The sequence below is a fragment of the Rhinoderma darwinii genome, chromosome 11 (assembly GCF_050947455.1).
Source record: "Rhinoderma darwinii isolate aRhiDar2 chromosome 11, aRhiDar2.hap1, whole genome shotgun sequence".
NCBI lineage: Eukaryota > Metazoa > Chordata > Amphibia > Anura > Rhinodermatidae > Rhinoderma > Rhinoderma darwinii.
The window spans coordinates 61,437,149-61,581,327 of record NC_134697.1 but is presented as its reverse complement, the minus strand read 5'-3'; the positions used below and the strand labels follow the sequence as shown (position 1 = coordinate 61,581,327).

Here is a 144,179-nt window from a genome sequence, read left to right as displayed (position 1 = left end):
ATATTATAGTACTTTATTTAAAAATTAAATTAAAGGTCGTGCAAACATTATCTATTGGATGCTCCTAGCTGTGTGAGATTATATTAAAACTGCAAATGTTATTCGTATACTCCAAAAACTGACTGTCAATTTCAAATTTTTTCCATGAACCTGCTGCTATTTTCATTCCTTTGCTATTGAATTTGCTGGACAGATAGCAGGGGGGGTGAAGTTTTAAATGGTACCATTTTGGGGTACTTGCGAGTTTTTGATCACTTTTATATTCACTTTTAAATTCATTTTTTTGTGGGAGATGATGTGACCAAAAAACAGCAATTTCAGTGTTTTAAATAAAAAAATTTTTTTTACTGTGTTTGTCGTGTGGGTAAATAATGCAAAATTATAATCATTCAGACTTTTGTGGACATGGCAATACCAATTATGTTTATTATTTATTTTTTTGCAATGCTTTAGGGGCAAAATGGGAAAAAAAATTGTAAAAAAAATGTTGTACATTAAAATAACTTAATTTTACTATTCCCACTAGGGGACTTGAACCAGCAATCGTCGGATCAGTTGCATAATGTACTGCAATACCTATGTATTGCAGTATATCGTGATTCTGATAGTCTCCTATTGAGCCCTGCCTTTCTAGGTCCCCACGGCTGACTGCTGAGATGTTCTCCAGTCTCCAATCTGGTGTACAGGAAACCCCCTAGATCATGCCGCGATCACAGATAACGTTGATCAATGGTTAAATGGCCGGGATCGAACGGCTGGCTGTAAACACCATTAAAGGACAGTGGGTGGTCAATAGGGTGTTAAAATTATTTGTTATGCAAAAAAAATTCAAATAAAAGGATACATAGCCGGTATCGCAACATCTGTAACGACCCAAATAATAAAATTATCACATTATTTAACCCGTATGGGAAAAGCCCTAAAAAAAATAAGCTATTCCTGAATTGATGTTCTTGTGTTCCTCCTGCCTCCGAAAAACAGAATAAAAAGCAATCAATGTCATATGTACCATAAAATAGTACCAATGAAAACACCAACTTGTCTCACAAAACACAAGCCCACACTCAAAAAGTTATTATCATGCAAAAGTAATAAAACATAAAAAAAAACTATGTCAATTTGGTATTGTCGTAATTGTACTGACCTGCACAATAAAGTACATGTAATTTATGCCGCACGGTATAAACCTTAAAAACAAAAACAAAACAACTTTGGAAGAATTTTTTAAAGTTATACAATACATTATATAAACTAAAACTTGTGCCATTAAAAATGCAACTTACGGAAATAACAAGCCGTCATATAGCTATGTTGACAGAAAAAGAAAAAAGTTATGGCTCTTGGAAGATGGAAGGCGCATCAGAAGGCGAAAACTGTCTGCGGCGTCGAGAGGTTAAAGGGGTTGTTACACCATAACATACCATATTCATTATAAAGATAATAAAAATTTAAATTGTTCGCCATTTACATGCTTTTCAACCCCTTGGTGCTGCTGCCATTTTTCGTTTTTGTTTAACCGCATTCCAAAAGCCCTATATTTTTATTTTTCCTTTAACATAGCTGTATACGGGGTTGTTTTATGTGGGACAACTTGTAGTTTATATTGTGTTATGTCACCAGTTAAAGGCCATATAATGTTCTGGGAAACTGAAGAAAAAAAATCTTTGGGGTGTGGAATTTGGGTCCGCCATCAGGGCAGTACCAGTGTGTAGAACCTGGCCATGAAAAAAGAAAAAGGGGCTTGGCAGCCCCCCTCCCACCGCTATACTTAGTTTAGACAAAGGAGCGGGTCCCATTATATTGCAAGGTCCATTCTATTCTCCACACTATCAGGAGGGGCCTGCTTTCTAAGGTCTTGACAGGACGTTGTGCGGCGGCGCATACAGTATCCTAACGCATTGTATGCACCGCCGCACACAACAAACTGACATCTGGAGATTATTAGCAGGTCCCACAGTATCAGGATCAGGCTCCAGTAGTGAAGATGTGGCCAGAGGCCGGAAGTGGATCCATGAAAACCTGGGAGAGTAAGTACATATGTACTTGTGCCTGGAGGCCCTTCAACACCTGGTCCAATCCTATCTCTGGCAGGTGGGTGAACGTCCTAACCCCTCTTTCACCATCGAGGAGCAGCATTGCAGCTGCTTTGGCAACTTCATCAACCCTTCTATTGCCTACTGCCACAGGCGTGGCACCTTTATTACAGCTACTTGGCTGGGTTCTAACAGGGCCTGTAATAATTAGGCTACTGCTTTTTCATTTTTAATTGGCTTCCCCGATGATTTAACAATGTTCCTACTATGCCAGATGGGCCCATAATCATGGGCGATGCCAAAATCGTACCTAAAGTCAGTGTAATTGTTGGCTGTCTTACCTTTTGGCAGGTTACAAGCCACAGCTAGTGCCTCCAGCTCTGACGGAGTGGTCTTTAGATTATTACCCTGTGCATCGTGACTACCGAGTATCCTGTCTTGAAGGTGCCTACATGGTGGAATCTGGAACAATCTACAAAAAAGCTCAAAATCTGGGTTACTTATTGGTGTCTGATACACATATTTTAGACCTCCTAGCTCTACGTTCTTTAATTAAACACAATTGTGCAGTGTCTCACTGAGATGTAACAATCAGTCTTGTCACTACATCCCTCTTTTTGGACCCTGCAGAAGTAATGTAAAACTGAACATCCCAGTTTAGTGAAGTTGGATGGGGTGAGCAAGGCAACCTCATACGTGGTGAGGCAGGCTGCAGACAGGTATTTGCTCTAGACCAGGTGTCAGGGGCTGTAGGAGGCAGGACATTCCTGGTATCCACTCCCTACAGTATCCCACCAGTTGCAAAAAAGCACAGAGTTGTCTAGGAGTGGCTGGAACAGGAGTGTCTCATATTGCTATCACTCTGTGATTTTCTCCTGACAAAATTACATCTTATCTTTAGATGCTTTGCAGCCGTTTGCTGCCAAAAACAACAGGAGACTTAGGGTGGTATCTAGGCAGTCTAGTTATGACTCACAGGCCAGAAGTAGGTCATCAATATACTGCAACAACTGGGTTCCATTAGTGGGCGGGACCCAGGTTTGCAGTACTGCAGCAGGGGCCGCACTGAATTGGGTGAGGCTGTTGACTGCGCCCTAGCGTAGCACCACCCAACAGTTTTGCTTGCCTGCGTGTGTGAAAAAAATAGCAAAGGTGATTCTTCATCTAGTGGAACAGAGAAAAAGCATTTGCTAAGTCAAGTACTGTAAAGCAACAAGCTGTGTGTGGGATCTGACTAAGCAAAGTATGGGGGTTGGGAACAGTAGGGGTCTGTACCTCAGTGACAGCATTAGGAATTGGGTCTGGACATACGTTTTCAAGACCCTGTGTCTCACTCTTTAGTAATCTTTAAGCAATCATGGGGAGGGTCAGAATTTTCAATATCTGTATTTTAATTCTCTTCCTCCCATACTTTTTGACACAGTGGAAGCAATATAGCTGGGTTCAAGACACTACAACGTTAGATAATAAGATGTGAAAATGCAAGGAGTGAGACTTCAAACTTAGTGTGTCTAGTATAGTGCCACCACTGGCGAAGATACCTCATCCCTGGTGTTATATTTCCAGCAGACATATTTTATGCAGACAAATACTTGGTCTGATCTTGTTGTAGTATTTCACTATCAGCATGTGGAACCATGATGATGAGATCATGGTTGAGACAATATCAGGGGCATTATTCTTCAGTCACAAGAGAAAGCACCTCTCAGCATAGTGTGTTACTGAGGGCAGCACTAAGAACAGTAGTGTGGAGATAAGACACAATTAGGGTATGGTCACACGCAGTGTTTTCAGACGTAATTTGGGCATTTTACGCCTCGAATTACGCCTGAAAAAACGGCTCCATTACACCTACCAACATCTGCCCATTGCTTGCAATGGGATTTACGGTGTTCTGTTCCCACGTGGCTTAATTTTACGCATCGCTGTGAAAATACGCCGCATAAAAAGACATCCGCGAAAAAGAAGTGCATGTCAATTCTTGGGACATTTTTGGAGACGTTTTTCATTGACTTCAAAAACGGCCGTAAAATACGCAGCAAAAAACGTGAGTTGCTACAAAAACGGAGCTCCTGATTTTCAGACGTTTTTGGTCACTGCATGTGAACATACCCTTAGCGTTCACATTCCTTCTGACTCTCCTACATACTCCAAACAGCTGCCTCATACCTCTCACCATCCCCCTTCTATCAGACCCATACCTGTAGAATTATGAGTCTCAGCAAGACAAAATGCTAAAAGAAACTAAGACTCTGTTGTATTTATAATTCTAAAACCTAACTTTACACAGCTAACTTAGTTATTTAAACCTTATAAATAAGGTAAGGTACAATAAAAAGCCAGCCTATTTACACAACCTTACCTATTTACATAACTCTTCTTGTCTACATGTACTATTCATATCAACTTTCTTGTAACCACCTTGTTCAAAATTCATTGACACACACTTCCATAATTCTGCTTTTCCTATCTGTCAACCATCCATCAGTCTTATTCTATGAAAGTTTTCCATCTTAAACTATCTAAACAACATCCATTTCACATTCATGCTAGTTTTAACAGTCTGTCACAACCTTCTACTACCTTCTTTCCTTCTCTACTGGCCACTATATCAACTGCTAAATGTCCACCATCCCCCGGACGGTTTTTACTTGAAGAACTACCCAATTGGAGTTCTACTTTACTACCAGTTCCCAGAACTTGGAATTAATGTCAATAACTTAGAGACCATCTAAACCGAATAGTTTGCTGTTTCCCTGGTGCCAGGGTTCGGAATGTGGTGGAACGGATGGATAAATTACTGGGAGTGGCTGGTGATGAGCCAGCTGTCGTGGTCCATGTGGGAACCAATGACAGAATAAATGGTAGTTGGAAGAGCCTTAAGAATAATTTTAAAGAACTAGGCTATAAGCTGAATGGAAGAACCCCCAAGGTACTATTCTCAGGAATACTGCCTGTGATATGCGCATCACAGGAAAGACACTGGGAGCTCAGGGAGTTAAATGCATGGCTTAAGTCTTGGTGTAGAGGAGAAGGCTTTGGGTTCTTAGAGCACTGGGCTGTCTTTTCATTGGGATACAAACTGTATTCTGAAGATGATTTGCAACTAAATGGAAGGGGTCTGCTGTGCTGGGGGAAAGCATTCTAGCTGGGCTGGCGGAGTATTTAAACTAGGGCTGAGGAGGGAGGTCAATGTAGAAAATAAATGGGTAGTTAGGTTAGAGAGGTGTCAGAATAAATTGGTGGGGAGAGAAATAGATTGTGGGGAGAGGACTACGCAACAGGATAAGGAGGTAATTTGTCACAAAGCAGCAATGAAAACAAAAATGCCCAAATAATGTCAAATAATCACATTTCTGATACTGAAAGTGGAAAATTAAAAGGCAAGTTAAAGTGTTTGTTCACAAATGCCAGAATTCTAGCAAGCAAAATGGGGGAGCTAGGGGTCTTCGTACTGGAGGAACCTATAGATATAGTTGGTGTTGCTGAAACATGGCTAGACTCTTCTCATGACTGGCCTTAAAAATCTACAGGCTTTTACACTGTTTCGGAAAGACAGGACAAATAGGAAAGGCGGTGGTGTATGTCTATATGTGAGTAGTGATCTGAAGGTGAGTGTGAAAGAGACAATAGTGGCTGAGGATTCTGAGGAGATTGAAACCTTGTGGGTGGAATTACAAAGGGAGGTAAACACTGAAAAAATTACTTTTGGTGCAATCTATAGGTCCCCCAATATAACTGAGGAGATGGAAGATCAGCTATATAAACAAATGGAGCGGGCTGCACAGGCTGGTACTGCAGTGATAATGGGAGATTTTAATTACTGGGATATTAATTGGTGTCATAGTTTGGCTTCAACTGCAAAGGGGAGAAATTTCCTCAACCTGTTGCAGGAGAATTTTATGAGCCAGTTTGTGGAAGACCCTACTAGAGACCTGGTCATTTCCAATAATGCAGAGCTTGTTGGGAATGTCAATGTTTGTGTAACAGTGATCACAATATAGTTATATTTTCCCTTTACTGTGAAAAAAAAAAAAACAACAGGCTGGGAGGGCAAAAACACTTAATTTTAAGAAGGCCAATTTTCCCAGGATGAGGGCTGCAATTCAGGATATAGACTGGGAAGAACTAATGTCAATCAAATAATGGTACAAATGATAAATGGGAGATTTTAAATCTACTTTGGGTAATTATAGTGCAAAATTTATTCCTATAGATAAGTATAAACAACTAAAATTAAACCCCACTTGGCTTACACCTTCTGTAAAAAGTGCAATACATGACAAAAAAAGGGCATTTAAAAAATACAAATCTGAGGGTACAGCAGCCTTTTGTAATTATACACAGCTTAATAAAATCTGTAAAAAGGTAATAAAATCAGCAAAAATACAAAATGAAAGGCGGGTGGCCAATGAAAATCCCCAAACATTCTTTAAGCATGTAAATGCAAAAAAGCCAAGGTCTGAACATGTAGGACCCCTAAATAGTGGTAATTGGGAGTTGGTCACAGGGGATCAAGAGAAGGCAGAGTTACTAAATGGGTTCTTTAGCTCTGTATATACAACAGAAGAAAGAGCAGCTGATGTAGCCGGTGCCAGGGCTGTTAATATATCAGTTGATATACTGAATTGGCTGAATGTAGATATGGTCCAAGCTAAGTTAAATAAAATAAATGTACACAAGGCCCCGGGACCAGATGGGTTACGCCCTAGAGTTCTTAAAGAGCTTAGTTCAGTTATTTATATCCTCCTCTTCATAATATTCAAAGATTCTCTAGTGACTGGTATAGTGCCAAGGGACTGGCACAAGGCAAATGTGGTGCCTATTTTCAAAAAGGGCTCTAGGTCTTCCCCGGGTAATTATAGACCAGAAAGCTTAACATCCATCGTGGGGAAAATGTTTGAGGGGCTATTGAGGAACTATATACAGGATTATGTGACAAAAAATAGTATCATAAGTGACAGCCAGCTTGGTTTTTACTAAAGACAGCAGTTGTCAAACCAACCTGATTTGTTTTTATGAAGAGGTGAGCAGAAGCCTAGACAGACGGGCCACTGTGGATATAGCGTTTTTGGACTTTGCAAAGGCATTTGACACTGTCCCTCATAGATTTCTAATGGGTAAATTAAGGACTATAGGTTTAGAAGGTATAGTTTGTAATTGGATTGAGAATTGGCTCAGGGACCGTTGTGGTCAATGATTCCTACTCTAAATGGTCCCCGGTTATAAGTGGTGTACCCCAGGGTTCAGTGTTGGGACCACTATTATTCAACTTATTTATTAATGATATAGAGAATGGGATTAATAGCACTATTTCTATTTTTGCAGATGACACCAAGCTATGTAGTATTGTTCAGTCTATGGAAGATGTTCGTAAATTGCAAGCTGATTTGAACACACTAAGTGTTTGGGTATCCACTTGGCAAATTAAGTTTAATGTAGATACATGTAAAGTTATGCATCTGGGTACCAACAATCTGCATGCACCATATGTCCTAGGGGGAGCAATATTGGGGGAGTCACATGTTGAGAAGGATCTGGATGTACTTGTAGATCATAAACTAAATAACAGCATGCATGTCAAACAGCTGCATAAAAGGCCAGCAAAATATTGTCATGTATTAAAAGGGGCATGGACTCTCGGGACAAGGATATAATATTACCACTTTACAAACCAGTATAGCCAGAACAATGGTTAGGATATGCTGGGAGTTGTTGTTTCACAAAAAAGAACGATACACACATCATCTCACTGCAGATCATACAGTGACTACAGTACTAATCAGTCACAGGGAGAATAATCATTTACATTGAGTGACTCACAGGTGACACCGCATATTATTTTTCTCTTTTCTTCTCCAGACCTCTATGATGACTTCTCCTGGCCATAGCTCATTTCTGCAGAGGTTGCCGCTCAGATGTCTTCAGCTCCACACTTTTCCATCATTTCCGCACCTATAAACGAAGATAAAATTCTCATGGTGACACACTCTATGCCCCTGAATATAATAGTATCACACACCGCACCCCTGAATACAATAGTACTATACACCAGGCCCATGAATATAATAGCACCATAGTCTGTCCCTATTAATTAAATTGTGTCAAACACTATAAAGTAAAACACCACACATTCTCACAATGCCCCCTGCAGATAGCGCTAGTCACAATGCCCCTGTAGATAGCGCCAGTCACAATGCATCCTGTAGATAATGACAGTCACAATGCCCTCTGTAGATAGCACCTGTCACAATGCCCTCTATAGATAGCACAAGTCACAATGCCCCCTGTAGATAGTGCCAGCCACACTGCCCTCTAGATAATGTGAGTCACAATGCCCCCTGTAGATAATGCCTGTCACAATGCCCCCTGTAGATAATGCCAGTCACAATGCCTCCTGTAGATAATGCGAGTCACAATGCACCCTGTAGAAAGCGCCAGTCACAATGCCCCCTGTAGATAATGCCAGTCACAATGCCCCCTGTAGATAATGCCAGTCACAATGTCCTCTGTAGATATTGTCCAATGTAGATAGCACCCCCTGTAGATATTGCCCCCAGAAATAAACAAAAAACAACATTCTCACCTGTCCCCGTTCCCACGCCGTCCTCCAGCAACATAACACTTGTTAGTAACCAGGCAGCGTCATCCAGGTGTAATGGCGCAGTCGGTGTGATGACGTCCTCACGCCGACCGCGTCATTGTTAAAGCGCCAAATGGTGAGGCGGGAACTGATAGTTCCTGTCTCGCCAGCGCAATATTAATCAATTGTATCCGTGTACGAAGGACGCGGATACAATTGGGTGAGAGGTCCTGTCCCCCCCCCCAGGTTCTCTAAACTGGCTGTAATTTTAACAACCGGTTCGGGAGAACCGGAGCAAACTGGCCCCCTTTCAGCCTTGGGCCCTGGGCACATGCCCAAATTGCCCTCATTGCAATCTGCCACCGGTGCAGGTGGACACGCATGCTCAGTTATATTTCCCACAACCAGTTCCCTGGATATTGATCCTCTGTTCACTGCAGAGCAGCCAATTGAAATAGCTTTCTGACCTGCTTGTCAGGGAAGGAGCAGAGTCTTTGCAGTATCATGGCAGTATATCGAAGGAGACTACTTCTTCTCTGCTTGTTAGGATTGTAAAGTCCTGCATCCTGTAGATTCAAACCCTGCAGATGCCAATTCAGACATTATTGTATTATTTCATTATATTTCCATTGGTTTCTAAGGGAGTGCATACTGTGGATGCCACACAGTATATATTTTTATTTAATTATTTTATTTATATAGCTCCAACACAGTGGCGTAACTACTGCTGTAGGAGCCATAGCGGCTGCTACGGGACCCCGCGGCATGAGGGGGCCCGTGCCGCCAGCCGTCACGGGCCCCCTCATGCCCGGAGGCTCCGCTACTAGCCGCTATGGTTGCTACAGTGGTAGTGACGCCACATTCAATAGTGTCTGCGTCCTTCTAACGCAGATGCTATTGAACACTGTGAAAGAGGAGGGAGGTATCTCCCTGCTCTACCATAGGCTACTGTAAGAGTGGCGGAGGTCTATGGAAGGCAATTGCGACCGGGCCCTTAAGCCTCCGTAGCCACAGAGCACTGACCACGCTGGTCCCACTTCCTGAATGCTGGAGAAACTGCTCCTTGCTCAAGCATTCACTCTGCCGTGAGCGGCTTGGCGCAGGCAGGTGCGTTGTTGTGACGGCATCGCGCTTGTCTGCGCCGAGTCACTCACTGCACAGACCGGAGGAGAGGAGGGGAAGGATCTGCCACCCGTTGTGGTAACGGGGATAGGTAAGTAATTATGTTATTATTTTTCTATTAGGCACTATGGGGCATTATACTGGGTAGGGAAGGGGGGCTGATATGGTGGCTGCTATAGAAGCATTTTACTATATGGGGGGCATTATACTGTATTGGCGGCATTATACTGTGGGGGCATTATACTGTGGGGACAGCTGTGGGGGGGCATTACACTGTATGGTGCATTATACTGTGGGGACAGCTATGGGGGACATTATACTGTATGGCGGGGTATTATACTGTGGGGACAGCTATGGGGGCATTATACTGTGGAGGCAGCTATGCGGGCATTATACTGTGGGGGAAGCTATGGGGGGCATTATATTGTGGGGGGAGCAATGGGGTCATTATACTGTTTGGGGCAGCTATGAGGGGGCATTATACTGTGTGGGAAATTATACGGTGGGGGCAGCTATGGGGGGGCATTGTACTGTGGGAGCAGTTATGGTGGGGATTATGCTGTATAGAGCAGCTATGAGGGGGCATTATATTGTCTGGGGCATTATATGGTGGGGGCAGCTATGGGGAGCATTATACTGCGTGGGGCATTATACTGTGGGACTGCTATGGGGGCAATATACCGTGGGGGCAGCTATGCGAGGCATTACTCTGTGTGGGGCAGCTATGGGAGGAATTATACTGTGTGGGGGCAGCTATGGACAGCATTATACTGTGTGAGGGCAGCTATAGAGAGCATCATGCTATGTGGGGGCAGCTATGGAGAGCATTATACTGTGTGGTGGTCAGCTATGGGTGGCATTATACTGTGGGGGCGGCTATTGGAGCATTATACTGTATGGGGCAGCTATGGGGGTATTCTGCTGAATGGGGGCAGCTATGTGGCACTACGCTGTATGGGGGAATTTGTTTAGGCATTATACTGCATTGGGGCATCTGTGTGGGCATTATACTGTATGGGACATCTGTGTGGGCATTATACTGTATGGGGGCATTATACTGTATGGTGGCAGCTATGGGGGCATTCCACTGTGTGGGTGCACTATGGGAGCATGATACTGTGTGGGCTGAACCGGGTGTGCAGAGATTGGATGGGATTAGATGCGTGGCTTAAAAGAAAAAAAATGTGCCGCTGCGTGCCGCATCGATTGTCACTCTCTGTTATACTTGAAGGTATAGCACTGTCTACAGGGGGGCTATATAGCACTATCTATGGGGGGGCTGTGTAGCACTGTCTACAGGGGGGCTGTATAGCACGGTCTATGGGGGCGCTATGTAGCACTGTCTACAGGAGAGGGCTGTAGAGAAAGTAAGCATAGTCTGCAGGACTGGTATTCCTGGGAGCAAGTGAATCCCCGATGGGTCCCTGAATCCAGTGGTGGGTTTCCCAGCTCCAGGCCTCACTCTTCTGGTTGCTTTAGGCATATTTTTTATTTTTACAGTTTTCCGTGACCTTTGCAAAATCACTGAAGAACCAACACAAATTTACCATGGTTTGCACAAAACGGCGTTGTTTCTGATGCAGTTTTATGAAAAATTGTAGCTAAATGCCTGTGTTATTTCTGAAATTCTGTGCAAATCATGGCAAAACTGCAACTAGAAGAGATGCAGGTCCTTTAGTGACAAGACATAAAGGAGTAGCATTGACACTGTGGAAGTTGTCAGGAGGGAAACCATGATGAGTCTTTGAGATAGAGGGGCAAGGAGACTGTGTGTGAGAGAGAGAAAAAACAGGGGAAGCAGATTGTGAGAGAGATGGGACATAGGGAGCAGTCTGTTTGTGAGAGTGGGACATTGGTAACAGTCTGTGTGAGCAGGGCTGGTTTTAGACAAAGTGTGGCCCTGGGCAAAGTTAAAAGTGAGACCCCAAATGCTGAATTAGGGCCTGTTCATATCTGCATTGGGGTTCCGTTGATGGCTTCCGTCAGACCTTTCCGTCAGGGGAACCCATGAACGCAAAACAAATGGAAACTATAGCTTTCCGTTTGCATTACCTTTGATTTCAATGGTAATGTTTCCGTTGCAAATGGTTTCCTTGGTCTCCATTCCGTAAGGTTTGTTTTTTTTGACAGAAACAATAACGCAGTTGACTGCGCTATTGATTCCGTCCAAAAAAACGGAAACCTTACAGAACTGCCACACCATAACCACATAGTGATGGAATAATACCCCCATACTGTAACTGAATAATACCGCCACACCATAACCACATAGTGACTGAATAATACTCCTGTAATTTTACTGAATAATACTGCGACACCATAACCACATAGTGACGGAATAATACCCCCATACTGTAACTGAATAAAAACCACTATACAAAGACCAATATTACCACCATGTAGTGAACAGTGTAGGTGCCAGTTATACACAGGACCCCTGCACATGATATACAGTTAGATGCAATTGAAGTGTAGACTTTCAGGTTTAATTTAAGGGGTTACATAGTTATATAGTTAGACCCCAATCCAAAAGAAGAGGCAGCACTCCGATGGTATAGAAAAATACAAAATGTATTCACCCAACATACAGGCAACGTTTCACCTTCCCATTGAAGGCATTTTCAAGCAATGAATATAAACATATCTAACAGTAATGGCATAAAAAACATAAATATACAATAAAGTGTCAAATATAGTGATAAGAGTTACAGCTGGCACTCACCCTTAGTCGTCACGAACAAAATACCTGTTCTAACTAAGAAAATTAAAGTAATGTATTATTACCATCATGACACGCCGAAATTTCGGCGTTGTGAAAAACCCACAGCGCATGCTCACATCTGATCATCCAGTTCTCAATAACAGCCAATCATACGTTAGATTGGCAAGTGTTGTAAGAAGAAGGTCATGTGTATTGATTGAAGGGAGACCATGGTCACAATCTTAGAATAGGTAAATGTATTCCTCAATCTCCTGTGTTGTAGTATTTACAGTAATCAAACTTGTTGTTACCATGATTGTCAACACATTGTTACTATATATATTAACAAACCCCCGGACTTGTTACATGGAACAAAGTCCCAGCATACGGACAGTCATTTCCAGCAGGGAATACCCATATAGAAAGGCACTATGTTTATGGTTCTCGGAACAACCCACACTCAGAAGGAACATGTCCCTGTATACAGGAGCACGATCCAACAGAGGATCACCAATGTAAAACTCGGGATGCGTGTATCACCTACCCCAAGGAAACATTAGGATCACAACGGATTCCTGTGACCAATATATGTATATCAGATTGTCTTTCATAGTACAGGGGAAAAATACTCAAAGATGTTCAATAAAAACTTAGGTGTAACTTCGATAATTGATATGAGATCAGGCATAGACGGGGTTTCACAATGTTAGCTTATCGTCATGATACAGAGAACAATTTTGATGTAACATTTCTCAAATCAGTCGTGTTCATCTCGACCAGTGAGTGCTCAGCCAACTTCGAACAATATTCTGTGGAAAAAATAAGAATAAAAGTGAATATAGTAAAGAATACCCAATTTGGCTCAATGTAACAATAAAATAGATATATAATAAAAAAAATATCACATTCTGCCTATAGATGACTGATATTGATTCGAGATAAGCCCAGAGGGGTTGGGCAAGTGACCCTCATTGAAGTCTTACCAAGAAGATTCATAACATCCCAAAGTATGTAAGTTTTACTTCCTAAACACATTAAGTGGATAATCTACATTGAAACCATATGGAGCCAATGTGTTCAGACGATGAATCCATCTTACTTCCCGTTGTTTTAAAAGAAGTTCTCTATCCCCCCACAGTTTCAGTGGTGGAACATGATCAATAATCATAAACCTAAGGCTATCAACAGGATGTCATGCCTCCATGAAGTGTCTAGCAACAGGTAACTCACTTTTACCGGTACGTATACTTGACTTATGATTATTGAGTCGTAAACGGCATTCGGTAGTTGTCTTGCCAACATAAAGTAAATGACAAGGACATAAAAGAACATTAATAACCTAATCATGTCTATATATCAACGTAAATCTGACATCGAATTTTTCTGATGTCACAGGGTGTGTAAAAACATTACCCTTAAGCATAAGGGGACAATTGTCACAAGACATACACTACCGTTCAAAAGTTTAGGGTCACTTAGAAATTTCCTTATTTTTGAAAGAAAAGCACAGTTTTTTTCAATGAAGATAACATTAAATTAATCAGAAATACACTCTATACATTGTTAATGTGCTAAATGAGTATTCTAGCTGCAAACGTCTGGTTTTTAATGCAATATCTACATAGGTGTATAGAGGCCCATTTCCAGCAACCATCACTCCAGTATTCTAATGGTACATTGTGTTTGCTAACTGTGTTAGAAGGCTAATGGATGATTAGAAAACACTTGAAAACCCTTGTGCAATTATGTTAGCACCGCTGTAAACAGTTTTGCTGTTTAGAGGAGCTATAAAACTGACTTTCCTTTGAGCTAGTTGAGAATCTGGAGCATTACATTTGTGGGTTCGATTAAACTCTCAAAATGGCTAGAAAAAGAGAGCTTTCATGTGAAACTCGACAGTCTATTCTTGTTTTTAGAAATTAAGGCTATTCCATGCGAGAAATTGCCAAGAAACTGAAGATTTCCTACAAAGGTGTGTACTACTCCCTTCAGAGGACAGCACACACAGGCTCTAACCAGAGTAGAAAGAGAAGTTGGAGGCCCCGCTGCACAACTGAGCAACAAGACAAGTACATTAGAGTCTCTAGTTTGAGAAATAGACGCCTCACAGGTCCTCAACTGGCAGCTTCATTAAATAGTACCCGCAAAACGCCAGTGTCAATGTCTACAGTAAAGAGGCGACTCCGGGATGCTGGCCTTCAGGGCAGAGTGGCAAAGAAAAAGCCATATCTGAGACTGGCTAATAAAAGGAAAAGATTAATATGGGCAAAAGCACACAGACATTGGACAGAGGAAGATTGGAAAAAAGTGTTATGGACAGACGAATTGAAGTTTGAGGTGTTTGGATTACACAGAAGAACATTTGTGAGACGCAGAACAACTGAAAAGATGCTGTAAGAGTGCCTGACGCCGTCTGTCAAGCATGGTGGAGGTAATGTGATGGTCTGGGGTTGCTTTGGTGCTGGTAAAGTGGGAGATTTGTACAAGGTAAAAGGGATTTTGAATAAGGAAGACTATCACTCCATTTTGCAACGCCATGCCATACCATGTGGACAGCGCTTGATTGGAGCCAATTTCATCCTACAACAGGACAATGACCCCAAGCACTCCTCCAAATTATGCAAGAACTATTTAGGGAAGAAGCAGGCAGCTGTTATTCTATCTGTAATGGAGTGGCCAGCGCAGTCACCAGATCTCAACCCCATAGAGCTGTTGTGGGAGCAGCTTGACCGTATGGTACGCAAGAAGTACCCATCAAGCCAATCCAACTTGTGGGAGGGCCTTCAGGAAGCATGGGCTGAAATTCCTCCCGATTACCTCAGCAAATTAACAGCTAGAATGCCAAAGGTCTGCAATGCTGTAATTGCTGCAAATGGAGCATTCTTTGACGCTCCGTGTCACTGGCCATTTGTGTAGTTTATTCGTGGCTTGTTGCCCTATGATACTTTTTTCAGTGCACATACATCTCTTTTGAACGAAGTTTTCTGTACATTACTGCATCACATGATGTCTATATGGTATTAGCATGTCATTTGTGTAGTCTTCATCGTATCTCCACACTATTTTTAATCTGTCTGTATAATTGTTTTTTAACTTTTGATGGTCAATATGTTCTTATGATTATTGTAATAAAGTATTTCTATTTTTTCATGGTACATATTGTGTACTTTGTGGTATTTATTCAGTTTTGGGTATATTATATGTCCTCGCGTATATTTATAGGTATTAATTTTTTACTTTTGATATGTGCGGACGCCTAATTTTTAACGTTTGTGTAGGGTCTATATCTGTATAGGTATTCATTATCAGTTGTAGGGAATTTATCTTAGCCTTCTGGATATTGTCCTAACGAGTAATAATTTTCTATTTGATGACAATTTTTTTTTACAATTGAGAGGTACGGCCATGGGGGAAAATATGGCACCTACATACACCAGTATCGTCATGGCAGACTTTGAGGAGATGTCCATCTATGTGTCCCACCACTTCTCAAATATATTGAGGTGGTGGCAATACATAGATGACGTCTTTGCAATTTGGACAGGTGGTCCTCTACTACTGGAAAAATTATTTAACTTCCTCAATGATATAGATCAAGATATAAAATTTACAATGCTCCATTCTTCTAATTCCATATATGTGTCAGGGGACACACTTAGCACGGACCTACAGTGGAGGAAATAAGTATTTGATCCCTTGCTGATTTTGTAAGTTTGCCCACTGTCAAAGACATGAACAGTCTAGAATTTTTAGGCTAGGTTAATTTTACCAGTGAGAGATAGATTATATAAAAAAAAAAAAAAAAAATAACATTGTCAAAATTATATATATTTATTTGCATTGTGCACAGAGAAATAAGTATTTGATCCCTTTGGCAAACAAGACTTAATACTTGGTGGAAAAACCCTTGTTGGCACGCACAGCAGTCAGACATTTTTAGTAGTTGATGATGAGGTTTGCACACATGTTAGATGGAATTTTGGCCCTCTCCTCTTTGCAGATCATCTGTAAATCCTTAAGATTTTGAGGCTGTCGCTTGGCAACTCGGATCTTCAGCTCCCTCCATAAGTTTTCGATGGAATTAAGGTCTGGAGACTGGATAGGCCACTCCATGACCTTAATGTGATTCTTTTTGAGCCACTCCTTTGTTGCCTTGGCTGTATGTTTCGGGTAATTGTCGTGCTGGAAGACCCAGCCACGAGCCATTTTTAATGTCCTGGTGGAGGGAAGGAGGTTGTCACTCAGGATTTGACAGTACATGGCTCCATCCATTCTCCCATTGATGCGGTGAAGTAGTCCTGTGCCCTTAGCAGAGAAACACCCCGAAAACATAATGTTTCCACCTCCATGCTTGACAGTGGGGACAGTGTTCTTTGGGTCATAGGCAGCATTTCTCTTCCTCCAAAAACGGCGAGTTGAGTTAATGTCAAAGAGCTCAATTTTAGTCTCATCTGACAACAGCACCTTCTCCCAATCACTCTCAGAATCATCCAGATGTTCATTTGCAAACTTCAGACGGGCCTGTACATGTGCCTTCTTGAGCAGGGGGACCTTGCGGGCACTGCCGGATTTTAATCCATTACGGCGTAATGTGTTACCAATGGTTTTCAATGGTGACTGTGGTCCCAGTTGCCTTGAGATCATTAACAAGTTCCCCCCGTGTAGTTTTCGGCTGAGCTCTCACCTTCTTCAGGATCAAAGATACCCCACGAGGTGAGATTTTGCATGGAGCCCCAGATCGATGTCGATTGACAGTCATTTTGTATGTCTTCCATTTTCTTACTATTGCACCAACAATTGTCTCCTTCTCACCCAGCGTCTTACTTATGGTTTTGTAGCCCATTCCAGCCTTGTGCAGGTCTATGATCTTGTCCCTGACATCCTTAGAAAGCTCTTTGGTCTTGCCCATGTTGTAGAGGTTAGAGTCAGACTGATTAATTGAGTCTGTGGACAGGAGTCTTTTATACAGGTGACCATGTAAGACAGCTGTCTTTAATGCAGGCACCAAGTTGATTTGGAGCGTGTAACTGGTCTGGAGGAGGCTGAACTCTTAATGGTTGGTAGGGGATCAAATACTTATTTCTCTGTGCACAATGCAAATAAATATATATAATTTTGACAATGTGATTTTCTTATTTTTTTTAAATATAATCTATCTCTCACTGGTAAAATTAACCTAGCCTAAAAATTCTAGACTGTTCATGACTTTGACAGTGGGCAAACTTACAAAATCAGCAAGGGATCAAATACTTATTTCCTCCACTGTATATATTAAAACAACAGACTGTAACAATTTGTTACTTTATGAAAGCTTTCACCCAAGAAGTATGGTAGACTCGTACCTTTAAGTCAACTGCTTCGGGTGAAAAGGATTGTTGCCGATCCAGAAAATCTTGACTCGAGACTGAAAGACATGACAAATAAATTTATTAGGAGAGGTTATCCTAAGAAATTAATTGAGACATGTGGATAGAACTAGGTTGATGGATAGAGAGGCATTATTAACATCTAATAACAAAGTTGATAAATGTAGCAGGATTGCTATGGTCAGTACATTTACCAATACAGCACCAATGTCAGGAAAATTATCCATAAACACTGGGCTGTGCTAGGCAATGTTTACAAACATATACCTGAATTTTCTCTACCTCCGCTGTTCTCATATAAGAGACCAAGTAATTTGAGAAACAAAATAGTCAAGTCTGAGATACGGACCTCTAAACATGTGGGTCAAGATGCACAATCTGGTAGGATAGGCAGCTATCCATGTATGTCTTGTGACAATTGTCCCCTTATGCTTAAGGGTAATGTTTTTACACACCCTGTGACATCAGAAAAATTTGATGTCAGATTTACTTTGACATGTAGACATGATTATGTTATTTATGTTCTTTTATGTCCTTAACATTTACTTTATGTTGGCGAGAGACAACTACCGAATGCCATTTATGACTCAATAATCATGTCAAGTATACGTACCGGTAAAAGTGAGTTACCTGTTGCTAGACGCTTCATGGGGGCATGACATCCTGTTATAGCCTTAGGTTTATGATTATTGACCATGGACCATGTTCCACCACTGAAACGGGGGGGGGGGGGGGGCAATAGAGAACTTCTTTTAAAACAACGGGAAGTAAGATGGATTCATCGCCTGAACACATTGGCTCCATATGGTTTAAATGTAGATTATCCACTTAATGTGTTTAGGAAGTAAAATTTACATACTTTGGGATCTTATGCAACTTCTTGGTAAGACTTCAATGAGGGTCACTTGCCCAACCCCTCTGGACTTATGTCGAATCGATATCAGTCATCTATAGGCAGAACGTGATATATTTTTATTATATATCTATGTTATTGTTACATTGAGTCAAATTGGGTATTCTTTACTATATTCACTTTTATTCTTATTTTTTCACAGAATATTGTTGGAAGTTGGCTGAGCACTCACTGGTCGAGATGAACACGACTGATTTGAGAAATGTTACATCAAAATAGTTCTCTGTATCATGACGATAAGCTAACATTGTGAAACCCCGTCTATGCCTGATCTCATATCAATTATCGAAGTTACACCTAAGTTTTTATTGAACATCTTTGTGCATTTTTCCCCTGTACTATGAAAGACAATCTGATATGGCACGTACATATATTGGTCACAGGAATCCGTTGTGATCCTAATGTTTCCTTGGGGTAGGTGACACGCGCATCCCGAGTTTTACATTGGTGATCCTCTGTTGGATCGAGCTCCTGTATACAGGGACATGTTCCTTCTGAGTGTGGGTTGTTCCGAGAACCATAAACATAGTGCCTTTCTATATGGGTATTCCCTGCTGGAAATGACTGTCCGTATACTGGGACTTTGTTCCATGTAACAAGTCCGGGGATTTGTTAATAAATATAGTAACAATGTGTTGACAATCATGGTAACAACAAGTTTTATTACTCTAAGGGGGGATTCACACGAACGTGTATTGGGTCCGTGCGGGCCGCGTGGTTTTCACGCGCCACGCACAGACCAATACAAGTCTATGGGGCAGTACAGACAGTCCGTGATTTTTGCGCAGCGTTTGTCCGCTGCGCAAAAAGCGCGACATGCTCAATATCTCTGCGTATTTCGCGCATCACGCACCCATTGAAGTCAATGGGTGCGTGAAAACCACGCAGGTCGCACGGAAGCACTTCCGTGCGAACCGACTGAAACAGCGCACCAGCTGTCAAAAGGATGAATGTAAACAGAAAAGCACCACGTGCTTTTCTGTTTCCAAACATCCAAACGGAGTGTCTTTGAGATGAGCGAACCCGGACAACCGAACCGAACTTCACCGGGTTCGGCCGAACTCGTTTTGGCCGAACAAGGCAAAAAAAATTCCGGTACGCAACGTCAGGAGATAGTCACTGTCCAGGGTGCTGAAAGAGTTAAACTGCTTCAGCACCCTGGACAGTGACTTCCGATCCCAATATACATGAACGTGTAAAAAAAAAAAGAAGTTCTGACTTACCGATAACTCTTCCTCCAGTCTGACCTCCCGGGATGACAATTCAGTCCAAGTGACAGCTCCAGCCAATCACAGGCCAAGCACAGGCTGCAGCGGTCACATGGACTGCGGCGTCATCCAGGGAGGTGGGGCCCGATGTCAAGAGAGGCGCGTCATCAAGGACGCGTCACCAAGGCAACGGCCGGGAGGGAAGTTCTCGGTAAGTACGAACTTTTTCTTTTTTTTTAACAGGTTTCTCGATATTGTGATCGGCATTCACTGTCGAGGGTGCTGAAAGAGTTACTGCCGATCAGTTAACTCTTTCAGCACCCTGGACAGTGACTGACGTCGACTAGACTCATCTCTATGATGGCGGCTGCGCGAAAATCATGCAGCCGCGCATCATACACGGATGACACACGCAGCTGTCAAATGGTTTTTGCGCACGCAAAAACGCAACGTTCGTCTGAATCAGCCCTAAATACTACAACACAGGAGATGTGTAGTTTGAGGAATACATTTACCTATTCTAAGATGGTGACCATGGTCTCCCTTCAATCAATACGCATGCGCGCGTGATGCGCTGTGTCAGATGACCTTCTTCTTACAACTCTTGGCAATCTAACGTATGATTGGCTTTTAGTGAGAACTGGATGATCAGATGTGAGCATGCGCTGTGGGTTTTTCACAACGCCGAAATTTCGGCGCGTCATGACAGTAATAATACATTACCTTAATTTTCTTAGTTAGAACAGGTATGTTGTTTGTGACGACTAAGGGTGAGTGCCAGCTGTAACTCTTATCACTATATTTGACACTTTATTGTATATTTATGTATTTTATGCCATTACTGTTAGATATGTTTATATCTGATATTTAACAATTGATTCGCATATTTACTTCTATTCTGTATTATTACATTGCATTTTGCACTTTATTATTAATCATGTTTAATTATCTTACATTGCTGATTTGCATTTTTTGCACACTATATAATTGCTTTGAGCACACACATTCATTGCTTGAAAATGCCTTCAATGGGAAGGTGAAACTTTCCCTGTATGTTGGGTGAATAAATTTTGTATTTTTCTGTACCATTGGAGTGCTGGCTCTTCTTTTGGATTGGGGTCTAATTTAGTTTTGAGGTCTTTTCTCAAGATTCCTCTGAGGATAGCACCCACTACATGCTACAGTGCAGCTCCTATATTTCATTTGTTCCTTAGTTACATAATTTAGTATGGTTGAAAAAAGACACATAACCATCAAGTTCAACCAAGGAATGGGAAAGGGAAGGTAAAAATTTCTACACATAGGAGCTAATATTTTTTTGTTCTAGGAAATTATCTAAGCCTTTTTTAAAGCCATCTACTCTCCCTGCTGTGACCAGCTCCTGCGGTAGACTATCCCATAGATTCACAGTTCTCACAGTAAAGAAGGCTTGTAGCCTCTGCAGATTGAACCTTTTTTTCTCCAGACGGAGGGAGTGCCCCCTTGTTTTTTGAGGGGGTTTTACATGGAACAGGATTTCACCATATTTTTTGTATGTGCCATTCATATATTTATATAAGTTAATCGTGTCCCCCCTTAGTCGTCTCTTTTCAAGGCTAAATAGGTTTAATTATTTGAATCTCTCCTAGTAACTTATATTCTCCATGCCCCTTATTAGCTTCGTTGCTCTTCTTTGTATTTTTTACAACTCCAGGGCATCTTTTCTATGAACTAGAGCCCAGAACTGAACTGCATATTCTAGATGAGGCCTCACTAATGCTTTGTAAAGTGGTAATATTATATCCCTGTCCCGCGAGTTCATGCCTCTTTTAATACACGACAATATCTTGCTGACCTTTGAAGCAGCTGATTGACATTGCATGCTGTTATTTAGTTTATGATATACAAGTACACCCAGATCCTTCTCAACAAGTGACTCCCCCAGTATAGCTCCCCCTAAGACATATGATGCATGCAGATTGTTGGTACCCAGGTGCATAACTTTACATGTATCTACATTAAACTTAAGAGTCTGTGTGATAGGGGGCAAGGGGAGCAGTCTGTGTGAGATGGGGCAAGAGGAGCAGTCTATTTGATATGGGGTATGGGGTGCAGTCTGCGATAAAGGGGGCATGGGAAGCGGTCTTTGGGGGAAGGGGCATAGGGAGCAGTCTGTGTGAGTGAGGTAACATGGGGGGCAGTCCATGAGAACTAGAAAAAAATTGCTATGTCCTGAAGGCCTAAAAATGAACAGGTAATATCTGCATTAAATATTACTGCCTTCAAAACATCCCCACTGAAGTCATTATTGGGGTTGAGGTTTGTCAGGAATAAAGGCCAATGTGTCCCGTGTAGGGCACCAGTGCATGAGATGACCTCACTGGGCTGATGATGTTATAAAGGGAAATGTCAGTGACATTGCTTAAGGTGCTCCCTTTAGGGTCTCAGGTGGTGATATCAGAGGTGGGGCTGTCACAGGTGGGGGCGTGACAGATGATTACATCAGAAATGGTGTTGGTATAAATTGAGCTTCAGACCTGCAGCTCCTAGTGAGACACAGCAGCTGCACCCTTGAGCAGGAGTGGCCCGTGCCAAAGGAGTGGTGTGTCATTTTCAAGACTCCATAAATTGGAAAACCTAGATCCAAGGGTACACAAAGAATGTCTCCATACTATGGAGACACTGGCGCTTATATTCTCTCAATTCTCTTCACTTATAATCTTATCAGGTGTTCATTGTTTAATGGGAACAGTGGAATGTGTAATAGATGTGAGAATTCTCAGCATGATATCCTTGTAACATTTAGGAATAACAGTTTGGGAGAAATAAATCTCTGAAGGTCGTTGATAGCATAGACAAATTCCTAATTTTTCAAATCCAGAAATTAAAATGCAATACACTAGCAGTATTGCGTAAAAAGTTTAAAACTGATTGTATGTTATGAATATTACATGAACAATTTAGTTTGAAATTTTTTCTTTAATTGGGAATATGCCCATCCCAACCACAAGAAAACTGATGAGGATTAACCAGCACCAGGATGAAATGTTATGTGTTGTTAAATGGCTGTCGTGCCGATGTTTGGAGTACTGCGTTTTGCTCCTGGAGCCCATGTGTTTTTTATAGAAAAGAAAATATAGTGAAGAAGCATTGAATCGGTGAGTGCCGTCAGGGCCGGCTATGTGGGCCCTTGAGTGACACAGACTTAGTAGGCCCCTTTGCGGGGGAGCTGAAGGTGGCAGTAAAACGGCAGAAAACTGAAGTTTGTGCCCCCATATTGAAGTTAGGCCCTGTTTTTGCCACCATATAAACGTTAGGTCCCCAGTTTGTGCCTTCCTATAAAAGTTAAGCCCCCTTTATGTCCCCCATATAGATGTTAGGCCCCCAGGTTCTGCTCCCATATATACAGTGCACTATGTAGCTAATACCACAGTGCCCTCTGTAGATAATGCCACAGTGCCCTCTGTAGATATATGTGGACAGTGAAGTCCGGGGCTACTCCTGGAGCGAAATCCCCGGCTGGAGGAGCCATGACACCCGGTGGCCGAGTGGGCCCCCCCAAGTGTAGTGTGCCCGGCACTTGCCCGTGTTCACCGGGTGCTGTCGCCGGCCCTGAGTGCCGTGTCTATTTCCCCTCTTGTTTTTTCCTATCACGTGATGTTCCAATTTTTGTGTGGTTAACACTGAGCACCATCGCAAATCTTTAGACAAGTTTTTTGACCACCATGTGGATAACGCTACATTTGACTTATTAAAATGTAGGTTGTATGTGCCAATTTAACTCTTTATATGAATATATACTAATGACGATGTGTAATTACCAGAACCAAAAATGTGCCTTTTCTATGTTCCCACACATTTAGGATAATGTATTTAGATCACTCTGGAAACTTGCAGATTATGTACTGTATGGTACAAAAAATAAATTCACTTCTAAAACTAATAAGAAAATAAGAGTTTTATAATTCAATGCACATCCTTCAAGAATCATCTCTCCACTGATTGCTGTGAATTATCTAGATTTGAAAGTGAACATCAAAGGCACATTAATGTCATCTGTTTACACTGAAATATCAACATTTAATGATCCTGTTTCCTTCCCTTACACTTGACCTTGGATTTGTCTCCAGATATACATGCACGCTCAATGTTCACTCAGTAGGTGATAAAGATTACATAGCATATTCGTTACAGCCTGCGTATGTATTATGTGTATTAATATGATTAGCTCATGTAGTAACCCAAATCTCTACGTCTACATGACTGTGACCATAAAACATAAAAAGAGAACGGTCACAAACTTTTGTGAGAAGTCAAAACAAATGTCAAACAAATATACTGTTTTTTGTATAGCAATATTCATACTTGCCTACTCTGGATATAGGGAAGACCTCGCAGACTCCCGATGAAAAAGGCAAGTCCCCTGAGGGAAGGAAGTATAATAAAGGTTTGTTACAGTGGGGTCTCGGTCTGAATTATCTTTGGAATCTGGGGTCTGAATTAATTTTGGGGTCTGATGAAGTGGTCTGAATTTATTTTAAGTGTCTGAAGACTGGGATCGGAATTGATATGGTCATCTAAAGTTTGGGGTTTTAATTAATTTTAGGATCTAATTAAGGGGCCTAAATTAATTTTGAGTTCTAGTGAAAAGGTCATGTGCACTACTCCGATTTAAGGGCATTAAGTTAGTGGTATTTAAGGTTTGGCCTATAAGATGGGCAGTTCATATGCTATGTGTATCACTATGAGAATCTACCTGATGTAATACACAGAAAGTAGGCAAGTATGGCAATATTTCTCACGGGTTGGCTTCAAGGGGATTAGAACAGTTCATAGTAAAATAAAAAAAAAACAATACCATTTTTATATTGTAAGGCAGAGGGTAGAAGTTACTTCTATACTGTATTTTATATTCATTCATTATATTCATTCGATTTTATTTAAATCGGATGTATATACATAAGCAAGAGATAAATATTTGCAAATCATGTCAAGCCTCATTCTCTGCCCTCAGCTTACTACTAAAGGCCCATTTACACTAGCAGATAATCAGTCAGATCGCAACGCTAACAAGTGATCGCTCATGATAATCATTCAATGTTGATCGTACAAGTACCTGTTTATGCGTAACATAGAAATAATTGTTAGTCATTGTGATCTTTGAGCTTTGATCACTTACAGCAATTGTATCGAAGACTACCAATGCGAATATCTGCTCTTGTACATGGAAATACATTTGGTTTTGAGCTGAAGACTTCATCAATGGGATACAGATAGGTTGCTAGAAATGTGCTGTCTGACAACTTCATTTATGTGCACTCATAATCCCTAAAACCTGTCTGTCTAAAATGACTCAATTGTTCAACACAAACCTGGACATGATGACAGCTGTAAAATTTTAAAGCAGCATGGCTTCTTCAAGCCATGCCATTCATCTGTGTTACTATGTTTGCTGCCATCTACAGGTTATATTGATATAACAGTTGTTAAGCTTTGTTATATTGTCTGTGTCTCAATAAAGTTGTTGTTGTTGTTGTTGTTGTTGTACATTGTTTCTAGAAATAATCATCACAACCTGTATTATTATTCAAATTTTTCTACCGTTAACTCCTTGGCAGCATATCACATAACTGTACGATACAAGGGGAAGTATGGAGCGCACTCACAGGCTGAGCGCGCTTCATACTGAGCGGGTGTTGGCTGTATGTTACAGCTGACACCCCACTGCAATGGGCGGAGTAGAAGATCACTTCAATTCCGCCCGTTAAACCACTTAGATGCCGCAGTCAACAGCATACCTCCCAACTTTTGAATTCGGATGAATTTCATTTAAATTTGTTGCCACACACAGCCCTCTGTAGATAATGCCACAGCCCCCCTGGTAGGTAATGCCACCCAGCCCCCTGTAGGTAATGCCACCCAGCCCCCTGTAGGTAATGCCACACAGCCCCTTGTAGGTTGCACCCATCCCCGCCCCTTCAAGGAGAAGTCACTGACTTCAATGTCCATATATGGACAGTGTAGTCACTGACTTCTCCTGGAGAGGAATCCCCGGCCACAGGGTCGGGGGTTACGCTTCAGAAGTGAGTGACGTCACTGTGTCCATATATGGACAGTGTGGTCACTCACTTCTTCTCTAGCGGAATCCCCAGCCACAGAGTCGGGGATTCCGCTTCACAGGTGAGTGACGTCACTGTGTCCATATATGGACAGTGTAGTCACTCACTTTTCCTGTAGTGGAATCCCCAATCCCCGGCCGGGGATTGGGGATTTCGAATCCTACAGGGAGCAAAAAAAGACCCTCCTCCTCCTCACATGCACTCTGCACTGTGAGGAGGAGGAGGAGGAGGAGAGAGAGCGCGAGCGACGGAAGACACGGCACAGAATTCTACGGGAGCCGGGCGGCCGGGTAAACGGCTGAAAATAGGGCATGTCCCGGGCAGTCAAAAAATCGGTCGTGTGAATAGCCCCATCACTCACCGCCAGAAGAAGGCAGGAGTCTTGCAGCGGCGTTCTCACTGGTGTCGATGCCGGCCCGGGAGTGAACCAGTCCAGTCACCTGACCGTTGAGGTCAGATGACAGGTCAGGTGACTAGACTGGTTCCCTCACGGGCCTGCATCAATCCCAGTGATAACATCGCTGTAAGACTGCTGCCTTCTTCTGATCGCTGCTGCAGTCAGCAACAATCAGCTGTCCTGTTGCAGCGCCCAGCGGGACATTTACAGACCACCCGGGATGGCGGGACAGCGGTGAGAAACCGGGACTGTCCCGCCGGATCCGGGATGGTTGGGAGGTATGGTCAACAGCAACCGCAGCATCTATGCCATTAAATAAGGGTGCAACCCCCTCTGACGTGCCATCGCCCAAACTATCAGGGTTCTGATAGTTGTTATGGCAGCCTGGGGCCTAATGAAGGCCCCAGGTCTGCCATCTTTGTACTCCTATGAAACAATCAAAGAAAATGGACCTGTCTTAAACATATGTGTCACGATGCGGGGTGTGGACCCACTGGGCCGTACCGCGTAGCGGGATGGCAGCTGGGCAAACAGGTATAGTACAGAGTCTATAGTCCAGAAAGGTTACCTGTGGCAAGTCAGACAGTAGCAAGGCAGGCTCGGCTGGGATCAGGCAGCAGGCAGACGTCAGGCGTGGAGTAGCAGAACAGGCGTGGAATACCGCACAACATGACACCAGCTCAGTACGGCACTTGACCAGGATAGCACGGGATACAGAATACAGGAACAGGGAACACTTGGAAACTGGAAGACACTAGGGGACCATTTGCAAGACAAACTTTGGGTAACGAACAACGCTCAGGCAAAAACAAGAGGGCAGAGCCCTTTTTATAGTCCAGTAGCATTCTGGGCTTGATTGCAGACTTCCTGCAATTATGCGTGCACTGGCCCTTTAAGACCGTGCACGCGCGGGCGCGCGCGCCCTCCGGGGGACAGTCTCGAAACCAGGAAGTGAGTGCCGGCATTTTCACAGGGGAACGACGCCCTAGGGAACTCACATGTCGATGGCCGCGGCTGTCGAGGGGTAAGTCAGAACGATGGGCCGCGGCCATAGACGTTACAATATTTACGGCAAAGCCACGGATACGTTGTGGTCCATTTGACTGCAAAAATACTTTTGCTGTGCATCCATGTGTCAAAAAAAAATAAAAAGATTTCACCAGTTTGTAAATCCGCAAAGCCGGAATGTAAAATGGCTTGTCCTAAGCTTTTGCGGTCTGGATTCGCGGCCCCAGCACCAATCCGTGAAAACCACGGTCATGTGCATGGGGCCATAGAAATTAATGGGTCTGCAATTTAACCGCAAAAATGCATAAAAATTGCAAACGCAAAAGCACGGTCGTGTGCATGAGGCCTAATTGTTATAGGTGCATGGTATATTGCTGCACAAGTGATTTTTCTTAGGCATCTGCACCATTTTGGTCATACAAAAAAAAATGTGTCATGTAAGGTGGTATAATAGGAAGGAATATGGAAACCATATCTGTTTTGAATAAATGTAGATGATATATAGTATTATTTATTTATTTCCTGATGCTTATGTACCGCCTACATATTCTGCAGCTGTGTACAGATATTGTCACCATTCACATCAGTCCCTGTCTTCAATGGGAATCACAATCCAATTTCCCTATCTTAGGCGCGCACACACACACACATCCAATTTTGCAGGTATCCAATTAACCTATGCAAACTCTATACAGACCTCAGTTCTGTAAGGCAATAGTTCTAACCACTAAGCCAATGTATGTAAAACCACACCTCCCAGAAAAGTCACACTGCTTTTATATTACGAGTATGTTGAGCTAAATGACTATCCAGGTACCATTAAAAAAAAAAAAATACAGGAGATCCTCTTTCTCATACTTGTTTTCAAAATGAGGATCAGATCTTTGGCACAGGGGAGAGGTGAGACATTATCCAAGAAAGTCTTTTACCTCTCTTGTTCCAAGATCTCTCTAATGTGTTATGCATGGAGTGTAAAAAATATGATTTTCTATTGCCACCTAGTGGTTCTGATGTGATATTATTTACTTAAAACAAGAAGTGATGATTGATAAAAATACGGATGTCCACTCCCATGATAAAAAAAAAAGGTGTAAATCTTTTATTAGGGTCACAAATAAGACAGATGAAAAATGTAATAAAAATAATTAAAAGTATCATAATAGTACAGAGAACTAAAGGGGTACGGACCATGAACAAGCTGATCCCTTCCAAACCATCCCTCAAATAATAAAGCTACTGAATCCTATACCTACCAACTTTCGAACATTTTAAAGAGGGACAACTCATGCGGTGCTGTATCATGTGCCAGTAGCGCCCCCCTCACACAGTATCAACCCCCCTTAAAGTCCCTACACAATATCCTGCCTTCATAGTGCCCTCACACAATATCATACCCTCATAGTGCCCCCCACACAGTATCGTGTTCCTATAGTTCCTCCCCACTCAGTATCATGCTCTCAGTGTCTCCCCACAGTATAATGTCCCTACAGTGCCTCCGCACATAGTATAATGCCCCAATAGTGCCCCACACAAATAAATAAAAGTGGAGACTCGTGCTGTGAAAGTAAAGCTGTTATCTGTAATAAAACAAAATATTAGCATATCGACAATATAATTTATTGTTAGCGATAAAGGTATCCTGCACAAATGGCAATCTGGGCCCTGTATAAACAATCACATGCAGATAATGTATAAATCTCAAATATCATTACAGCATCAAAGGCAGACGCTCGTAGTATGAGAATAGTGTTCATATCATCAAATGGTCATAGATAATCAGTCTGCACCTGCTTCTATGTCTGTGAGACTGACTCCATCTTCCACCACTCAGGGTGGCAGGCTTAGGAGTGGGAGAACCTATCACAGCCTGGCCAGACGGAGCTAGCTCCCGCCCTCGGTCTATTTATACCTGCCTTTCCTGTTCCTCCTTTGCTTGTGATTCTTCTCGTTTGGTTTCCTGGCCCTGCTGCAGCTTCTTGTACCATTGTCCTTGCTTCATATTGACCCCGGCTTGCTGACTACTCTCCTGCTCTGCGTTTGGTACCTCGTACACTCCTGGTTTGACTCGGCTTGTTCACTTCTCTTGTTGCTCACGGTGTTGCCGTGGGCAACTGCCACTTTCTCCCCCTAGCTCTGTGTACCCTTGTCTGTTTGTCTGTCGTGTACTTATTGAGCGTAGGGACCGTCGCCCAGTTGTGCCCCGTCGCCTAGGGCGGGTCATTGCAAGTAGGCAGGGACTGAGTGATGGGTAGATTAGGGCTCACTTGTCTGTCTCCCCACCCCCGTCATTACATAATCACAAGCCCATACCTAGTCTACCCTGGTCCCTGACACCACTATGGACCCCCTTGAGACCCTGGCTCAGCAAATGCAGGGTCTCTCCCTACAGGTCCAGGCCCTGGCTCAGAGGGTCAACCAGCCTGATGCTACCATGGTAGTCCCCCTCACCTCACCTCTTGAACCCCACCTCAAGTTGCCCGACCAGTTCTCAGGGGACCGGAAGACTTTTCTCTCCTTTCGGGAGAGTTGTAGGCTCTATTTTAGTTTAAAGCCCCACTCCTCAGGTTCTGAGAGCCAGCGGGTGGGTATAATTATGTCCCGGCTCCAGGAAGGGCCCCAAGAATAGGCCTTCTCCTTGGCTCCTGACGCCCCTAAACTTTCCTCCGTTGATCTTTTCTTTTCTGCTCTCGGACTCATCTATGACGAGACTGACAAGACTGCTTTTGCCGAGAGTCAGCTGGTGACCTTACGACAGGGTAAGAGACCTGTTGAGGAGTATTGCTCGGACTTTAGGAAGTGGTGCGTAGCTTCTCGGTGGAATGACCCTGCCTTAAGGTGCCAGTTTAGGTTGGGTCTGTCGAACGCCCTGAAAGATCTGCTAGTTAGTTATCCCTCTTCTGACTCCCTAGACCAGGTTATGGCTTTAGCGGTACGACTTGACCGACGTCTCAGGGAACGACGACTTGAACATCTTGATGTTTTCTCCTCTGACTCCCCCATGATGCCTCCCGAGGTTCCGTTGCTTCGTTCCTCCCCGGAAGACTCGGAGGTACCGATGCAACTCGGGGCCTCCGTGTCCCCCCAACAACGTAGAGATTTCCGCAGGAAGAATGGTCTCTGCTTCTACTGTGGGGATGACAAGCATAAAGTGAACTGTCCTAAGCATAAGAATGCAGCCGGAGAACTTGCGCGCCTAAGTGATCATCGGGGAGGTCACTTGGGGGCACAGGTATTTCCCGTAAATATGAAACGTAATAAAATCTTGCTTCCCTTTCAGGTCTCTTTTGGTGGTAGGTCTGCTACCGGCAGTGCCTTCGTGGATTCAGGGTCTTCTGCTAATATCATGTCTGTGGAATTTGCTATGTCTCTTGCTATGCCTTTGATTGATTTGCCTAAACCTGTCCCGGTAGTGGGTATCGACTCCACTCCTCTTGCTAATGGTTATTTTACACAGCATACCCCTGTTTTTGAACTCCTTGTTGGCTCCATGCATTTGGAGCAGTGCTCTGTACTGTTAATGCAGGGATTATCGTCCGATTTGGTTTTAGGCCTTCCCTGGTTGCAGTTGCATAATCCCACGTTTGACTGAAATTCTGGGGACCTTACCAAGTGGGGTAATGAATGCTTGACGTCATGTTTTTCTGTTAATTCTATTTCTCCCCCTGAGGTGGTGAACACGCTACCTGAGTTTGTTCAGGACTTCGCTGATGTTTTCTCTAAGGAGGCCTCCGAAGTGTTACCTCCTCATAGAGAATATGATTGCGCAATAAATTTGGTACCAGGAGCTAAACTCCCTAAGGGTAGGATATTTAATCTCTCTTGTCCCGAACGTGAAGCCATGAGAGAGTATATCCAGGAATGTCTGGCCAAGGGTTACATTCGCCCCTCTACTTCTCCGGTAGGTGCTGGCATCTTCTTCGTAGGGAAGAAGGATGGTGGTCTTAGGCCATGCATTGACTACCGAAGCTTGAATAAGGTCACTGTAAGGAACCAGTATCCCCTTCCTCTGATTCCTGATCTCTTTAATCAGGTTCAGGGGGCCCAATGGTTCTCTAAGTTTGATCTACGGGGGGCGTATAACCTTATCCGCATCAAAGAGGGGGATGAGTGGAAGACTGCGTTTAACACGCCCGAAGGTCATTTAGAATAATTCGTCATGCCCTTAGGGTTGTGTAATGCTCCCGCGGTCTTCCAGAATTTCATAAATGAGATTTTAAGAGACTATCTGGGGTTATTTCTTGTAGTGTACCTTGAAGACATACTTGTGTTTTCCAAGGACTGGTCCTCCCACATTGAGCATGTCAGGAAGGTGCTCCAGGTCCTTCGGGAAAACAAACTGTTTGCAAAGACCGAAAAATGTGTGTTTGGGGTGCAGGAGATACAATTATTAGGCCAAATCCTCACTCCTCATGAATTCCGCATGGACCCCGCCAAGGTCCAGGCTGTGGCGGAATGGGTCCAACCTGCCTCCCTGAAGGCGTTACAGTGCTTCCTGGGGTTCGCTAATTATTACAGGAGGTTTATTGCTAACTTCCCGGTCATCGCTAAGCCTCTTACGGATCTCACTCGCAAAGGTGCTGATCTCCTCCACTGGCCTCCTGAGGCTGTCCAGGCTTTTGAGGTCCTTAAGAAGTGCTTATAACTCGGCCCCGGTGCTGGTTCAGCCCAACCAAATGGAGCCATTTATCGTGGAGGTTGACGCGTCCGAGGTGGGAGTGGGGGCTGTCTTGTCCCAGGGTACCAGGTCCCTCACCCATCTCCGTCCCTGTGCCTACTTCTCCAGGAAGTTTTCACCCACTGAGAGTAACTATGATATTGGCAACCGCGAACTCTTAGCCATTAAATTGGCATTTGAAGAGTGGCGCCACTTCCTGGAGGGGGCTAGGCACCAGGTAACGGTCCTTACCGACCACAAGAATCTGGTTTTCCTAGAATCTGCCCGGAGGCTAAACCCGAGACAAGCTCGTTGGGCGTTATTTTTTACCAGATTCAACTTTGTGGTTACCTATAGGGCTGGGTCTAAAAATGTTAAGGCTGATGCACTGTCACGTAGCTTCATGGCCAGCCCTCCTTCGGAGGAAGATCCTGCTTGTATTTTGCCTCCAGGTATAATCATTTCCGCTATTGATTCTGATTTAGTCTCTGAAATTGCAGCTGATCAAGGTTCAGCTCCCGGGAGCCTTCCTGAGAACAAGCTGTTTGTTCCCCTGCAATTCCGGCTAAGGGTACTTAGGAAAAATCATGACTTTGCACTATCTGGCCATCCAGGCATCCTGGGTACCAAGCACCTCATTGCCAGAAACTATTGGTGGCCTGGGTTGCCTAAAGACGTTAAGGCCTACGTCGCCGCTTGTGAAGTTTGTGCTAGGTCCAAGACTCCCAGGTCCCGACCAGCGGGCTTACTATGTCCTTTGCCCATTCCCCAGAGACCTTGGACCCATATCTCCATGGATTTTATCACCGATTTGCCTCCACCTCAAGACAAGTCGGTGGTGTGGGTTGTAGTAGACCGCTTCAGTAAGATGTGCCACTTTGTGCCCCTCAAAAAACTACCCAATGCTAAGACGTTAGCTACCTTGTTTGTCAAACACATCCTGCGTCTCCATGGGGTCCCTGTCAATATTGTTTCTGATAGAGGGGTACAGTTTGTTTCATTGTTTTGGAGAGCCTTCTGTAAAAAGTTGGAGATTGATCTGTCCTTCTCCTCTGCCTTCCATCCTGAAACTAATGGCCAAACTGAGAGGACTAATCAATCTCTAGAACAATATTTAAGGTGTTTTATCTCTGACTGTCAATATGATTGGGTCTCATTCATTCCCCTCGCCGAATTTTCCCTTAACCCCTTAAGGACGCAGCTTAGTTTTGGCCTTAAGGCTCAGAGCCCATTTTTCAAATCTGACATATTTCACTTTATGTGGTAATAACGTCGGAATGCTTAAACCTACCCAAGCGATTCTGAGATTGTTTTCTCGTGACACATTGGGCTTCATGTTCGTGGTAAAATTTGGTCGATATATTCAGTGTTTATTGGTGAAAAATTGCAAAATTTAGAGAAAATTTTGAAAAAATTGCATTTTTCTGCTTGTAAAACAGACGGTTATACTACCCAAAATAGTTACTTGTTCACATTTCCCATATGTCTACTTTAGATTGGCATCGTTTTTTGAACATTCTTTTATTTTTCTTGGGCGTTACAAGGCTTAGAACATAAACAGCAATTTCTCATATTTTTAAGAAAATTTCAAAAGCCTTTTTTTTAAGGTACCTCTTGAGACCTGAAGTGGCTTTGTGGGGCCTATGTATTAGAAACCCAGATAAAACACCCCATTTTAAAAACTAGACCCCTCAAAGTATTCAAAACAGCAGTTAGAAAGTTTTTTTTAACCCTTCAGGCATTTCACAGGAATTAAAGCAAAGTGGAGGTGAAATTTGCAAATTTCATTTTTCTTGCTGAATTTCAATTTTATTCATTTTTTTTTCTGTAACACAGAAGGTTTTACCAGAAAAACACTACTGAATATGTATTGTCCAGATTCTGCAGTTTTTAGAAATGTCCCACATGTGGCCCTACTGCGCTCGTGGACTAAAACACAAGCCCTAGAAGCAAAGAAGCACCTAGTGCATTTTGAGTCCTCTTTTTTATTAGAATATATTTTAGGCAGCATGCCAGGTTTGAAGAGGTGTTGAGGTGTCAAAACAGTAGGAATCCCCCAATAGTGACCCCATTTTGGAAACTACACCCCTCAAGGAATTCATTTATGGTTGTTGTTAGCATTTTGACCACACAGTTTTTTCACAGCACCTATTTCAATTGGGCTGTGACATTAAAAAAATGTCATTTTTTCCAATAAGATGTAATTTTTTACCAAAATTTCTTATTTTCACAGGGAACAAAATACTCAATTTTGTTGCCCAATTTCTCCTGAGTGCATCAATACCCCATTTGTGGCAATAAACTGCCGTTTGGGCCCATGGGAGGCCTCAGAAAGGAAGGAGCGCTGTGTGTTCTTTGGAGTACAGATTTTGCTGGTTTGGTTTTCGGGTGCCATGTCGCATTTGCAGAGCCCCAGAGGTATCAAAGCAATGTAAACCCACCAGAAGTGAACCCATTTTGGAAACTACACCCCTCAAGGAATTCATTTATGGGTAATGTGACCATTTAGACTCCATAGTTTCTTCACATAACTTATTTGAATTGGGCTGGGAATTAAAAAAATATATATTTTTTCCAATAATATGTCATTTAAGCTCAAAAATTCTTATTTTCACAAGAAATAAAATACTCCATTTTGTTGCCCAATTTGTCCTGAGTGCGGCAATACCCCATTTGTGGTGATAAACTGCCGTTTGGGCCCATGGGAGGGCTCAGAAGGAAAGGACCACCATTTGGCCTACTGGGGATTTTCTAGTGCGAAGTCATGTATGCAGAAGCCCCTGAGGTACCAGTACAGTTGAAACCCGCAAGAAGTGACCCCGTTTTAAAAACTACACCCTTAAGGCATTCATCTAGAGGTGTAGTGAGCATTTTGACCGGAGACCTACACCCCATAAACTGTAATGTGGGTTCTTCCGGGTATGGCAATACCCTACATGTGGCTGTTATCAGCTGCCTGGGCACACAGCAGGGCTCAGAGGGGAAAGACGAGGGGGGATAAGCTGTGCGGAGGGCATTGGTAAATTATAAACCAAGGGATGTATGATAAATTTTAAAACACTTTCATACAGAGCTCTGGTTTTTCGGGACACGTGTCACATTGATATATTGTGTCATCCCTTATCTCCCTCTTATAGTAGACTTTGCACCTCTTTTGACTTTTTCCCTTCTTGCTAGTTTGGGGAACTTCTCCTGGTAAGTGTTGCCCTGGTACGATGCGTGTGGGCTCGCTTCCAGAAGTACTGGGTGCCCCCCCTTCTTGGTCCCTAAAGATTAGGTTCTTGATAATCACCTCTTGAAATTCCAGGAAAGTTCCCGTCTGCCCTGTACATCGATGTAGCACGTACGCATTGTACAATGCCATCTGTATGATGTGCCCGGCCAGCTTCTTATACCACACCGCATGGCGCTGTAGGGCTTCAGGGCTTGATCTTACAAGTCCACCCCTCCCATGTACCTATTGTAGTCCAGGATGCAGTCTGGTTTGGGGGTGGCCTTTCCTTCATATATCCTAAATCTGTAGGTATACCCTGATGCACTCTTGCAGCTTATACATCTTCACGCCATACCTTGCCCTCTTACCCGGCAGGTATTCGCAGAAATGAACCCTCCCTTTAAAATGTACCAGGGACTCATCAATAGAAATACACTTCTCGGGGGTGTATGCTTCAGAAAACCGGGCACTGGAACGGTCTAATAGGGGTCTCCGTTTATACAAACGGTCAAAACTGGGGTCATCTCGGGGTGGGCACGGCTCATTATCAGTATAATGTAAGAAGCGAAGTATTGCCTCATTTATTTATTTTTTTAGGTTCCAGTTCAGTTCTGAAGTTGCTTTGAAGGGCCCATATATTAGAAACCCCTATCAAATACCCCATTTTAGAAACTAGACCCCTCAAAGTATTCACAACAGCATGTCAAAAGTTTATGAACCCTTTAGGTGTTTCACAAAAATTCAGAGCAAAGTATAGGTGAAATTTAAATTTTTTTTTTTGTCAGAAAATCCTCTTTATACCATTTTTTTTATAACACAAAAGGATTTATCAGTGAAACGCAAATTAATACGTATTGCCCATATTCTGCAGTTTTGAGAAATATCCCACATGTGGCCCTCGGGCGGTAATGACTGAAACACCGGCCTCAGAAGCAAAGGCGCACCTAGTGGATTTTGAAGCCTCTTTTTTATTAGGCACCATGTCCGGTTTGAAGAGGTCTTGTGGTGCCAAAACATTGGGAACCCCCCAAAAGTGACCCCATTTTGGAAACTAGACCCCTTGAGGAATTCATTGTAGTTTTCTTGGGGTGCATGCGGCTTTTTGATCAGTTTTTATTCTATTTTTAGGTGGCGCGGTGACTAATAAACAGCAATTCTACTATTGTTTTTTTATTCAATTTTTTTTTACAGCGTTCACCGTGCGCTATAAATGACACATTCACTTTATTCTGCGCGGCGATACGATTACGGCGATACCAGATGTTTATAGTTTTTTTTTTATGTCTTATGGCGTTTGCACAATAAAATACGTTTGGTAAAAAATCATTCACTTTTGGTGTTCCTTATTCTAATAGCCAGAACTTTTTTATTTTTCAATCAATAAAGCCGTGCGAGGACTTATTTTTTGCGTAACGAACTGTAGTTTCGATTAGTACCATTTTTAGGTACATGCGACTTTTTGAACTCTTTTTATTCCATTTTTTGGGAGGTGAAGTGACCAAAGAATTGTGATTGTGGTACGGTTTATTATTATTTTATTTTACGGCGTTCACCGTGCGGGATAAATAACGAAATAATTTTGTAGTTCAGGCCGTTACGGACGCGGCGATACCAATTATGTATAGTTTATTTGTTTGTTTATATATTTTTATTAATAATAAAGGACTGATAAGGGAAAAAGGGGGATTTTTACTTTTATTACTTTTAAATCTTTTATTTTCTTATTTTTACACATCTTTTTTTAACTTTTTTTTTACTTTATTACTTTGTCCCACTAGGGGACTTGAGGGCAGGAGGCCCTGATCGCTATTCTAATACACTGCACTACATGCGTAGTGCAGTGTATTAGAACTGTCAGCTACTCACTGACAGCAAGCATAGTGGGTCCTGACGTTGTCAGGACCCACTAGGCTTCCGTCTATGGCATAGCCGGACGCCATTGTTTGGTGTCCGGTTGCCATAGTCACCATCGCCGGCCGCTATCGCGTAGCAGGCCGGCGATGGCAGCTTAACCCCTAAAAAGCCGCGATCTCTATAGAACGCGGCTTTTAAGTGGTTAATCAGCGGGGACACAGGGATCGGTCCCCGCTGTAGGAGCTGTGACAGCTGCTGAACAAGACAGCAGCGTCACAGCTCCTGTATGTGTCGGGAGGACGGCCGAAACGGCCGTTATTCCCGAGGCGTACTATTACGGCATGGAGCGCGAACGATACAGCTGCCATGACGTAATAGTACGTCCAGGAGCAGGAAGGGGTTAATAACCGGGTCAGTAACTCGTCAGGGGTCTCCCCCTTTTTCTGTAATTTTGGGTTTAATCCACGGTTCTCTTCCGTTTCACCTGGTAGTTCCAACAATCCCGAGGTAGAGGTCGTTCATCGAGAACTGTGCACAGTCTGGGCTCAGGTTCAGAAGAACCTAGAGGCGTCCCAGAGCATACAAAAAAACTCAGGCAGATAGAAAACGTTCTGCTAACCCCTTGTTTATGGTCGGGGATCTGGTGTGGCTATCGTCTAAAAATTTGCGCCTTAAGGTCCCGTCCAAGAAGTTTGCTCCCCGGTTTATAGGGCCGTACAAGGTCATTGAAGTCCTCAATCCTGTCTCCTTCCGACTGGAGTTGCCCCCATCTTTTCGAGTACACGACGTGTTCCATGCCTCCCTCCTTAAACGCTGCTCCCCGTCCTTGGCTCCCTCGAGGAAACCTCCGGTCCCTGTTCTCACCCCTGAGGGGGCAGAATTCGAGGTGGCAAAGATTGTGGACAGCAGGATGGTCCAAGGCTCCCTCCAGTACCTGGTCCATTGGAGAGGATACGGGCCTGAGGAGAGGACTTGGGTACCCGCTCGGGATGTTCACGCTGGGATATTGGTCAGGAGGTTTCACCTTCGTTTCCCCAGTAAAGCAGGTCCACTTAGAAAGGGTCCGGTGGCCCCACATAAAAGGGGGGGTACTGTAAAGGATCTGCCAGGCACAGCTTCGGGGTTAACGCCCATAGATAATCAGTCTGCACCTGCTTCTATGTCTGTGAGACTGACTCCATCTTCCACCACTCAGGGTGGCAGGCTTAGGAGTGGGAGAACCTATCACAGCCTGGCCAGACGGAGCAAGCTCCCGCCCTCTGTCTATTTATACCTGCCTTTCCTGTTCCTCCTTTGCATGTGATTCTTCTCGTTTGGTTTCCTGGCCCTGCTGCAGCTTCTTGTACCATTGTCCTTGCTTCATATTGACCCCGGCTTGCTGACTACTCTCCTGCTCTGCATTTGGTACCTCGTACACTCCTGGTTTGACTCGGCTTGTTTACTACTCTTCTGCTCTGCGTTTGGCACCTCGTACTCTCCTGGTTTGACTCGGCTTGTTCACTTCTCTTGTTGCTCACGGTGTTGCAGTGGGCAACTGCCCCTTTCTCCCCCTAGCTCTGTGTACCCTTGTCTGTTTGTCTGTCGTGCACTTATTGAGCGTAGGGACCGTCGCCCAGTTGTACCCCGTCGCCTAGGGCGGGTCGTTGCAAGTAGGCAGGGACTGAGTGGTGGGTAGATTAGGGCTCACTTGTCTGCCTCCCCACCCCCGTCATTACACATAGACATTCTATCACAGGAATTTCCCTCTCCAAGTCTCAGTTTTTGGGAAGTCCTTTAAACTCGGATCTTCTGCCACCGGAGTTGGCAGTCCAAACATTAAAGGGGCACCCGGAACTTCAAGCCCTACTAGCCCTTCTCCCCACAAAACAAGATATAGATGTCTTGACTACTGATTTAAAACAAGCATGGAGACGAGATCTAAATAGAGTGAAGTCTGATGCCACCTCCCTACAAAGTCGAGTGGGGAGGCTCTAAACTTTTAGAGACTCCGTTTCTGCTACTATACAACATCTTCAAGGGGCATCTAATGCAACCAAGGTACAGCAACATAACTTAAGTCCCAATTGGATGATCTGGAAAACAGAAACAGGAGGAAAAATATCCGTCAACATTAACGGGTTTACTCAACACCCTTCTCAATAGACCGGTGGACACACATATCGAAATCGATAGGGAACGTGGGGCCTTGGGGCCTAAAATTTCTGACCCCTCACACCCTTGTAATATTATTTGCAGAATTCACTATTATGCTCTAAATGAAGAGATCATGCAAAAAGTGAGACTTAAGAATGAGATTGTCTTTGATGGGGTGAAGTTATTCTCGTTTCCGGACCTGGCGAGACGCACTTTGAGACAACAAGCAATTTTGAGACAATTACTGTCTGCCTTATAAACCCATAATATCCCGTATAGGTGGAAATTCCTAGTTGCCCTACATGTCAAGGCTGATAAGACGATCTAACTGTCCTCTTATGCGGATCTGACTTCCTTTTTACAAGCTCTGGAACTTCCTCAACTGTAACTGCCAAATAGGGAATCTTTTCAGGTGGACCAGTCACTCATGACTAGACCTGCTACTACCTGATTTACAGAGGTAGGAACTAAATCCAGATCACCTTTACATCAACACCAGTGTTAGAGACAGAGAGGCTCACTTACCAGACAACATGAACTTTAAGTTTCTATTTTAAAGGTTCCTGTACCAGGTATCCTTAATATTTTATGGAACATATTGTTAAGATCTACCTAAGTGCTTTTATGTTAAATTTCCTTAGGAATATCAAATGGGATCTAGAAGGGTTTACTGAGCACAATGTTAAGCAAACCTAATCAGGTGTTACTCACCTGATATCCAAACCGGATTATATCCAGGGAGGTTGCTCAAAGTTTGGATAACCCCTGTATCTTTTCGTGATAATATTATGATTTTATTTTCCCCGTAAGTGAATGCCAACACCAGAGTTAAGGGGGTTTTACACTGGGCGATTATCGGGCAGACTGTAAACAGGGCAGCAATCAGCAGATGAACGAGCAAACACTTTAAAAAAGTAAAATATTGTCGTTGTCAGCAGAACATCTCCGTGTGTAAACCAGATGTTAAGTAATGACAGCTTGTCCCCATCCATAGCTCTGTGTGACAGGAGCAAACAAGTGCTGATCAATGATGTCTCATTGATCGGCGCTCGCTGCATCGGCCGATTATCGGCCGGCGTAAAAGGGCCTTAACTCTTTTAGGTAGGCCCATGCGATGAGAGAATAGCTTAACCCAGGTATTCTGTTACCTACCGTATATATTTCTTCTCCTCAGACGTGGTCTTCTCCGACCCCCTCATAGGAACTACACTGGGCGTTTACTGCTATTATACACATAGTGCTATTGTGCCTCTTGCCACACCTTTGTAGCTTCATTTTGAAGAGTCGTTTTGCTTGTCTATATTATTTTCTGAGAATCCAACATGCCATGTCCTTCAGACAGAAAGTTAATGTCCTTTGTCGTTTACTGTTGTCGGATTTGTACTCCCTTTGGGTCTATGGTCCCTTTGATGAAATGCTATATTGTTATGACAAATGTATTAACCACGATGATTTGCTCAAATTTGATCAATTATATTCAACCCTGTATTGCTGAAGCCCTTTGATTTTTGGATCATGGCTGATTTGATCCTTGCATCCCTAAATGTGAAGGGATTCAACAGTCCGAGAAGAGGTCACAGATCTTGTATTCTTTCCATAAACAGAAAACCCAAGTCCTCTGTTTACATGAAACTCATTTTTGTTCATGTCATGTACCAATCATAAAAAACAAGTACTATCAAGTGGGGTATCATTGTAGTAATCCGAATGGGAAGTCTAGGGGAATCTCAATCTTCCTACACAAGTCTTTACATTGCAAAGTGGTGGATACCTTCATGGATCCCGAAGCAAGATACCTCTTTCTTAAATGTGAATTTTGCAATCAACTTACTACGATTGCTAACGTATATGTTCCCAATGTGAATCAGGTGTCTTTTTTTTCTTAACCAGTTCAGGACCGGGCTATTTTGAGCCTTCAGGACCAGACACCGTTTAGCCCTTTTTAGCACATGTTAGTTAAATGGCTATAACTTTTTTATTTGTTGGGCTAACGACGTGATTTTTGCGACGTTTTTTCCGCAGACAATGCAGGTTTCTTTTTTTATCGTTTTTATACCCATCCTTTTTGCTATTTTAGAATTTTTATTCATAAAGTTTGAAAATAATAGTAAAAAAATAAGCTTTTTTACGTTTCGGCTATTTTTTTTGGTAATAACATAATTTTACCCTAAAATAGACCTTTTATTTGTGATCATCATTGTCTACCGTAAATTTTAATATATTACATGTCTATATTAGGGTAATTGGGTCAGCGCTAGCTTTACAACAATGATTGGCGGGAGGGGAACGTTTTTTTGAGATGGGTATTTTACGTGTATTTATTATTAATTTTTTTGCACTTTACTTTACTTTTATTTTTTTAACTTTACTTTACTTTTTATTTTTACACCATGCTTTTCCCCTGTAACTGGAGCTGCACAGCAGCCCCAGTTACGGGGGAAATCAGCCCTCTCATAGTGACGATTGTCACTAATAGGGCTGTGCTGGGTCTAGTTAGACCCAGCAGCAGTCTGTCAGTAACGGCACCCGGCGATCATGTGACCATGAACACCGAGAGGAATAGAGACAGCGGCGCGGCCGCTGCCTCTATTCCTATACACAGCGTTCATTGAGCTCTGTATACAAGTCATCAGAGAAGACAGAAGCAGCGAAAGCTGCTTCTATCTTCTCTTCAGGGTCCCCGGCAGTCACTGACAGCCGGAGACCCGACATTCAGCTGCCCGATCGCGCGGGCAGCAAGATAAAACCTGAGCCGTAAAAAGTCTATGGCTCGGGTTTTAAGGACCCTGACCGCTGGCCGTAAAAATACAGCCAGCGGTCGGGAACCAGTTAAAGTACTTGATGAGCTTTGCGCCTGTACTCTGGGGCTGCCTGTGATATGTGGCGACTTCAATTTGGCCATTAATCCTCTTTATAGATACGTCTTCTGGTCGTACATCTCTGTGCTTATTGGCGGCTCAATAAATTGGGGAAACAGCTTTGAGACATGTGTGAGACATTGAGCTTTGTGATTTCTGGCGCTTAGCTCATCCAGAAGATAAAGATTACACTTTTTTCTCTTTCGCACGTAATTCTTATAGTAGAATCGACTATATATTAATACATCATAACTTGCTTCCCATCGTAGCGTCTACATCCATAGGGAATATGTTTTTCTCAGATCATGTACCAGTATTCTACGGACTCCAGTTTACACCACAGGGGCGTCGAGTTTTCTTGGCTTCTTAATGAGTCCTTATTACAAGATACCCTATGTCTAGATGAATTGAAACAGACAATAGCCAACTAAAACACTGATCACACCCATGATCCCTCTTTTGCAGCAGTAAAGTGGGAAGCTCGCAAATGTGTGCTTCATGGCATCCTTATTAAACATGGTTCTCGCATTAAAAAGGAAGCTGGTATGCATCTTAGTATGCTGCTAATTAACGTTCCAGAACTAAAAAGCTCAACACAAACAAACTTTACAAGAGAGCACACTTTACAGAGCTTAACAAGATACGTGATAACATTCAGGCTGAATGGGGAAATAAGGCAGGTAAATCTTTGGTGAGAGCATTACGAGACTGTTCGGCTGCCTCATATATCCCCTCCATAAGAAACTCTATGGGTAGATTAGCTTATCTGACAGAGTACATAGCATCTACCTTCTGTGACTACTACTCATCTCTTTATAATCTGCCCCCTCCCCATATAGGGCAACCTACCCCTGACCACCCCCCAACACTTTCCTTGTTAGTTTATATACAAGATACTACGTTACCCACACGTACGCAGGAGGATGCTTCCTTTCTAGATTCCCCTTTTACCACTGAAGAACTGTGTCGCTATCTACAAGGAGGGGCTGAAGAAAGTGAAGCAGCACTACCAAATATGTGAAAAAAATTATTATTTTATTCCATGTGCGACGTTTCAGCTTAGTGTGATCATTTTTTGTAAATACTTTATATTAAAAATTATTTTAACTTTTTTAGATACAGCTGCTCTGTATTCTCTATACAGAGCAGCTGTATCTAGCCCTATTTACAGAATCCACCAGTCCCATGGACATGACGGCTTCAGTGACGCAGGTCCACCTGTAAACTATCATATCTAAGTTAAAAAGCTGTATCTAAAAAAGTGAAAATAGTTTTTAATAAAAAGTTACACAAAACACACTGATACACCTTTTAATTAAAATATTTTTTGCCTTTCAAAGGTTTACATAGCCTTTAAATACTGTTCTTTGTCCTTAAGAGAACTATTCTTAGGCTCTGTTAACTATTGCATTTTTCAAAAGCCTTTCAGGTATTTATCATCGTCATCATCATCAACCCTGATGGACCACATTAAATTCCATGTGTCCATTTAACAATGAATCTGCCAAAGCTGTCCTGACTATTATTAATGGACGCAATGACGCTAGTAGGATAAGAGCCTGATTTACCCATCACTTTGGGACATGTTTATGGTAGCAGTCATTGGGTTTCTTCCTATACTTTTAGAAATATTAAATTCTTGAATATGAATTTTTAGCATTTTAAGTAAAACTACATTTACAAGTGCTCTTCCACCCAAAGAAGTGTTAAGAAGACAGATAAGTTTCAGGAGACTCTTTCTCAAAGTGAAGTGTAAATGAATCTTTTACTATTGCAATTTTTAGTGACTTTTATTATTTCCTGTTAGGTCATTGTGTTGTTGGAATAGTTGAGTGCTGTTTGATCATGCTGCATCGCTATGTAATTGTGTCACAATCACGCTCCCAATAAGTTTATATGTCCCAGCAGGATGAGGATCGGCCTGGGCATCTTTACAACACCAGGAAAGAGAAAAGCTTCTAGGTACTTAAAAATAAGGTCAGAAATAAACTGCAGAAATAATATTCCATAACACTTGCAGAACTCAGGGGCTAATATTGGTGCAAATAAAGAAGATCTGGCATTAATTCATTTACTGTGGATTTATTTTAACTAAGTATATCACTTCAAATACATGATGCTTAAAAGCTGTGTTACAAAAGTCAGACTAAATAAAATATTTAGTGTTTCCCTCAACATTAAAATAAGTGGGAATATCAAATACAGCTAATAAATTAACTTCAAATTAGAGTGCACATAAGTCTAAAGGAGACATTTTTGGGGATAAAAAATACACATTTTGTACACAAATTTACACTACATATTTTGTGAATACAGTATAACACAAAATTGTGGTGCAGAAACTGTGTCAAATAGGCATGCTCACAGCATAGGAAGAAAATGAACATGCAGTTCTCATTGTAACTGTGGTTTACAAGAAGCAAACAATCAGTGTACATCCACATTGCAATATGGCTGATTGTAATATAGTCCAGAATATTTCCTGTAAATTAACATTCCACGTCTTCCAATAGCGCCAAAGAAAAACTGCATACATCTCATTAATGTGGGTAAAGAGATATAATTCTGTACTCGGGTACATATATGTCTTGGTTAAATCTCAATACAAGTATGAAGGTGGTACAATATAAAGCAGATCCCACATTCAAGGTCCCTTAGGTCTTTTTACTGCACCAATCTTTTACCACCATTGATGCATTGTCCATCTTTGTATGCTTGCTCCTTTCAGTGATGCTTATATTACATTTCTTTTACATTCTGAATATTTAAGCCATTCTTGCCTCAAAAGTTTATCCGTTAATTATTCCATTGAATATTGCTTTCTTTCCATATGTCATCCTCAGTCATCCATCCTTAATTCATCAAGAGGCAAACCATACTCTTCTCTCATAGTCCATTTTGCTTAGTTTTTTTTCTTTCAATTACAGTCTGGGGAAAATATAAGGATGATGATTATACACACAAATTGATAAATAGCTAAGCCAACAGTAATCACAAGAGCGTTTTCCACAACTGGTAGATAACATTGTAGCTATATTTCCAAGATCAGAAGTGAACTTTGGCTGGTCTCCATATATTAGCCTGCATTCCTGTTTTTGCTGCAGAGAATCTCGGCTTCGGCACCTGGATTCTAGACATCGATGATCTAGGGGAGGAAACTGAGTTAATCGGACTAAGGACTGAATAATCATGATTCCTCTGTGGAGCCTCCTGGATAGTGTAAAAAGGTGCAGGCCCCGAAACATTGGTTGGCATAGGCTGGCATGATGCATCGGTTCTCCAAACTGGTTCTGCAAGTGTTGTTGCAGATCTAGGAGTTAACACTGTAGGAGTCATGTTGACTGAAGAAGACGTTGGAGTTGGAGTTGAGAAGCGCTTAATCTCATGAGCTCTAGCAGTTTTAACAGGAACGTGTCTAGTTAGAGTAGAATTTATTTTTTGAGTATCCTGACTATTAGAAGAGTCCCCAAAGCAGAACATGGCTGAATTTAGCTGGTAAGGTTGGTGGCGCATAAAATCTATGGCTTGCATTCGTGGTTTTCCAGTCGCACCTTTTTTAACTTTGCTATCTGCTTTGCCACCTTGAGATTTCGATGCAGCTAATGGATAGAATGGGGAAACCAGTGGATTATATCCTATTGGAGGTGGTGCACGAATATTAGACGAATATTTCCAACATGGGGGTAGAGATGGTGTTGGTGAAGGTGTTCTTGGCCTTGAGTTAGGCCTAGAGCTAGCTCTCCGGTCTGAGTCAACTACAAATTTGTCCATACGACTTTGTCGTTTTGCAAACAATTCTGCTCCTTTACCCTTCAACTGAGGCAGATCCTGGTTTCCATTTACAAGTTGTTCTGATGTTGTTTTAAAATTAGGTTTTGGTGCCACGGGAGGAGGAACTTTAAATTTTCTTGCTGAAGATTGCATAAAATTACATGCTTCGGCTCCTAAGCTGAGGAAGTCTTCTTCTGGGCCAGATTCAAAACCTGCTCCATGTTGCTCCTGTTTGGGTTTCTCATCTATATTCTTGACCATCGTCAAGAGCTCTGGGTTTGGCAAATACTTCTTCTCCTCTTTTTTGACAAACATCTGTTTCTTGCCACCTCTCCTTCGCGCTTCATTTAGGATGCCAGTGCGTCCTATAGGAACAGCAATCCTCTGCTCTCTTGAATTTACAGACTCTGGCGACTGGTTTACTTGAGTAACTGGTGAGATATAAGAATGTGTAATGGGTGCTGGGCTAATAAACTGAGACACTGTAGATGTTAATGGAGTCACTGGAGTAGATTCTAATATATTTGGCTGGGAAGTAACAGTATAAGGCCCTGATGAACGAGAAGGAGAGGAAAGATATATGGAAGCAGTAGTAGTCCGTGGTGTTGTTGGAGCTGAGAGGTTCTCTTTATGATTCTCATAGTATTGGGTTGCTGGTGATGACACAGTCCTCCCTGGTGCTGGAATATAAAGGGATGCAACGGAACTTACAGGATTTTTTTGTGGACTTGCAGGTGTATCAGTTGTAAATGTGGTGTATGGAGTTGGAGCAACATTTTGAACAGTAAAGCTTTCAAGTTTTTTTGGCGAGGAGGGCTTGAACACTACCGAAGAAGCCATTGTCCGCTGTCCAACTTGACCTGGAGTAAATGGTCTTGCTGACCTGTTGAAGATGAAATTTCCAGAACCACAAGATTCTAAATCTTGAGAATGAGCAGGGGCTAGTGATATTTGTGTACTTGTCACCTTGGTATTCTCTAAACCATGTGTTTCTTGGCTTTTATCATAATTAACTGTGTGAATAACATTTCCATTAGCAATTGATTTCCGAGGAGGAGCAATTGGAGTTTTTTGATGCTCTTGCAGATTTTGTGGGGGAACACTGTCAGCCACCTGTTCAGACTTCTGCCTTTGCAATTCAAATAATGCTGCACCCTTTCCAGATGCCTCACTCAGACCTTTTTCTTCCTGTGAGTCATGTTCCGTTTTTGGCTTTTCAATATCCATATAGGTGCTGTCCCAATCTGAATTATTTGTTAGGCTACGGGCATCAGAAAAGCCCTCTTCATCAAATTCTGATTCACTTGTCGGAAGGACCCCGTCTTCGTCTTCGTTATAGCGATCTTCGTCTACACTTCCGTAACTGACAAGTGTATATTTCTTTGCTCTCTGTCGTCTCTTCTTAAACATAAGAACACCCTTTGAGTGAGGATTTGGAGCATCGGTTAACAGGGATGCAATTGTTCTACATTTGGTTCTTGCCTCTTTAACGTTTTTTTCCTGCCCACTCTCACCACGATTAAGTTCTGCAAAAGAAAGGAAACATAACAATCATAAGGTTTAATCTAGCAGCAATTGTTACATAGATATTTTATACTATAATCTCAGGTATAGATAGAGAGAGAAAACTTTTGAATTCAATCTATGTTTTCAAATTAGCGTCTTCTGTAAATCAATAAAACTGATGCGGGCAGTTATACAAATTTTGTAAGGGTTTGTGAAAATACATTAATACCTACAATATAATTGAGAAGTGGCAGATTTGGAACATGTATGGCTTTGTGTCCTTTGTGTAACTGCACTACCGCTATATCCTGCTATTCAAGTGTCCTTCTACAACTGCCAATACTTGACATTACTAAAGTGGGAATGGTATGAAGTATTTATATCATATAACGATGAGCAACGCAATAATAATTTGTGACATATGAAACTGGTCAACTGGGACTTTGCACATCATCCTTAATGCAGAAGTTGATTAAAGTGAACTCATTACCATGGAAATTATATTCATATTTTATATATTCATATATTATAATCTTGTATATTCCAACAATTATTCTTTTATGATGTCTCCACTGTTTGATGTTTGTCTATTACTGCATAGAAAATACCCTGCATGTGGGCATTTTATAAATTCAAAATAAAAAAACAACGTAGGAAAGAAGGAAGTTCCTCAGCACATCCATAAAATATAAAAAGAGCTTTATTTGTTCATCTTAAAAATCCAAGGAGGGCACAGGTTTAGCGTGTTACAGCTTATGCGTTTCGAACAAGATTGTTCTTACTCATAGCATACGTAAAAGATTCAGTACATGTGTCTTAAAATCAAGGTTAGTCAATACTAACATATCTCCTCAAGAGCAGCGCCACACAGCATTTGAAAAAGAAACAGGTTTGATGTATAACAAAATCACGGCATATACGTGTGCATGTAGACACCTACAAAATTTTATTCTGTATTCAGATTACAAATTATGTATTTTTTGTTTCTAAACAGTGTATGAACGAAATATATCAAGAAAAATATCATCAGACATAAAACATGTCCATAATTACATCTTAGAAATGAGCATAAGCAATAGTTGTATATATTAAAGACTGTATACATGTAGAAAAATGTAAATTGTTTAAAAATTATAGGATAGTAGATATATTTTTCATTTAGAAATAAATATTCCAAACGAAATATACTGTGAAATATTTTGCCACTTTTTGTCTTTTTTCCCATTAACTCATAAAAACAACAACCTTTGGCTTCAGTGCAATTGGCAGGAGAGAGAAATTTACTATAACAAATCATCAAATTATGTACAATTTAAGATTTATTTAAAAAAAAAAAAAGCTTTTCCAAAAAGTTTCAGATAACAATTATCACAAGTGACAACATACGGATTTTCGAATATTAAAATCACCACCAGAGTAACTATATTATTTAAAAGAAGTGTAGAAATTCTGTAGCAGAACATTATGGACATGTTCTGTCTTGATATACTTCATTACAGTCTTACCATGGAAAACATCACGTAAAAGTTCAGTAATTGAACATTGTTTTGACTACTACAGTATTCTACTTTATGTTGTGATTTTGGATATTTTGTATAATGATTGTTAGCTTTTTTCCTTTTACTAATTGTTTAAACTTTCATAGTCAAGGCAGATTCTAAAATCTGTAGCTTACTTTTAACAAAGAATGAATGTTTACTGACAAGCACAATGAAACAAAAAGTATCCAGGGAGGTGTTAATATCAATGAAGCTGGTCTGTCCACTTTACCTACACTTGTCCTACAAAGCTCTTCAAATTGTCAAGCTGATCACTTAACACTGACAGTAAATAGAACAGATCACTGAGAAAAAAACCAAGATATCTTTCTTTGGTGATATAATATTATATAGGATTCCCTAGACATAGAGAATGTAGACACAAATAACAAGTGAACAGAAGAAAGTATGACATTGGTTACCAGCAGATGTGAATTACCTGCATAGAGATTATCTGTGCTGTGGTAGGAAGATACCGGTGAATCAGGCATGACATATACACCATTAGAGTCACAATGTTCCATATAGAGACGACAAGGGACAAATGTACTCCAAGCTGGAGCCAACCCAAAGTAGGAAAATCTCTCCAGCTCTCTGCTGCCCTTTCTGCAAGCCTTTTTAAGTCCCCACTTTTGTCTCCCCTGGCATAGCTGCTAGATTCACTGGGTCTCAGAAGCTGATGAGATCATAGAGTCTATTTTTATGTGCCCAGGCTTATCACTGGACCAGGCTATGGACATTGTCACCTGTCACTTCAGAAATGTTCTTCTTTGCCTGTGGTTGAGTTAGAAAGAAATATTTTCTGCCAGACGCGATTTTTCATGCCCCTCCCCCCCCCTCTTTCCCCATTACATTAGGTGTGAAACAATGATATGTATTCCAGTCTGGAAACATGAGGTCAATGCAATTAAAATGCCTTTCTTATCCATAAAGATCCTGATGGAAAAATCAATACTCATCCTGGCTTACTCAAGCATGACAAAAGGAACCTGTCAAAGGACACATTCGCATTGAGATTTAGTTTTTTATTTAGACGATAAGTGTATTTCGTTTTACACATAGTTTAAATGTAGTGTAATATAGTCTGCAACTTACAGAGGAGACATTTAGGAGTTGTACAAACTTGGTAGGGCTGCCCAAAAGAGGGGGGTAAAGTGGAGTGGAATTTCATCAGGGTTCTAAGAGTTGAGAGGGGCATAGCAGAGCCATTCCCCCAGATCACTTCCTTATCAACATAGCCACACAGTCATCTCTGTCCCCTTTCTTGCACTGATCTCTATGATCAGTACAAGGCAAGAAGTGGAGCCGTTATACTAGCTAATAGGACACCGGGTAGGAATTAGTCCCTTCTCTACCCTAAACCATGAGAATGCTGGTATTTTCTTTATTTTATGGAAAAACCACGAAGGGACTCTAAACAACAGATATTGCCATTAACCTCTAAAGTACCATAGACCACCGGGGATAAAAAAATATATTAACCCCCTAAGCCACCCTAGTCTACAAGGGGTATTATCAATAAACATTAAGCCATTGTAGGAAGATTCACCATTCACTCTTAAGCCACATCAGCATTCAGTATTAACTTCTAAGCCATCCTCATGTACTCTTCCTTCCCTTATAGGTCAGATTTCAGGGAATGCCCCTAACTGCATAAGGGAAAGGAGTTTGCTCAAATTGTTGTTGAGGGCCCAGAAAGTCTATGGGCAACCCTGATACAAACTATGAGTTTGGACCAACCAACATGTACATAATATGTACAGTGGATATAAAACATCTATACACTCCTTGTTAAAATGCCAGGTTTTTGTCATGTCAAAAAAACAGTACAAGATGAATCATTTCAGAACTTTTTCCACCTTTAATGTGACCCATAATCTGTACAATTCCATTGAAAAACAAACTGTAATCATTTAGAGGGGAAAAATAAAAATAACAAAACTACAATAATGTGGTTGCATAAGTGTGAGCACCCTCTTATAATTGGGGATGTGGTTGTATTCAGAATTAGCCAATCACATTTAAACTCATGTTAAATAGTAGTCAGTACACAGCTGGCATTATTTAAAGTAATTCTGGGTAACCCCATATCAAGTTCAACTGTTCTATTAGGATTTTCCTCACATTTTCTTTGTTGCATGTGACAGCAAAAGCCATGATCCATAAAGAGCTTACAACACATCAAAGGGATCTGATTGTTGAAAGGCATCAGTCAGGAGAAGGGTACCAATGAATATCCAAGGCATTATATATACCATGGAACACAGTGAAGACGGTCATCAAGAAGTGGATTACATTTGGCCCAACAGTGAGATTACCAAGAACTGGATGTCCCTCAAAACTTGATGACAAGACAAAATTAAAATTGGTCCTGGAGGCTACCAAGAGGCCTGCAGCAACATTAAAGGAGCTGCAGGTCTTTCTGGCATGTGCTGGTTGTCTAGTGCATGTGACAACAATCTCCCGTATTCTTCATATGTCTGGGCTGTGGGGTAGGGTGGCAAGATGGAAGCCTTTTCTAACAAAGAAAAACGTCCAAGCCCGGCTATGTTTTGCAAAGACCTACATCAAGTCTGGGAAAATGTGTTATGGTCTGATGAGACAAAGGTTAAACTTTTTAGCCATAATTCCAAAAGGTATGTTTGGCGCAAAGCCAACACTGCACATCACCAAAGAACACCATACACACAGTGAAGCATGGTGGAGGCAGCATTATACTTTGGGGCTGTTTTTCATTGACTGGGACTGGGGCTTTACTCAAGATGGAGGGAATTATGAACAGTTCCAAATATCAGGCAATATTGGCACAAAACCTGCAGCCTCTGCTAAAAAGCTGAAGATGCATAGGAATTTTACCTTTCAGTATGACAACGACCCAAAGCACACCTCCAAATCAACAAAGAACGGCTTCATCAGAAGAAGATCAGTATTTGAGTGACCCAGCCAAAATCCAGACCTGAATCCCATTGAAAATCTGTGGGGTGACCTGAAGAGGGCTGTACACAGGAGATGCCCTCGCAATCTGACAGATTTGGAGCGCTTTTGCAGGGACGAGTGGGCAACAATTGCCAAGTCAAGATGTGCCATGCTGATAGACTCCTACGCAAAAAGACTGAATGCTGTCATAAAGTCAAAGGGTAATTCAACAAAGTGTTACTTTAACCCCTTAAGGACATTGCCTGTTTTGGCCTTAGTTTTTTCAAATCTAACATGTGTCACTTTATGTGGTAATACCTTTGGAATGCTTTTATGTATCCAAGCGATTCTGAGACTATTTTCTCGCGACACATTGTACTTTATGTTAGTGGTAAAATTTAGTCGATATACTCAGCGTTTGTTTGCGAACGACACCAAGAGTCAGAGAAAATTTGCAAAAATTAGCATTTTTCTAAATTTTAATGTATTTGCTTGTAAGACAGATTGTAATACCCCGTAAAATTGTTACTAGTTACTATTTACCATATGTCTACTTTTTGTAGACATCGTTTTTTAAAAGTCTTTTTCTTTTTCTAGGACGTTACAAGGCTTATAACTTTAGCAGCAATTTCTCACATTTTTAAGAAAATTTCAAAAGGCTATTTTTTCAGAGACCAGTTCAGTTCTGAAGTGGCTTTCAGTGCCTTATATTTTAGAAAGTCCCCATATATCACCCCATTATAAAAACTTCACCCCTCAAAGTATTCAAAACAGCATTCAGAAAGTTTCTTAACCCCTTAGGCATTTCACTGGAATTAAAGCAAAGTAGAAGAGAAAATTACTATTTTCATTTTTTATTTTTTTTTGCCAAAATTCATTTGTAATACATTTTTTCCTGCAATACAGAAGGTTTTACCGGAGAAACGCAACTCAATATCTATTGCCCAGATTCTGCCGTTTTTAGAAATATCACACATGTGGCCCTAGTGTCCTAATGGACTGAAGCACCGGCCTCAGAATCAAAGAAGCACCTAGTGGATTTTGGGGCCTTCTTTTTTTAGAATATATTTTAGGCACCATGTCAGGTTTGAAGAGGTCTTGTGGTGCCAAAACATTTGAAACTCCCCAAAAGTGACCCCGTTTTGGAAACTAAACCCCTCAAGAAATTTATCTGGGGGTATAGTTAACATTTAGACCCCACAGGTTTTTTGCTAAACTTATTGGAATTAGTCTGTAAAAATGAAAATCTAATTTTTTTCTGAGAAAACGTGGACATTTTTAATTTTTACAAGGAATAAAGGAGAAAAAGCACCCCGACCTTTGTAAAGCAATTTATCCCAATTACGGCAATACCCCATATGTGGTAATAAACGGCTCTTTGGACCTACGGCAAGGCTCAGAGGGGAAGGAGCCGTAATAAACTGCCGACACCCAGCGGTGATGGCACTGGCTCAGCTTTTGAGCCAGCTCCATCACATACAGTTACGTTCTCAAGGAGCTGTGATTGGTCAGTCTGCTGTGACTGACCAATCACAGCGATCGCTGTGATTGGTCCCCTGCCGTATTACTGTGCCGATCAACTGTCATAAACAGTTGATGGCGCAGTTCTGTCACTTTGTCCTTTGACAGGGTGACAGTTGTTAGCCTGGATGCACCAGTATGTCTCAGTGCCTTAAAGTACTGCAATACAGGATGTACTGGTGCGTCCTGGTGCGTTAAGGGGTTAAGGGTGTGCATATTTATGCAACCACATTATTTTTGTTCTTTATTTTTTTTTTCCCCCACCCTAAAAGATTTCAGTTTGTTTTTCAATACAATTGTACAGATTATAGGTGCCATTAAAGGTGGAAAAAGTTCTGGAATGATTCATCTTGGACTGATTTTTAACATGACAAAAACCTGGCATTTCAACAGGGTTGTGTAGACCTTTTATATCCACTGTATTAATGTGACTTCAAGGTACTGATTCACCAGTCTAAATGCTGTGACATTATCAGGCGTAGGCAGCTTATCAAAAATGGCATGTACTATATTCTCCTAAAGTATTGATAAAGTAGCCGAAAAATAATGCACCCATTTTATTATTTCTTTACTATCCTTATCTAAGAAATGTAAAACATATTATAAAATTGCTCATTTAAAGAAGCTGTACAGCCTTATGTAAATATAGCTTAGCTGGACAACTTTATAGCATACTCTGTGTTTTATACTCTTCTCATTTATTTAAGAGCTTTACCTACTGTCAGTGATTGGAAACATTATAACTTACATTCAGAAGATTAAAAACGTTCCTGTTTTTAAGGATATAGTCAAGGAAAAGCCAGAATTCAGCTCCGTCAGGCAGTTCTATATTACTAGGAAACTCTTGCTCCACAATGTATGATTGTTAGAAAGAACCAACTTCACAGAATATCAAGGACTATAAAAAGGACATTTCTTGTTTAGGTTGGTTTCACATAACGTTTTGTAGAAGCGAAGAAGTGTAACATCCCCTAAGGATACTGGGTTTCATTCTACTGTTGATTAAAATACACAGGACAGTGGATTTCCCAAACGTGGTGTGAAACCAGCCTTAGTGGCAGAGAGCATGAACCAACCATATATATGGAACGTACAACAGAAGACTTTTCATTTTCTGTCATAACGGCTGTAAAGGGTGTCAGGTGGCAAAATAATTATTTAGCCACATATTCTTCCACCTCTGTTGAGAAGTAAATTATTGCTTGGTTAAGGGTGTTAATTATGAGCTGCTTTATGTGCAGCAAAGTCACCTGTTCTGACATTCCACCATCCCCAATGTCCATTTGTGGCAAGTGCTTATAATTATATCTGACTAAAAGTAAAATTAGAAGAAACTTATGTTAAAGCCTTTGGTAAAGAAGTGCACTACAATAGGAGTTAGGACAAGGCACACTCGTCTGTCCCTCCAATGCTTCAGGCACATATCTTAGCCAATAACAGGTATGGATGACAATGAAGGGCTGAAAGATGCTAGGTCCAATCACTAGCATAGCAAGTGCAACACAGACATAAAAAAAAAAAGCCTATAACCCTCCTGCCCTACACTGATAAACCGACCCTCCAATATCAGGAGAAAAATATTAATGTAATAGGGTATATGGAGTTATATTACCTGTTGCTCTCCTGATGTGCCCATGTGCCATGGATCTGCTGTTTTAGGGTCCCCTCTGTGTTGCCTCAAAATGGGTACAGCGCTTCTCAGACTGAGTCTTAGACACTCCCTTTGTTCACGGATTGGACAAAACTAGTCACGTGAGCAGCTTTGGCCAATCTGAGAACAGTGGGAGTGTCTCAGACTCAGTCTAAGAAGCTCTGCAGCCATTCCGAGGCATATACCCCATTATATTTAAAATGTTGTTCCGTGACCAGAGGGTCGCTTTACCCGTAAATGTAAGATGGACAAAAGATACAACTGTATCCTTGCACTAAAAGAAATGTCTAAAACATTGCACAGAAATATAGTGGTACTCTAAGATTTCAACTTTGTTTTGTTATGGCAGTTTTTATGTTGAAAGCCATTGTAAAATATTGTCCCAGTAACATTGCGAACAATGTTGCTGCAGAATCTTATAATTTTTGCTGATTATCCACACTCCCTCAAATAATGGCCCGCTACTGCATAATGGGGGGGTTTACACATTACGATAATCGGGCAGACGAGCGTTAATATAACGTTCGTTGCCAATAATTGCCCTGTATAAAAAGGGCAGCGATCAACAGATAAACGAGCAAACACTCAATCATCTTCTGGTCGTTTAAAAAAACTAAAAGCTTATCGTTGTCGGCAGCACATCTCCCTTGTGGAAACAGGGAGACGCGCTGCCGACATGATAATAATGGATGGGGACGAGTGATCGGAGTAACGACCGCTCGTCCCCATCCATAGCTCAATGTGACAGGAGCAAGCGAGCGCCGATCAACGATGCCTCGTTGATCGGTGCTCGCTGCACCGGCCGCTTATCAACCGGGGTAAAAGGGCCTTAAGACACATCTATTGAAACATAGCCTTAAGCTGCCCATACACATTGGAGAAAAATCAGCTTAAGTTTTCGCTAATCATTGTTTGAAAATTTTATACACACCATCATGTGTAATGGCCAAAGAAGACCGTTGTCTGCAGAAAACTTGTTGTATTTTTTACACCGATTATCGACTGAAACTATATCTGTTGTATGACATGATCCACTGATTTGTCACTTTGCACTAGTTTGATTAAAAAAAAAATATTATTACACTTTGTTTACAGTACTCTGGCATGTTGACGGTCAGATTGTTGTCTCACATACATTCAATTGGCCACTTGGTGACAATTTTAAAGGAACAGTGTCATCACAAATTATTTTTTATATGTTAAAGATGTTAGTGCTTTATTAAAAACGTTTATATTCATTTGTGTGTTTGTGTTTTACTTTTTCTTATTTTTACACTTTTTCTTCCCTATGGGGGCTGCCATTTTTTGTTCCATTTCTGTCTGTGTCGATTAACGACACATACAGACATGGAATACGGCAGCCACAGTCCCATAGGGACTGTGAACGGCTCCCGTCCCATTGACTTCCGTGTACGGCGTCTGTGTGGGAACTGCGCATGCGCCGCTCCCACACAGTCCAATTCGAAATTGGCGCCGTCCGGCGCCATTTTCCTGTGGACCGGAAGTCGCGGCCGGACAGTAATATTACTACTTCCGGTCGCGGCTTCCGGATTTGTGCACTTGGACCAGCGGCAGCAAACGGAGCGGACAGGCCGGAGGGAGCCGCGGCGGCAGGAGCAGGTAAGAGATTTCAATGTATGTTCGTGTTTGTGTGTGTTTACTACTGTATGTAAACCTACTACGCTGTGTGTTAGCTCAAAAAATGTAGACAGGAGTTATATGTTGACAGATCCAGAAAAATGTAATACGATCTGCTAATAAATATTTCATGTCTTTGGCCAGCTTAAAAGACTTAATATATTAAAGACCTAATTAGAGATGGTACATAGTTACATAGCTACTTAAGGTGAAAAAAGACACATCCATCAAGTTCAACCTTCCCCAGATGAATTACACGTTATTCCTTAAATTACGTATAGCTTTTAATGCCATTTTGTTATTTGATACTTGCCTAACCCTTTTAAAAAAATAAATAAAATGCTGTCAATTGATCTGCCATTACTACCTCTTGGGGTAGGGCATTTTATTATTTAACTACTCTATCTGTAAAGAACCCTTATTGATATTGATGTCTGAAACGCCTTTCATCCACACACAAAGAATATCCCCTGGTAGTTTTTTTAAGTTCTTGGAATGAATAAATCATGTGCCAGTTCTTCTTATTGGCCATACATATATTTATACATGTTAATAGGATCCCCTCTGAGGCGCCTTTTTTCAATGGTGAACGAGCTTGATTTTTCTAGCCTCTCATCTTATTTCATAATCTACTCGCCTGCGTTTGAACACACTCCAGCTCTCGCAATGTGGAGCCCAAAAGTGAATGCCATATTTGAGATGTGGTCTTACAACAGATTAATAGAGAGGCAAAATTACATTGGGATGAATGATTTTTATGTCTTTTTTTTATACACCCTAATATCATATTTGCTTTTGCCGCTACTGCTTGACATTGAGTACTGCTGCTTAGATTGTTTGTAACCAGAATACCTAGGTGCTACTTTTGTTCAGTTATCCCCAGTTTTATTCATTTTTATGTATGTGCACTAATAGTATTACTGTGGCCTAGGTGTGTTACTTTACATTTATCAACATTAAATTTCATCTGCTATCTTCTTGTCGAGGTTGCCAACTTATTTAGGTCTTTCTGTAATACTTTACAATCAAGCGGAGATATAAGTATTCTACAAAGTTTCGTAAATATCCTGCAAAGTTTTTGCAAATGTTCCTGAAACAAATCCTAATATAGCACCCTTGTGACTCAAACCGTGACATCATATGTATAAGGGTATGTTCACACTCAGCAGATTCGTTTCTGTAAATGAAAAATCCATTTTATACATCTTAATAGGGTTGTTTCTACAGCATGTACATGGATTTCTTCAATTCAGATGATTAGGTAACTTGAATAAATTTATGCCATGTGAATATATCCAAAAAGTAATTTTTCTTCTTTTAATGCTTTTCCTCATTCATGTACAAAACATGTTGTCCTGTTTTTATAATACACACCTGGAAGCATGTCTTAGCCCTAAGGCATGTTCACATCTGCATCAGGCCATTGCATTGTTGTGTTCCTTACAAAAGGCAGGTAAATGACATATTAATGTCACTACTAGTCAGTTGTTCTCACAACTATCTCATTTTCTGAATGTGAACAATGAATCCATATTGGTGGATATAGTCTAAGTAAAGAGGAGACGTTTGGGGCTAAGCAGAACTCTTGTGTTCATTTTTAACCCCCTGAAGGTCTATGTGTAAACTAATTTAACGTGGATGAGGCCAGTTGCGAACTAGAGGCAATTATATGAGCTAATTGCTTAAGACTTGAGAGCAGCATGCAGAACTACAGAAGACTTTTATAAAAATGTTCATGTTGCTGTTGTGTGTTTTTTCAAGATATATAACCACTCTTATACCCAGACTGTTGTAATGAAAATAGCATAAAATGTGAAATGTACCGTCGAAAAAACAAATAGCACCAATTTTAGTCTGCTTAAAGGAGAAGCCCCCCAAAAGTGATCTGATATGTCATCAAGAGGCGTAGCTTGTGTTCCCTGACACAACTTTTATAAACAGCAACTCAAATGGTGCTTTGCTTAGATGTTATTTTAGATATTTTCATAGATGAAAAACCTTGAAAAGTGCCAAAGGGGGTTTGAACACCAAGTTTCCTAGGCTCCACCTATGTGATCTTTTATAACGGGAGATAAGCTTTGGTTGTATTTCGCTGTAAATCTCCTGGTTGATTGTTGCCACACATTACAACCTAAACTGGCCGGACTTTGATCAATCTCGTATTGTTGGTTTATATCTTATTGCCCTCTCTTTATGCAATAATCAAAAAGTTGCATTAGGGCAAGTAGTTTCATATTCTTAAGAGGTTGCATGTTTTATATAGTCTGCTAACTTTATGAATGTTACAATTTTAGTGTTAAAGTGAGTCTCATAAGATTTTAGTCTTCCAAAGGGTTAACACTGCTAGTTAGCGATAGTTTAAAGCAGTAGAAACATACCAGTGCTGAATCTCTTAGTGCTTGCTTCAGGGTGAAAAATAAGTTTTATTCTGCTGCACCGCGTATGCAAATTAGATTTCCAGAAAGTGTCGTCATCTTGAGCTCCAACCCCTGACTGACCGACAATATTGCGAGAAAAGGGTATTTTGTTCCCATGTTATTTTTTTTCTATATACAGGGGAAGACGCACAACACTCGTTCTCTGCCCCCTGTCTTTGGGTGTCTCAAACTCCCCTCACAAAAATGTATCTGTGTCTGCATTCAGAAGGGCACATTTATAGAAGGTTTCAGGTAATACAATCCTGAGGACATAAGCAATGCTCTTAGTAAATACTTAGGATTACATTCTGCATGTATTTATCTTTGCTATAAAAAGGAAGCCATGATTATATGCATTATAAATCCTACATTTGTATGGTTTTCTGTGTGAAGATAATACTATTATCTTATCAGCAGTGGTCACTATGTTTGCAAAACTCACTCATCTAATGAAAAAATTCCATTATGTAAATATAAGATGAACAGTGGTACCCTAGAATCTGAAAGTTAGGATTCTTATCAACTACTTGATATTACTATATACTGTATACTATATACTATATACTGTATACTGTGGTTTAAAACTGCAAAAGTACCATGAAGAAAATCTTACTAAACCTACGGAAGAGCCCTGTAAAAAGAGATAAACTCAGAATTCTGAAATGGCCCCAGTGCTCTTCCATAGAATTCTAAGTTAGGTAAATCGGAATTATAAGATAAAATAAGAGATCTGAGATTAATAGTCTTTTTTTATCTGAGAATTCTGACTTTTTATCACTCAATTCTGACATACATAATTCTTAGTTAAGTCAGAATTTCTATTTTTAATCTATAAATTTTCACTTTTTATCATAAAATTTTTGACTTAACTTCGAATTTCGAATTTTAGTTCTCTCAGAAATCTGACTTTTTATTTTAAAATGCTGCCATGTTTTCAGGGTCCTTCCATAAAAATCCAAACTGCTTTGCCTAGGTATAAAAATTTAGAAATAAAGGCATGGACAGTTATTATTAAACTACATCAGAATAAGTTCAATGGAAATCCAGGCACATACTTACAGAACAAAGACTTGTAAGGGTCAGGATTCCGTTGACTTGTCTTTCATGAAGTATTAGGTTCTAAGGTCTTCGGACTAAATACTGAGCTTTGTCTCAATTAAACCCCTCCTAGAATATTTAGCGGACTACTGAAATGCTGGCAGTGCTCCTGTTTTGGCATCACCCCAGATGTGTAAGAGGTGACATGTATATTTATAAAGGTAGAAAAGTTCCCTTCCACGACTGGTATTACCCATATAGTTGTGAAGTCCCTAATCTCTCAGCTGTCTCTTCATAATTCTCTTAGTTGTTACCACACAGTTATTAATAATTCCATGATCATGTATGAAACAATAGCAGTGATATCATGACCTGAAACATAACTGGTGCCTGTTTTAATCACTGCACCAAAGGGTGGTAGAATGAAGGGACTCATTCATGTCATGCAAATCCTGAGAAGTCCGATGTATTTCCTGTCTACCCTGGACCTTAGGCTCTCAAACTATTTTTATAGAATTTAGTTACTCATAGAATTTACAGAAGGTTATAGTAACATAAATATATGAATTAACATTTACAGTGGGCCTGTCACTTAGTTCCTTATTTTAAGATAACATAAGGACAAAAAAAACATTTTCTTGTAAATCTTTTTTTTAAATACTATTAATTCCAGGGCACATTACATATAAAATACAAAAGGGTTTAAATACATAACATGAGGCAATAAAATCAACAAGTACAATAAACATGAGCTTGCTGCTTAACCCTTTAACGCACTAGGATGCATCAGTACATCCTGGTGCAGGGGGAGAAGGATGGAGCGCCCTCAAGCGCTGAGTGCACTCCATATGCTCCGGGTGTCAGCTGTGTTTTACAGCCGACACCCAGGACTAACAGCCAGAAATAGAGATCACGTTGTTCCTGGCTGTTTAACCCCTCAAATGCTGCGGTCAATCGACCGCAGCATCTGAGGCGTTGAAAAGAGGGCTGCCTCTGAAAGCGCATCGACCCCCCCTGCAACGAGATGGCGTCAAGATGGTTGTCATGGCAGCCCAGGGGCCTAATAAAGGCCCCCAGGACTGCCTTCACTTCGCCTCTGTTAAGCCCTGTAAAAATTACGATATACAGTACTGTAAGACATTACTATTGCAGTATATTGTACCAGCAAACTAACGATCACTGGTTTAAGTTCCCTAGGGGGACTAATAGAATGTGTAAAAAGAAGTGAAATAAAGTTAATAGTGAAAGTAAAAAAATTAACCCCTTCTTGACATTTCACGTATCCATACGCCAAAGTCGAATAGGGGAAGTATGGAACGGGCTCACGAAGTGAACCCGCTCCATACGATGCCGGTGTCGGTTGTATGTTACAGCCGACACTTCAGAGTAACGAGTGACATCGCACTCGAGCGCGATCCCGTTAGTTTAACTCATTAAATGCCGCGGTCAATAGCGACCGCAGCATTTAAATCATTAGAAAGAGGGGGAGACCCCCTCTAACAGCTCATCGCGCCCCCCGCAATGCAATCACGGGGGGGGCATGGTTGCTATGGCTGCCTGGGAGCATAATGAAGGCCCCCAGGTCCGCCATCTTTGTGCTCCTATTAAGCCCTGCTTCCGGCATTAGTATTGCATTAGTATTGCAGTATATCATGCAAGCAATCTAACGATCGCTGGTTGAAGTCCCCTAGGGGGACTAATAAAAAAAGTAAAAATTAGTCAAATAAAGGGTGTTTTTTTATGTAAAAAAAAATAAATTAATTAAAAGTAAAAAAAAATATCCCCTAAAGCATAGTAAAAGAAATAAAATAAACATAATTGGTATTGCCGCGTCCGTAAAAGTCTGAACTATCACAATATATCATTATTTAACAACCCACACAGTGAACGCAGTAAAAAATAATAAAATGTAAACGCCAGAATCTCTACTTTGGTCACCTCATCTCCCACAAAAAATGAAATAAAAAGTGATCAAAACGTTGCATGTACCCCAAAATGGCATCATTAAAAACGACAGCTTATCTTGCAAATAATAAGCCCTGATACCACTTAATTGACAGAAAAATAAAAAAGTTATGGCTCTAGGAATTTGGCGACGCCATATAAATTTTATTTTTTACACTTAGATTTTTACTTGTAAAAGTAGTAAAATATAGAAAAAAAAAGATATATATTTGGTATCGCCGTAATCGTATTGACCCAGAGAATAAAGTTAACATGTTGTTTTAATTGCACAGTGAATTCCGTAAAAACGACACGCAAAAAACAATGGCGGAATCGCTGTTTTTTTATTTTTTACCCCACATATCATTTTTTTTCCGTTTCCTAGTACATTATATGGCACAAAAAATGGTGCTATGAAAAACTACAACTCGTCCCGCAAAAATCAAGCCCTCATAGGACCATATCGACGGAGAAAGAAAAAAGTTATGGCTTTTGGAAAGTGGGGAGGAAAAAACTAAATCTGAAAAAGGGCTGTGGCGGGAAGGGGTTAAATTTAAAAAATATATATTTTCCTATTTTCACCATTTAATGTAAAAAATTAAAAAAAAAGTGAACAAAATTGGTATTGGTGTGACCATAAAAGTCTGAACTATTACAATATAGCCTTATTTAATGCGCACAGTAATCGCCATAAAAACTGTAAATCGCCAAATTCGCCTTTTTTTAATCGACTTAGCTCCCAAAATAAATATAATAAAGAGTGATCAAAAAGTCGTATGTACCAACAAATGGTACCAATAAAAACTACAGCTCGTCCCGCAAAAAATACCCCTCAAACCACTCAATTCACAGAAAAGTTAAAAAATTATGGCTCTCAGAATGTGGTGAAACAAAACTATTTTTTTATTAACAAAAAGTTTTTGTTCTTTCAAAGTAGTAAAATATAAAAAAATTTATATAAATTTGATATCACCGTAATCACCGTAATCGTATTGAGCCACAGTTTTTCCCAATTTCTGCACGCAAATAATTTTTTTGCAGCTTCCCAGTACATTATATGGTACTTTAAATGCTACCAATATAAACTACAACTCCTCCCGCAAAATATAAGCCCTCACACCACTCTATTGATGAAAATATATAAACGTTATGGCTCTTGGAAGGCAGGAAGTGAAAAACGAAAAAGAAAAATCAAAAAATGGCTGTCCTTAAGGGGTTAAAAGAGTGGTACAGAAGGAGCGAGGACCCTGCCTGCATGGGCTTACAATCTATGAGGGAAGTAGACAGAAGGTGAGGGTTGAAGGTGTGCATCCAGTAGTGTAGTTCAGGGTTTAAGGTTTTCTCAAGAGGGGGATTTTCAGGTTGGTTTTGAAGGTTTGGATGGGGGGTGAGAGTTTGATGTGTTGAGTAGCGAATACCAGAGTATGCGGACAGGAGAAATCTTGATTGCAATGATGTTAGGAGCAGACAAGAGGAAAGCAGAGAAGAAGTACTGGATAGTATGTGTGGTAATGTATCGGGAGATTAGGGCAGAGATATATGGAGGGGACAGGTCGTGGGCTGGCTTGTATGCCATTATGTCATAGTCAGTATGTTTAAATTTATTCGCTGGGCACTGGGGAGGCAGTGAAGGGACTGGCAGAGGATAGAGGCAGTAGATGAATGAGGGGAGAGGTAGATTAATCAGGCAGTGGAGGATAGATTGGAGGTGTGCGAAAAGGAGGCCACAGAGAAGGATGATTGAAACAATTCATACCCAATTTAAATAATGAAAAAATAGTTGAATTCATTTGGGGATATGTTTAGCAGTGAGTAAGCCTGTCGAAAGTTCCTGTTTTCTCTATATTAGGATTTTTGCGCTTTTTGCATTATATGGTTTTGTCTTTTTTCTTTTTAAATATGCTCGCTTGCTGTACTTTGGGCATTGAGTTATTTTACCTTAAGGGTAGGAACACACAACGTAAACACTGTGGATTAATTGCGGAAAATCTGCAGTGTATTACAGTAGCAGTAGTGTGGGTGAGATTTCAACCAATCTCATCCCCACACTGCGGTAAATATCTGCCGAAAATACCGCACATAAATTGACCTGCGGTGCGGTTACGTCAACCGCAGCAGGACAATTAATTCTTGCGGATTCGGAACTCTTGTTTTGCGGGTTTATCCATTGAATTCAATTGGGTGCTTAAACCTGCTACAAAGCAGTGTGTGTTGCGATATTTGCGGCGGAATCACAGCGATGCGCCACAAAAAAGTAAGAAAAAAAATAATAATAAAGTTATACTTACCCAGAGTTCCCTGCTTCTCCTCCAGTTCGGCCTACCTGGATGATGTTGCGGGCCAATCACAGGCTGCAGCGTCACATGGCCTGCAACGTCATCCCAGGAGGCTGGACTACGCACCGAGAAGAGGGAGGGAGTAAACATGAACGTCTTTTTTTCTTTTTCGCGGCGGAAATTCAGCCGGAAAAAACGGATAAAAATGTGGTGCTATTTTCCGGACAGCATTCCTTATGGTGTTCAGGGCGGATACATTGCGCAGCTTAACACAGTGTATCCACACTGAATATGTTGTGTGTGTTCCTACCCTAAAGGCCAAATGTTACATTGTAACATAGCAAGGTTGAAAATGACAAAAGTCAATTATGTTCACTCTAATATCCTATATATGCTTCATATTAGAGAAAAAATGTTCGACTCCAATATTCAAATCAGTATTAATTCCTGGATCTACCACCCATTTCTGAAGCATCTGGTGGCAGAGTTTCATAGTCTCGCTGCTCTAACAGTCAAGAGTCCACTAAATTGCATCCTGCAGCAAAAACCACTATGACTGCGCCCTGGTCTCTGCTCCGGCTAATAGAGGTTGTCCCAATTTCTATCATATTAATATGCTCTAATAGGGCAAATGTATAGGGATTGTCTAAAACAGACAACTCTTTTAACAGACCTCAAACTAAGTGGACATAGTGTATGAATATTTGAGCTAAAAAAGCTATTTTTTTTTTGTAATTAAATTAAATGTTAACTTATATGCAGCTTTATATCAATATTTTACAGTTAGACTACAGTATAGAGACTAAATATTGTTAAATATCAGTTACAGCTATAGATGAGGAGTGTGCTTGACCGCCAACTACTGTTCTAGAGGGAACATCACAGGACATATAATATCTCATTGCTATGTGCACAAATGTGCCGTATCTCATAACAACCAATGTAATATTTGTGAACATTGGCAACAACACATTTGTTACAACTGTTCAACCACTAAAAACAAACTCAACACACTCTTATAGATATGTTGTAAGCCTTTATCAAATCTTGCCATTAAATAGGTAACCCTGTGTATGTACACACAAAAGTCCACATTGGCTGATTAATAGGATATATCAGCATATAACATATCAAACATGTCTATACTAGTATACTAGTATATAGTGATACATATTATCTGCAGTCCATGTAGCAGACCTGTTACAGATTTTTAGTGTGGATTTTAGGGCACACTGCAGAAATAAAACTCTGCAGTTTTCCCTAGATGTTGTCGATTTTATTGCACAGGGTTAAATCTATGGTAAAATCTGCATATAAATCTGCATGCTAATATATTATTTAGGGTAGTGCATGGACTAACATGGCACATGAAATCCTACAAGTCCATATTATGAGCCCATTGGCACGCTGTGCGCCACCATATGGTCACTATGTGAAGCACCTGTTCTCCCAGAAGCAAAACTTCTAGGGGAGAATACCTCCATAATACATCATGCAAAAAAGTCGCATTGAGTTTCAGTATGGCACCATAGCACAGTGTGTAAGTACAGCATGGGCAGGTATTACAGATCTGTACAACACACATCACGGCTCTGTAACACACATGGGTCCCTTGACCTTACTCATTATGGCTCTGTACAACACACATCACGGCTCTGTAACACACATGGGTCCCTTGACCTTACTCATTATGGCTCTGTACAACACACATCACGGCTCTGTAACACACATGGGTCCCTTGACCTTACTCATTATGGCTCTGTACAACACACATCACACATCTGTAACACACATGGGTCTCTTGACCTTACTCATTATGGCTCTGTACAACACACATCACACATCTGTAACACACATGGGTCTCTTGACCTTACTCATTATGGCTCTGTACAACACACATCACACATCTGTAACACACATGGGTCTCTTGACCCCTTACTCATTATGGCTCCGTACAACACAAAGCCATAATATGGCTGTGAGAAAAATCCAAGGTGAGTGAACTGGGCCTTAAAGGGGTTGTCCCATGATAGCAATTCCTGTCTATTAGGATATATGGGCGCCATAGAGGTGAGTCCCCTGCTCAGCCCTATGAGCCAGAACCGAGAGCCAATCTGTACACTGATTGCTGGGGTTAGAGAAGCAGGACCCAGCTTCTTTTTAAAAAGAGGTTGTCTTCGTAAGACAGCCCCTTGAAGCCTCGATGTACAACAGCATTGACCTAATTAGATTTCGACACAGAACCATTGCTTCACCAAAGCCTGGAATATCGGACAGCTGAGAGCAGCTGAACACGCTTTTCTAGGAACTGATCTCATGCAGAAGTCTTCCCTGGCTTACTGGTCAGAAAATAGCTGACATACATGTGTGCAAATTGGGGAAGGAGTAAACTGTGTTAAAACGGGTTCTTTGCTTACACTTATATTACGGTGAGACATGATGGTGAAACATAACTAGATTGGTAGCCAAATCCTACACTGTGCAATCTTAGAAAGACATTAACAACTCATAAGCAGAACATTCTGGTGGTCATTTCAATGGCATTAAACAGCTGTGTCACTTAATACTCCATTTCTCTTATGGTGTTGATATTTATGCCAAATATTATGCATTGCTGAACTGGACAAATTAGCAGTAAAGAAGAAGTCACGGAGTATAATGGCCTAATCGAAAAAAAATATGTATTATCAATGTCAAAAAAATTATATACAAATGGCCCAAATCGGTAGAATTTTTACATATTTGACTACCTAAAACAGCTTAAGGAGTCAAGGACAACTAAAGGACTTATGTTTACTGTTTTGTATCAAAAGATATTATACAATATTTGGTTATAATCAAATTGGTCAAATTTAGAGCATGCATGATCTATATATATCCTGTCTATAAATAATTTCAACATTCTTAAAATTAAGAAAGTGTTCACTCATTTAAAAGAAACACAAACTCTGTGCTTGATTTATGATCCTTACCACACTACCATACCATTCAATTAGGTTAAAGTGATTATAGGCATAGTATGCGCCCAATCTCTTGTGATCCCATGGTATATTCATCCCATAATATAGGAAGTGAATTCTGGCCAGTTATTGAAAACCCAGCACAGTGTCATTCATGAGCAGACAGAATACTGTCCTCTCGCTGGTGACTCACTGGTATACAATGTGCCCATTCTTTAGTAACCCAGTTGTATGTTCTGGTATGGTACGAAAAATAATCCATTCCAACAGATGGAAATCTGCTACATTAGTCAGAATACTTAAAGTTCATGCTTCAAAATCTGTTATTGATGACTAGTGACCCATAAGCGTATTATCTAGTTCCTGATGACACAATAATAAACAGGCTGCCCATCATCCCAGTTGGACTGGCCCACCAGAGGATAGTCCGTAGTGCCCAGGCTTTAACATAATAATAAGCCCATAATAGAACAGGGTTTGAAAGGTCAGGCTTTGGAGACAATCACTTGCCATTGAGGTCTATTTATTATGATACAAAAATCACCTAGACAATGATAATATGTTCTGTGTGTACAAATATAACAACAGTAGTACACGATACAATTAAAATTGTATGTGCACATACGCTGTATAGATAAAAGGTGGGTAGAATAATATCTTCTAAGTCCAACAAACTTTATATAGTTTGAAATATTCTTGCTATTTTATTTTCCATATCCTATAGTTTAGACTTTCCCTTAAATTAATTTAGAGGGATATGTTTAACCCACAAAATTCTGCTAAATGACAGTTTATTTACCATTGGTTTGATTGACAAACTTCCGCAGCAATTGAAAACAATTCAGTCTACTTTCCTGATTGGTGGATTTTATGCTAAAAACAGGACCAGATATCATCAGCCATTACATTAAAACCACTGACAGGTGAAGTGAATAACACTGATTATCTCAATACAATGGTGCCTGTCAAGTCAAGGGGTGGGATATAGTGAACAGTCAGTTTTTAAAGCTGATGTATTGGAGGCAGGAAAAATGGGCAAGTGGCTATGATAGAAAGGTGTCAGAACACAGTGCATTGCGACTTGTTGGGTCTGGCGCTGCATAGCCGCACATCGGTCAGTGTGCCCATGCTGACCCCTGTCCACTACCGAAAGTGCCTTCAATGCGCATAAGAGGATCAGAGCAATCGAATAAGGTGGCCTGATCTGATAAATCAACTTTTCTTCATTGGGAATTATGATCCATGGAGGACTCTCCTCGCAACTTACAGGGCTGAAGGGATCTGCTGCTAACATCTTCAGAGGTCTTGTGAAGTTCATGCCTCGACAGGTCAAAACTGTGTTGGCCAACACAATATTAGGCCGGTTGTTATAATGTTATGGCTGATCGGTGTATGTCACTTTCCCTAAAGTCATTCATACAGTCATGTGACTGAAAATTTAGACAGGAAGTGCATAGCCCACTTCTGGTTAATGGGGCCTTACCTTGCTAAATATAGTGCTTTATTTGATTACCTATTTGACCGTTTTCCTGATGACTGTGAAACTTATATTGATATTTTACTTACGCTCATTATGTTTAATACAAAAAATGTAAGACTGCTCTGTTCACACTAGTGTCATGGATTCTGTTACTACATGACAGATATGATGGATACCTGGTGTAAGGGATCCTAATGGATCCTGACGAATCCCATTGACTTATAATGGATCACACAGGTCTCCATTAGGTTCCTGTTTTTTTTTCAGAAGGCTACAGAAATCTGATAGAACCAACATAGCGTGTGAACATAGCCTAAGTATTCAACTATAACCAGGTCCAAGTAGACGGCTCTCAATATACACCTGGCTCTTATTTTTACAACTTTTAGATGTTTTCTAGTTTTCTAAGTTCATGGAACACCACCGATGACCTTTACTAACATGTCTCACTGAAGATGAAGCTTCACTTTAAAAAATGATCCTCTTTAAATCAAAAGTTAATTCCAGTCGTATAAATCATTAGCAGAGTCTATTTGTTTGTTGTTTGTGTGTATGGTTAAAAACGTTGTTTCCTACTGATATGAAGCCAACATATCCAATAAATTAAGCATTTAACTACAAAATACATACAATTTTATTCTAAAAGATTATTTATTTAATGTATGTAATGATACAGAAAACATTACATTACTAAAAAGCTCAACAATTTAGATAATTGGGAAACATAAGTAATGAAAAGGCATAAAACATTCTAATTTCTTTAAAATCTAAGACACCACTCCTGGGTAGGCTACATTTGCTGTCTTGTTCTCCGGTGCAAGTATGTAAAGGGTTCCGCGTGGGCCAATTCTAGAGAAGGCAACATAGAGTTGTCCGTGAGAGAAGCATGGTTGTTCCAAGTTGGCACCAGTAATTTTCAGGGATTGGCCTTGTGCCAGCAGCATAACGCATATCGGCCCAGGTAGTAGTTCATCGATTAGCATATCGCACCTGGTCACCAAGTGCAGCGTTTCTTTATGGAGGCATGACTGGTCTAAAAAGGGTTCAGTTTATGAGAATGCTGAAATCCAGTATAGGTACAGTGTAGTGTAAGTACAGTCCGTTCACGGCGAGTAAAGAAAGTTGGCTGAGTTGTTATGGAAAGCCGGTATAAAACAAAAATGACTGGGTTGTTATGGGAACATGGTATAAAACTATGTGTATGTCAGTGAGGATAAGAATGAAGGACCTGCGAGCTTCTATTGGCTAATACAGATCATCTGATGTGATATAAAGGAGGACCCTTGATGTGGAAGCCAGTGGTACCATATTTGCTTTTCTATTGCAATTTTTGGTTAATATATTGAGAACAGTAGGCCCCAGAGAGCTGAAACCTGTTGTAAAACCATTGAAACCTGATTTACTTATGTGCCAAATTCGGTGCAGAATGGTCCAGTTGTTTGGCCGTTAATAACGAACAGACAACAGAAATACATATACACACACACACACACACACACACACACACACACACACATATATATATATATATATATATATATATATATATACACACACATACACACACACACACACACACACACACACACACATATATATAAACAGTACCAATAAGATGATAATGCTTTGGTCTAGAGTGATGTGGGTTCATAGATCAAATCCTCCATGTTCACAGTTGAAGGGGTCTTCCAGGACTTTAAATTTATATGGCCTTTTCTTGAATGGGAGTGAGCTGCAGTACCATGCAAAGCCATAACCGTATGTATGGAGCTATGCCTGTATGGAACGCCACAGCACCTTCATTTAGCTGACTTTTGGGGGTGCCACGAGTGAGATCCCCACCGATCAAATATTGATTGTCTTTTCAAAGGATAGGCCATCAATGTTACAGTCCCAGAAAACCCATTAAAAAATAACACATAAGAAACATCAAACTAAAACCCTGAGAAGTGTAAAACTGACCATACATGGTGGGATGTCTCACTAACGCTATAACTAGCACAGTTTTGTATTTATTAAGTGAAACTACAGTATATACAGGCCTCTGGAAAATGATATTTCTGTGCCATAGAAACTTGTTAAAAGCTACACTAAATACTGACTAATTATCATAGTGAAATAATATGGTATTACGTTAGTAATTGTCTTTATGGAAACAAACAGGTACCCAAAGTTGTACACATGTAAATAAACTTCCAAATAAGATAAGACTCCTCACATCTCTATGTGAATTATTTACGGCACATCCACTATATGCCAATAGGGTTCTAACCTTTTAATTTTATTTTAACTCCTCTTATTGAATAAGTATTTTAAAAATAAAGATAACATTAAAGAGAACATTACAGAAAGGTAAAATAAGTAGATAATGCGTTTTCTGTAGAGGAAAGTTCTGACAATTGCAAAGAAACATAGGAACGTGCATTAACCAGTACATAGAGTTACTTAGAAAACATGTCAACAGGAGAAAAAAGTGAGGAAAATTGCACTGGGCTATACCTATATTGAGGTAATGTTTCAATTCACTGTGAGGACTATGAAGGGGATAGATGTCTGGAAAGCACCCTTTGCATATTTGGTGAGTAGTTGGTTAGGGGAGAGTTAAACATAATTTCCCACACTAAATCAAAATTTAGGGCATTTACTATGTTTAAATATGATCGCCTCATATAGTAGAATTTTATGAATTTGTCATTTTCACATTGTCATAGTTGGTGTATTGGGGCTGTACCATATTAAAACAATACATTTTTGTGCTGAAAACAGCGCTTCTCATAAAAAAAATTCTCATGTGATACGTCCAAACATCGTCTGACAAGAGGTACACAGATATCTAGGCAATTTGGCACTGGTAGAGTAAGGATAGACAAAAAATACACTACCAATCACAAGACTCTACAAATTGGGGACTGAACCATATGCCAGAAGTCAGGATTTAGCATATGACATCTAGGGCACGCTGTAGTCGTTGCCCATCCCATTTTGAAAAGTCTAAACAGAGTAAGGTATCTTTGAGGGATTATGTATAATTGTGTTATTCTGTTATTCTCAGACCGTCATACTTTAGGATGTGATTCTAATAAACCATAAAGCAAAGTTTCATTGAGTGTGTGTATTTGTTCTTTTCATTTGTAAATAATTTTCAAAGGGTTATGTGCCACCTTGTTCAGGATCTGGTAACTATACAGTGCGGAGACCAATCCTTTGGGGCCTTGTGACTTAAATACACCTATCAGTGGGTTATGAGATATAGACGTGTGGGAAGGAGGGAATTGGGCTGCCAGTGCATGCCGGAGTTAAAGGTAACTTCAGATGTATGTTCTAGGGAGGTCATGGCTCTGTTTTAACTCCGTCAAAGTATCCTGGCAGTAAATATCTCCCAGCCTTTTTACCCCTAAAGCCTGCTGCCCTTCAAAGCCCTCCGGGGACGCAAGATGGGGCAGACATGGACTATTCTATAAGGGCATATCAGCAATAATGTTGTGAAACTGAGAGGTTTGTTTAGCAATTCCCCAGACTTGGACTGCAACCCGATGTAGTGCAGTAGAGTCGGACCCTGCTATGGAATTCCCTCTAAGGGTATGTTCACACGCAAACTCAAAAACGTCTGAAAATACGGAGCTGTTTTCAAGCGAAAACAGCTCCTGATTTTCAGATGCTTTTGTAGCAACTCGCTTTTTTCGTGGCATATTTTATGTCCGTTATTGGAGCTGTTTTTCAATGGAGTCAATGAAAAACGGCTACAAAAACATCCCAAGAAACGATCTGCACTTCTTTTGACGCGGCGTCTTTTTACGCGCTGTATTTTGAAAACAACGCGTAAAAGTACGCCTCGTGGGAACAGAACACCGTAAATCCCATTGCAAGCAATGGGCAGATGTTTAGAGGCGTAATGGTGCCATTTTTTCAGGCTTAATTCGAGGAGTAAACGGCCCAAATTACGTCTGAAACCACTGCGTGTGAACATACCCTAACACAGGCCAAAGTCTAGGCAGATTTAAATAATGGCACAAGTGGGACTCTGAGTTTGGTTTGTCAAGTGGTAGAACCCATGTGTAAAGATATCTTAATTATTCTGCAACATCATACAAGAAGTAGTCTGGGCGTGCCATTCCTGCCTTATCTTTTGGGCGCATACGAGTGGTTAGACTAAGTTTAGAATGGGAATTACCCCATGTAAAAGTTGTAGTCATAGAGTTAAGTTCTTTAAAGTTTTTTTCTTAGGAATAAGCACTATATCCTTTATCTTTATTAACTATCAGATTCCTAAATTATTATGTTGCTATAAATTAGCCTGTGAAAGCGGAGTGGTTAGATATTTATGTTGCCCTGTCTGTCACTTGCCCTATGCGTTATGTCACTTAGTTAATGTTCTGCAGTTTAATTGTATCTGTTACATCCTTATGATGCCCTCAGACAGGGAAGCATAAATATCTGACAGATACTCTTTAATAAGGAATGTACCATTCTGAAAATAGCTGAGTCGCACTGTCTCTTTTTATAATGCATTTCTAAGGAATTTACTTCTTCCGGCATCTGCGAACTTCATGGAATGGAATGCAGAAGACACTTTTAGGCATGAGCATTTATTTATACATATTTATTATTTGCCTTCACAACTGCGTTAATGCTCCCTAATTGGGAATAATGGATGATGGCATAAAATTGCATATTATTAAGAAGGTGTTCATGACAAGACTTTGCACATATTCCTAGCAAAAGCAACACAAAAAGTTAATTTTCACTAAAGTTTCCAATCAGCAAGGGATCAAGAGTCAGCAACCAAGTTTTACTGAGCTTTCTATACACCACTAGCTGAGGGTAGTATGATGTGAATTTATTTACCTGAGTCTCACTTTAATACAAGTCAGGGTACATAAAAGTGTACATCATGTTGCAGCTACTTTGGGTTGTAAATATTGTTCAACACAACACAAGCCTATAGTGAAACTTAGCTACTCAACGTTCAGTCTGCTACCCAATGTTGTGGGCAGAGTTGGGCTGGCCCACCGAAGTACCAGAGGATCCTCCGTTGGGCTCAGACTCTCACTCAATAATGGATCCTAAAAGGTTTAGCAGAAGACAACCCAATTTGGAGATGACTTGTGAGCCAAGCATTTGCCACTGTGGTCTATTTCTTATGGGTGATTCACAAATAACCTATTATACATTATTGACGATATGTCATATATGTACAATTATAACAACAAGTGGATATGTACATATTCTGTAAAGATGGTGGGTGGGCCCCCAGAATCAATCTATCCGGTGGGCCCAACGGACCCCGGTCCGACACTGATTGTGCGGCCTAATAGTACTTAAAAACATGAACATTAGTATTCAAGCTCTCTCTGTCATCTTTTATGGAATGGTTTTCCATGGTCAGAAAAAAATATGGATTAAAAATTGAAAAGAAGCTTTTAAGTTATACATGGGAGACTACAAAGCAGTAAAGACAGTAGAGATTACCCTAATTTAGCTGTTTTACAGCTGCAAAACCCAGATAGGTGTTCACCTATGGTGATCTAAGTTTGGTTCATTGGCACCACAAGGTAAAATGCAGCTGCAGTATTTCTGTCTGAACCGGCCTTAGGCTGGTTTCACACTGGCAGTATGTATTTGTTTTTTTTTCTATGTAACTAATATAAACTGATTAAAAAAACTGATGACAAATTCCATCATTTTTTTTCAATCCGTCACTCACTGAATTCAATAATAACAAAAAAAGATTCTCAAGACCAATGATCAAGACTGATGCATGCACTTTGGCATCAGTTTAGGCACTGTAGAGAAGAATAGCATAAGTTGATGGATCTGGAATGATCAGGGTTGCCCTTTGTTAACAAAAAACATACTGCATAAAAAATTTAGTGTAATCCCAAATTAAGGCTTTGTTTACATTGGCGTCATGGATTCAGCCTGTAAAGAAGCCATGATGGATTTAACAGATCCGTTTTGTAATGAATCCTAACAAATCTTATTGAAGGGGTTGTCTCACCCTTTCCTATTAAAGTCATCGGTACAGGTCCAGCTCTCAGGACCCCAGAAAATACGTATCTGATTTTGCCAGGAAATTATTTTCTTGCCAGTCATTTGCCCCGCAGCATCTGTACTGGATTGTAGAGGGGGGTCCCCCTTCTTTGACATCATATGCCCTAATAGGGCATATCGACAGAGTTTTCCATCAGGTTTCCTTTTTTTTCCTTTTTGCACTATATTGCCATAAAAAGCAATGAAAACCTGATAAAAAATACCTAACAAAACGATGAACAAAACCTAGGCTATAATGTTTCCTGTGCCGCAAACAGAAAATTAACTTATTGCCCTTTCATAGAAAAAAAATAGGAGAAATTTCATCAGGGGTGGATTGATCATTCATTATTTGCGCAGTGTCCAAATGTTTGTGGCTGGAGAGGATATATAGCCCCTCAGTCAAATGCCCCTCAGCACCCATTCAAAAAAGTCAAGTGATAAATGTTGTTCAAATGCAATATGTTAACCCAGCTTAGAGTATGGTAAGAGGTAAGGGGTCCATGGGATTTATTAATCAGCTCCAACTCTATGTAATATAAGAGTAACTTCAACCAAATCTGAGATCCTCTAGTGTTTTCTTTAATTCCTTTAAATTTAATTAATAATTAAAATAGTCAATTATAACATTATCTCATTAATTGAATTGTAGTAATTAATATTTGATAATGACCATTATTGGTATACATAACTGTTACCCCAACGGTAAATTACTTTACTTGTCATAAACCAGTACAGAATATATGGTAGTATGTATTGTGTAGTAAATTATAATGGATTGAGTATATATAATTAGTTCTCTACACTCAAAAACGTACACTATCAAATCCGAATGACATAAAGTGTCAGCTATAAGTGGATACTAAAGATGGAAGACAGACCAACTAAAAATACAACGGTCCAATTTAGCATCCAGCTGATATCTTGCAGACTGAATGTCGCTCTCCAAATCTTCTTACACTTTTATCAGTTTTAATACAACACAGTTAAGGGCAAAGCCGACACAAGAGTCCTTACGATACCATATAATCATGCCACAGGTACTTTGTGTGCTACCATAGGGGCGTACGCGGTTTGGCACATTAATCTCATCTGTAATACGTCATGCAATGGAATATGGCGTATAAGTTCGGAGGTACACACAGAGGTACAGTACTGGCTTATAGATTTTTTTATGGGCGCTGTGTTACTGATCCATTATGTGTCGTAGTATTCTGGGGTCTTCCAACTGACTGTTCTTGTGGACCCAAGCCAAATATTTGATAAACAGTCCAGCCTGGAAAAGTTTCCGTGGCAGCAACTAGTCACGGTGATGACTACTTATTGGCCAAAGATGGGTGAAAGTGCTATAAATGAATTGGGTTGTGAGTCATTCATCTAACAAGTTCTCCAAGAGAACTGTAGGAAATTATTACATATGACACAACATCTTCAGTGTGGTCTTAGCAAGGTTATCCTCAAGAGCCATAACCTTAAAATTTACAAATGCTGAGCTGTGTAAAAAAGATAAGTGACAGAAAAGTCAAAACATATCTTCAGAGCAACATTCGGTGTCATCTACATACAACTTTTAAAACCTGTAGCTATTCCACTAGCTAATACGATACGTTCACAGGAGTTCTAATACATAAGGACTACACGTGTAAACTGATGCGCGATCATCTTGTAGTTCAGAAAGAGGGTGCGTTTCACACGTTTTGTCCCAGTAGCAGACACTCAAGAAAGTTTTAGATGCTTACAGCAATATTATACTGCTGAAGGGATTAACCCATTTCAGTTTAGACTGCTGCTGAAATCTAATATGACCTTACAAATAAAGTAAAAATAGAGAAACCACAGGAGCAAGGTCATGTCATCCCAAATTTGATATCATTCTATCATCTATTACCAAAGTACAGGATATAAATACCTATACTGGGGATTTCGCTTGCAGTTCAATATCTTAGAACACATGCCACATTGATGCCCTTGTAATTAGTAGTAACCCTGCGACAGTCATGGCATCCAGTAGATTTAATTTAAGAGACCGATCTGAATTAGTACTTACTTGCTTCTTTGGCTTTATCCAAGTAGGTTGTTGTCAGATCTTCATCTACCGGGTGAGCCACCGGTCCTATCATTGGGATAAGATGTCTCTCAGCTCGGATGCTTTTTGTGGCATGGGGCAGAAGCATAGATTCAGGTGAGGTTGAAGTGATATTAGATATCTCTTCTGGCTCCTCAGCTGGCAGAAAGCCTTCCACATCTGAGAAGGGGGTTTCAGCTCTGCTGCTATCAGGCTGGTATACTATTTCTCTTTTGGCCACTCCACTTGTTGACTGTAAGACGCCTTCTGCAACACCACCAGGACCGCTTTCATAACCACTCATCTCAGATAGAGATTGTTGCTCGTTTTCTATTTTTCCACTGCTCCCAGGTGGAGATCTTGGGCTCTTCTTACGTGCCCTGCGGTGTTTTTCTGGGGGTGCCAGCTGCTGATTTAGATGTTGCTGGGCACTCTGGAGATGCCCAGTAGATGCTTGGATGTCAGCGTCACTATCTGTTTCTCCGTAGTATGCCTCACTATCTGGAGGAGAGGTAATGCTCTCCAAGTGTAGCAGTCGAGGTTGACCAGATGTCGTAGAGATGGATGGGGATGCAGCCCAATAGCTGGGGGGGTCTGGGCTTCTAATGGAGTTTGGGCTGCTAGGGGAAGGAAACACTTTCTGGGTCCGAGGTGTCTGAGCTCCAACGGCTGTCCTGTATGGAATGAAAAACAGAGTCACATTACATCCAGTCAGCTCTCAGTTGGGAGGAGTGCACAGAAGAGGATATTGCTCCAGTACTAGTGGCATGCACTAACTCCAAAACACAAGAGATACACACTGTCCTGGCTGTGTACTTTTCATCTTAATACCTCTCTTCCCCAGGGAAGCAGACATTGCCAAGAGTGAGTGCTAATGAGGATGACCTCTAACTTTAGGAAAAGCAGTGTTCTCTGTTCTGTTATTGTCGCAGAACAAACAAATCGAAATCTACAGATACTTAAGAATTCTAACAATTCTGTTCAGTCACTGTCATTGAAGCGTTATACTGGATTATTCCACACACATCTTAATAACTTACATTCACATTTCACTCTTATAACTAGTTGTATCATCGCTGATAATGGTGACTTCACCAACGGTTTAATTTCCTATTTAAAAAGTTGAACAAGGAATCTAAGTTACGGTACGTTCATTTTATTTCTATCTATTGTCCATTTTCTGTAAATTCTTTGTATCATCTATAATGAAGTTACAATAAAAAATGCTCACCATCATTATAATAAATAAAAACAAGCATTGTTTGTCCCATAAATGGGTAATTTTATGCAGTGGCTACCACAGACGGTAGGGCTCCTTGCTCTCAAATAGCTCAAAATAGAGCACCGTCTCTATCCAGTCCCTCAGTAATTGTGAGCCATGAAATTAAGTTGCTTCCCCCCCCCCCCCCCCCCTTACATGCAATCGAGCAGACAGTAGGAAGTGGCTTTGAATTTAAAAAAAAAGTGGGGACCCCTTAACTACTAGGCCCCTGTGCAGCTGTACAGATTGAACATATGGGATGTCCACCTATGGTTTTAGGATATAATGATAGATACCCATAATATAAAAAAAAAATCCTGTAGTCATGTAGATTTGGCCTTTGATGTTCTGTTCATGTCTGTATTGGGACATTTCGTTTTTACTGACGTATTCATCTAGTGGGTCTTTCACTGAGCCACAAAGCATTTTAGACTCATCACATTTTTGTGTGTCATTTTCTTTTACAGGCAGGCAGCTCTGCTGGTTAAAAATAAGTTTTACTTCATGCTTGCATTGTAGTGACCTCATGTAATGGCTGTAAGGTAAACCTAAACCTAAAATCTCCAGGGGGAAGATCACCATCTGCTGGGGCAGTTATAATACCACATCTAGGGCATAATGTAGAGTACCCTATAGGATGAAAAAATTATGATGGATTATATTATTTTTTGTAAACTGCTTGTACTAAAGACCTTGATGAGGACCTATCACTTGGTCATATAAATTGAACTGGTTTAGCGCTGTCTCCCTGATTCCAGTGCTATTTTGTTCTTTTCCTGGACCCCCCTGTTCTAGAAATATGATGTGTTGGCTCCCTTTCTGCTAATTTTCTGTAGTTAGCCAATGGGGTGGAGCTAGCTTCCCTGCCACTGATGCCAACCAATCAGCGCGAGGCAGCTTGAGGGTAGTTCACACCCTGTTAGCTCACTACAGAAAATTAGTATAGAGGGAGCCAACACAAGTGGGCCATATCTTTAGAACGATATGGCCAGAAATATTTAAAGAGGACCTTGTATATGTAACTAACATTTTTTGGAGCATCTTTTCTTATAACACTGTATTGTGCCGTTCCCGTTATTTCTCCTGGAAATGAATGAATCAATTAACAACTAGGTATTACCATCCCCTTGTCAATAGGTTGTGTCCCTATATAGTCTGACGCTGTCAGTACCAATTAGAGAGTGTCAGAGTGAGTAGGCACACACCCCATTAAAAAGGGAAATGGTAATGCCTAGTTGTCAATTTATTCATACATTTCCAGGAGGAATAACAGAGGAACAGAACAACATTGAGTTCTAAGAAAAGAGTTGCTTTAGAGTATTTACTAAAACAGACATGTCAGAAGGGTTAACAGTTCCTCTTTCCTTAACTCTGCAGTATATATATACGGCGCACATCGGGTGGGGGAGTATGGGGCGGGCTCACGGGCTCCATAGAACGTGCGGGTCGGATGTGTGTTACAGTTAACACTTCCAGGTAACAAGCGGGATCCCGCTCGTTAAACCCGTTAAATGTTACGGTCAATATCAACCGCGGCATTTAAATAATTAAAAACAGGGGGTCGACATGCTGTAACGTTCCAGCGGCCCCCCACAGCACGATCAGGGGTGCCATTGGTTGGCATGGCAGCCTAGGGGCCTGATGAAAGCCCCCAGGTTCGCCATCTTTGTACTCCTATGAAACCCCCAGTATCACGATATACTGCAATACATCAGTATTGCAGTACATCGTGCAAGCGATCCAGTGATCGCTTGTTCAAGTCCCCTAGGGGGACATGTAAAAAAAAAGTTTAAAAAACTGTAAAAATAAAGTTTTTTTTAATAAATAAAAAAATTAAAGTTCAAAAACCCCCCCTTTTCCCATTTTCCCACAAGAACAATATAAAAAAAATTAACATAACTGGTATCGATGTGTCCGTAAAAGTCTGAACTATTACAATATATCATTATTTAGTCTGCGCGGTGAACACCGTAAACAATAAACAATTTAAACCGCCAAAATCTCTGTTTTTTGGTCACTTCATCTCCCACAAAAAATAAAATAAAAAGTGATCAAAAAGTCTCATGTACCGCAAAATGGTACCAATAGAAACTACAGCTCACCCCGCAAAAAATTAAGCCCCCATAACGCTAAATCGACGGAAAAATAAAAACAGTTATGGCTCTCAGAATATGCTGACAAAACTCAAATTTTATTCACTTTTTTCCTTGTAAGGGTATGTTCACACGAGGTCATTACGTCCGTAATTGACGGACGTATTTCGTCCGCAAGCACCGGACCGAACACACTGCAGGGAGCCGGGCTCCTAGCATCCTACTTATGTACGTTGCTAGGAGTCCCTGCCTCGCTGCCGGACAACTGTCCCGTACTGAAAACATGATTACAATACGGGACAGTTGTCCTGCAGCGAGGCAGGGACTCCTAGCGTCGTACATAACTATGATGCTAGGAGCCCGGCTCCCTGCACTGTGTTCGGTCCGGGACTAGCTGCCGAAATACGTCCGTCAATTACGGACGTAATGACCTCGTGTGAACATACCCTTAAAGTAGTAAAACATAACAAAAACTATATCAATTTGGTATCGCTGTAATCGTATTGACCCGCAGAATAAAGTTAACATGCCATTTTTACCACACGGTGAATGCTGTAAAAACAAAACCACCTAAAAGAGTGAGGAATTGCTGGTTTTTTTCTATTCCATCCCACAAATATTTATTTTCCCGTTTTCCACTACATTATATGGTACAATAAATGGTGCTGTGAAATTCTATAACTCATCCCACAAAGAACAAGCCCCCATATGTCAATATTGATGGAAAAATAACAAATTTGACAGCTTTTGGAAGGTGGGGAGGAAAAAACGAAAGTTAAAATCCGAAAAATGGCTGCGGCGGGAAGAAGTTAAATCCGAACTAAATTTAATATCTAACAGAAGGATAAAAAATATCTCTCTTGTCAAAACACCTAGATGCAAGTTATGCCTATTATGATATCACTGCTCATGTCTTAGTGATTTGATCAATTAAAATTATTATATTACAGAATTATTGTGGCAATAAACAGTCATCTCACCAACCATAATGACCAGTGAGACATGTCATTACTTAGACAATTTATGTTATATCTGCTTTCGAGTACATTAGCATTGATCACCAACCTACGATTTCCTGACAGTATGCCGCTTGGCTAGTCTTTATAGCATGTAATGGCATAGCTGTTTGGTCAATGTATGGTGGTATTATTCTGGAACTGTATTCGAGCAATGCTGTGCAATGCTCCATGCTATGCTGACTTTATTATTCTGTAAGCAGCTCTCCCATGTGATGATATCAGAAATCACCAAATATAACCAATCCTTACCCACCACTTACATAGACTGAGATTTTCCTCCTTGTAACATCGTCAAAACTGTGTTGTGAAAAGAGTTTTTAAAGAGGGTGACAAATGATGAAATTGATATATCTAACTGTGGAGATGTTTCAAATAGAATAACACCAACATCACCTGGGCTTGGGAAAGGTAAATTTATGCACGAAATGTCACTATATTTGCAACTGTTGATGGACTAAAGATGAGGATTTTTTTTTTTTTTTATCTGGTGCAGTGCCTATACACTTTTTTTGGTAGGAAAAACCCCTTAGCACATAACCAAAAATGTAAAAAATGTATTATGCACCCATTATGCATTTGATATGATAACTCTAGAGGTTTCTGCTAACGTAATATAGCTGACAGCCAATCCAGCTAATTTCAGCATAATTGGGTGACCGTTCATGACTATACGAATGTGTTGTCCTCTTTGGACAAACCCTTCTTGTAATAAGGGTTCCTTGAAAATAAGCTAATCACAAAGTTTCCCCCTATTGGGACCACCAGCGATCAGCTGTAAGCTGTAAGGAAATCTGTCAGTAAGTGTTCAATTTCCCTGCAGTGCCACCACAGGGGAAATGAAGCATTACACAGTGCCTATTATGATCAATGCGTTGTCTGTGTAATGCAGGAAAGGACAGGTCTTTCAGAGCAAGGGATGCTCTCCACTCTGGCCAAGGGATGAGAGTACTGAACAGTGGATGCCCCTCTTTTAACTCAGAATTTCTCAAAAGGTGTATGGAGATGGGTTTAATAAACTGGGCAACCTCTTCAGTGGAAGTTTTTGGAATAAAAACATCCAGTAGCATTAGTTTGACAATATAAAGATACCAGAAGCCGTAGAAAAAGTACCAGGGATACAGAAGAAGCTGACACATACGGGCCATAATGGCTGAGGGAGACCAAATGCCATTGTGCCACATAAAAAAATAAGTGAGTAATATAATTGGCAAAGGTGGGGGGTCCTGTTACAGATTTTAAATTGGGCCAAGAAGCTTCAAGTTACACCTCTGACCAGCATTAAATGTATACAAAGTGTATATATATATATGTCCAAAGGGTCAAAAGAGCATAATCATAAAAAGAAAAAAGTGCCAAGGAGCATATGAGGGAAGAAGTAAGAAATATGTGAATAATGGATGGCTGAAAGTGAGGGTAATTTTGAGGGATCAGTGGGATGTTATGGCCAGGTATGCACTATACAAATATATATAAAATAGAATTGTTTGTAATATTTAATGGTCAAAATTTCTCTAACATTACAAAAAGAAGAAAAGTTTAGATAATCCGTTTAAAAAAATTAAAATCGGATATTGTGCATTAGGGGGAGGGAATTGTAATATTACCTTTTGTTTCGGTCATGCAAGTGCATGAGTGATGACTCTAGAAGCCAATAAGGAGACCGCTAAAGCCGTCACTCAGAGCAGGGTAGCAAGGCTTGCAGTGTGCAGTGGGAAGAGATGAGAAGCACTGGCACATCAAGTGCCCGCCTCAGTGGCACTTGCCACCGCGACGCCAGAAGAATTAAACATAAATTTCTCAGTCATGCAATTTCCATGACCAAGACAAAAAGTATCATTACTATTCCCTCCCCCTGCCCTATATTGAGCTGTCAGCAGTTTTGTGGCCTCAAAACTGCTGATGGGTTCCCTTTAATCAATAATTTATACTCTATGCACACTGTAATTTCTTAATCTCTAAATGGTGACAACTGGAACCTGTCATCAATAATCATCAGCGACTATTCAAGGGGAGGAAATACTGTCTAGATCTGGGGTAACCATACAATGGCCATTACCCCATCAGCATAGTTGTGCAAAAAAACTTTCACTCACCAAAGGATTAACCGGTGCCACTGTCAGTACACAGCATCTACTTACAAATTAAAGAATCACTGGCAAAATGGCGGTCCTTCCTTCAAATATAATATAAAGCACATCTGCACAGTATACCAACCACAGAATTATTCCATCCCCATTTCATTAGTGGCAATGTAAGTTATGCCAACAAAGATAGAGATTGGTGCTCGTTTTATGCTTTTCCATAAATCCCTGTATTCTATGCAAAATATATTTTAACTTTTATGCAGTATGTGTACCTCATCAGGCTAAGGCTATACACTATAGCAGAAAAATTATTAGGATACATTCCCGTCTGAGATCTTTCTACAGCTATCAGTAGCCAGTGGCAAAGCACTGGTGCCAGTCAGCTGTTGGAAAGACATTACCGTTCAGCCAACAAGCAACGTACATGTGAGCTGTCAAGAGAAGCAGTTAATGCCATGTGAAATCAATAGTTCACTGCTGGGGTGATGCTATTTCACCCCAACAGGTGGAGAGAGAGTCCTTCATGCTGAGATTAAGTAAGGTGGGTGAGGGGATGGCTATTTTCAGATGCAAAGCTGTTGACTTTGATGCTATAATAAACTATGATATCTCATGCCTGTTCTCGAATCAGCTGTATGCTACGGAAAAGAAGGTTTTACAGGTCGTATTTCTGCAGTTTACAGTCGGCATTAGAAATACATTTTACGGTTGTTATTGAGAAATCAGCATCATCAAAGTGCTCAGTTTTTCTCATGTTCATGTTTCTCATAAATTGTTTAGCACCAGTTATATTAGATCTAATGGTAGGAGGGCAAATGATAAATAGGTGGAGGGGTCTATGTCCAAAATTATCCTGGCCATGACATTTACTACAAAGAACTTAGAGAGGATCTGTCAGATCTGCTGACATTTCCCCATAAAATAATGTCTAATCCACATGAAATAATAATTCTGGAGTATCTTTTCTATCTTTTCTTAGAAAGACGGCCTTGTGCCTTTCTTCTGCCATGATCCATTTCCTGGAAATGTATGAATAAATTGACAACAGGGTGTTACCATTCCTCTTGTCAATAGACTAGGATTGGACAGTGTCACAGTGGTTAGGTTACACGTTCCATTGACAAGAGGAATAGTAACACAATGTGTCAATTTATTCATACATTTCTGGAGGAATAAAAGAGAAATGGCGCAGATTAAAGTTCCAAGAAAAGATGCTACAGAATTGTTACTTTATAGAGCATTCAATCAATTACTGTAGTAGACATGTCAAGATCTTGCATGTCCACTTTATTGGTAAGTTTGTGGGCAGAAGGAACAAATACAAAAGTAATCGTACTTTATATTTTTTGGGTCCATGCATCTTGCTTTTTTATGTGTCTCAAATTGGTCCAGGTCAACGTCCACATGAGTAAAACACAGCCTGAGTTTGGATTCTGAAGTTGCATAGGAATTGCAGCCGATATGAGCCACACGAGCGCTTCAGCTGCTTCATTTTAGCGATTGTTGGGGGTCTCAGTGCTCGGAACCCCCCCAATCAAAACTTCTGACATGTCACTATGACATGTCAGAAGTTTGTTAAACGTTTAGCTACACTTTAATGACCACATCTAAACGACAGTTTACCTCCACAGCCATTAAAGGGGTTTTCCAGGGACACAAAATTTTCGGGGCGAGCGGCGTACTAGCACTGACGAATAGCATGAACACAAAGAAAATGGGGCAGGCATTGAGGCGTAAGCAGAGAATTGAACAGGGCGGGCATTGAGTAGTCTGTGGACCAATAGGATGCCTGAAACCTGGGACTTCTGACGTAAACATGGGTTTGAGGCAGCCTATTGGTCCACATCCTCCTCAATGCCCGCGCCGTTCATTCTTTGCTTATGCTTCAATGCCAGACCTGTGTCGATACTCAGTGAGGTAACAACATAGGTCTGTCTGCATAATAACGCTCATGCACGAGCCTGTGTTGAAGCAAAAAAACACTAGGATGAAAAACCGAATTTCCGGCCGGCCAGGGGTAGGGTGAATATGAACAAATGCGTTCTGATTTTTGACAGAATGCATATTAGGAAGTTTATTTCATTTTGACACGGAAAACCTACAAAAATTTTGTATCTCTGGAAAACCTTTTTAACAAGGCAGTGCTTTTACCTGCAGTGAATTTTAAATACGCTTCAAACTACATGTCAACGTGGTTTCAGCCGCATCACAGGTGCACTTCAGAGAACCCAGCCTCAAGGTCCAGTCACATTTTTCACGCTCCATTTTTGAGTGCCCCAGATCACATTATCATGGCTTCACCTTATTCTAAATCTCGTATTCGGCAATAGCAAAGTTGAATGAATGTATGTGTATATATACATTATATATACAGTATATATGTGTGCGTGTACATTTTTTTCCGCTTTTTACCTCTTGACACGCAGGTGGAGACTGCCTCCTGATGAGTCTATCAGCTGCATTGCTTCTGCATGTGATAATCCAACACATGGTTTCCCATTGATCACAGTCAGTTCATCATTCTCCCGCAGCCCACCACGACACGCCTTGCTGCGCTTACGTACCTGCAAGTTACGAATATGGAGGAACATATATTGACAAAGTTAAAATAAAAAGTTAGAGCAGAAAAAAGTGGAAAAGCAACTGTTGTTAACAAGGGTGTTCATATTATTAAAGCAGCTTATACAAATACTATGATCCCCTCAACAGAAGTCCCTCTCTCTAAAGCATTGAGGGATATATAGCAAGAGGGTAGTGCTGCCCTTTTTTCTACAAAGGATGGGAAAACAGTGAGCTCCAAAGCCCCAGGACACAGGTGTATGATGACATGAACCAGAAACAGCAGAGGACCACATTTTGATACGGCCAGTGGTTATAATACAACGATGGTAATAAAACGATTGCAACCGTGCGTATAATAGAAATTTGGAATATAATGAAAATAGGTAACAATGTACTACTGATAAAGCTAGCACATTAAAAACAATTAAAAATAATAACGAATCACATTGTCAGGCTTACCCTTTAGTAACATCCTTACTACAGTAGGGTGAAGTCAACATAACCAAACATTTGATTAATTAATGATTACTAGTGTTACATGGGCTTGGTCTACAAAGAGGCCGACAATTGCAGACAGTTATTTATATTATTTACTTATATTACCAGTCATAACCATTCATGTAATGTGTGGCGTTTCTTATGTTGTATTATAATTAACACTTCACTCTAATCCTGATGCCATGGAATTGCAATAAGCCAATAAAAGGCTTGTAAATCTCTGACAGTTTTTCCTTTCATTGTGGAATTCCATGTATGGGCCTGTTCACATCAGCGTTAGGTTTCCGTTGATGGATTCCGTCAAACCTTTCCGTCAGGGGAACCCATCAATGGAAAGGCAAACGGAAACCATAGCTTTCCATTTGCATTGCCATTGATTTCAATGGTAATGCTCCTGTCGCTAATGGTTTCTGTTTGTCTCCGTTCCGTAAGGTTTCTGTTTTTTTTGCGAAAAAGCGCAGTCGACTACACTATTGATTCAGTCAAAACAACGGCATGGTTGATGGGTTCCCCTGATGGAAAGGTCTGACGGAATCCATCAACGGAAACCGACGCCGATGTGAACACACCCTATGTATGATGAAGATTAACTCGTGCTGACGTCATTATTTAGGCAATGTGCTTTGTAGGTTGCAGATTTGATTTTGCAGTTGTTGGTAGTGACATATCTGACTATACTCACCATGTGTTGTAGGTGCAAATGGGGTTGGATCGTCAATTTCTCTGACAAAGAAAAATGGCAACCACCACAAGTAGATTTTTTATTTCTGGCATTTTAAACTACATGAAAAAATGTAAAAAAGCTAGCATTTTTGCAAAATGTAACTGCGTTTATTATAGCGTTTTATGGTGTTTTTCATTTAGTGTTATTTTGTACATACTTTGTTCTGGCATTTTTTAAATCCTATAGAGAAGCCATGGGACAAACGCTTGAACAAAACGCCATACCCAGAGCATGCCGCATTTGGAAAAAAACGCCACTGTCTACAAAATTGCCTCAAAATTGCCACAAACCAAAACGCAGTTGTTTATAGTGCATTTTATGTTTCACTATAGACTTTAATGTAACATCTTGCTGCAAAACGCTGTGTGTGAATCCAGCCTTACACAATTATTCTTAGCATCATATGTGCCTAAGGGTATGTTCACACGATTAGCAAAAAACGCCTGAAAATAGCTCCAAGGGAAAACAGCTCCTGATTTTCAGATGTTTTTTAAGCAACTTGCGTTTTTCGCAACATTTTTTACGGCCGTTTTTTGAGCTGTTTTTTCTATAAAGTCAATGAAAAACGGTTCCAAAAACTGGTCAAGAAGTGACTTCTTTTCGCGGGCACTTTTTTTTACGCGGCCGTTTCACAAAACGGGCGCATAAAAAAAACACCCCGTCGGAACGGAACGCCGTTTTTCCCATTGAAATCAATGGGCAGATGCTTGGATGCAATCTGCTTCAAATTTTTGGGCTGTTTTTCCGTTTACGGCCCGAAAAATTGCCAAAAATAAGCCGTGTGAACATACCCTAATATGACCATTTACTTGGTCACAAACATGATCACTCTGACAAAGGCTGCATGGAGCAGCTGAAACGTTGCTATCTTTTTGCACTGATGGGTGAATAAATACCTTTTCCATTTTTGATACGAACTTTGGAGTGCTGCCTCTTCTTTCTATTTTGTTTACATTTGGGGATGTAATGGCGGGGTAGGGAGACAGACAGGTGAGCCCTAATCTACCCGCCACTCAGTCCCTGCCTACTTGCAACGGCCCGTCCTAAGCGACGGCGTACAACTGGGCGACGGTCCCTATGCTCACGAAGTGCACGACAGACAAACAGACAAGGGTAACAGAAGCTAAGGGAAATGGGGCTGTTGCCCACGGCAACCCCGTGAGCAACAAGAGTAGTGAACGAGCTGAGTCAAACAAGGAGTGGACGAGGTACAAAACGCAGAGCAGGAGAATAGTCAGTCAAGCCAGGGTCAATATGAAGCAGAAGACAAATAGTAAGCAGCAGCAGCAGGGCCAGGAAACAGACTAAAAGAATCACAGGCAAAGGAGGAGCAGGAAGTGAAGGTATAAATAGACAGAGGGCGGGAGCTAGCTCCGTCTGGCCAGGCTGTGATAGGCTCTCCCACTCCTCAGCCTCCCAGGCTGATTGGTGGAAGAAGGGGTCACTCGACAAGACTTAGGAGCAGGTGCAGAGTGAGTAACCACGGGCGTCGACACAGAAGCTGTGTCAGGCAGATCCTTTACAGGGGATTTACAAGTCGGATCCCTGGAGGCTTGCACCCTGATACCCTAGAGGTTTATGTTCTGCTGTGCTGCCCATACTCTCTTTGGACTCTGACAACTAGATGTCAAACCACCTGGGCTGGAATAAAAGTGTAATAACAGTCATTGGAATAAAACTTTAGCCATTCTGAAGAGGGCTTGATCGCTCAGTAACCCACATTTATCAATTAATTTGCACCTTATTTGGCGCATTTTACTCCAAATTGTGCTATCTGCTGTACGACATATTTATTAACCATTTGCGCCAGAATGTAATGCAATTTGTGTAATGCACATCAGTTTCTAAAAATGGTGCATAAAAGTGGGAGAGGCTTACTGCTTGGCCAGGATTTAGGCTGGGTTCCCATGTAGCGTAAACGCTGCGGAATTTCCGCAACGGAATTCTGTGCGGAAATACCGCAGCATTTACAGTAGCATCAAGGTGGATGACATTTAGAAAATCTTATGCCCACTCTAAGGAAAAAAACGCAACGTAAACGTTAATAAATTTACTTGCGGTGTGGAATTTAATTTAGCGTTTTAATGCTGTGTTTTAGTTGATTTTCCGTTGTGGGTTTTCCCCATTGAGTTCAATGGGGATGCAAATCGTGCAACAGAAAGCCAAGTGTTGCGACTTTTGCGGCGTATTCGCAGTGATGACGCCGCAAAAATCGCAAACTACGGAAAACAAAAAAAATCATACTTACACAGAACGACCTCCCCCTTTCTGCAGTTCGGCCTCCTGGGATGACGTTTCTTTCCATTTAACCGCAGCATCACATGACCTGTAACATCATGGTGGGAGGCCCGACTACGCACAGAGAAGACAGAGGGGGTAAGTATGAACACTTTCTGCCCAGCGGAAATGACATTCCAAACTCTGCACCACAAGGTGGTGCAGTTTTTTTAGACGGTATGTACTGCGGGATCCAGGTCAGACACGCTGCGTGAGTTTTACGCAGCGTAACTTTCCCATGGGAACCCGGCCTTAGACACATTTTTTTAAATGCTAACTTTTTTTAAAAAGTTGCAAGTAAAGGATTAAACTTACCTTTCTACTCCACACAGGCCCTGGCCTAGTAAAAGTGGAGCGATTTAATCAAGTGTGAAAGTTAATGGCAGTGATGTATGTTCTCACAGATTTATCAAAGGGGCAGACACAGTGTCAGCATATGTCAATAAAGTAGCTTTAAAAGTTGGCTAAAATTACACTTTTGAAAAATGTGGGCCATGGTTTTTTGCAATTTATATAGTAAATCATAGTGTAGTCTTAACCATGTCAGCATGAGAAGCCAAATTGATTAAAAAGTTGCACGCTTCTTTCAGAAATTTAAATTTAGATTTGTGCTATAATTAGCGCCAATTTCTGATGTAAATTATAGTAAATGTGTCAGACCAAGGGTGGCCCCTCGCTCCTAACCCCACCCATTTTTCTTGCCACTTATGAAAAGTGACCAGAGGAGTAAAAAGTCACAAATTTTAGAGCAAATTTGCAAATATTCCCTATGTCTCTACTGATTTCATGACAATCTAAACTTTGGTAAAACAAAAATAACTTGATCTTTAGGAAATTGGTTTAATTAGATTGTGGAAAACAGTGGTTTTAAAAAGTTGTTGTTATAACCTAATATGCCCTCATATTCAGGACTGGATGGAGACCCCTGGGCAAAAAAATTGGCAGGGGCTCTTCCCCAGCCACTGCAGCATATACTTCATGCATAAGGCTGAGTTCACACCTGCATTCTCAATATAATTGTTCTGCTCCATCATAGGAGCAGCAGAAAATTAGTTCCGGATCCAATTGAATTATATGTGGTTTGTTGGTTCCATCGTGGTGTCCGTAAATTTGACAGTGAGAATAGCGCTGCAAGTTGTGATCTTCTTCCCATCAAATATGATTGAATCTGCTACGGAGGCTCCTGAAGGAGCCACAGACACAGATGTGAACAGATCCTTACTTGTACTAAACATGCGATGATGTCAACAGGAGCCAACAACAATCTAATGTGAATGAGGACAGTGTATGTGTTGGGGGACACAAGGATCGCCATCCGGTAGGTAGATAAATGTAGTCAGATGTCTCTCCATCTTCCTGTGTCTATAAAAATGCACCCTGGATTTTTTCTAGTTTAGCAGAAAGAGTACCGGGGCTGTATATAGTGGTGCTTTGTAGGTCAGACTATGATGTATATAGTTCGGAAATGGATGACGCCAGAATCTATTTCTGATTAGAATAACCTTACTTGTGCAGTAGATTTTCAAAATCTATAGTTCAGTCCTAGCTCACTCTAAATAGGATATGACATCTTCGCAGCTGGCATTCAATCCATCACCATTCCTGTAACAGAATGTCCTTTAACCCCTTCCCCCTGCTTAGATTCTGGGCCCTAATGACCAAGCCATTTTTTACATTTTTCCATTGTCACATTCGAAGAGCTATAACTTTTTTATTTTTGCATCGACATAGCTGTATAAGGTCTTGTTTTTTGCGGGACAAGTTGTACTTTTTAATAGCACCATTTTGGGGTACATATAATGTATTCATTAACTTTTATGAACTTTTTTTGGGGGGGATAGAAGAAAACCTGAAATGTCACCACTTTTTTTTGCGCCCTAAATCTACGTCGTTTACCGTATGGTATAAATAACAACACAACTTTATTCAACGGGTTGTTACGATTGCAAAGATACTAAATTTGTATAGTTTTTGTATGTTTTACTACTTACACAGAAAAAACACTTCTTTTTCCAAATTATTTGTTCTTGCGTCTCCATATTTGAAGAGTCATAACTTTTTTATTGTTCTGCCGATGCAGTTGTATGAGGGCTTTTTTTTGTGGGACAACTTGTAGTTTTCATTGGTACCATTTGAGAGTAGATGCGACTTTTTGATCACTTTTTATCAAATTTTTTTAAAGTCAGGATTAACAGAAAACAGCAATTTTTCCATTGTTTTTTATTTTTTACGGCGTTCACCGTGTGGGTTAAATAATGTAACAGCTTTATAGTCGGGGTCGTTACGGACGTGGCGACACCAAATATGTGTAACTTTTTTGCTTTATTGTGGTTTTTTTTAATAGTAAAGCATTTTGTAAAGGGAAAAAGTGGGTTTTTCATTTTTTTATTTTTTCACTTTTTTTTAATTAACTTTATTCAACTTTTTTTTACTAGTCCCACTAGGGGACTTCACTATGCGATCCTCCGATCGCTATTATAATACACTGCAATACTTTTGCAATTACTGCCTGTCCGTGTAAAACAGACAGGCATCTGCTAGGACATGCCTCCGGCATGACCTAGCAGGCATTTACTACGGGCAGGCCTGGGGGCCTTTATTAGGCCCCCGGCTGCTATCGGAGACACAGACACTCAGCGATTTTATCGCCGGGTGTCAGTGGGATGAGAGGGAGCTCCCTCCCTTTCTCCAAAACCACTATTGAGCACCGCATCTGAGGGGTTAAATGGGTGAGATTGGTACTAATATCGATCTCACCCGGTAGAGCAGGGACACCCCCAGCCCTCAGCTACCTCTGGCAGCTGAGAGCAGGGAGATTTGACGTCTCCCTGCTTTGTTTACTTTATTCTGATGCAGCGCCGTGGAATGGCGGTGCTGTAGAATAAAGCCCACTTATGACCGCCGTGAAAAGGCTTATCGGCGGTCATTAAGGGGTTAAAGGCTATGTACACCTTCGAAAGAGTTGTTGGTTTTTTTTAATAAAAATGTGTAGCAGTGTTTTTGGTACCACTTTCTAATTTGTTTTTATTAAAAATGCTTTTTACTTTTTGTGATACAGCTGCTTTGTATCCTGTATTCAGTGCAGCTGGATAGTGAGCTGAGATCTGAATCCGTCAGGTAAGTGGTACTGACGGGTTTAGTGTTAGCGGGTCCTGCTTGTAATCCACCTGTAGTCGATCACATCTAAGTAAGGCCGAATTCGGACAACCGTAGTATACGTCCGTGTGACAGCCGTTGAAACAACGGCCACCACACGGATGAATGTATCTCAATGGTTTCAACAGACCATGTGAAGTGTCTGTTAAAATATAGACCATGTCCTATTTTCTTCTGTTTTCACAGATCCCTCGATAGACTCCAGTCTATGGGGATCTGTGAAAACGGGTCCCGCACGGGTGCAACTCGTTTGTGTGAATCTGGCCTTATGAACTTGTATGGGATCGGTAACAGCATGATCCTGCGTGTCTGACCCGCTGACACTAAACACGTTTTTAATAAAATGTAATTACAAAATTGCACCAAACACAGACAATTTTATTTAAAAAAAAAAAGAAAGAAAAACGCTTTTAAAGGTTTACATAGCCTTTAATTTAAAAAAAATTACAACAAACTTAGTGAATAGAAAGCTACTTGGATGAATGATTTTGATAAATTTTTGAATGCAGGTAACAGTGTAGGGCAATATGCTATGTTTTACGCAAAAAAAAAGACCGTTTTCAGAATAGATGTCACTGAAGTATACCTTTTTTGTCAAGCATATTCACGTTTGTCATTCAGTACTTTTGGATACTGCTTTCAAGGTTGTTGTTTTTTACCTTTCAAAGTATAGCATGAAATGAGCGTTTGGTTATGTCTACACTTTAAAAAAGAATGAAGAAAAACAGGAGACAGCAACCTCAGTTAACCTCCAGCGACAACCAGCCATTTAGTCCCAATTTTAGCATTTAGTCCCCTGTTTTTTGGCTTATACTCCACTCTCTGAAAATTCTAACAACTGGCGCTTGCCAACATTTCACAAGTAGGTCGGTTTTATTTATCCTTGGACAAGTGATTCCCACACAATGGCTGCCTTGGACTGAGACGAGTGAGGACAGAGTGTTACTGCGGCACCAATAAGATTCCCCTCTGGGTCTACATTCCTATTCCATGACGTCACTGTGATCTTATGCCAGTGAGTTCCCTCTGCCGTCTGCGACAGAGAGAGTGAGTGAAGCCCGAAGGCTGTTTGTTGTATTGCCTGAATTGAGCCTTTCTCTTGTTCTGCAGCACTGCTTCACTGGTGCTTGCTCATGGCACCAAACAGACGGCTGAACACTGTTCATCTCGGTGAACAATTTACCAGGGTTGCCAAGATCCTTAGCCAAAAATCACAGACAGTCAACATGTTTTACAACTTGTAAAACGTATGTGATACATATCTATAGGTCAGGAAGTACATAATAGGATGTGAACTGTAAAAGTAATGATACTAACAATCGCAGGAAGGCCCTGTTCACACGGCGGATTTTGCGTAGCGGGTCCCACCGCAAAACCTGACGATTAAATATTCCTCCCCCCATTGACTTCTATGGGACATTCGGGCGAAATCGCCCAAACATCGAGCAGGATGTTTGCCCCGGGCGCAACTACGATGTAGGAAATGGGGCGTGCCGCAGAGCAGCCGTATTAAAACAGCTGATCACTGCTGACAGGCGACGTGTATGCCAGACGGCTGCAGCAGCGATCATAGTTAGGTGGAGCCAGAAAGTCATGCGGCGGCGTTCTGACTGGGATTGGTGCCGGCCCGGGAGTGGACCAGTTCAGTCACCTGACCTCACGTCAGTGACATAAGGTCAGGTGGCTCAGGTCAGGTGACTGGACTGGTCCACTCCCCGGGCCGACCCCCGACCCCAGTCAGAACGGCGCCGCATGATCTCCTGGCACCTTCTAACGGTGAGTCACGTCATGCAGAGCGGAGAGTGGTAATGGTAGGCTACCGCTTCCGCTCTCTGCTCTGGTGGCAGTGTGGCACTAAGTACAAGGGGGAGCATTGTGGCACTAAGTACAAGGGCGTGTGGCACTAAGTACAAGGGGGGCAGTGTGGCACTAAGTACAAGGGAGGGCTGTGCGCAATATCTACAAGGGGGACTATGTGTGGCTCTATCTACAAGGGGGGCTGTGTGTGGCTCTATCTACAAGGGGGTTGTGTGTGGCACTATCTACAAGAGGGGCTGCGTGTGGAGCTATCTACATGGGGCTGTGTGTGGAGCTATCTATAGGGGGCTGTATGTGGAGCTATCTACAAGGGGCACTGTGTGTCACGCTACCTACAAGGGGGGCTGTGTGTGGATCTATCTACAGGGGGCTGTGTGTGGAGCTATCTACAGGGGGGCTGTGTGTGGCATTATCTACAGGGGGCTGTGTGTGGCGCTATCTACAAGGGGGCTGTGTGTGGCACTATCTACAAGGGGGGTAGGTGTGTGGAGCTACCTACAGGGGGCTGTGTGGCATTATATACAAGAGAGGGGCTGTGTGTGGCGCTATCTACAAGAGGGCTGTGTGTGACGCTATCTACAAGGTGTGGTGTTTGGCACTATCTACAATGGGGCTGTGTGTGGCTCTATCTACAATGGGGCTGTGTGTGGTACTATCCACAAGGGGCTGTGTGTGGCCTCTTTAATTTAATTTATTTTAACTTATTGTTATGTTAAACTACCTTATAGAATTATATCGCTTGGAAAATGTAGAAATGGTTTTATGCTCGAGTTACTTTACAAAAAATGTTGAAAAAAAATTACACCTCATTGATTAGTAGAGAAAGCAAACATGGTGAGGGGGAAGGACATGTCGGGAAAGAAGTTGGGGGGGGCGCCAATCTGAATTTTTGCCCCAGGTACAGGAGAACCTAGCTACGCCTCTGCCTTATGCCTAACGCTATCCACTACTTGAGTACTTCACACGTTAACGAAAGATCATTTTTCAGAGAGGGATGGAACTAGGACTGTACTAATCTGCTTAATAGCTTCTTACCATAGATAAAAATGGGGTCTGCAGGAATTCGTGACTCATCTTAGGCTTCGTTCCCATCTGCGCTAGGGCTCGTCGACTATGCTATTGATTCCGTCAAAACGAGAGACAACAACAACAGAGACAAACGGAAACCATTGGCACCGGATCAGTGACTATTGAAATCAATGGGGATGGAAACGGAAACCTATGGCTTCCGTTTATGTCTGTCAGGGCTCCGTTCTGACTGAAAGCTCCGGCAGAACGGAGCCCTAGCGCAGATGTGGACGAAGCCTTAGCCAAATGATAGCAATCTAGGAATGCTCAGTTAATTTGTCCTAGTAAAGCGCTCCTCAAATAATTATTTTTGGTAGTTGTTATTTATATGTATAAGCTCATAATGTCCTCACACATTGTTTCTAATACTATATTCTATTTTTTCTTCTAGGCTGAACCAAGAATATGGAGCGACTAAAAAAGAAAAAGAGGAGAAATATCCAAATAAAGGAAAGCACATATTTAGGAGCTTCTAAATCCACCTCTAATCCTACCCAATCCACACCCATACACACCCAGTTCAGTCCACACAGTATCATGCTACAGTTGCGCCTCCCACACAGTATAATACCATAGTATAATGCCCCCATAGCTGCCACCATACAGTATACTGTCCAATAGATGCACCCATAGAGTATAAAGCCAACACAGATGCCCCCATACAGTATAATGCCAACACAGAATCTCCCATGAGGTATAATGCCCATACAGGTGCCCCCATGCAGTATAATGCCCAAGCAAATTCCCCCATACAGAATAATGCCCCATAGCTGCCCCCTTGGAGCATAATTCCCCCATCGCTACCCATACAGTATAATGCCTCGCATGCAGTATAATGCCCACACAGATGCCCTCATACAGTATAATGCCGCTATAGCTGCCCCATACAGTATAATGCCCCATAGCTGCCCCCATACAACTTAACACATTCCCGCCGCAGCCATTTTTCGTATTTTCACTTTCGTTTTTCCCTCCCCACCCTCCATAAGCCATAACTTTTTTATTTTTCCGTCAATATTGCCGTATGAGGGCTTGTTTTTTGCAGGACGAGTTGTAAATTCTCACGGTCCTAATTATTGTACCATATAATGTAGTGTAAACTGGAAAATATTTGTGGGGTGGAATAGGATAAAAACAGTGATTCCTCAATCTTTTAGGTGGTTTTGTTTTTACGGCGTTCACCATGCAGTAAAAACGGCATGTTAACGTCAATACGATTACAGTGATACCAAATGTATATATTTTTTTAATGTTTTACTACTTTTACAAGGATAAAACTGATTGTTAAAAATAAAATTTGAGTTTTGTCACCATATTCTGAGACAAATGACTTTTTTATTTTTCCCGTCGATTTAGCGGTATGAGGGCTTATTTTTTTGCGGGGCGAGCTGCAGTTTATATTGGTATCATATTGGGGTAAATCAGATTTTTTTATCACTTTTTATTTCATTTTTTGTGGGATATTAAGTGACCACATATAGTCCCCACTGTAGATAGTTCTCTACATATAGCCCTCTCTATAGATTGTGCCCATATAGCTCCTGCTGTATATAGTGCCTCACATAGTCCCCCTGTATATAGTTCCCTACATATAGCCCCACTGTAGATAGTTCCCTACATATAGCCCCCTCTATAGACTGTGCCCAACATATAGCGCTCCCCTCCTGTAGATAATGTGACGCACACTTTTTAAAGAAAAAAACAACTTTACATACTCACCTTGATCCCATTCCCGCGCCGTCCTGTGTCAATGCAGACCTGCTCTCTACTGAGCAGGTCTGCTGGGGCTTAACGATGCAAGTGACACGATGACGTCATCGCACCACTTGCATCTTTGAAAGGCGCTGATTGGCAGGACAGAATGACTTGCCCCCCTAATCAGCGCCTCATCGCACCACTAGCTTCGTTAAAAGGCGCTGATTGGCAGGGCAGAATGACATTCCCCGCCAATCAGCACCTTTCAACAACGGAAGCGACACACGTCATGGAGAGGCGCTGATTGCCGGGGCAAGTTATTCTGTCCTGCAATCAGCGTCAATGTCAGGTGCTGAATGGTCGGATATTCAGCGCTTTTGCATGTAATTGTATCTGTGTCATATAGACGCAGGTACAATTAGTAAAGGAGGGGGTGGCGGCAGTTGGTTTCAGTGGCGCCGCCACCCCTCAGAGAGGCAGCAGGCCGCCGTCTGAGGCGAGATGCTCATCTAGCCTCATAGACGGTGCGGCCCTGGCGCCACCCGCCCTGTAGATAGCGCCATTGGGACTCCCCCTAGGAGCGGAATCCCCAGCTAGAGAATAGGCCCAGTGTTCCCGTTCCTGCTTCCTGTAGCCTGTATCCCGTGTTATCCTGGTCCATGTACCATATAGTATTGAAGTCGTGCTGTGCTGAGTCTACGCCTGCCCTGCTTCACCAAGCCTGGTGCCTGTCTGCTGCCAAATTCCCGTCTGAGCCTGTGCAGCTACTGTCTGAAAGTTACCACAGGAACACCTATTGAACTATAGACTTTGTCCTGTGTCCTGTTGGCCAGCTGCCATACCGTCCAGGCGGTACGGCCCAGTGGGTCCACGTACCCAACGTGACACTCAGTACATATATCCAGAACCAAACTCAGTACATAAATACAACACCAACACAAATACAGCTCAATTTAGTGCAACCTCTGCCGTATAGGTTTGTACGGCGTAAAACTACAGCTCCCAGCATGGTCTGAACAATGGTAAGGATATGCTGGGAGTTGCTGTTTCACAAAAAAAATCATACCAACTATCATCCCGCTGCAGATCATACAGTGACTACAGTACTGATTAGGGCAGAATAAACATTTACATTAAGTGACTCACCGGTGACGATCTCAGATTCTAGTTGTTCTTTTTCTCTTTTCTTCTCCATCTGGTCCAGACCTCATGACGTCTTCTCCCAGCCACAGACCATTTCATCAGTTTGCCGCTCAGATGTCTTCAGCTTCTCACTTTTCAAACATTTCTGCAACTATAAACGAAGATAAAATTCTCATGATGCCATGCATTACACCCCTAAATATAATAGCGCCATACACTGCACCTATAATTATAATAGCACCATACACTGTCCCTGATTATAATAGCACAATAGACTGTGTCCCACACACACAGTGCTCCCTGTAGATAGTGCCCCAGTAGATAGTGCCCCCTCATAAATCCCCCTGTAGAGAGTACCCCACATATAGCTCTCCCTGTAGATAGTGCCCTACATATAGCCCCTCTGTAGATAGTGCCCCACATATAGCTCTCCCTGTAGATAGTGCCCTACATATAGCCCCCTGTAGATAATGCCCTACATATAGCCCCCTGTAGATAGTGCCCTACATATAGCCCCTCTATATAGTGCCCCACATATAGCCCCTGAAAATAGTGCCCCACATATAGCCCCCCCTGTATATAGTCCCTGACATAAAGCCCCCCCCTGTATATAGTGCCCCACATATAGCTCCCCTGTTTATAGTGCCTCACATAGCCCTCCTGTATATAGTTCCCTACATATAGCCCCCTCTGTAGATAGTTCCCTACATATAGCCCTCTCTATAGATTGTGCCCATATAGCTCCCCCTGTATATAGTGCCTCACATAGTCCCCCTGTATATAGTTCCCTACATATAGCCCCACTGTAGATAGTTCCCTACATATAGCCCCCTCTATAGACTGTGCCCAACATATAGCGCTCCCCTCCTGTAGATAATGCGACGCACACTTTTTAAAGAAAAAAACAACTTTACATACTCACCTTGATCCCATTCCCGCGCCGTCCTGTGTCAATGCAGACCTGCTCTCTACTGAGCAGGTCTGCTGGGGCTTAACGATGCAAGTGACACGATGACGTCATCGCATCACTTGCATCTTTGAAAGGCGCTGATTGGCAGGACAGAATGACTTGCCCCCCTAATCAGCGCCTCATCGTGCCACTAGCTTCGTTGAAAGGCGCTGATTGGCAGGGCAGAATGACATGCCCCGCCAATCAGCACCTTTCAACAATGGAAGCGACACACGTCATGGAGAGGCGCTGATTGCCGGGGCAAGTTATTCTGTCCTGCAATCAGCGTCAATGTAAGGTGCTGAATGGTCGGATATTCAGGGCTTTTGCATGTAATTGTATCTGTGTCATATAGACGCAGGTACAATTAGTAAAGGAGGGGGTGGCGGCAGTTGGTTTTAGTGGCGCCGCCACCCCTCAGAGAGGCAGCAGGCCGCCGTCTGAGGCGAGATGCTCATCTAGCCTCATAGACGGTGCGGCCCTGGCGCCACCCGCCCTGTAGATAGCGCCATTGGGACTCCCCCTAGGAGCGGAATCCCTAGCTAGAGAATAGGCCCGGGATTCCTCTCCTAGAGGGAAGCTCTGATGTCACTGTCCATATATGGACAGTAACGTCAGTGGCTACTCCTTGAGCAGAATCCTTTCTGCCCTCTCTGGGCGGGGATTCCGCTCCAGGAGGAGCCTCTGACGTCAATGTCCATAGATGGACAGTGACTTCAGGGGTTTTCTCTAGAGCGTAATCCCCGGCCAGATCATGGGTAACTATATATAGACAGTGACCATGTGACCAGTGAACATGTCCATATATAGACAGTGACGTCAAGGGCTTCCCCAAGCACAGCAAAGTAGTGCTGTGCCCGGGGAGGCCTGGGCGAGCGGAGGAGCTCCATCTGCTCCTCCGCTCTGAACTAATTCTGAAGCAGGAAGCTGATGGTTCCCTGCTTCAGAATTGGGTTCAACTGTATCTGTGTCCTGAGGACGCAGATACATTTGAGAGCAGAACATACACCCGGCCGTCCAGGACGATTGGGAGGTATGCTAATATGGTGCTCATAGACAACTATGGGCTTACAATGTAACTCTCTAAGTTGTATTACATAGGTATTTTAAACTAGGAGAGAATACAGTACCACATGGTGGCCCCACAATAGCAGCACATAGAATCCCTATGTCTCCATAGAACTACTCTATTCTCTCCGACAAAAACAATGAAAACCCAATGGAATGGAGACTAATAATAATGAAGTCAATTCTCTACATTTCTCTGTAAAAATGACAGGACAGAATAACATAGAGACAAATGCTATTATGAGCACAACATAAGGCGTTCATGTCTGGGATCTTTAGCTACTAGAACATATGTTGTTTTATGGATCATTACCCAAAATATACAGATTCCTTTTGAGAGTGAAAACAGCCACTGACGGCCGAGGGAACAGATGATTCCTGTCATATACCTCTCTGTTCTGCCTAGCTATGTATAGAACATTGAAGAGAGCTCATCCTAAGAGCTCAGTTTAGACTAAAAATAAAAGGCCAACTCTTCAGCTGTCTGAACATTCCTGAAAAGAGATTTTAGGAAGATTCTGGGGATCAGGCTAAATTACATGACAGACTGTTAAATTTGGAGGACAGGACCTTTAGCGACTGGGATGGGGAACTCAGCTGCAGTAAAGGATTAAAGTCCAGCTGTCACTTGTATACAGTGCAGGGGGGGGGGGGCTTTTTTTGCCTACAATATGCATAGAACTGATGACATCATTGAAGCATAATGCACTTCTGCTATACACTGAAGTAAGGATTTACATTGAAACAATATAACACCAGTTGAAACAATCCTACAGCTGTGGATGACACATATGATGTCTAAATAATTTACTACGTGGAACAATGAGGTAATGCCATATTAGTAACCTTTTAAATATTTATTTAGATTAATAATTTGAAAATAATCTGAAGTTTAAAAAAAGGTTGAGAAAGTTAGATTGTAAGTAATCAAAGTGAACTATACATAAGAAAAAACCTTCAACATGTCTAGTTTTATCTATTTGTTCAACCATTCAGCTTGATAGTTTGTAGTATGTTCCTGTGAACATCATTTAGTGATAGGTGATAGCATACACACTGCTGCCACCTATAGGTGAATAGGTGAAACAAAAATCATCTTACAGAGGTTATCTGTTATATGTAAATAGAGTTTAATCAATGTATAAATGAAAAGTTTATTTATCTTTTGTGTTTCAATTCTTCACCATTTTCAAGATATTCATTTAATGTCAGTAAATGAGAATACTCTTGCCTACAATCAGAGGCTGCAAACCCCTAGTCCTGCTCTAGGTTGAGATGTAGATATCATTTTATCCAGTCTAGGCAATGCTCTGTGACTGAGACAGCCTGGACTCCAGACTGATACATTGCAGAAAACTATCAGTAAGATTTGTGCAGCCACAACTGACATATTTAGCTCATAGAGCATTGCCTAAACTGGATATAATTGTCTCTCATCATGCAGATTGTGCGGGCACTATTACTGTGTCCGTGTAACGGTGAAATAGCAGTTACACACAGCCGTAGAACCGCTCTAATGGCGGAGATCAGATAAACCTCTGCTCTCCATTGCCTAACCCTTTATATGCTGTGATCAACACTAATCGTGGCATATTAAGAATAAGACTGATTGGGAACCTCCCTTTGATCGCATCACAGAGATTTAGGCCCCATTCACACGAACGTGTTTTTGTGGCCGCAATTCCCCCGAAAATCCGCGGGAGAATTGCGGCCCCATTCATTTCTATGGGGCCATGCACACAACCGTAGTTTTTACGGTCCGTGCATGGCCCTGTAACCCGCACCGCAGAAAGAACGGACCTGTCTTATTACGGCCGTGTTCCGCGGTCGGGGCTCATTGAAAATAATGGCTGCGGCCATGTGCATGTCCCGCGATTTGCGGGGCGGCTCGCGGCTGACAGTCCAAAAATCACGGCCGTGCACATGGCTACGGTCGGGGGCATGAGGCCTTACTGTGATGCGATTTAGGCCCATACATGTATGGGCAGACAACCCCAGGGCTGTCTGACCATATTCCCTGTTGTTAGGGCATACTTAGCTCCCAAGCTGGCAGGGAGGGAGGCATCAGCATTGTAATGGCAGCATGATTGTCAAGGTCTGAAAGCAGATTCAGAGTCCAGTGGCTGTAATAATTTGAAAGGTAGATGATAAAAGCAAGTGTACCCAAATAACAGTCCAAGTTCGGCACACAGATAAGTCACAACAGTTTGTAGTATAAGGCAGAGACGTGGTCAGGAAACAATCTAAGTTTGGTACACAGATAAGCAGCAACAGTTTGTAGAATAAGGTAGAGATTTAGTCAGGAAAAAGTGCAAGTTGTATGCAAATAAGCATATAGGAACTCAAAACATTGAGACTAATCAGGTAACCAAGGCAAGAAATTTCAAGAGGCAAGAATCAAGAAAACCTAGACAATAGATTCAGAATTAATGCTGTCCAATATCACCAGTAGCTCAATGAGAACAGCTGTTGCCTGGGACACAGGAGTTCCTGGGCATAAGTCCTAACAGGGGCTCTGCGACCTAAGTGCATCACGGTGCTGATGCCCTGGGCATGTAGGGGTAAAGGAAAGTGTTGGGATGCTGGGAGTAGCCCCGTATATATCCTGAGAGAGTAATTTGGAGTGCAGTGTGTAGTGTAGTGTAGTGTAGTGTAGTGTAGTGTAGTGTAGTGTAGTGTAGTGTAGTGTGGATGAGAGCATACTCCTGGCCTAAGTGGTAGCTGGGGCCCGAGAATATGAAGGAATCCTCTAGAAAAGGGTCCCTAGTTTAAGTTGATGCCTGGAAGAGCCACTATGTGACCAAGACCGCGTGTAGTTTTAGAAAGATCTACAGCAGCAGACTAGACAGGCCGCCGTAAGACTTGTAGGTGGAGAAATTCATTTAAACTGTAAGAGCCATTGCCGTGTGACTAAAGCTGAAAGTGTCTGTGCCTGGAGCCGGGCTGAACCAAGAGAGACAGACTAGCTGATTTGAGATCTGCTCAGGAGCCTAATTATCTGAACGTACAGAGTGAGTGGACTATTGAGGCCTAAAGGGAACTAGTGAATTGTCCTACATACAAGTTCAAGTAACAAGTGCAAGAAACCTGTTTAAGTTCGAGAGTAGTGAGCTTACTCCTGCGTATCTCAGAGTGGATACATAGAAAAATAGTTCTGCAAACACAAACTATTTATTGTGGGAAATACTGTTATGCCGTTTCTGCTTACTGTTTGGAGCGGATCTTTCAAAGAGACGGCACCCCCTTTTCAAAAAGGACTTTTACTGTGTGTACCCCTTAATAGCTTAGATACCCTACTCCTGGTTGCTCAGAGTGTATTGCAATGTCCACACTGCATGGTTGCAGCCTAGGGTATTTGGGATCTGTAAAAAGCAGTGGCTTATCGGCCACGTGACCCAGAGCCAAGAAGCAACTCAGAAATAAGTGACTGGTTCAGCCCTGCGTGTAAAGCAATAGCGGGGCAGGCTGTGACAGAGAAAGACCTCTTTGAGACCCATAGCGGCATAGTGGACCGGCCAACAATCACGTTGGCACAGCCTGACTTGGTGGGACCTTCAACTGAAATTAAGGTCCCCTACCTGGTGAAGGACTGCTTATAAAGGCTGTGCCATTTTTTTAATAAAGTTATCTGTTCAACTGTGTCATTCGTGTCATCTTCTGGGAGCACCTCTTACAAGTACATTAAACTTAAAAAATTAAAATTCAAAATGCCCCTATGGGATTAAAAGAAATTAAAATAAATAAAAAAAAGTAAAAGTTAAAAATCGGCAAAAAAAAAGAAGACACAAAATAGCAGTTTTAATAAATAATATCTTTAATCGCCCGAGACATAAAATAATATAGAAATATTTAGGATCCTCGTGAAAGTAACAACCTGTAAAATAAATTTATACCATCATTTATGATATTTATACCTTTATTCATGATTATCAGTGTTATGGTAAGATAATAAAAACTACAGTTGAATTGCTTTTTTTCTGCATGATTGCCTAAGTAAAAATTTATATAAATGAAATGCTAATGCATACGGTATGTACCAAAAAATGCTACACAAATAAAGTACAATACAGCTACGTTGAACTGATAGAAAAAAGAATCAATATAAGTAAGGAGGAGGGGTTTGACTCTTTTCATTATATTTTGTCCCCCTATAGTATTCACTCCTGTCTTTGGCTAAAGAAAATGCATAAAAAACTGCACGCCTCCCAACCATTTCAGATCCTGCAGTACAGTCCCGGATTTCAGGTAATGTCCCAGCGGTACAGTCCTGGAAGACTGGCAGCATGTCCCGGTTTCAACTGTATCTGCGCCCTCAGGATGCAGATACAGTTGAAAATAATGGTGGAGCAGGGAGCCATCAGCTCCCTGCTCTACCATTCACTATGCGAAGACTGCCGTGAGCAGCTTGGCGCAGGTAGGTGTCATTCAGTAATGCCATAGACACGAAGAGACCTGCAGGGGGATCTCCTCCATTCGGAGTGATAACGGGGCTAGGTGTATATCTATTTTATTATTTTTGGGATGCACTTTAGAGAAATTGTACTGTAGGGGGAAATTATACTGTGGGAGGTCACTATAGGGACATCATAATGTGGGGTCACAAAGGGGGCATTATGCTATGTAAGGGCACTATGGGGCACGATACTGTGTGTGGGGCACTACAGGGGTATTATACTTTGTGAAGGGCACTATGGGGGCATTATAATGTGTTTGGGGCACTATTGTGGCATTTTACTGTGTGTGTGGGGGACTATGGGGGCATTGTACTGTGTAAGAAGGCACTATGGGGTTTTATGTGTGTGGGGGCATAACACTGCGGGGCACTGTGTGGGGGCATTATACAGAATTAGGCACTACACTGTGTGTGTGGAGGCACTATGGGAGCATTATACTGTGTGGGTGGCACCATGGGGGTAATACACTGTGTGGGGGCAATGTAGGGACATAATACTGTGTGGGGAGGCACTATGGGGGCAATACACTGTGTGGGGGCAATGTAGGGGCATAATACTGTGTGGGGAGGCACTATGGGACATTATACTGTGTGGGGAGGATATTCTGTGTGGCAAAGCTCTATAGGGGATTTATACTGTGTGGATAGGCATTATGGGGCATCATACTGTGTGGGGGCATTATGGGGCATGATACTGTGTGAGGGGGCACTATAGCACATTATACTGTGTAAGGGGCACTATCGGGGGTATTAGACTGTGTGAGAGGGCACTATGGGGGGCATTCGATTGTGTGGGAGCACTATGGGGGCATGATACTGTGTGAGGACACTATAGGTGCTTCATACTGTGTGGGGACTCTATAAAGGCATGATACTGTGTGATTGGGTGGTGCTAGAGGCGTGGCTTAATGTTAAACAACTCTTCAGTGCTCCTTGTGCCGCATCAGTTGTCCCTTGTTAAAAGTTGTGAGGTATGAAAACTGCACCAAATTTCCTTCTGTGGACCTAGCCTAAAAATGTAAAGCTGCAATAAAAGCTGCAATAAAAATGTAGAACTAGAAGGGTACATGTGCATTCAAAACCGTTTTTGTTACCAACAATGTACTGGAATATTTCTGCTTACTTGTCTTTAATACAAAACATTGAGAGCACAAGGAGAATTCTCCCAACATATATGTTAAACGTGCCCATAAAGGCCTAGACTATCATTTGCCAGATGTACACATTTATTGACTTGTATGGAGTCCGACTCTACATCCTTATGCCTCCAATTTAATCCAGAAGCATACTGAGTTTCAAAGGCTATGTACACCATTGGAAGGATTTTTTTAAAAATTATTATTATTAATAAATCAACGTGTCATGTGTTTGTAAGCAATTTTCTAATTGAGTTTTATTTTTAAAAATGTTTACTTTTTACGATACATCTTCTATGTGTACCGCGTGCATAGAAGCTCTATCGTTCTCTCTAAGCCGAGCCGTCAGTTCAGCTGTACTGACAAAATTGGTTGAGAGAGCACAATACAACTTCTATGTATACAAAATACATAAAAGCTGTATCGTAAAAAGTAAATTTTTTTTTAATAAAAGTCCATTTGAAAATAGCTTAACCCCTTAACGCATTATCACGAAATTGTAGAAACCTCCAATCGCAGCCATTTTACCCCTGCGGCATTAAAAAGGGTTTGACAGAGGGATGGGCCTCCCTCTGTTACCCATCAGCAGCCCGCGAACGCAATCGCTTGCCTCCGAGAGGTTGACATGGCAGTCTGGGGCCTATCACAGGCTCTCAGGTCTACCATAGCTATATGCCTATTAGGCTGTGCCAGAGACATGGCCCAATAGACTGCCTGTCAGTTTTACATTGGCAGGCAGTAATGCTTTGGTATACTAAGTATACTAAAGCATTATATAAGCGAGCAGAAGATCGAATTGAAAAGTCCCCAAGTGGAACAAAAAAAAAATACAGTTAAATAAAGTTTATTCAAAATTAAGAAAAAAGTTCACAGTAAAAATAAAATAAAACCATTTTTTTCCATAAAAGAGTGGTTTTATTTTGTACAAGTGTAAAAAAAATTTAAAATACACATATATGGTATCGCCAGAATCGTAATGACCGGAACAACAAAGTTAACACATTGGGTAAACTGCAAAATGAATGCGGCGATGCAAAAATAAATTATTCTTGTTAAAAGTGTTTTTATTGTGCGAAAGTAGTAAAAAAAAAAAAACGGCTGGCATAACTGTTTTTTTCAATTCCCTCCAAGAAAAAGTTAATAAAAGTTAATCAATATATTATATGTACCCAAAAATGCTGCCACCAGAAAATACAGTTCATCTTACAAAATAACAAGCCGCCATACTGCTATGTAAAGGGTAAAAACAAGTTATGACTCCTGAGATGCGACAATAAAAAAACAGAAAAGAATGCTCGGTCATTAAGGACAAAATAGGCCTGGTCGTTAAGGGATTAAAAATACATAACACATTGATTTACGTTAAAAAAAAATTCCTTCCAAAGGTGTCCTACTTATTCATCTCATTACTTATTTTGGATGCCATACAATTTACATACATTGCTGACATATATGCTGTTTGTTTGTTTGTTTGTTTGTTTGTTTGTTTGTTTGTTTGTTTGTTTGTTTGTTTGTTGGTTGGTTTGTTTGTTTGTTTGTTTATATATACTGTGTGTGTATATATATATATATATATATATATATATATACTACCGTTCAAAAGTTTAGGGTCACTTAGAAATTTCCTTATTTTTGCAAGAAAAGCACCGTTTTTTTCAATGAAGATAACAGTAAATTAATCAGAAATACACTCTATACATTGTTAATGTGCTAAATGACAATTCTAGCTGCAAATGTCTGGTTTTTAATGCAATATCTACATAGGTGTATAGAGGCCCATTTCCAGCAACCATCACTCCAGTGTTCTAATGGTACATTGTGTTTGCTAACTGTGTTAGAAGGCTAATGGATGATTAGAAAACACTTGAAAACCCTTGTGCAATTATGTTAGCACCACTGTAAACAGTTTTGCTGTTTAGAGGAGCTATAAAACTGACCTTCCTTTGAGCTAGTTGAGAATCTGGAGCATTACATTTGTGGGTTCGATTAAACTCTCAAAATGGCTAGAAAAAGAGAGCTTTCATGTGAAACTCGACAGTCTATTCTTGTTTTTAGAAATGAAGGCTATTCCATGCGAGAAATTGCCAAGAAACTGAAGATTTTCTACAACGGTGTGTACTACTCCCTTCAGAGGACAGCACAAACAGGCTCTAACCAGAGTAGAAAGAGAAGTGTGAGGCCCCGCTGCACAACTGAGCAACAAGACAAGTACATTAGAGTCTCTAGTTTGAGAAATAGACGCCTCACAGGTCCTCAACTGGAAGCTTCATTAAATAGTACCTGCAAAACGCCAGTGTCAACGTCTACAGTGAAGAGTCGACTCCGGGATGCTAGCCTTCAGGGCAGAGTGGCAAAGAAAAAGCCATATCTGAGACTGGCTAATAAAAGGAAAACATTAATATGGGCAAAAGCACACAGACATTGGACAGAGGAAGATTGGAAAAAAGTGTTATGGACAGACGAATCAAAGTTTGAGGTGTTTGGATCACACAGAAGAACATTTGTGAGACGCAGAACAACTGAAAAGATGCTGGAAGAATGCCTGACGCCATCTGTCAAGCATGGTGGAGGTAATGTGATGGTCTCGGGTTGCTTTGGTGCTGGTAAAGTGGGAGATTTGTACAAGGTAAAAGGGATTTTGAATAAGGAAGGCTATTACTCCATTTTGCAACGCCATGCCATACCCTGTGGACAGCGCTTGATTGGAGCCAATTTCATCCTACAAGAGGACAATGACCCAAAGCACACCTCCAAATTATGCAAGAACTATTTAGGGAAGAAGCAGGCAGCTGGTATTCTATCTGTAATGGAGTGGCCAGCGCAGTCACCAGATCTCAACCCCATAGAGCTGTTGTGGGAGCAGCTTGACCGTATGGTACGCAATAAGTGCCCATCAAGCCAATCCAACTTGTGGGAGAGCCTTCTGGAAGCATGGGGTAAAATTTCTCCCGATTACCTCAGCAAATTAACAGCTAGAATGCCAAAGGTCTGCAATGCTGTAATTGCTGCAAATGGAGCATTCTTTGACGAAAGCAAAGTTTGAAGGAGAAAAATATTATTTGAAATAAAAATCATCATTTCTAACCTTGTCAATGTCTTGACTATATTTTCTAGTCATTTTGCAACTCATTTGATAAATATAAGTGTGAGTTTTCATGGAAAACAAAAAATTGTCTGGGTGACACCAAACTTTTGAACGGTAGTGTATATATATATATATATATATATATATATATATATATATAGTATATAGCATTGTGAGCACTTTCCATATATAATGTTATTATTGGAATTCTTACCTGTAGAAGCAGAAAAAAAATCCAATAAAAAGCAAGCGAGGCTACAAGCATATCTGCAGCATTCTCACAGGTATTGATGGCAGAATACAGACTTTACTTACAGTGGCTTGAATTTTGTGAATTGAGTTCCCCCATGGGCTTGTTTAACCTAACTGTCCCACAGTGGTATGCTTTCTAACCCAGTAAATGAAATAAAACATAAAGTGTTGTGTTTCTCCTATTTTGTTTCATTACAACCTGGAATATCAATGGATTTTAAGTTTGATTTAATGTAACGGACCTGACAAAGTAGTCCAAAATCAAAAAAGAAACACCTTGTTTAAAAAAAACAAAAAACTGTAAAGTTGTAAGTGTTCACCTCCTTTGCTATGAAACTCCTAAACAAGGTCTGGTCAAACCAATTACCTTCAGAAGTCACATAATTAGTTGAATAAAGTCCCCCTGTGTGCAATCAAAGCGTCACATTATCTGTCAAATGACCTCAGTATAAATACACCTGTTCTGACAGGCCCCTGAGTCTACAACACCACTAAACAAGCAACATGAAGACAATGAGCTCTCTAAACAGGTTAGAGACAAAGTTGTGGAGAAGTATAAATCCGGGTTGAGAAAAATATCACAAACTTTGAAAATCCCACGGAGCACCTTTAGATTCATTATAACAAAATGAAAAGAATATGGCTCAACTACAAACCAGACAAGAGAAGACCGCAGACCAAAAAAGAGGGCATTACCCCCTTAATGACCGGGCCATTTTGCACGTTAATGACCAAGGATTATTTTTTTGTTTTTTCACGGTCGCATTCCAAGAGTCGTAATTTTTTTTTTATTCCGTCAACATAGCCGTATAAGGGCTTGTTTTTTGCGGGACGAGTTGTATTTTGTAATTGTACCATTTTTAGATGCTTACAATATATTGATTAACTTTTATTAACTTTATTTTAATTAATGTTCACGTTATAAATTTACGCCGTTTACTATGCAGTGTAAATAACATGTTAACTTTATTCTATGGGTCGGCACGATTACAGGGATATCAAATATGTAGAGGTTTTATATGTTTTCTTACATTTGCACAATAAAAAGCCTTTTAGAAAAAAATTACTTGTTTTTGCATCGCCGCATTCCAAGAGCCGTCATTTTTTTTTTTTTTCGTCGATGTGGCCGTATGTGGGCTTGATTTTTGCGGGCCAATGTGACGTTTTCATTAGTACTATTTTGGGGTACATAGGACTTATAGATTAACTTTTATTTTATTTTTTATGGGGGGAATGGGAGAAAAGAGAGAATTTTGCCGTTGTTTTTTGCGTTTTTTTTGGACGCCGTTCATCGGGCGGTTTAATTAATGTGTTCATTTTATTGGTCAAGTTGTTACGATCGCGGGGATACCGTATATGTGTATGTGTTATTTGTTTTGACACTTTTACTGAATAAAATCACTTTTTGGGCAAAAAAATTAGGTTTATTTGATTTTGACAAATTTTTTTTTTTTTTTTTCACAAACTTTATTTAACTGATTGACATTTTCTTTTTAAGTCCCACCAGGGGACTTCACTATGCGATGTGCCGATCGCATATATAATGCTTTGGTATACTTAGTATACCAAAAGTATACAAGTGCTCTCTGCTTTGTTTTATAGTAATGGCGGCACGCCAATGTATCCCGATCTTGTGGAAGAAAAACATAGCTCCTACTATATTCCAGTGGATTTCTAGGGTCAATGACCTAATGATGATGGAAAACTTGACCTTTTCGATAAAAGACGGGTATCATAGACAATATAAAACATGGTACAACTGGTTGGAATTTCAACATACAGAACCCTATAGAGATCTTCTCCAGGGGACTTGACAGAATGCACCCCCTGCCTTTATCCATCTACTCAGATATCTATATTTCTGGAATGGGGAGGGAGTGTAGGGGGAGATTCTTCGCCCCTATTCCTTTTCCACCCCCTGTTGTCTGGGTGGGGAAGGAGAGGTATGTGGGGGAGGGAGAGAGAGGGAGAATTTACTCTCCCTTTTTTTTTCTTTTGGACACTGGGAGTTTTTGAGAAATCTAAATTTCTGCTTAGCCAATAGGATGGTTAGGCTTGGCACCGGTTCCTTCAAGCCTCAATATTTAATATTTTATAAAGCCTGATTGTCTGCCGTACTGCCAATTTTGCTCCTCTTTCCTTTTTTTGTATAACAAAGAATGTTTAAACTCTGGTGATAGGCAATAGATAGCAGAGACTTTTTTTGTTTAACGTGTGTTTACTCATATTGATACCCATGGTCATTTGTTCTTTTGTGTTTTCGGTCCTTTTTTTAAACAATTGTTAAAGAGTTATAAAAAAAAAAAAAGTGGTAGTCATGTTTTATGAATCAAATGGTACAAGCCCTTTAAAAAAAAAAAATATTTCAAGGTTGTAATACATCAGAACAGGTAAAAAACAAGGAGGTGAATACTTTTGCAAATCACTTGTAAGTATAAATTGAAATATCCATATACCATATATTAACCCTTTCAGGACACAGCCTGTTTTGGCCTCAACGATGAAGAAGATTTTTTCAAATATGACATTTGTCATTTTATGAGGTAATAGCTTTGGAATACTTTTACCTATCCAAACAATTCTGAGATTGTTTTCTCGTGCCATAATGTACTTTATGTTAGTGAAAAAATTTGGTTGATAAATTCAATATTTATTTGTGAAAAACACCAACATTTTGAGAAAATTTGCAAAAATTAGAGCTTTTCTAAATTTAAATGTATCTGCTTGTAAAACAGATAGTAATACTGCACAAAATAGTTAGTATTTCACATATACCATATGTCTACTTTATGTTGGCATCGTTTTTGGAACGTTCTTTTCTTTATCTAAGACGCTACAAGGCTAAGAACTTTAGCAGCAATTTCTCACATATTCAAAAAAAATTCAAAAGGCTACTTTTTCAGGGACCTGTTCAGTTGTGAAGTGACTTTGAGGGGCCAATACACTAAAAAAAACTGCACCCCTCAAAGTTTTCAAAAGAGCATTAAGAAAGTTTCTTAACCCTTTAGGCATTTCACAAGAATTAACGCAAAGTAGGGGTGAAATTTACAAATGTAATTTTTTTTTGCAGAAATTCATATTTAATCCTTTTTTTTTCTGTAACACAGAAGGTTTTACCAGAGAAACACAACTCAATATTTATTGCCCAGATTCTGCAGTTTTTAGAAATATCCCACATGTGGGCCTCGCATGCTTATGGACTGAAACACCGGCCTCAGAAGCAAAGGAGCACCTGGAGGATTTTGGGGCTTTCTTTTTATTAGAATATATTTTAGGCACCATGTCAGGTTTGGAGAGGTCTTGTGGGGCCAAACCAGTGGAAACTCTCACAAAAAGACTCCATTTGGCAAACTACACCCCTCAAGGAATTTATCAAGGGGTATAGTGGGCATTTTGACCCACAGTTTTTTTGATGAATTTAGTGGAATGAGGCCGTGAAAATTAAATTCTAAATTTTTTCCAATAAAACTTACAAATTTTAAATTTTTACAAGGCATAAGGGACAAAAAACACCCCAACATTTTAAAAGCAATTTCTCCCGATTACGGAAATACCCCATATGTGGTAATAAACTGCTGTTTGGACACACGGCAGAGCTCAGAGGGAAAGGAGCGCTATTTGGCTTTTGGAGCTCATGATTTGCTGCAATGGTTTTCGGGTGCCATGTCGCATTTGCAGAGCTCCTGTGGGACCAAAACAGTGGAAAACCACCAAAAGTGACCCCATTTGGGAAACTACATCTCTCAAGGAATTTATCGAGGGGTATAGTAAGCATTTTGACCCCATCGATTTTCTTCTGACCTTAGTGGAATTAGGCCGTGAAAATGAAAATCAAAGTTTTGTTCTATTAAAATGTCGTTTTAGCTCCAATTTTTCAATTTTCACAATAAATAAAGGAAGAAAAGCACCCCAAAATTTGTAAAGCAACCTCTTCTACTCAACATAACATTTTTATTGAAATTTCCAAAATACAAAAATGGTAACATTGAAGCGGTACAATGGAAAACATGAGTCATATTAGTTTAGAGTACATGTGCCCATCATACCAAATGAATGAACACATAATCAAGAAGGAAGGATCAGTAGAAGGAGGGGAGGGATGGGGGAGGGGGGAAACAGCAGATATAGATGCATTGGCGACATTTAAAGCAACCTCTTCTGAGCACAGTAATACCCCATATGTGCCTATTAACTGCTGTTTGGACGCACGGCATGACATAGCAGGGAAGGAGCACCATTTGGCTTTTGGAGCTCAAATTTTGTTGGAATAGTTTGCGGCGCCATGTCACATTTGCAAAGCCCCTGAGGGACTAAATCAATGGAAACCCCCCAAAAGAGGCACCATTTTGGAAACTACACCCCTGAAGGAATTTTTTGAGGGGTATAGTGAGCATTTTATCCCCACAGGTTTTTTGCCGAATTTTGGAGTGGAGATTTTACTAAATTAGTTTTCGGACACCATGTTGCATTAAGCTAAGGTACCAGTATATTGGATAGTCTCGAAAAATTATCCCATTTTGGAAACTACATCCCTGAAGAAATTGATCTAGAGGTATTGTGAGCATTTTAACCCCACAAGTGTTTTGCAGAAATTAGTACACAGTGGATGTTGCAGATTGAAAATTGCCATTTTTCCACTGCCATTTCAGTGACCAATATGTTTTGCGCAGCTTGTGCCACTGGAGACACACACCCAATAAATTGTTAAGCGTGTTCTCCAGAGTACGGTAAGGCTGGGTTCACACAACCTATTTTCAGACGTAAACGAGGCGTATTATGCCTCGTTTTACGTCTGAAAATAGGGCTACAATACGTCGGCAAACATCTGCCCATTCATTTGAATGGGTTTGCCGACGTACTGTGCCGACGACCTGTAATTTACGCGTCGTCGTTTGACAGCTGTCAAACGACAACGCGTAAAAATACAGCCTCGGCAAAAGAAGTGCAGGACACTTCTTTGGACGTTTTTGGAGCCGTTTTCTCATAGACCCCAATGAAAACAGCTCCAAAAACGGACGTAAAAAACGCTGCGAAAACGCAGCGAAAAACGCAGCGAAAAACGTGAGTTGCTCAAAAAACGTCTGAAAATCAGGGGCTGTTTTCCCTTGAAAACAGCTCTGTATTTTCAGACGTTTTTGGTCACTACGTGTGCACATACCCTAATACCCCATATGTGGTCATAAACTGCTGTTTTGGCACACTGTCAGGCTCAGAAGGACCACCATTTGGCTTTTGGAGCGCAGATTTTGCTTGGTAGTAGTTTTGTTTGGTTTTACTGGTATTTCAGCTTATAATGTGGAGGCATATGTAATCTGTGAGGAGTACACAAGGGCATATGTAAACTGTGTGTAGTACATCAGGCTATATGTAAACTGTGCGGAGTACATCAAGGTATATGTAAGCTGTGCGGAGTACATCAGGGTCAGGGGCGAAGCTAAAGGCTCATGGGCCCGGGTGCAAGAATTCAGCTTGGGCCCCCCTACCCCTCCCCAAACCACCATCATCAGACCCCTGCACGTGCCTATGCCCAGACGCCTTGCCTAACAGCCCAAATAGTATAATGCCCCCACACAGTATTATTCTCCCATGGCTGCCCCCACACAGTATAATGCCCCATAACGTATAATGCGCCCCCATAACAGCCCCATACCGCTCCCCATATCAGCCCCCACAGTATAATGCCCCACATAGCTGCCCCCCATACATTATAGTGCCCCCCATATCAGCCCCCATACAGTCTAATGCCCCCCATATCAGCTCCCCATATAGTATAATGCCCCCATATCAGCTCCCCATACAGTAAAATGCCACCCATATCAGCTCCCCATACAGTACAATGCACCCCATATCAGCTCCCCATACAGTATAATGCCCCCCATACAGTATAATGCCCCTCCATCTCAGCTCCCATACAGTATAATGCCCCCCATATGAGCTCCCCATACAGTGTAATGCCCCCATATCAGCTTACCATACAGTAAAATGCCCCCATATCAGCTTCCCATACAATGTAATGCCCCCATATCAGCTCCCCATACAGTAAAATGCCCTCCATATGAGCTCCCCATACAGTATAATACCCCCATATGAGCTTCCCATACAGTATAATGCCCCGCATATGAGCTCCACATACAGTATAATGCTGCCCATATGAGCTAACCATACAGTATAATGCCCCCATATGAGCTACCCATACAGTATAATGCCCACCCATACAGTATAATTCCCCCATATCAGCCGCCATGCAGTATAATGCCCCCCATCTTATCAGCCCCATGCCATATCAGCCCCCCATGCAGTTTAATCCCCCCCCCCCCCGCAATATCAGCCTCCCATACAGTATAATGCCCCCATAAGTGCATAATAGAAAAATAGCATGATTACTTAACTATCCCCATTCCTTCGCCTCTTCCGGTGTGTGCTATGAGTGACTCAGCGCAGGCTGGCGCAATGATGTCGCTACATCCCGCCTGCCTGCGTCGAGCTACTCAGGGCACAGTGAATGCTGGATCAAGGAGACGTCAGCTCCTTGATCCAGCATTGAATGGAACCGGGACCTCAGTGAGTGACTCGCGACCCCACGGAGGTCTTCACACGAATCCCCAGGGGGGCGCGACCCACAGTGTGTAATGTATTGTGTTGTATTGTTCAGTTTACGGTGGAGAGATGAGGGGGGGCTGTAATTTAACGGGCCCCCAGTCTCCACCGCAAACAGCACAATACAACACAATACATTACAAGGCAACACATTACAATACAGACTCTGCAGCTCACCTGGAGTCCTCCGCACCGACTCTTCCACTGCACAGGCTGGAAGACGTGTCACGTGACAACACGGTCACATGGTACACTAAGTGTACCATGTGACCGTAACAAGGAAGTGCCAGCTTCACGGCACAGAATTTTTTTTTTTAACAAGCATGCTGTATGGCAACGGGGGCCCGTAGGGGTATATGTAGGCTGTGCGGAGTAGATCAGGGTATATGTGAGCTGGGCAGAGTGCATCATGGTATATGTAGGCTGTGGAGTAGATCAGGGTATATGTAATATGTGCGGGTGTCACTAGCTACAGGGGGCTATGTGGCACTACCTACAAAGGGGCTGTGTGGCACTACCTACAAAGGGGCTGTGTGGCACTACCTACAAGAGGGCTGTGTGGCACTACCTACAGGGGGCTGTGTGACACTACCTACAGGTGACTGTGCGGCACTACCTACAAGGGGGCTGTGTGGCACAACCTACAAGGGGGCTGTGTGGCACTACCTACAAGGGGGCTGTGTGGCACTACCTACAGGGGGCTGTGTGGTACTATCTACAGGGGAAATCTGTTAGTGGCGGGTTGATGGTCATTTTACTGTGAGTGGGGGGCTATTGGTCATTTTACTGTGAGTGGCGGGCTATTGGTCATTTTACTGTGAGTGGGGGGCTGATGGTCATTTTACTGGGAGTGGCAGGCTGATGGTTATTTTACTGTGAGTGGGGGGCTGATGGTCATTTTACTGGGAGTGGCAGGCTGATGGTCATTTTACTGTGAGTGGGGGGCTGATGGTCATTTTACTGTGAGTGGAGAGCTGATGGTCATTTTACTGTGAGTGGGGGGCTGATGGTCATTTCACTGTGAGTGGGGAGCTGATGGTCATTTTACTGTGAGGTGCGGGCTGATGGTCATTTTACTGTGAGTGGCTGGCTGATGCTCATTTTACTGTAAGGTGTGGGCTGATGGTCATTTTACTGTGAGTGGGGGGCTGATGGTCATTTTACTGTGAGTGGGGGGCTAATGGTCATTTTACTGTGAGTGGGGGGCAGATGGTCATTTTACTGTGAGTGGGGGGCTGATGGTCATTTTACTGTGAGTGGGGGGCAGATGGTCATTTTACTGTGAGTGGGGGGCTGATGGTCATTTTACTGTGAGTGGGGGGCTAATGGTCATTTTATTGTGAGTGGGGGGCTGATGGTCTTCAAGTGGTTTCCACCTCTGACCTCCAATTGAAATTAATAGGATGCAGGAAATACTTGCGGACTGTTTTGGTGCTTTTTTGCCTGCATCTTTTGAATTAGCTTCAACGGCTTAAAAAAAAACCACAAAATAATAATCCGCCAAATAACGCTGTCAATTCAAAATCTGCCTCAAAATTCCTGAAGGAATTTTGAGGCAGATGTTTTTCTGCCTTACAAAAAACGCTGTGTGAACATACTTGTTTTTAGCCGTTTTCTGTCTTTCTCAAAACAATTTTTGGTAGGGGTGCTCTGAGGAAATATCTTTTTCCAGTGGTGCCTTGAGTCTGAAGAGGTTGGGAAACTCTGTACTAGGCTACAGGATCACGCCGAACTACGCAAGGATCCCATCATGGAGCAGATCAGATCATCGTGGGAACCGGGCCTAGGTGAGTAAAACATTTTTTTGTGTGGGGGCACTGTCTACAAGGGGGAGGTGGGGGGGCTGTATGGCACTGTCTACGTGGGGCAGGCGGGGGGCTGTATGGCACGATCTACAAGGGGAGGGTGGGGGGCTGTATGGCACTGTCTACAAGGAGGAGGTGGGGGATTATGGCACTGTCTACAGGGAGGCTGTATGGCACAATCTACATGGGGGAACTATCTACAAGGGGGGAGCTGTGTGTGGCAGCCAGTGGAGGGGGCATTATACTGTGTGGAGGCCACTAAGCAGACATTATACTATACATTATAGGGGCACTACAGGGGGCATAATACTGTGTGGGCACATTAAATATTATTATTATACTGTATGGGGGCTCTAAAGGGGCATTATACTGTGTGGGGCACTATATAGGGCATTATACTGCAGGGGGGCATTATACTTTTGTTTGGGCCATTTTATTTATGAAGGGGTGGGGTGGCGAAAGATAATTTCGCACGGGGTGCCATCTTTCCTAAGGCCGGCCCTGATTATATGTATAATGTTTCTGGTTTATGAATAGTCGTACGTTAAAATAAACAAGCCTCGTAAATATATCAATTTGGTTGTTTCATCACAGACTCCTGTCTCATCACAGACAACCCCTTTAATGTAAGGTCCGGCTCCCGAGACCCACAGCAATCAGTAGATTTTGCAGGGGTAAGTTGCTGTTGGCTGCCCATTCCCTCTGTAGCAGCCGCTATAGTAATATTGCATGCGGCCATTCATTTAGTAATATTGCCCTCTATTGTAAAGGATCTGCCAGGCACAGCTTCGGGGTTAACTCCCATAATTAATCAGTCAGCACCTAAATCTACATCCCTGAGACTGACTCCAGCTTCCACCACTCAGGCTGGCAGGCTTAGGAGTGGGACAGCCTATCACAACCTGGCAAAGACTCAGCTAGCTCCCGCCCTCGGTCTATTTAAGCCTGCCCTTCCTGTCCCTCGGTGCTTGTGATTCTTTTCGTGTGGTTTCCTGGCCCAGCTACAGCTCCTTCTATTTTGATCCTGCTCCATACAGACCCTGGCTTACTGACTACTCTTCTGCTCTTCGTTTGGTACCTCGCACACTCCTGGCTTGACTCGGCTCGTTCACCACTCTGGTTGCTCACGGTGTTGCCGTGGGCAACTGCCCCTTTCCCTTGCTCGTATTCCCTTGTATGTTTGTCGTGTTTGTCGTGCACTTACTGAGCGCAGGGACCGCCGCCCAGTTGTACCCCGTCGCCTAGGGCGGGTCGTTGCAAGTAGGCAGGGACAGAGTGGCGGGTAGACTAGGGCTCACTTGTCCGTTTCCCTACCCCCCGTCATTACATAATCACAAGCCCATACCTAGTCTACCCTGGTCCCTGACACCACTATGGACCCCCGTGAGACCCTGGCTCAGCAAATGCAGGGTCTCTCCCTACAGGTCCAGGCCCTAGCTCAGAGGGTCAACCAGCCTGATGCTACCTTGGTAGTTCCCCTCACCTCACCTCTTGAACCCCACCTCAAGTTGCCCGACCGGTTCTAAGGGGACCAGAGGGCTTTTCTCTCCTTTCGGGAGAGTTGTAGGCTTTACTTTCGTTTAAAGCCTCATTCCTCAGGTTCTGAGAGCCAGCGGGTGGGTATAATTATGTCCTGGCTCCAGGAAGGGCCCCAAGAGTGGGCCTTATCCTTGGCTCCTGACGCCCCTGAACTTTCCTCCGTTGATTGTTTATTTTCTGCTCTCGGACTTATTTATGACGAGACTGACAGGACTGCCTTTGCCGAGAGTCAGCTGGTGACCTTACGTCAGGGTAAGAGACCTGTTGAGGAGTATTGTTCTGACTTTAGGAAGTGGTGCGTAGCTTCTCGGTGGAATGACCCTGCCTTAAGGTGCCAGTTTAGGTTGGGTCTGTCGAATGCCCTGAAAGACCTGCTAGTTAGCTATCCCTCTTCTGACTTCCTAGACCAGGTTATGGCTTTAGCGGTACGACTTGACCGACGTCTCAGGGAGCGACAACGTGAACGTTTATGTGTTTTCTCCTCCGACTCCCCCATGATGCCTCCCGAAGTTCCGTTGCTTCGTTCCTCCCCAAAAGACTCAGAGATACCTATGCAACTCGGGGCCTCCGTGTCCCCCCAACAACGTAGAGAATTCCGCAGGAAGAATGGTCTCTGCTTCTACTGTGGGGATGACAAGCATCAAGTGAACAACTGTCCTAAGCGTAAGAATGCAACCAGAGAACTTCCGCGCCTAAGTGATCATCGGGGAGGTCACTTGGGCGCACAGGTATTTCCCGTAAATAGGAAACGTACTAAGATCTAGCTTCCCTTTCAGGTCTCTTTTGGTGGTAGGTCTGCTACCGGCAGTGCCTTCGTGGATTCAGGGTCCTCTACTAATATCATGTCTGTGGAATTTGCTATGTCTCTTGCTATGCCTCTGATTGATTTGCCTAAACCTGTCCCAGTAGTGGGTATCGACTCCACTCCTCTTGCTAATGGTTATTTTACACAGCATACTCCTGGGTTTGAACTCCTTGTTGGCTCCATGCATTTGGAGCAGTGCTCTGTACTGTTGATGCAGGGATTATCGTACGATTTGGTTCTAGGCCTTAGGAGTGGGAGAGCCTATCGCAACCTGGCCAGACTCAGCTAGCTCCCGCCCTCGGTCTATTTAAGCCTGCCCTTCCTGTCCCTCGGTGCTTGTGATTCTTTTTGTGTGGTTTCCCGGCCCAGCTACAGCTCCTTCTATTTTGATCCTGCTCCATACAGACCCTGGCTTACTGACTACTCTTCTGCTCTTCGTTTGGTACCTCGCACACTCCTGGCTTGACTCGGCTCGTTCACCACTCTGGTTGCTCACGGTGTTGCCGTGGGCAACTGCCCCTTTCCCTTGCTTGTATTCCCTTGTATGTTTGTCGTGTTTGTCGTGCATTTACTGAGCGCAGGGACCGCCGCCCAGTTGTACCCCGTCGCCTAGGGCGGGTCGTTGCAAGTAGGCAGGGACAGAGTGGCGGGTAGACTAGGGCTCACTTGTCCGTTTCCCTACCCCCCTGTCATTACATGTATACTCAACACTCCACACTCGCAATCCTAAGAAGCCTATTTAAATGAGTAAATTCCAAATTATATTAAATCCTTAAAACATTATTTCGATAGGGACAGGACAGGAGGAAAACAGCTGCCAGAAAATTCTGGCCCCACTTATCTCCCTGGAAAACAAAGGATCATACACATTAAAATCCAAGCTGATCCTTATTTACCCTGACGGCAGAAGTTGAGGGACCATCAGGCAGGCATTATAAACATGAAATTGTCTATAGCCGGCTCAGGACTCACAAAGGCAGTACAGAAGCACACAGCTGCTTCGAACTAGGGAGGGCAATATTTCTGGAGAAAGAATAGCTCCATAATACAGTGTCCGATAGAGCATGACACAATTTCTTTCTGGCAGATTCGTATGGAACCCAACAGAAAAAAATCTATGCATGCTTCCTTATAAAATCAGGCATAGAGAGGTAAAGTATGGTAAAGTACACAGCTATGGCCACCTTACCCTTCGAAGGTTGTACAAAGTCATAATATGCTCTTATTCATGAGGCTTAAAGGCTATGAATACTATGGGATCATAATTTATTTTTTTTTATTGAATTGCATGTATTATGGGCTAAAAAGCATTAAACATTTTTATTAAGCATTTAGAACCGTTTAGCTACTGCAGGTTGCATGTGTTCTAATAAATAGCAGGCTGCAGAATGCAATTCAGATCTCATTCCCACAATTTCAAACTGATAAATCCTCGTTTTTACTGCAAGGAGTAGTTGACGGACTGTTTCTCAGACCTCATAGATATTAAACTGCTAGTGGATCCTATTAAGACAGGCAGGATCCACTGACAAATATCTATAACAACAAAAAAAGAAAGGACCTTCCAACTGTCCCGGATCCAGCAGGACAGTCCCTGATTCCAGGAGGTGTCCCGCTTTCCGTGGTTTGTCTGTATATGTGTCCTTAGGTCAGGAGCAGCTTGGCGTAGAAAGGCGTAATGCAGTGATGTCATAGCGCCTGTCTCTACCGAGCCAATCATAGCACAGACCGGAGGAGTAGAGGGATCTCCTGGTTAGGTGATTATGTTTTGTTTTTTATTAGGCACTATGGGGGCATTATACTGGGTATGGGGGGCAGCAATGGGACATTATACTATATGGGGGCAGCTATGGTGGAATTATACTGTATGGGGCATCTATGGGGGCATTAGACTGTATGGGAGCAGCATGGTGGCATTATACTGCATAGCGGCAGCTATGGGAGCATTATACTGTGTGTGGGGGCAGCTATGGGGCATGATACTGTGTGGGGGCATTATAGTGTGTGGGAGGGACCTATGGGGGCATTATACTGTGGGTGGGGGGCACTATGGGGCATTATACTGTGTGGGGTACTGCTATGGGGGCATTATACTGTGTGTGGGTGCAGCTCTGGGGGCATTATACTGTGTGGAGGCCACAATGTAGACATTATACTGTGTGGGCTGAACTGTGTGTGTATTGGTGGGGAATGGGTGGGTTTACAGGCGTGGCTTAACAGGGGAAACATTTGCCACGGCGCGCTTTGCACAACGCATCTGTTGTCTCTCCTTGCGATACTTGAAAGTTGGGAGGTATGACCATAGTGGTCCAATACAGCAACCTGAAGGACAATGCATAATGAAGACTAATAACAATAACTGCAGTTCAATATACATTCAGGGGCGTCGTTAGCACCAGGCACTCGGGGCTCATGCCCCTGATTTTTTGCCTAGTGCCCTGGATCTCCAGGTTAGCGTTAGGGGGGGGAGAAACTGTTATATTGCCCAGGACCCCCATCCTCTCAGGGCCTCCTGCCCACTATAGCATCCATAGCGGCTGCTATGGGGCCCGCAGGTTGAGGGAGCCCGCACTGCCCAGCACATAACATTAATGGGCTGGGCAGCATGGAGCCACTCATTCTTGGTGCTAGCAACAGCCATATTCAATTGTATCTGCATCCTCATGACACAGACACAATTGAATATTATAGGCTGCAGGCCAAGTTAGACCTGCAGCCTATAAAACCCTGGGACGGAGTCCCTGCGCAGGCCGGCATGATGACGTCACTGCATCACGCTAGCCTACGCAAGGGTCCCGTCTAGAATGCTCCGTCCATCCCAGGAAGAAGGCCAGGTAAGTACAATTTATTTATTTGGTGGGCTGTGTATCTAAAGTAGGGGGGTATTATTCAGTCACTATGTGGCTATGGTTTTGTGGTATTATTCAGTAACAGTATGTGGGTATTATTTGGTCACTATGTGGTTGTGGTGTAGCAGTATTATTCAGCAACAGTATGGGGGTATTATGCAGTCACTATGTAGTGGTAATATGTGGTCATGATGTGAAGGTATTATTCAGTCACTATATGGTGGTAATATTGGTCTTTGTACAGTGTGTTTTATTCAGTAACAGTATGGTGGTATTATTTAGTCACTATGTGGTGGTAACATGTGGTCATGATATGGGGATTTTATTCAGTAACAGTATGGTGGCATTATTTAGTCACAACGTGGTGGTAATATGTGCTCATAGTGTGGAGGTATTATTCAGTAACATTATGGTGGTATTATCAAGTCACAATGTGGTGATAATATGTGATCATTGTGTGGCTGTATTATTTGGCCCTTCTATAGTGGTTTTACATGGTAACTGTATTACTTAGAGGCCTACTATCTTACATAGATTCGTTTTTATGACACAGCAAATTATTTGGGGGGAGGTCTACTATGAATACATGTTTCAGGCCCCAAAGAAATTATTTTAATTCATCAGTGTAATATCCAAGGAGAGTTTACTTCTGAGCCATTGTTTTTGTCAGCCTATTATGTGTTATCAAAGCTGTCTTCGCTATCTATCTATCTATCTATCTATCTATCTATCTATCTATCTATCTATCTATCTATCTATCTATCTATCTATCTATCTATCTATCTATCTATCTATCTATCTTTGAAGGGGGGCATATGCTTTTGTGCCCCTGATCTCTTAAGACCCTAGCAATGCCCCTGCATACAATCATATATAGATACCGCCTGAATTAGGATTGCTAAAACCTCATAAATTTGGTTCAAATTAAAAACTGGGCTAACCTAGCCCAAAATTCAAAGTATCGGGCTAACCACGCAGGGAACAGTCTAGGCAGAGTTCAGCAGGGATGAAGTAGCTATAAATAACCAGCCACAATATTGCACTATCCCTACCCTAGATGAACAGAACAAATACAGCTGTACCCTGCCTGGATTAGAGTTGAGAATGTGATTTCTCTATTGTGATTATTGTGAGACACCTAATGCATTTCAACATCCCTTAGTTATGTAGATATATCTTCAGAGGTGTACATTCATTCATAACAAGGGCAGCTGGTATACACTTGAGTGCATATATCAAGCCCCCCGTTGTGTGGATCATAGTGACTGCACAGGTGTCTGACCGTGAGGCGCTCAAGCTGAACGCCGGACATTAATAGTTTAAGTCCCGGCTGTCACAAGCCGACCGAGCCCTCTCATTCACCCAATCGGGCAGCGTCATAGTGACAGTTGTCCGCCGCTCTGGGCGGGTCCCGATCACCACTCAGCAGGTAGACAAATCCACGCTAGGCGTTAGGTTGCTATGGGAACCTCCTGAGCGGCCTTGCAGTAGTGGCGCTCTGCATAAACATAAATTGTCGATAGTGTAGCTGAATACCGGAAGCATTTGAGGTATACTCCGGCACATAGAGAACCAGGGAAGAATATTAGAGATACAGTATGATATACGGCTCAGTTTGGTTCAAACAGGCCGTATTGCCCTAAGCCACTGTTAGATAACAAAAAATATATATATGCATACGCACATGTGTTACTTCATGGACATTCCTCAGTGTACTGAAATAGAGGTCTCATTTACAAATCAGGGTCAGTAAGACATTTATTCCTTAATCAACAAATGAGGCACTAATATTGTCATGTCGATGATACTCGTCATACCTACCCTTCGGAGATAAGCATTGATCAATATTCTTTTGCATCTATTCCCTAATCAACAAATGATGCACTAATATTAACATATCGATAGTACTAGTCATACCTACCCTAGAGAACAATTGATCAATATTCCTTTGGAACAATGCTAATATTTATTATAGATTCAGGGTATCAAGTAGATTAAGGGGGCTGTGGATAGGGATATGATGTAGATTACTTCCCTAACCTAGAGAAAGCATGTGTATGAGATATTGTCATTAAGACCTCCAGGTTTCACTGTGTTCATCAAAAAAATCCAACATGCCTCCCTCTGTAGGATGCGTTTATCCCAATTGCCTCCTCGTGATAGGGGGTGAACCCTCTTGATTCCTTGAAAATTTAGATGGTCTGGGTTGCCTTGATGTTTGTCCCATATGTGGCGGAAATCGGGGTCTCTGCCTTTCTCACCACATCATTTATGTGGTCCCTGATGCATCTGCGGAATTCTCGAATGGTCTTCCCTATATATTGCACACTGCAGCTACACGTCATCAAGCATATCACTCCTTGGGTCTTACAGTTAATAAAGTCATAGATTTAATGTATATGGCCCGAGGTTGTGTTTGAAAAGGTCTTACCAACTGTTATTGACCTGCGGGCTTTGCATGTCCCACAGCAGTATGTCCCCAATGGGGCCCTGGGCAACCATGTCTGTTCAAACACTGGTTGCATGTGGCTGTGCACTAATTTATCCTCTAAATTACGTCTTCTCCGGTATGTTATTGCTGGTCGTTCATCCAAAGGTTCCCCTATATGTGGGTCAGCTTTTAAAATCCCCCAGTAGGTATTCAATATCTCTCTGACTTGCTAGTGTCATGCATCATAGGTGCCTATAATTCTCCATAGTCTGATTTAGAGCCTTTCCAAATCAGGCACGTCATCAATATATCTGAGCCATAATATGATGTTCTTAGTAAATTGTTCCATACAGTCCTGGAACACATATTCCTTTTCCCACCAGCCCAGGAAGAGATTGGCGAAGGTTGGGGCACATGGACTTCCCTTAGCCACTCCCCTGAGCTGGTGGTAAAATGTTCTATCAAAGACAAAGGAGTTGTGTTCCAGCACAAACTTGAGAAGTTTCATGACAAATATATTGTGGTTAGTATATTGGGTACCCCTCGATTTCAGGAAATATTTCACAACTTCACCACCCCTGGCATGAATTATGGAACTATACAGGACCTCAACATCGATGCTAGCTAGCTGTACATCTGTGTCTAATTGTATACCTTCTATTTGTTTTAAAATGTCCATTGTGTCCCTCACGAAAGAGGGTAGCGTGATCACAAATGGGCGAAGGATACGGTCCACATAAATACTTGCATTTTGTATGATGCTGTCAATTCCTGCCACTTAGGGGCGACCTTTTAGTGGAATATGACCTTTATGTATCTTGGGTACACTGTAGAAAGTCACCATCACCGGGAATTCTGGTAGGAGGAACATTAACGCTCCTTGGTCAATAAGGACCTCACTTTTTGCTGTCACAAGGATTTTTCAAAGTATCTGCTTGTAAGAATTATTGGGGTTGGAGGGGATGATTTCATAGCACATGCGGTCGTCAAGGACCGGATGGCACATGTTGATGTATGCATGGCGATCCATGACGACCACATTGTCCCCCTTGTCTGATGACTTGATGATGATGGATCTATTTCCAAGAGCCTCAAACTCTCCAAGTCATCAGGGGTGACATTACTTGCATACAATCACAACAAAATACTGTAAAAGTCCTTTAAATTGCCAGGGCAAACGTAAGTAAGGTTTCCTAGTACCTGGAAACACCCCCTCCCCTCTCCCATCTACAGTTCAGGAGAAAACACAAATTAAATGAGAAAATGCTGTTGCCAATAGTGGAAGCTTAAAGAGGCTCTGTCACCAGATTTTGCAACCCCTATCTGCTATTGCAGCAGATAGGCGCTGCAATGTAGATTACAGTAACGTTTTTATTTTTTAAAAACAAGCATTTTTGGCCAAGTTATGACCATTTTTGTAGTTATGCAAATGAGGCTAGCAAAAGTCCAAGTGGGTGTGTTTAAAAGTAAAAGTCCAAGTGTATTATGTGCGTACATCGGGGCGTTTTTAATACTTTTACTAGCTGGGCGCTCTGACGAGAAGTATCATCCACTTCTCTTCAGAACGCCCAGCTTCTGGCAGTGCAGATCTGTGACGTCACTCACAGGTCCTGCATCGTGTCGGACACATCGGCACCAGAGGCTTCAGTTGATTCTGCAGCAGCATCGGCGTTAGCAGGTAAGTCGATGTAGCTACTTACCTGCAAACGCTGATGCTGCTGCAGAATCAACTGTAGCCTCTGGTGCCGATGTGTCCTCGCTCGTCTGACACGATGCAGGACCTGTGAGTGACGTCAGAGCGTGATCTCTCGAGAACACGCTGTGTCTGCACTGCCAGAAACTGGGCGTTCTGAAGAGTAGTGGATGATACTTCTCATCAGAGCGCCCAGCTAGTAAAAGTATTAAAAACGCCCCGATGTACGCACCTAATACACGCCCACTTTGACTTTTACTTTTAAACACACCCACTTGGACTTTTGCAAGCCTCATTTGCATAACTACAAAAATGGTCATAACTTGGCCAAAAATGCTTGTTTTTTAAAAATAAAAACGTTACTGTAATCTACATTGCAGCGCCTATCTGCTGCAATAGCAGATAGGGGTTGCAAAATCTGGTGACAGAGCCTCTTTAATGCACAGTGATTATTGAGTTCAATAGGAACAATATAAATCCATATGTAGTGACTTCCTCTTAGTGGTGGATGCAGGCAGCCAGAATTTTATCATGCAGCTCTAGGAGCAGGGGCATTACTATGAAACACTGGGCCCCATAGAAAACTTTTGACTGGCCTCCCCTCCCTTGGCTGCTACACACAGCCCCCCTGTAGAGTGTACCATACTTCCCCCCTGTAGATTGTGCCATACAGCCCCTCTGTAGACAGTGCTATACACCCCCCCTGTAGACAGTGCTATACAGCCCCCCCCCCTCATAGACAATGCTATACAGTCACCCCTGTAGACAGTGCTTTACAGCCACCGGTGTAGACAGTGCTATACAGCCCCCCTGTAGACAGTGCTATACAGCCCCCCCTGTAGACAGCGCTATACAGCCCCCCCTGTAGACAGTGCTATACAGCCCCCCCCTGTAGACAGTGCTATACAGCCCCCCTATATACTGTGCAATACAGCCCCCCTGTAGACAGTGCTATACAGCCCCCCTGTAGCCAGTGCTATACAGCCCCCCTTGTAGACAGTGCTATACAGCCCCCCTTGTAGACAGTGCTATACAGCCCCCTGTAGACAGTGCTATACAGTTCCCCTTGTAGACAGTGCTATACAGCCACCCATGTAGACAGTGCTATACAGCCCCCCTGTAGACAGTCCTATACAGACCCCCCTGTAGACAGTGCTATGCAGTCCCCGAAGCAGACAGTATTTTACAGCCCCCTACCCTGCAGACAATGCTATACAGCCCCCTGCAGACAATGCTATATAGCCCCTCCTGTATAAAGTGCTATACAGCCCCCCTTGTAGATAGTTCTTCCCCTTGTAGATAGTGCCATACAGCCCCCTGTAAATAGCGCCATATATTGCCCCCAAAACAAATAAAACAAAAAACTTCTATTTACCTAGGCCCCGTTCCTGCGACGAATGGTGTTCAATAGTATCTGCGTCCTAAGGATGCAGATATTATTGAATGTGGAGTAGTCTACCGCTGTAGAAGCCATACCAGCTGCTAGCGGAGCCACCGGCATGGGGGGCACGTGTCAGCGGGTGGCACGGACACCCTCATGCCGCGGTCCACATAGCAGCCGTTATGACTGCTACAGCGGTAGCATGAAGCGAAGCACGGTATTTGGAGCTCTGTACCAAAAAAATAGAGCTCTGATGCCTAAAAGAATTATGGGCCTATTAAGCTTAAAGTGTACCTATACTTTCAAAAAACTTTCAACATGTCATAGTGACATGTCAAAAGATTTAATCTGTAGGGGTCCGAGCACTGAGACCCCCACCGATCGCTAAAATAAAGCAGTGGAAGTGCTCAGGTGAGCGCTGTGCCTCTTTGTTTCTGCTCGACTCTGCTCAACATTCCTCAGAAAGACGAGTGAGTGGTGTACGAGCTCAATAGAAGGTCTATGAGTCCGTAAAATGCTCACTCGGCTTACCGCGAAAAGCCGGGCAGAAACTGAGTGCACAACTGAGCGCTTCTGCACTGTAGTATATTTTTTTTTTTTTACATGAGTAGGATTTAAAGCCTATGTCAACTTTTGAAGACTTTTTAATAAATCAATGTTTTATTTCATTTTGAACAACTTTTTTTAATGCTTTTTATTAAAAAAAATGTTTACTTTTTGAGATGAACTTAGATGTGATCAAGAATAGCTTGATCTTGCATGTCAGAGGCACGCAGGACCAGCGTTCACCAAAGCCTGACATCAGTCCTTCAGACCTGACAGATTCGGCTTTGACCAGCAGATACAGCTTCTATGTATTTAGGATACAAAGAAGCTGTTTGACAAAAAGTAAAAAAGGTTTTAAATAAAAACCAAATAAACATTTGTTCAAGATTAAATAAAACATTGATTTAATTTAAAAAAAAATTGCCTTTAAGGAACGGATAGAAGTGTCATATACCAGATCTTCTGCACAAAGTAAATACGACATCAAAGAACGAGATGGCTGAAAGCCCATTTCTAGTAATTACCCACAAAAAGGAATTATGTTTTTGCACCTAACAGGCCCCCCTCATCCTCCAGGCCCAATAAAGTTGTAGTTATGCCATGTATAACAATATAATTCTGTAAACAACAAGTAATAACCAAAGACGTGGCAGAGAGGGGCTGTTAAATCCTGTATTATGTCAGGGAGGGTAGTATCATATTCACAATATGATCTTAAATGTTGTCAGATTCATAATTTAGCTACAGTTCAGAAATTTTGCGCATATTTATGAAGTGTATATAATGCAGTAACATTTTTTTTAAGTTTTCTTTTATCTTTTCTTCAGATTGTCCGGTGATGGGGTTTATCAGTTGATGACAGAAAGCTGAAACACTGCGAGAAACATGGTGTCAAGTACTCATCAAATGCACCTTCAGCAAGTCACATTGTGGTTGACTGAAGGTCACTTGATATTCTGCTTTAACCATGAACATATTGCAGCTGTCTAAGGCAGACCTACCACTGACTGTTTAATTTTTCCATAAGTGAAATCACTTAAAAGTGTTTTCCCATCAGAGACATTTATGACATATCCACAAGAAACGTCATAAATGTCAGATAAATGCAGGTCCCACTTCTGGGACCCACACCTATCTCTAGAAAGGGGCCCCCTAAACCCCGCTCCACCTTTTTCTGCTCCCTCTGCCTCCCCGGCCACTTCCTGATTCTATAGTCGGGAGTTACGAAAAAAACGTAGCTCGCTGGGCTACGCTATTTCCGTAACTCCCATAGTAGTGAATGGCAGTTACGGAAGCAGTGTAGCTACGGGGTTTAGGGGGCCCCGTTCTAGAGATAGATGTGGGTACCAGAGGTATCCATCTGACATTTATGACATATCCTGTGGATATGTCATAAATGTCTCTCATGGGAAAACCCCTTTAAGCTGGCCATAGACCAGAAAGATATGGCCACCATATAGTGAGCATTCCATTTTGCATCAATATCCTACAACAAAAATGATTCCGTTTCTACTAATACTGCTGTCAGGGTGCAGATTGAGGCCAGGGGAAGTGTTGAGCTTTTTAGGCCCTGTTCACACTGAGTTTTTTTTGCAGGCAGAAAAAAATCTGACTCAGAATTCCTTCAGGAATTTTGAGGCAGATTATGACCTGCATGCACTTTTTTGTCGTGTTTTTTCGCTGCATTTTTCGCCTGCAGCCATTAAAACTAATGCAAGGACTGCGGCTAAAAAACACAGCGAAAAACGCTCGGAAACGAGCGCCGCAGGTTTATTCTGCCTCCTATTGATTTCAATGGGAGATCAGAGATAGAACCACGGCAGGAAAGGACAAGCCACTTTTTTCCCGGGACTGGCTGAAAGCCGCCCGGAAAAGAGAAAGGCCTCTGGCTCCGATTAAAATCAATAGGGGGCGATTTCGAAAAAATGTTGGTGCTGATTCCGACACGGTTTCCATGTCAAAATCAGCGCCAAAAAAACTCTGTGTGAACAGGGCCTTAATCTGTTTATGTGAGTGGAGAAAGTGTCAGTACGCTTGGTCTTCCCTCTGGGTTGATGGTCTGCTTCTCTTGTGGCGGCTTTGGTTGCCGTACAGTCCTGTTCCTTATGTTAAAGTAGAATCAACATTTTTTTTTCGGAATTGGAAAACTTGGTGGGAAAAAGGCAAACAGAAACAGATATTTCCTTCAACACGATCAATGGAAAATTATTAATTCTATGCAAAAGAGAGGAATAAGCTGATGGCCGGTTATCTCTCACAGCAGCACAGGATAAGGCACATGCAACATGCCTTCTTTATCGGAAGGACCTCATACAATTTGTCAGTTATACTTTGATCTAATGTGTATGGCCAGCTTTAGAAGTAATATTTCTTCTATTTCTAATAGCACTAGGCCACAGTCATTGGCAGGAATTAATTAACTTTTCTACGCCAGTTTTCTTGTGTAGAAAAGCCACAAACTGTTCAAAAGTTGCAATTTGCAGGGAAAATTTTGACTTTTGGACCAATTAAGTGGCTTTTTAAAAGAAAGTGGGTGGAGCTTAGTTGAAGGGGCAGGGCCAGCTGTGGCTTTACAAATTTACTATAATTTATGCCAGAAACGAACGCAAATTATAGTGGAAATCTACGCCAGCTCCTAGATGGCATAGATGGCACTCTGTGGCCAGGGGCATTCCAGGTTACAGGCAGGCCTCATGATTGGACATTAAAATACAATAAATAATTTACTTTCTAAAAATTAACTCCCGTTTTTCTTTTCCCCTTCGGGTCCCCATGAAGATGCGTTACATACAATGTACTGATGCTGGGCAGCATCAGGGCATTGTATGTGATATATCACACAACATTCTGATGCTGGACATTGTGTGCCGCATGTAATATAACGTCCAGAGATTGTTCGGTGTTGGCACCTTGTATGCGCCACAGACCTTTGCCGGGCCTGATGTAGGAGCCTAAGAAGAAAAACGGAGCAGTGTGGTGAGTAAAAAAAATATGTATGTCCCGATCGGGGGGCACAGTTGCATTTTTATGCCACGATTGTGGCGCACGGCCAATAGAAAGATGCAATTTATTTATTAGGAGGTGTGTAGCTCCTAATAAATCACTTCTTATTCCTGCGGTGCAGAAAGCTAAGACTGGCGCTGTAAATCTGCCCCACTGTGTGTGAAGGCTTCCTAAACTAACAATTGTAACTCAACATGCCCATATTGTTACACAACTCCTTCCTCCGTTATTTGGTTGGGACAGAAACTGGTGGTTAGTAAGACGATGTAGCACAACGGAATACTAAAAAGAAATCAGAATTTAATATTTCAGCATGCTCAGTGACGGCATTATCTGATCTTTTAACTGTAGTGATTTTGGTGGCCTGTGTCACTGTTCCATATGTTATTGTTGTTACACATGTACATGCTGCATGGCCTAAATAGTTATTTATAACAGGGCTATACAAGTATAAAGTGCAGCTGTCATGACAGATGCACTTTAAGGCCCTGTTCATGTGGAGTTTATTGCAGGCAGAAAAAAATCTGCCTCAAAATGCCTTCAGGAATTTTGAGGCAGATTTTGAACTGGCTGCAGGGTTTTTTTCTGCCTTTTAATCCGGCGTTTTTTGTCCGCAGGCAAAAAAACTAAGCGGAAAACGCACAGAAATGAGCACCGCAGGTTTTTCTGCCTCCGATTGATTTCAATAGGAGGTCAGAGTCAGAAACCGCGGCAAGAAAGAGCATGCCGCTTTTTGTTCCCACTCAAACGGCTCTGCCTCCCATTGAAATCAATGTGGGGCGATTGAAACCATTTATTATTGTTTATTCCGATGCGGTTTCCACGGCAAAATCGGAGCCAAAGAACTCTGTGTGAACTGACCCTAAGAATTTGCACAAGTTACTACTATTTTACAATGGTAGCAGTTTTGTCTTTTTTACATTTTTCTGAATTGCAATTTTATTTTTATTTGGTGGGGGCAACATTTGTAATATCATTGTAATTACTGCATATGCAAAGTTTATTTAAAGCACCGCAGATATTATAACATTATTATATGGCATAAACGTATAAAATACTATTTCTGTTATCCATTGTTCTACTTGTCCTGCCGCTCAAATAACAATTGAATGTAATAGTTGTAATGTTCTTTCAAAACCAGCTTCAATATTTCTCTAACTCTTTCTGCGATCAGTTCCATACATCTGAAGGGTTTGTTTTTTCAGCATGTGCATCGATTTGTGCAATCTCCATTAAGAGCAATAGGACAGTCGCAGAAACTTCTGCAACAAAACTGCCACATGTGAACATATTCTTGACCTAACTACTTGGCGGTAGTACTTGCAGATTTTCATGCATTTTTTCTAGGGGTATTTCTTAGGCTCTGTGCACACCACGTTTGGCTAACACGTTCAAAGGGACTATTAGAAATGATCCGACCCTACATATGTCCAAATATATGCAACCGTTTGTCTATACAGTTGCATACGTTTGCCATTAAACAAAAACGTGTGAATTGAAACAATTGTTTAACAACTTCTCCCCAAAGAGCAGCATGAAACACAAAATGTGATTTTTCATCACTTTTTATGTGATAATTTAGGTATTCTTTTTACCTATGTATGAACAAAACTAAGTAAAAAATGTGATTAAATGAAAGCATGCTAAAATAAATGATTGAGTATTTTATATAATATTCATGTCGATTTCTGACAATCTACCAGAAGATGACAGTATTATGCCTTGTCTTGGCAGTCTCGATGTGCTATAAAAAGTGCCTATAGCTAAAAAAGCAAAAACTAACATCAATGCAAACAGTAAACACACCAGGGCTGCGGTGCTATAGTAAATATAGTTAATGATATGCAATACAGCCATTATCCGATATTACATGAATAGAGCATGCTTGTTCTGCAGATCATTCACTGTGCATTATATAAAGATAGAATATAGCTATTATCCACAATATTAATAATCATTACTATGGTGTAAACCGGCGTAAAGCATTTTTTAATATATGATGGTAACTTGATAAGATTTGTGTCAGTGCAACCACTTGGCCTTGTGGTGCTAGGCCTCATGATGAGCGCATACCTTTGACACCAGGAGAGGTAATTTCTTCTCAGCTCCCCCGTGCAGTCTGAAGCCCCAGGGACCCTCTCCGGATAATGTGATGAGGATTTGGTCGTTGCTCTCCATGATTCTTGGTTCTATTCTGTAGGTCTAATTATCTGATCTCCATCACATCTCCCTTCCTCTGTATCAAAAGTAGGCAAGCAAACAGCATGAGTGGAGATACCGGCTGCTCTCAACTCTTCTGGGACCTTCTCCACTTGTTACCATGAGTCAGTGATACTTTTGGGATGAAGCCAGTGGCGTCCCCAGCACATGTCATGTCAATCTTCCTGCCCTTGCCTTTTTTCTCTCCCTCCCATTTTTACCCCTTCTCTGATAGCAGATCCCTCCTACCAATCTATGGAGCGTTGTCACACAAACCTTTTTACAGTCTAATTATAGACGTCTCTTTCTAAACTGCCTTTAAGTAATAATGCGTTCTGACCCCTTCTGTGCCCACCTGTTCACATTACTGGAATACTACGGCATGGAGTGAAGCTATTTGTAGAGAAAAAAGGAAACGTTAATTCAGTATGTAGGATGAACACAACTACCCTCAATTATGAATAGGAAAAAATAATATTATATAGGTAGCAGACATATGACAAAGCAACAGATATGTATTCTGCGCTGTCTGAGGACAGCCTAAAGAAGTGACAGACAAGCTGACTTCAGCGTGCTGTAACTTATTAGTTAATGTTCTGTAGTTTATGAGTATTTAGAACTTAGCAGGGCCAGCGCCACAAGTATAAGTCCAAGTATACTCATATTTTCCCGCTTTCCAGCTGCTGATTGACACTATTTTCCATATGCTAAGGGCATGCCCCCACGTGGCGGATTTCCTCCGCAGCTGTCCGCATCAATGCCGCACAGAATCTGCGTTGCAGATTCTGCGGCGGATCTGCCCAAAATGTGCAGTAAATTGATGCGGACTAGCTGCTGCGGACTGTGGTAAAAGTGCTTCCCTTCTCTCTATCAGTGCAGGATAGAGAGAAGGGACAGCACTTTCCCTAGTGAAAGTAAACGAATTTCATACTTACCGGCCGTTGTCTTGGTGACGCGTCCCTCTTTCGGCATCCAGCCTGACCTCCCTGGATGACGCGGCAGTCCATGTGACCGCTGCAGCCTGTGATTGGCTGCAGCCGTCACTTAGACTGAAACGTCATCCTGAGAAGCCGGACTGGAGACAGAAGCAGGGAGTTCTCGGTAAGTATGAACTTCTATTTTTTTGACAGGTTGCTGTATATTGGGATCGGTAGTCACTGTCCAGGGTGCAGAAACAGTTACTGCCGATCGCTTAACTCTTTCAGCACCCTGGACAGTGACTATTTACAGACGTCTCCTAGCAACGCTCCCATCATTACCATTGACTTCCTCAGTCTGGCTGTAGACCTAGAAATACATAGGTCCAGCCAGAATGAAGAAATGTCATGTCAAAAAAGCAAGACGCATCCGCAGCACACATAACATGTGCATGACAGCTGCAGACTTCATTGCGGAATTTAGAATCTCCATTGAAGTCAATGGAGAAATTCCGCCATGAGTCCGCAACCAGTCCGCCACTGGTCCGCAACAGACAGAGCATGCTGCGGACACCAAATTCCGCTCCGCAGCCTATGCTCCGCAGCGGAATTTTACGCATCGTCTAAACGAACACTGCTAAATAAAAGTGGAAGTCAATGGAGAAACGGCTCCGCTGCGGATTAACGCTGCGGAGTGTCCGCAGCGGAATTCAAGTGAAATTCCGCCACGTGTGAACCCAGCCTTAGTAATAGGGAGAAAAGTGGCAATCAGAGGCTGCGGGGCGGATGGAGCGTGAATCTGAATATATTTGGAATTATACTTGAGGTGGCTGCGCACTGCAAATATAAGTTCTGAATCCTAAACTACAGAACATTAACTAATAAATGACAGTACGCTGAAATCAGCTTGTCTGTCGCTTCTATATGCTGTACTCAGATAGGGAAGAATAAATATCTGACCGATCCACTATAATGATTGTGTTTTATGACCATCTCTTCACAATTTCCTATGCAGCAACATTTTCTTCCTTCATTTTTGGGGTTAACGGACATGTTAGATAGAATAAAAAAAGAACTATCTATCTATATACCTAAACAATGTAAATAATTGGAGCAGCACTGTGAAGCAAACCTTGCAGCGGGTGCAGAGCCTTCCAGAGGAGTGACCTCTCCCCAAAATCCAATTACAAATAATATGCAAGGAAACAGCACTCCAAAGATATCAAAACAGGTTTATTGCATAATGCTTGAAAATGCCCTCAATGTGAGGGTGAAACGTTGCACTAAGATGCGGTGGTGAATAAACCTGTTTTGATATCTTTGGAGTGCTGCTTCCTTGCATATTTTTTTTATCTATATATATCTATATCAGTGGTGCTTGGAAGTTTGTGAACCCTTCAGAATTTTCTATATGTCTGCATCAATTTAACCTAAAACTTCATCAGATTTTCATACAAGTCCTTAAAGTAGATAAAGAAAACTAAACAGAAAAAATTAATACAAAATATTAGACTTGGTCATTTATTTATTTATTGAGGAAAATAATCCAATATCACATATCTGTGACTGTCAAAAAAAGTCAGGTATTTTCAATGAATGGTATACTTTTTTTTGCTACGTTTTTTAACAGACAAGCCTATGGGCGACGTATGCCACTGTATGGCATCGAGTGGCATACGTCAGGCGTTTACATTCAGTACATTTGTTGGGAGATTTATATACGACATAAGGGAAAACGTGATGTGAAGAGAGACTAAAACTATTGCCGCAGCAGCAAATGTGTTTTTATTTGCAGTGAAAGCTTGGCCTAAGGCTTTATTCACATGGAAATATGCAATTCAACGGGCAATTCAGACATGCAGTGAGTTTCACGCAGCGTGTTTCCGTTGTGTGAAACTCACTGCATGTCCTATTCTTGTGCGTTCTTGAAAATCACGGACAGCACACGGATGCCTATCCGTGTGCTGTCCGTGTTTCACGCACCAGTTCCTTGAAATGCCAAGAAAAAAAAAGAACGAAATGTGCACCAACACTGACATCAACAACCGATGCCACACGGAACAAACACTGATGGCAGACGGAACTGCAACATATGAAAAACATGTCCCGTTTTTTGTGGACGCAAAACGTAAACGCTCGTGTGAATCTAACCTCAGGATGACTTTCCACATGTAGTTATTGTGGCAGTTTTTGACACAATTTTTTTAGCCAAACTGATAACTGGATAGGAAAGGACAGAGAACTATCAGTCTTTCCTTTATAATTTCTCTTTCTTTTGGTTCCACTCTTGGCTTCAGCTAGAAAAAAAGACTCATCAAAATCTGCATGTGTGATTTCAGCCAGCAGAGGACAAGTCGAATAAATCACAGTGGAAAGTGCACGTCATAGAACTAACCAGAGCAATGAGCAATAATGTGAAGAATGCTTGAGTGCGCTGCCACTGTTTACAACTATTCCAGGACGCGTATCTTCTAGGACACAAATTGGCAATACTCCTACGTCAAGTGATATAGACAGAAGCACAAATGGTCTATGAGACCTACATGAATTTCTGCCTTGTTTAGTGCAGTCCGTCATTTAGTCATAGGTAGAATAGAATAAAACATGAAAACTGCTAACAATTTACAAATGCGTGTCAATCCAGATCTCAGAACTAAAGGTGTACAACCTACTAAAAAGGACATTAAGTTGAATCTATAATTCCCTGTTTCCCTGATCATTACTTTGTATGATGAACTCCAGATACTTTTATATACTGTACATTTGTACAGTATATAAAAGCACTTCCGTGTGTCGCGTGTGATTCGCGCAACAGTAGTTAAAGAAATGAAGGAAAAAATAAAAGCACTTCCTTCATTTCTTTTTCTAAACATCAAAACCGCGTGTCATAAGGATGGCATATGCGTGAAAATCACACAGCCACGCACCATTCACTGATGACACACGGAACTGAAACGTGCGCAAAACGCAGCTTTTTTTGTGCGCGCAAAATGCACACGCTCATGTCAATCCGGACTTACTGTGGGAACGGTGAATTTATGAAATAGTCTACCGCAGGAGCTGCTCACAGCAGGGACAGTAGATAGCTTTAAAAAAGGCTTCAATAATTTCCTAGAACAAAAAAGTATTCGCTCCTATGTGTAGAAATTTTTTACTTCTCCTTTCCCATCCCTTGGTTGAACTTGATGGACATGTGTCTTTTTTCAACCGTACAAACTATGTAACTATGTAACTATGTAACTATGTGTGTAACTATGCAACTATGTTACAGGGGAATTTTCGCTGACAATGTTATAGGGGCACATGTTACAGGGGCACTTTGGCTGACAATGTTATAGGGGCACATGTTACAGGGGCACTTTGGCTGTCAATTTTAGTGGGGCACATATTATAGGGGCACTTTGGCTGACAATGTTATAGGGTTTCTAAAGCTGTTCCTTTTATGGAGGCACTGTGGTTAGTACTACTTACATTAAGCCAGGTAGACATAAACACACTTGTTAACACAACTATGAGTGTCAAATAATAAATCAATTTTGGAAAGAAGAGAACCTTTACTTTTTATCCACATGATAGGTGATAATCTTCTGATTGATGGGGTCTCACCACTGGGACCGCCACCAATTGTGAAAAACGGGGTCCTGAACCCCCTGTTCCTCCTCACTGCTCAACTGCAATCAGGAGGTCATTGATTGGAGCAGCGGTAAGTATGCTGTTAGGGCTTATTCACACGACAGGGTCCCGCCCGAGCCCGAGTGTCGGCCGATAAAATTGGCAGTTTTTCCTAGCTGGTTTGCATTCGTTTTGCATCCGTTCCGGGCTGGGCATATCTGGACAGTGACATCAGAGGCAACTCCTGAAGGGGAATCCCCATGTGTTCGGGGATTCTGCTTCAGGAGTTTCCCCTGATGTCACTGTCCAGATATGGACAGAGACATCAAGTGCTCTGTCCAGGAGCGGAATCCCCGAACACATGGGGAAGTGGGGCTAGCACATAGCAGAGCAGGGAAATACCTCCCTGCTCTGCTATAGTGGCGTCGCTACAATAGTAGCAGCCGCAGCAGCACATGCACTCTGCGCTGTGAGGAGGGAGCGAGCGACGGAATACATGGCCATCACTCGGGACACATTCCGGTGATGGCCGTGTATTACCCGGCCCCATAGACTTCTATGGGAGCCGGGCGGCCGGGTAAACGGCCGAAAATAGGACGTGTCCCATTTTTTGACAGCCAGGTTTCCCGGGCCGTCAAAAAATCAGTAGTGTGAATAGCCCCATTAGGGGACTATTGTTCCTACTGCAGCCGGGTGACGGCCGTTTTATGAACGGCCGTCACCCGGCCGGGAAAACCTGTCGTGTGAATAAGGGCTTACTGTAGTAAAGGGGCCGGTGTAGTTTATAACATAGGCGCCAGTTACTACAGTAAAAGTGGATACAAATGGTGCGGAGTGCCGTGAGCACCCCTGGCTCCAGGGCCTGGTCGCAATTATGACAGCTGCGACCCCTATAGCTAGGCCACTGTATATTCACAGCATATCTAACAGGCATTCTGTAGGCTATAGATAATTGCTTTCTTACCACCCAATCACAGAGGCTGCGTGCTACTATGCAAAAAGAACTTCCTTTCCTTCTCCTCTCACCATGCTTGCCAACCTTAGGTATATCCCCATAATCTAGTTGTAATGTCTTCTGTGCCTACTTTGATTAGTACATAAGTAAAAACACCCCCTGCATATAAATAAGCACATGATCACATGACAGGACACACGGATCCTGGAAATATGGTTTAATAACTTTTCGGATATCTTTTCTGTTAATTAGTGTGAAAATAGAAAAATGCCCATAAGGAACCATAACGATGGTCATATGGACCCCAGTAAGAAAGGGGTAGTGGGTAGCCTTAGATAATTAGATATGGTATAATGGGATAATGTAAATTAGGGGTTTCTTTATTCAATATGGCTCTGGCCACATGGCTGGTGGTGCCCGGTAGTCCGGGGGGAGGACAATAGGGGGGCAGTTTAAGCAGGTGAATAGGTGGGAAGGTAATTGGGTGAGGGGATTAGGAATGGAATATAGTAGGGGGATTTAAGGCATGGCAGGAAAGGGATGGCAGTCTAATTTTGCTTTTACTTACAGGAAGAAGCAACCACCCCCCACTGAGCCCTTGTTATAAGTTTTGTTGTAAGGCAGGATTGTGGCACTTCACACACACGGAGTCGGTAGCTATGGGCCACAGCAAGATAACCCAACAAGATGTGCAGCAGGGTTCTTTCACTGTGGTGGGACACATGCTGTATGGCTGGTCCAGAATTCTGACGTTTAGCTAGACCAGTGGTTGCTAAGAGGGAGCCAGTGAAGGTATGTGGGCACCATTGCCTCCTAGTTGGTGCGAGGGCGGGGAGTCAAATGAGCCCGGCCCATAATGTGAAGTGCCTCAATCGGTTGTGTTTGCCCAACTGAGCTGCATGCTTTTGTAAATAAACAGCGGCTATTGCCACAAATAAACAGTATTTGCCACAATATTGTTGTTGTGTGGTTACTTATCTTTGATGAGTGGGGTTTAACCCCTTAATGACCGCCGATACGCCTTTTCACGGCAGTCATTAGTGGGCTTTATTCTAGAGCGCCGCCTTTCCACGGGAGCGCTTTAGAACGAGATCGCGCTGCAAGCAGCGCGGATATCTCCAAACCTCAGCTGTTAAGTGACAGCTGGGGGCTTGGAGACAACGTTAGAGGACCCTCTGATAGGAGAAGGTGATCGCTGTGAACACCCTATCACAGTGATCAGCACCCGCTGAATGTAAACAGCGGGCTCTCTCCTCTGCTCTCCGCCTCCCCTCTCAGTTGTGGTTTTATGAGAGGAGAGACAGAGACCTGTGGAGAGAATAGATACAAACAGTTACAGTGAAAAACACAAAAAATACATTACATTACATTGTAATAAACCCCCCTATTTTTTTAGTTAGTGTTTATTTCCATTTCTCTAGAGCAGGCTTATGCTATTTTGTGCCCTGATTCAGGCAGTGACACAGGAACCGCTTCAGAAGTGGAAATACGTTATGATGACACTACCAGTACTGCTTCGGACGCTTCCGCAACAACTCCCCCTATGGAAGATGCTGCTGTTGCCAGAGCCACAGGCGCACATGTGGGAACTAGTAATCCTATAGTACCGCCAATTTTTTGGGATCCTGCACCAACTTTATCCCTCAGGTGCCCCAATTTATGCACAGTATTTGAGGAACCTGGGAGAGTCTCCTCTGCAGCTGCATCTCTGTTGACCCTTCGCCAAGGAGACACCACCGTGGGCGAGTACGCAATTCCGTTCCGTACACTGGCAGCAGAGCTGACCTGGAACAACGAGGCCTTGGTGGCTACCTTCTAGCAGGGACTGTCTTCCAATATTAAAGACGAGCTTGCAGCTCGAGATCTGCCACCTACCCTAGACTATCTCATTTTTCTGGTTCCCCGGATTGACATGAGGATCCAGGAACGGTAGCAAGAGGTCCAACGGGACAGAAGATTCCCTAGGCTGGCTCCTACATTTAAGCAACCTCTGCTGCCCTCATAAGTTGTTCCACCAGCTGAACCTATGCAAGTGGACCGTCTCAAGCTGTCAGTCCAGGAGAAACAACGCAGACGCACTTCGGGACTCTGTATTGCGGCCTCGAAGGCCATTTTGTACGTTTGTGTCCCCAGAAGCCAAAAAACTCCAGCGCCTAGGATTGGTTGGAGAGACAACCCTAGGTAGAACGGCGCTACATAAGAAATTCTCTCCCAAACTGTCCATTCCTGTGACTATAGTGTCCGACGAGAAGATGCACCGGGTCTCTGCCTACCTGGGCTCAGGGTCCGCGGCAAACTTTATCCAACAAGACCTAGTGGATCATCTCCAGTTGCCCACGGTCCCTCTGGAGATGCTTCTGGCTGTTGCTTCGGTCAATGGACTTCCTCTACCCGATCCTATCGTGTCTGAGACCAAGCCACTGAAGCTCCAAGTTGGAGCCCTCCACATTGAACAAATTGCATTTCTCATCTTGCCTAAAGCTGTCAATCCTGTTTTGCTGAGTCTGCCTTGGCTCCGGCTTCATGCCCCAGTCCTTGACTAGAATTCCAGAGAAGTTCTCCAATGGGGCTCCAAATGTCTCTACCGCTGCCTGTTACACATCCGTTCTGTCCTGCCTCCTCTGCCTCAGTCTTTAACGGACGTCTTCAGCAAAAAGGAGGCTGAGATGCTTCCTCCACACCGGTCTTACGACTGTCCGATTGAACTGGTTTCAGATGTTTCACCCCCCATGGACGGGTATATCCCCTTTCCTTGCCAGAGACTCAGTCCTTGTCAGCCTATGTCAAGGAGAATCTGGAGAGAGGTTTCATACGAAAATCCTTCTCCCGGCCGGGGGCCCAGGTTCTTCTTTGTAAAAAAAAGAGACGGATCTCTTTGACCCTGCATTGACTACTGTGGTCTCAACCAGATCACTGTCAAGAATAAATACCCATTGCCACTGATCTACAAATTATTTGACCATATACGAGGAGCCAGGATCTCCTCTTAACTGGACTTGCGTGGGGCCCAAAACTTGATCCGAATCCGTCGAGGTGGCGAGTGGAAGACGACATTCAACAATTCGCTTGCAGGTGCCCTCATACAAATTTGCTCCCAGGTTCCTCTGACCTTTTGAGAACCTGCAACAGATTAACCCTCTCTCCTATAAGCTTCGGCTGCCTCCTACCCTCAGAATCTCAAAATCCTTTAAAGTCTCTCTCCTGAAAGCTGTGGTTCAAAACCACTACAGTAAAGCTCCTAGTCCTGCAGTTGTTTCCAGCGGTTCTTCTGATGTGTTCGAAGTAAAGGAGATGCTGGACTACAAGAGAATAGGAGGAAGGACTTTATATTTAGTGGACTGGAGAGGGTTTGGTCCTGAGGAAAGGTCCTGGGAGCCAGAAGAAAACCTTAATGCCCCTACCCTCATTAAAGAGGGGGCGTAAAGGGGGGAACTGTAACGTCTGCGCTCGCGGCCTGTCGTCCTCACATACCCCTCGACGGCCACAACCGCAGACCTCAGTGTTCTGGCCGGCGTCTCCCTCCTTCCTCCACTTCATACCATGTGACCTCCGCTGCAGCTAATTACAGGCCGGCATGCTAGCAGTTTTCCGCATTTTCTTGCAGTTTTCCACAGCGGACATTCCGGGCGAAAAACTGTACCACCGTATGGTGCGTTTTTTCACCCGGAATTCTTGAGGTGTATTTTCAAAGCATTTTATGAAGGGTCAATGAGAAAATCAGCTAGTAAAACTAGCCATATTTTTACGAGGTGCTCTGTAATTCATCAGCGTAAACATACGTCTCATATGAACTACACAGTGTATTTCCAATTTAAAGGGACATTTAAGACATATCCACAGGATATGTGATATATGTCATATAGATGCGGGTCCCACCTCTGGGACCGATACCTATCTCTAGAAAGGGGCACCATAAACCCCGTTTTTTATATCCGTGTTCCCGCTTAAGCGGTTGATTTCCGATTATGAAGAAGAAAATAGCATAGCTCATGAGCTACGCTGTTTCCGTTACTCCCATAGTAGTAAATAGTAGTTAGGGTATGTGCACACACACTAATTACGTCCGTAATTGACGGACGTATTTCGGCCGCAAGTCCCGGACCGAACACAGTGCAGGGAGCCGGGCTCCTAGCATCATACTTATGTACGATGCTAGGAGTCCCTACCTCGCTGCAGGACAACTGTCTCGTACTGAAAACATGATTACACTACGGGACAGTTGTCCTGCAGCGAGGCAGGGACTCCTAGCATCGTACATAAGTATGATGCTAGGAGCCCGGCTCCTTGCACTGTGTTCGGTCCGGGACTTGCGGCCGAAATACGTCCGTCAATTAAGGACGTAATTAGTGTGTGTGCACATACCCTTACTGAAATAGAGTAGCATGCCAGCTACGCTGTGTTCATCTAACATGGTAGGAAATCACACACTTTAGCGGGAACACAGAGCAGTAGAGCGGGGTTTAGGGGGCCCTGATCTAGAGATAGGTGCCTATCTGACATTTATGACATATCCTGCAGATGTTATAAATGTCCCTGATAGTAAAAGCCCTTTAAATCAATGGGTAGCGGTTTGCAGGCGTATTTCTAGAGTATTTTTATAGCGTAATACGAGC

The 144,179-nt window shown here is 42.0% G+C and overlaps 1 protein-coding gene across 1 annotated transcript; it reads right to left on the bottom strand.

Annotated features, from left to right (window-relative positions):
- Window positions 1-44,377: 44,377 nt before the first annotated feature.
- SYNPO2L (synaptopodin 2 like) lies at window positions 44,378-134,061 on the bottom strand. Its single transcript, XM_075842746.1, has 4 exons — window positions 133,957-134,061; window positions 85,763-85,914; window positions 76,876-77,567; window positions 44,378-47,439 (listed from the first exon to the last, which is right to left on the bottom strand). Exons 1-4 carry the CDS (start codon window positions 134,059-134,061, stop codon window positions 45,188-45,190), a joined length of 3,201 nt encoding a protein of 1,066 aa, XP_075698861.1. The 3' UTR covers window positions 44,378-45,187.
- Between the last annotated feature and the right edge of the window lie 10,118 nt (window positions 134,062-144,179).

Bases quoted from the DNA above. Each gene is read 5' to 3' on its own strand.
- SYNPO2L (XM_075842746.1), bottom strand. From the start codon at position 134,061: ATGGAGAGCAACGACCAAATCCTCATCACATTATCCGGAGAGGGTCCC. The intron at 85,915-133,956 runs GTATGCGCTCAT...CGTAACTTGCAG, and splicing joins TACCTCTCCTGGTGTCAAAG to GTACGTAAGCGCAGCAAGGC. The intron at 77,568-85,762 runs GTAAAAAGCGGA...CATTCCATACAG, and splicing joins CTCCACCTGCGTGTCAAGAG to GACAGCCGTTGGAGCTCAGA.